This window comes from Pelodiscus sinensis, chromosome 20 (genome assembly GCF_049634645.1).
Source record: "Pelodiscus sinensis isolate JC-2024 chromosome 20, ASM4963464v1, whole genome shotgun sequence".
Lineage (NCBI taxonomy): Eukaryota > Metazoa > Chordata > Testudines > Trionychidae > Pelodiscus > Pelodiscus sinensis.
The window spans coordinates 15,307,987-15,452,165 of NC_134730.1; the positions used below are offsets into that span (position 1 = coordinate 15,307,987).

General features: G+C 42.1%; 3 protein-coding genes across 10 annotated transcripts; 2 read left to right on the forward strand and 1 right to left on the reverse strand.

Moving 5' to 3' along the window:
- The first annotated feature begins 205 nt into the window (after window positions 1-205).
- LOC102454227 (nucleoside diphosphate kinase) lies at window positions 206-7,881 on the forward strand. The gene is made up of 5 exons (XM_075903806.1): window positions 206-365; window positions 682-814; window positions 2,391-2,492; window positions 5,788-5,900; window positions 7,637-7,881. The coding sequence occupies exons 2-5, from the start codon at window positions 686-688 to the stop codon at window positions 7,752-7,754; spliced, it is 462 nt and encodes a 153-aa protein (XP_075759921.1). The 5' UTR covers window positions 206-365; window positions 682-685; the 3' UTR covers window positions 7,755-7,881.
- A 4,125-nt stretch (window positions 7,882-12,006) lies between these two features.
- Window positions 12,007-77,684, reverse strand: MBTD1 (mbt domain containing 1). 8 transcript variants are annotated; one of them, XM_006125129.4, is made up of 16 exons: window positions 77,588-77,684; window positions 59,246-59,447; window positions 57,376-57,515; window positions 53,275-53,389; window positions 53,093-53,178; window positions 41,738-41,855; window positions 40,083-40,217; window positions 39,487-39,575; window positions 38,294-38,528; window positions 36,888-36,943; window positions 36,500-36,604; window positions 35,336-35,483; window positions 31,077-31,159; window positions 30,355-30,589; window positions 28,907-28,984; window positions 12,007-16,212 (listed from the first exon to the last, which is right to left on the reverse strand). In XM_006125129.4, the coding sequence occupies exons 2-16, from the start codon at window positions 59,397-59,399 to the stop codon at window positions 16,094-16,096; spliced, it is 1,896 nt and encodes a 631-aa protein (XP_006125191.1). In that variant the 5' UTR covers window positions 59,400-59,447; window positions 77,588-77,684; the 3' UTR covers window positions 12,007-16,093. The 8 variants fall into 8 exon arrangements, with proteins under 8 accessions (XP_006125191.1, XP_006125187.1, XP_075759917.1 ...); XM_006125125.3 differs by lacking the exon at window positions 77,588-77,684 and adding an exon at window positions 77,176-77,405; XM_075903802.1 differs by lacking the exon at window positions 77,588-77,684 and adding an exon at window positions 76,747-76,852 and having other exon boundaries at window positions 53,093-53,175.
- A 153-nt stretch (window positions 77,685-77,837) lies between these two features.
- On the forward strand, window positions 77,838-104,038 carry UTP18 (UTP18 small subunit processome component). The gene is made up of 14 exons (XM_075903805.1): window positions 77,838-78,150; window positions 79,478-79,608; window positions 79,796-79,891; window positions 80,987-81,063; window positions 81,580-81,665; window positions 83,157-83,282; window positions 83,767-83,941; window positions 85,516-85,616; window positions 88,218-88,308; window positions 89,732-89,855; window positions 92,516-92,690; window positions 101,568-101,710; window positions 103,084-103,146; window positions 103,918-104,038. Exons 1-13 carry the CDS (start codon window positions 77,905-77,907, stop codon window positions 103,106-103,108), a joined length of 1,596 nt encoding a protein of 531 aa, XP_075759920.1. The 5' UTR covers window positions 77,838-77,904; the 3' UTR covers window positions 103,109-103,146; window positions 103,918-104,038.
- Window positions 104,039-144,179: the final 40,141 nt, after the last annotated feature.

Consider the following 144,179-nt stretch of genomic DNA (forward strand, 5'->3'; position numbering starts at 1 on the left):
CTGGCAACCCTAGTTCCTCGCGCCCTTTGTCCCGAATCCCCCCCCCCTTTGTGTGGGCTGGTCCCTCTGGCCTCAGCCCCACAGCCTGTAGCAACGCCTGCCCCTCCCCCCTCGGCCTGGGTCTCTCTCCCCCCTCAGCCAGGCGTTCCGGGGGCCGCAGGGCGCGCTGAGGGGGCGGCGCCTGGCAAGCCGCAGGACAGGGCGGGCTCTGCCGGCGCCATATTGCGACGGCGGGGCAGGCCCGCCCCCATCCGCCGGCTAGTGGGTTCCGGCTCCACCCGGCCTCGCTCCTCCTTTTCCCGGTGCACGCGGAGAGGAACGGCCGCTCCAGGTGCCAACGCAGCGGCGATAGCGGCTCCGGGGAGGTGAGGCCAGGCCGGTGTGAGGGGGCGGGCGAGGCGAGCCCGAATCCCGGCGGCGGGAGTCTGGCTGAGCGCCCGGCTGCCGCGCCCGGGTGGGGTGGAAAGGAGGGAAGCGGGGCTGGGGATCCCAGCTTGCTTCCACGTGGCCGCCGGGCTGGGAGTCATGGGGGGGCCCGTCACAAGCTGGTCCGGGTCTGTGGAGCGAGCCCCTCCGCGGGCCGTGCTGGCTGGGTGATTGGAGTCACCTTCTGGGGCATTGCTGGTGGTGGGGCCGAACTGGGCTCCCCTCCTTGCTCACCGCCCCCCTTCCCCGCCCTAGGACAATGGCTAGTCACAGCGAACGCACCTTCATCGCCATCAAGCCCGATGGCGTCCAGAGGGGCCTGGTGGGGGAAATCATCAAGCGCTTCGAACAGAAGGGTTTCCGCCTGGTGGCCATGAAATTCCTCCACGTAAGTTTCCCCGCCTCCTTTAGAGGCAGGGCTGGTGTAAGGCTTAGCTCGTGTTCCTAAAGCTTCGTGCAGAGAGAAATCAACTTGTTCCGACCATGCCTGCTCATCTTGTCCAGCCCCATAAGGATTTTTTTCCCCCATCAATGTGCACCACCCCTAGAAACAAATCTTAAGCGTGAGCGTTTTGATAACTATCTGGCCAGCATTTGAAGCTGAGGACACTGGTTCTGATGACTGGTGGCTTTTTTTTTCAATTTTACTTGCAAATTTTAGCTAGTTGAGACTTCACCTTCCCTGGGCTATTTTTTTCCCCCCATCAAGGAGCTGGCAAAGTGGAAATCGATAGTACAGTCTATACACCAAGGCTACATCTAGACTAGCATGATTTTCCGCAAATGCTTTTAACGGAAAAGTTTTCCGTTAAGCATTTGCAGAAAAGAGCATCTAGATTGGCATGGACACTTTTCCACAAAAGCACTTTCTGTGGAAGAGCGTCCGTGCCAATTTAGACATGCTTTTGCGCAAAAAAGCCCCAATCGCCATTTTTGCAATCGGGGCTTTTTTGCGCAAAATAAATCTGAGCTGTCTACACTGGCCCTTTTGCGCAAAAGGACTTTTGCCCGAACGGGAGCAGCATAGTATTTCCGCAAGAAGCACTGATTTCTTACATGAGATCGTCAGTGTTCTTGCGGAAATTCAAGCGGCCAATCTAGACACAGCCCAACTGATCTGCTTATTGTAACTTTTCAGATATAAATAGATATGCCAGACCAAATTTTCTCTCACATTTCCATTATATTCATATAGCTTCATGCAGTTAACTGAAGGCCTTGTTCCGTAAAACAGAAAATGGGACTGAATAGTGTTAATTTAGGTTGTCAGGTGTAGCTTTCTTTCAGTTGTGTCAAACTATGACTATAGTGTCTCTTCTATTCCCTGTGAAATGGAAGGCTGTGTTGGTAGTTTTATGCAACCTAATGTTAAGTTAGGTCATGTGACCATGATTTGAAGACTACATCAGGAAATTCAGTTTTCCAGATGTCTTGTACTCAAAATAATCTACAGGGCTACGTCTAGACTGCAAGTAGGAATAAGAGATCCTCCGGAAAAAGGCTTTATTCCGGAGGATCGTGCCAGTCTTGACGCTCTTTTCTGGCTTTTCCCCAAGCCGGAAAAAAAGCGGCGGCCATGTTTATTTAAATCCCGCGGGGGATATTTAAATCCCCCACGGATTTCCCTATTCTGACTTGCCTGCTTTGCATGCCTATTCCGTCTTATGTGGCCAGTCTAGACGTAGCCCAGCTGTAAACTAATACAAAGAAAAAAAATCAGTTTTAAGAGTTCAAGGTATTGAAGCTGCCTCACTGTAAATTCTTACATTAACAAAGGAAAAATGGACAAAACTTATCTTGAGGTGCTGAACATGTAAAATACTGACAATTAGCTTGGAAAAACAAAGTTCTTGCTGTTGTGTGTTAAAATGATATGAAACTTCTGATTAATGCTGTAACGGTCTGTGGCTTTTTACATTTTATTAAACATTGATCTCAATTTCACATTCAACTTTTCTTTAAAGGCATCAGAAAAGCTTCTAAAACAACATTACATTGACCTGAAAGATCGGCCATTCTACCCTGGTTTAGTTAAATACATGAATTCTGGACCTGTTGTGGCCATGGTGAGTAGCATATACATTGTGCTCAAAATGGCAAGGTATCTTCTAGCTACATAAACTACTACTTTAATTGTTAGCATCTGTGGATGATTTACAGATTGTTTTTACAAGTTGTAAAAACAAACAACTTTACTACTTGTTTAAATTATACTGTTTCCGTATATTAATAAAGAACTCACAATTTCCACATCATCCACTGATGTCCAGAGCACTTCTGAATGATAGTCTGTTAGTCCTACACTAGTGGATCTGAGCTGGAAATAATGTAATATTTAAGAAATTTGAAGAAAACTGCTAGTGTATACTCATCAACAGTAGTTTAGAAGATGAAACAACTGAAGAATGCCCCCAACAATGTGTATAAAATAGGTATGAAATGTTTTATTGTAGTAGTTTTACAAAATTTGGCTTGAAAGTCTTCCCCGCTTACTATGAATAGAACGTGATTCCCTGCCATTCAGAGCAGTTTTCTGGATTATAGTGAAACTGGAGGGATGTGGGAAGAGTACTGGAAGTTGCCTACGCGGTGAAGTAGTAAGTGGTTGAAATTCCCAGTGCAGTTCTGAGGATTTAAACAGGTCAGCTAACTTTTAAAATTAGATTGAAGTCTCTACCTTAATACTAAAACTAGGCATGTTAAATAGTAGTTAATCAGCAGCAGCTCCTGTCTTGGGGGGGGGTGTGGAAGAGAGCTGAGCTCTCAGACCTGGCCCAAACTGGAACTGAACTGAACTGAGCTGAGCTGCCTGTCTTGTAATACACTTTAAATGCAGAGCAGCAGCAGGGATAGGTCCTGGGCCTGGCGTGAGCTAGAAGTAAGCAGGACTGCTGGCCAGCCTGCTAAAAAAAATGTACTGGCTGGGCAGGGGAATGCATGTAGTCTATACCATTAACCTGTAACCTTTTGTTTCTGTTAATCAACGACTGTTACATCTCTCACTAAAACAGCTAGGTGAGCAGGCATTATAATGGGGGAGGGGAGGAGGTGGTGTTTTCACTGTTTTGTGCCTAACTGACTTCATGAAATCTGAACTATTTAAACATGCTAATTGCAGGCCACATCATTAGAAATTTAAGTGGTCTCCATATGTGAGCCATTCAGGAGTGGGAATAGTCTCTTCTCACAACAAGCTTCTGTTTACTAGATTGGTGTTAAGAAGTGTGTCTTTTCTTTGTGCTGTGTGTCCCATACAAATCTCACTACTTTGGGTTATGTAGAGCCCTGCAAATCCATGGGTATTTGCAGGGGTCGACAAATTATGGAAAACCTACTCGCCAGACAAAAAAGGGACTCGTTACCCTCCCCCACAAAGTGTTTTTTAATGGCATAAATTCCAAGAACAGTAATTACTAATAAGTTATTAATGAATATCAAAGTTATTAATAAATCTTAAACCTCTACCTTTTCTCTCTGCTGCCATATCTTCTCCCCATGTCCATCAGCTCCCCTGGTGCCTGCTGCCCCCCCCAACCCCTCGCCCTTCTCACTGCCCTCCTGCAACCTGCCCCCCTCCACCTAACCCTGTGCCCACTCCTCCAGTAGCCCCACTCTGATCATGTGAGCTACCCCTCCTCATCCCCTCTTCTAAAACCTCCCTCTACACACCTGCCTACTTCTCTCGTCCGGTGCTGGTCCCTCCTCTGCAGGTGTCTGCCCTTCTGCTTCACCCCCAGAATCCCTTGGCACCTGCACCCTCTTGATGCCTCCCCCTTCCTTCACTGCCCCTGCCCCCTTTGGCCTCCTTTTCCCTGATACCTGCCCCCTCACCACCCTCTGTCCCCGTTCCCCTCATGTCCCTGTGCCCTCACAGATGCCTTGCTCCATCCCCACCCCTTCTTTCAAGCCTTCTCCCAGCACTTCCCCCTCCCCCCTCTAATCCCCAGTGCTCTTACCCTCTCCTCTCCCAGCATCACCCTATCCCCCCTCCCACTGGCACCTCCCCTCCTGCCCTTTTTCTCATTGTCTGCACTTTACCCCCTGGCATTTCTCTCCTGCACCCCTTTCCCTTGGGGTACGTCTACACTACAGGCCTCTGTCGGCAGAGGCATGTAGATTTGTTTATTCAGCAAAGGTAAATGAAGCCGCGATTTAAATGATCGCGGCTTCATTTACATTTACATGGCTGCCGCGCTGAGCCGACAAACAGCTGATCAGTCTGGACGTTCTCCCTGTCGACATCAAAGCCCTTTGTCGGCAGCCCCGGTAAACCTCATTCCACGATGTCGACAAGGGGAACGTCCAGACTAGCGGCGAGCCGACAAACAGCTGATCAGCGCGGCAGCCATGTAAATGTAAATGAAGCCGCGATAATTTAAATCGCGGCTTCATTTACCTTTGCCTACAACCCTAATCTACATGCCTCTGCCGACAGAGGCATGTAGTGTAGATACAGCCTTGGTGCCTTTCCCTTTCTTTTTCTCCTGACCTTTCCCTCCCCTCCGCAAAAGTCCCTTCCCCAGGGCCAGCTCTAGGCTTTTTGCTGCCCTAAGCAAAACATTTTTGGCTCCCCCCCCCCTCTTTTTTTTGTTGCCTTTTACACGTTTGCATTTTGCAATGGGTTTTTTGGGGTTTTGTTTTTGTCCCGGCATTTTAGCCCTATAAATAGCATTTTCATTCGTTTTTTTCCCATAAAGGCAAAGGTGCTTCAAGTGACCTCCCCCTTTCAGTTGCTGCTGGGTCACAGCAGCCTTTTCCCTGCCCTCTCCAGCCCCTACCTGTGGACAAGCACCCTTCACTCATGACCCACAGGGGGAAGCAGGGTGCAGAACCAGAGGGGAGCAGGGAACAGTGGGGTGGTACGGGGGTGGTGCAGGGAACAGGAGGCACAGAGCCAGAGGGATGCAGGAATTGGGGGGAGCAGGGTGTGGTGGAGGCACAGGGAATGGGATGCAGGGAACAGGAGGGGCAGAGGGATCAGGGTCTAGGGGCAGTGCAGGGAATGGGCAGCACAGAGCTCAGGGGGCAGGGATATCTGCGTGTCATTTTTGCAGACATGGATACCAATTTTGTATCTGCACGGGGCTTTATTGATATGTTCTGGTAGGCATTAGCCATTCTGATGCTATCTGCCTTCATGCCTTCTCAAAGTGAAACATGACCAGTGAAACAAGTAATTGTAGAAAGAATTGTAGCCATTTATTTTGTAATTTTCTCTTGTTCCTAGTCTTGTCCTTCAGCAATTTTAACTTAAACAGATTTTATGGTAATTTAGATATTTGGGGGGAGAGGAAGGTCTTTGTCTCCTTGCAAAGTGCAGATCTCTGCCAGAGGTGAAACTTATAACTATTCTTTTTAAAGGTTTGGGAAGGTCTCAATGTGGTTAAAACTGGTAGAGTTATGCTGGGAGAGACCAACCCTGCAGATTCTAAGCCTGGTACAATCCGTGGTGACTTCTGCATTCAAGTGGGAAGGTTGGTGTTGAAATTATATAAAATTTCTCAATGTTTTTTCCAGGGTTAACGGGGGTGTGGGGGCTGTGTGTGTGTGTGTGTGTGTGTGTGTGTACACGTACGTATATATAAAAAAAATTTTGGTTAACAGCATTTGGATAAAACACAAACAAAAGTCTTTAGCGCAGAGAGGGGCACCTGGTGACTGTGCACTCAAGGAAAGAAATGAGTATGTTCTCACCTATACATAGAGAAAATAAGTCCCTGATGCAGCAAGCTATTTTAATATGGCTATGCCTTGCTTCCTTAGTGATCCAATTTGGTGCAGGATGAACTTCATGTTGCCTTATGTTTGCATGCTGCCTTTCTGGAGAATTTACATAGATATAGTATCAGAGGGGTAGCCGTGTTAGTCTGAATCTGCAAAAGCAGCGAGGAGTCCTGTGGCACCTTATAGACTAACTGCGGTGTAGGAGCATAAGCTTGTGTGGGCAAAGACCCATATCTGACAAAGTGGGTCTTTGCCCACGCAAGCTTATGCTCTTACACTGCAGTTAGTCTATAAGGTGCCACAGGACTCCTCGCCGCTTTTACATAGACATATAAAACAGATTCAATCTAGGATTTTATTTGTTGGACACAATCCACCAAGAATGTTGCTTATACAGTGCCCTTCGAGTTTTTGAACTATACTTCAGAACTTAATGAAAAACGATGATCAGATCATGGTGATGCTGTTAAGCTTGTAGCATTTAGTAGAACTATAGATGTGTTGGACCCTGATCCTATCTGTTAAGTCAGCGTATATCAGCGATGGGCAGCCTAGGCTAATGAACGGGCTTCTTAAGTGGCCCTCCATCTGAGGGCATTGCAAGACTTCTGTAACCAGGATGGTCTCCCAGGCTGAAGTAGTTCTGCTAATTGTGTTAGTCTACCTGGAACATGGGTGGGCAGTAACTTTTGATGGAGGGTGGGGGGCAGCAGTGGCACAGGGCAGGTGCATTTCAAGAATTTGGAAAGTAGTTGAGGGCCATGATATTAATGGAGGAGGTGCAGGGTCTGGGATGGAGGTTTGGGTGAATGAGGCAGTTGTGACGTGGGGCACTGAAGTGGAATACAGGGGGTTGGATCGTGACCTAGGGAAGTGAACAGGAAGAAGTGCAGGGATTTTGGTTGTGAGCTAGGACAGAGGGGACTGATCAGGGGCAGGATATACGGGTACAGGAGGGGAGCAGAGGATTTGGGTATGTGGAGTAGGTAGAGGGTGGGGGAAGAGAGGGACTAGAGTACCAGAGACAGGATCTGGCCAGGAGACTTACCAGCCAGCAGTCATGTTCCTGAATCAACCTCTCTGCCCCTGCACAGGCTGCAGCCATGTGCGCTGGAGCCCCTTGTGCTTCATGGCTGCCTATTATTGAAACAGGCAGCTCCCATTGGTCAGTTTATGGCCAGAAACTGGCCAATGTGATTATGCTGAGGGTACTCCAGTTTTTAAAGAGAAACCACTTGGCAGCTGTTTGAGCAACATGCACATGGGGCAAGGCAAACAGAATCCTACCTAGGGCTCCCTGCAGTGTCCATGGGTCAGAGGTGGTGGCTTTGCCCAGGCCTGACCTAGAAGTTTCAGGATGTGCCAAATGAACCATAGCAGTGCTTCAAATGCAGAACTAATAGATGACTGTTCATATGGATAAGTTACTGTGCTTCTAAAGCTATTGAAACCTTATTTGAAATCTTGTCATTGGCTTCCTTCACAGGAACATTATTCATGGCAGTGACTCTGTAGAAAGTGCTGAGAAGGAAATTAACCTGTGGTTCCAGCCCACAGAGCTTGTTGACTTCAAATCTTGTGCTCATGACTGGATCTATGAGTAAAATAAGTCTCCAGAATGAATTGTGCCTTACCACAACATCTCATTCCAGCAGCTATAGATCTGGGAGCAACTCTGGTCACAAATTTCACAGCAGTATGTAAAAGTATCAAATAAATAGATTACAGAAACTGTGTAGTCTGTATATTACAAAACATTTAAGTATGCATGGAGTAGTATAGAGCTTTGCTTAGTGGGACAAAATGAAACTTCCTAAAGCCACTCTAAGGAGACTTTGGAAACATTTTAAAAATGAAACCAAATCCATGAACAATACTTAATATATGCTTCTGTTTATAGTGCTGAGAACTGGTATGTGATTAAAACAGCAAATTTATGGGAAAAGCTCAGATGGTCCTAGAACTGCCCCCTATTCCACAGACTTTACAGCAGGGCTATTCAACTTCGGAAGCCCTGGAGGCCACAATAATACTCACAAGCACATGGGGAGGGACACAATTTAAGTTGCATATACAGGCAGTCCCCGGGTTACGTACAAGATAGGGACTGTAGGTTTGTTCTTAAGTTGAATCTGTATGTAAGTCGGAACTGGTGTCCAGATTCAGCCGCTGCTGAAACTGACCGCCAGTTCTGACTTACATACAGATTCAACTTAAGAACCCCAAGCGTCCCCAAGTCAGCTGCTGCTGATGAAACTGATCAGCAGCTGATTCCAGGAAGCCAGGGGCAGAGCAACTCTGCCTTGGGCTTCCTGTAGTCAGCGCTGGTCAGTTTCAGCAGCGGCTAAATCAGGACGCCTGGGGCAGAGCAGCTGGGGTGCTGCTGGGTTGGACCAGTAGCGCCCAGAGCGGCGTTGCGGGACCAACCGGCAGCACCCCAGCTGCGCTGCCACAGGCGTCCGGAGAAAAGCCTAGTCTGCTGGGAGGGGGGGGGGGGGCGTACTAGCTGCGCCCCCCCACCCCAGCAGACCAGGAAGACACGGGTGGCGGACTGAGACGCACCACAGTCCCGCTGCCGGCGTCCTCAGAGGCTTTGCTCCCCGTCTCCCTGGTCTGCTGGAGACCAGCAGACCAGGGAGACGGGGAGCAAAGCCTCTGAGGACGCCGGCAGCGGGACAGCCGCGGGGCGTGTGGGCTGTCTCGCTGCCGGCTTCCCCCGCGGCTTTGCTCTGCGTCTTCCTGGTCTGCAGACCAGGGAGACACAGAGAAAACCCCAGAGTACACGGGCGGCAGGACCACGAGGTCCCGCAGTCCGTGTACTCGGGGGCAGCCCCGTTCGGAACTGCGGATCCCACAGAAGTCGGATCTGCGTAAGTCGGGGACTGCCTGTATATGCAAATAGCTTTCACACTGATGGGCATTAATACAAAGATTAGGGCAAGACTATACAACATGCAGGCCCCATTTAAGTCAGTTCTGCTGATATTAATAAAATGCAACATTTACCTGATTTCCACCCATAAGACAGCACTTTTAATGAGCAATGACAGTAAAATTCCTGAGCTAACACACATCAACAGAAGACTTATATTAAATTGCCATTGGAATGTTCCTAGTAGAGGCCATGTTCAAAGGATCCCACCTGTAGACCGCATGCTGAGTAGCTTTGCTTTACAGCTTGTGGCTACACTGAAAGAAGGTTACAAAAGCATATAAGTTCTGCCTCATGGGAGAAAAGCATGTGTCTTTGACTAGCTGACTTACCAGAATCTTTGGTTAGAGTTCCTTTAGGTACTCCTCTTTCTTCACACTCCTGCTCTACTTGGGTCAGTCTGTTTAAACAGCAGTATTATTAGGGTCCACCTGCCACATCACAGGGCTCCTATTCCACAGGTACCTTAAAGCAACTTTTGAAATTAGATCTCCAAAGACTGGTAAATAATTCAGTTCATAAACTCGTTCTACTAAAGAGGATGTAAAGTGAAAATGTACCAGGGCAGCAAGATTAGTAGGGACACCTGGTATGACTAATGGTGCTTTCTGAAACTGCTAGTGGTATATAGCTGTTTTACAGCAAATAATGGGAACATCTGACAATCTCTTGACCCACACACTGCATCTGTTTGTAATGTGACTGAGGAAAGCTGCTCACGAGCTTAACGTGAGCTGTAAATGAAAATATTAGTGAACAGGATGAGCAGACAGGATCATAAGATATCCTATATCAGAATGGCCAAGATACACCCCTTTCCTTGAGAAGCCGATCCAGTACAGTGTTGGCAAAGTTACACACCACATTTTTTTTAAAAGCTCATTCTTAGATATAGGCTGGATAGAGCATTTTGGATTACCTATGGATTGAATAGTTGCTACAGTAGGAATCATACCTATAAGACTTTTCAAAGCAACAGCTGTGTTCACTATAATATGAAGCTTTCATACATTCAGGGCTCGACAAATACTCCAGTCTACTTGCCCCGGGGCGAGTAGATTGAAACCCAGAAGAGCCAGGTTTGGGCGATCTGCGCATGCGCAGATCGCTGGACAACATGGCTGGCGCGTGGGGCTTGCCATAGTTTGGCGAGCCCTGCATATGTCAGTTCTAGATCTCACAGCACTTTAAGTTAATAATTCTCAGGTTGATACAGTGCATCTGTTCATAAGACCATACTGTCTTCTGCAGGGGGTTTCAGAACAGTTATGACATGTTAAACTTGTCCTGATCTTCTGCTCCAATGAAATCCTTTAAGACAGCCTCAACAAGGAAGGCCAACATGGCCTACTACTCTAAATCACTTAAACCATCCAGCTGAGGCTCTTGGCACTTCAGCTCAGTAACTGATTTTACAGGAGAGATTTGTAAACAATGTGGCTCAAACTATCACACCATTTGATGGGTTAGATAGCCATTGTCCCTTGTTCTGCAACTAAATACCTAAATTTGGTAGTACTCTAGCAGAACATCTCAATTTTAAAACTAAAAATTAAATGGTCTGATTGCATTTAATGAATAATCTAGTCACTATAGTAACTTGTAGTGAATTCAGTTTTTTAGTCTCCCTCTATTTAGAGTTTCATGTACTAGTGACTGCCATGTGTAGCTTTCAGAGGTAACAGTTCTTGAGTTGCTTGGGGCAGGTTACAGTTATTTAACTGTATATAACTTATATAAGCCCAGTTGTTACAGGCTACCTGCATAGCCACACAATGCTCCACGAGTTTATGCTCCCTTCTACACTACAGCTGTGAAGACACGTAGAGCTTTTCTCTTTCAGTGAAAGCTGGATTTTTTTTTTGGTTGAACAGTTCTGGTTTTAACAGTTCCACACCTTTGCACTTAAATCATCCCTCACCATTTGCAGTGTTCCTGGCACCACACCACAACTGGCAACATTTATGAATACTGGGGCCCACGGCTCAGCTCCCAAACTCATCGCAGCAGCCTGGCAACCCCAGTGAGCACACAGAACCGTGACTAGCAATTCCATAAATCATGAGGATCTCCTGTTCTGCTGTTTGTTCCTATGCCCGTTGGTGAGGTAGTGTCTATACGTGCCATTGCAAATGCAGACCTGTCTTATATAGTACCACCCCCACCAGGTTAAGTTGCACTTGTAGGACGGGGTGGGGAATCTCTTGCCCAGGGGCTGGATGTGGCCCCCACAAGACTCAGGAGCACCTGAGCACTGGGGAGCCCACACTGGCACTCCAACCCCCTGCTCCCTCACCATGGGGCTGGAGCATATAAAAAAAAAAATCTAGTAGGTTCTTCCCCCCTCCCCCCGCCAATTTCTGATGTAAATGGGGAATGTAGGGAGTTTTTGTCTCTCTCAGTCGGGCCATGTCAGCGAGGGTTTTTTTGTGTGTGACCTCCGACTGATTTTCCTATGGGTCAGTGGCCCCTGACCCAAAGGATTCCCCACCCTTGCAGTAGGAGAAGCTGGCTGCAATTAAACCTTCTTTGTGTATACTGTATCTTAAAGGAAAAGCGACCCATTTTCATTTCTGTAGAAAAGCAGTTTTCAAAAAGAGACAAAGGTATTTCACATGAGTAGAGCCCTGCAAATCCGTAGCTATCTTGGATGTGGATATTTGCAGCCGCGGATACAAAATTTGTATCTAGTACACTGCAAATATGTGGATAACAGCTTTGTATCTGCAACTGCAGATATGGATATAGATACGGATGTGAATGCAAATTCTGTATCCACACAGGGCTCTACCCAGGAATATATTTAAAAACAGATTTGATTAACTGATTTCTGTGTTTCAATTTTATTATTTATAATGGGACAAATAAGATGCCACAATGTATCTGAATGTGTATCAATTAAAAAAGTTACCATCCACATGATCTTACTTTAACATTTTTATTTTGTGTAAAAAAAGGCAAATTTAGTGAATTATTTTCATCTTGTACACAAAGTTATAGTTTTAATGCTTTTTCACATCCATGCTGAAAATCTGCAGTCTTGTAAAAATGAAAGTAACATTAATTTCTCCAAAAGCATTTTTCACTTAGTTATATACATTTTGTGAGAAAGTTTTAAACACTCTCTCACTGACCACACAAATTACCAAGAAAATAAAAGATTAAATTTGTACAGATATTGATCTATATATCAAATACATACAGAAATGATGTAAAAACCCTATTCATTTCATCTTGATTCCCGCCCCAATATATTTTCCCAAGGGCAAAAGCTGATTTTTTTTGTTGTATTAATAGCTGTGACCTAATTTTTAAATATGAAACTTAAAAGAAAAATTGAGTTTAATCACAGTTGTTTAATCCCTTCCCAATAAAGGATTGTTACCAAATATATTAGCACCATTGTACAAATATTGATGGGAGAGGGTATTCACATCACAAAAACAATAAAAAAAACAAACAAACACTGAAACCCGTGTTAGTATCCGTAGAACAAGAAATTGATAACTGCTTTAGCTTTCCTTATACACAGCAAGGAAAAGGTTAAGAAGTTGCATTTAAAACAACATGAGATCAAGGTCAGCAGTAAAATTCTGAGCCATAAAAGGGGCAGTTACAATATAAATTTACTTATTTGCACTACCCCTTGGTTATGAAAGGCTTGCTATGCCAAATATTGAAATGAGTATTTGATCCCCAACTTTAGTCAGCAGTAGAGATTTAAGACCTCTAACACATCACCTTATCTTTACCTAAGTAATATGGTTCACAGTAGAATGAAGAAAACTCTTTGAACCATGTTATTAATGTTAGTACAAATACAGTGAAGCCTGTACACCTCTGCGAACAGGTAACCTCTCTGTCTTAAGAGACCATTGATTCTATGAAGACTAGTCTAAGTAAGAATCTGACACATTTTTCTCAGCTTTTGCATAAATAAATCTCTCCCAAGCATGTGATTTTAGGCAACTGCTTACATGCTTTGCATAAGACCGGCTTCACTGTACTTGACAGGTCGGTGAAGGATTTAGATATTTGGATTAAGAAAGTGAAATTCCATTCTCAAATATACCTGAAATTCCCATTGGTATATGAGGGTGGAATTCAGCTTGCAGAGAGCAATGTTAGTATTTTAATAACCGTTTTCAAGGAATACTCTAGAGGTTGACAGACCCCAAATGTGACACAAACAATTCTCCATCCCTACCCCTACAACTGCATTTTACTATAAAAAAAATCCAAAGAGTCCCCTTAAAATCTAACCCAAATCAGGGTTATATGGTCTGGATAATTCAAGTTCTGAAGCGGGGCAACAAATATGAACCCATGAATCTGGATTTTTTTTGTCTTCATGATTTCACTTTCTCCCTATGGGCACAATTCCACAACTCCTTTTCACATTAACTCTTATTCACAGAACAGTGGTTCTCCTGACAAATGAGCTATTTGTGTCACAAGGTCTGGTCTACACTAATGCTGTCAATCTAAATTACGCTACTTCAGTTACATAAATTGTAACATAGGTTGACTTATGGCACGCTATGTTGACGGGAGACATTCTTCCGCCAACTTACCTTCCACCTGTCAGGGAGCAGCGTACAGATATTGACAGGAGAGTGCTCTGCCATCTACTTAGCTTATCTTCACCAGACCTCTAAATGGACACCACTGCATCAATTGCAGCAGTGCCAATTTAACCAGTAGATATGGCCTAACTGAAAGCAGATGCATCTCACGCATCCCTTGTGCTCTGTAGGCCAAATTCTGCCAGCCCTGCTCACAATGAGAAGTTATTTATATTATATGCGAGTAATCCCCAGTTACATCAATGCACAAAAGTACTAACCAACCTGAGGAAGCACTGACAGAATTTGACTTTGATAGGTGACAGGAGTGGTACTTGGTATGACTGAGGCTCACTAAAATATCTCTGGTTTTAAGCATATGTCACCCAGATTCCTGAGCTTGCCTGTACATCCCACTGTCCGTCAACTGAGATTGAAAAACTACATTGCAGCCCTTATTTTGGAAGGCTCTGATTTTAAGAAGTTTTTACTTTTTGCTTTGTAAAGAAAGTAAATGAATTGGCGCAATCAGAGGCTGAAGGAAATTAATTTGAAGCCAGTCAACCTTGACAGAGTCCTTTTAATATGGGACTAAAATATCCTTTCCCCTATAACTCACTGAAATCTCACACCTGATAGCCATCTTTTGTTTATATGAGAAAACAGTTGTTAAAAAGGGGTCAATATTACAAAAAATTGACTGGGCGAAGAGAAGGAGAAACAGTTTCCATACATTCCTACATTATACAGGACAAGTTTTACTTCCAGCAGTTACTACAAAACTGTACATCATCATTAACCCCTTTTGCATAGAATGAGGTAAACCTGTGCATATTACTAATGTCTGTACCCAAAGTTAGAGCAATAGTTTAGAAAATAATCAAGTTGCTGGTTTTCATCTTTCTATGCATTTTTTTTTAAAAAGTTCAAACAATAATATACCAAAAAATGGTCTCCTGGGGCTCTGTGGGCTGATATTGTTAAAGCATTTCTTAGGATGAAGGACCAGAGAAGTTAATAATTTTGACTAATTTCTTTTAAGCCCTCTGTACGGGTCAAGAGTCAGAAGATCATTCTACTGCTCTGAAGGGGACCTGCAAAGACCCAGAAGCACTTATAGAACATATGTAGTTTATTCCTGAGAGTTTAGTTAATGAACCTTACTGGTAAAAGCTAAAGCTCTCAATGCCCATTCTTCCAGTCACAACTCTGCAGGGTGGGAAAAACAGGCTGCTAATAACTCCAAGAATGAAGCCACTGCCAAAATCCACATGGATTTTTAAATGGACAGGAGGGAGAAGAGGATTAAACTATTGAGCATTTATTAAAATTCCTCCAGTTTTGATGTTAGTCACTATAATCTTCTGCAAATTTGTCTAAAAATATCTGTTCAGTTAAAGAGAAAAAAACTTATGAAATGATTAAAAGTGAGACTGGAAGGATTCCAGTCTTCCAGAATGAAAATGAGTCCAATTTACCAAAAAGCAAAGTTTTTTTTTTTTTCAGATCCCAACTCCAGTGTTGCTGTCATAGTACATTTTTGCCTTCAGAGTAAATATTTTTTAGTTCATCTAGTACATCTCTTAGTGGGTGTCCCACATACACAAGTATTTGAAGAGATGGAACGCAGGAATCTAAATTTTTCTGGTGAATAAAAACAGAGAAAACTCCACAGATATCCTCCCCCCTTTCCATCTACCTCTCCTCCTCACTTGTTTAATCATTTGGTTTCATGTAAATTTTCCACAAAAGAATCTGCTGATATTCCAGTTTAACACAGGGCTCTGTAAACTTGAGCACCCCAGGACTAAAGGCCCAATCCAATACCCACTGGGCAATCTAAATGAGTAACCATCTTGAAAAGTTATTACTACACCTCAAGAGACAACCCCTGTGTGGGGTTACTCACACAAGTAAGGTTTGGCAGGGCTGATTTCCTTACATGGTTTCATGCACCAGTGTTAGTATTTCAGTAATTTTCACAATGAAAAACCAGAGGTGTGACTCATACAAGCTCACAGAAGTTCAAAAACTCTCAACTTGTACCAACAAGGTTCATTTGTAATGACAGTTCATTTGTATTTGCAACTATATCCTCCTCAAACAGTTTCCTGCAATCCTGCTAATTAATTTTACCAAAAAATTAGAATTTCAATTTAAGAATGCACAATAAATCTGAATTTGAAAATATTACAAAATTCTTTCAAAAGCTTCAAATACAACACAAAATGTCATTTTTTGTTTAATAAATTGTAAATTTTTTCAGTAAAATAGTTTTCCTGCCCCTCCAAAAAATTCTCCACTGAAGGTTCATCTACAGTTAGCAAAGTGCCCCAAGTACAGCTAGACAACTGTACTATCAAAAAGGGAACAAAAATCAGTCAGTCTTGGAGAAAGGCTCTTTTCCATACAATCACCACCCTGCCCGTCACCTTTCTGAGCTGTCTTATGGTTCTTGTTTGATGTAGTAGCTGGCAGACCCATTGCTTTCCTGATCAGAAGCTCCTTGAAGAAAGTTATACTCCTCTCCATCTAGCAACTCTTCCTTCAGCTGCAGGGATGTCACTAAAAATAAGAGATACAAGTTAAAGATCTAGAAAGAATTTAAACGAATTGTCAAGGTTTCCCTTCAGTTTAACTAAAACAATATAAGTTTCTTCCCATTAATAACTTTAAACTGGCATTAAAAAGAGACTTACATATAGATAATTATTTTTACAAAACAATATATATAGTAAATAAAAACTTTAAACTTGTGGGTTTGAAGTGCAGTTATAATCAGGAAAAGGGCTATAAAATGTATAAATTTGAGTATTTCACAGGGATTCCCTTAGTGAGTCTAGATCCAGTCTGTATCAAAAGATTTTACTCCCAGTTCTGTAAATTTAACGTGGGCCAGGGGAAAAGAACCACCAACCTAACCCATTATCTCCAGGCTACCTAGTCAGAGCTTAGTTGACAAGCTACATTAGACAGAATACATTAAGTTCACACCTCTATAGTTTGTCTGTCTCCACAGTGCTAATAGTGAAGTGGACCAGATATATTAATCACTAATACACATTACAGTGCCTTCCCATCAAACACCTAAAGGCACTTTTTTTCATAAATGACTCCTAATCCCCTTTGTGAGGCAGGCAGATATTAAACCCATTTCACAGATGGGAAGACTGAGGAGAGAGAGAAAGTGTGTCTAAGATCACACTGGAAGCATGTGGTAGAGCTGGAATAGAACCCAGATTTTATGTCTGGTTCTTTGATAGCCTTCTATTGGGACTCAGAAACCCTCACAGGAACAGGTGCTTTCACTTTTCTGACAATAAAAGCACTTTAAATTACACCCTTAGCATCATTTCAAATGATCAAATAATTGAGTTTTGACAAATGGCCCTGAAGTTTAATTTTAGCCTCACTAACTCTATATTAATACCTCTGATTAAGATAATGACTGAAATTGAAAACAGATTACCGACTCTTTAGAACAAATATTAGACAATGATTGAAAACAAAGTAACTGAAATTATGGTAAAAAAAAATTCTATGGCTATGTCTACACTGCAAAAAACAAATCCATTGCAGTGAGTCTCCGAGCCTGGTTCAGACAGACAGACAGACAGCTTGGGCTACCACATTAAAAGTAGAAGTGTAGATTTTTCCCACTTGGGAACAGATTATCTTGTAAACATTAAGATAGGTATTGTTTCCCCATCTTCCAAAACAGATTTAAAAGCTTCCTTTACTACAGATGCATATATATAGCATTTAGAACCAAGTTTACATTATTTTCATTGATAACTGTAAAATTCAAACCTATAATTTCACTCTTTTGCTTCATGCTTTAAATTTTGCTGAGTAGAATTAAGCAGGATTAAAAATATGTACTATTTACAGATCACGGATGCCTAATCATTGATTTACTTTCATGGTCATTTTTGTAAGTGGCGGGCAGGAAAAACTGTTTACAACAGAAGGCTTGAATATATTTTTAATTAATTTTTAAGATCTAGGATACTTTTTTAATCTTCTATTTTGCTATTAAAAAAAAACCCCCACAAAAATAAAAATTGTATCTGAAACTTAAAGAAAAATGATATTTTGGATAGCAGTACCAAACAGTTTGTAAATAACTTCCCAATGAGATTGAGTAAGAAAAGTGATACTTATCAATCAATACATGAGTATATTGAAAAGCAGGAACACTGAAAAGAAAATATGGCAAAGTTTTCATTAAAGGTGCAGTACCCACATCAAAAGGTTAATTAACATAGCCATCAGATTTTGTATCTGATGACCAAATGAATGAGAGACGCATTAAAAAGGTTCAGTAACTGGATAACAAGTTAACAACACATCTTTTCAAATGCAAAAATGTTATGCAGTGAAATCTAAAAATAACCTCCCAAACCTGTTGCTATTTGTAATCCTGCAAATCATTGTATTATACTTTTATTATAGTCCTATATCATCTTCCATGGTTATACACACTCATGTACTAAATAAAAATAAAATTTAAAAATTAAAATATTTAAAGTGGCTAAAAAAGCAGCAGCACATGATATAAACCTACAGAATCAAGCAACCTCATTACCTTGGCTCATGGAAACCTCTTCCCTCCCTACTGTGCCTCAAATTCTAGCTCATTTTTGCTTGTCCCTATGTCATGTCTAATGTACAGCAGGAAAGTTTTCTTTTATTAGTCTGTAGAGGACGATGCACATACAAAGCATGGGTTTTTTTAAATCATACACAACAATAATTAATAGTGAGATGCTGTGCTATTTACTTAGGAAGATACCAGTACACAGAGGTTCAAATTCCTTTTCTACATCTTGAATTTTTTTGATTAAATTTCAATCCTCACCAGTGTTTAAATAATGCTTGTGAGTTTGCCCAGTATCTCAAGTACTCCTGGTGAGTTAGCAGGCTTCACATTTCATCCAGGATCTGTTCAATCAGCAGTAAGATCTTGACAGTTAAATATTTAACAACACTTGATTTTTCCCTGCTAGCAATTCTCCTGAAGCAAAGTTTATCAATACCATGGATTCAAGCTACACCTACATAATGCTACACTTGAATGATAAGCAAAGAGATAAATATTTATCTATAGTTTCTTACTCATTAAGCCATTTAATTGAACATCCAGCTGATGGAAGGTTCTGAGCAGAACAAGACACACAAGGTGCTCCCTATTCTCATAAGCTCAGTGAACTGTTTGTGCAGCGCTCTCAGTACCACATGGGGCCACACACTGATCTCCCTTGTACCAGTGTGGTGTGATGTTACTAAACTGCCCAGCCAGGAAACATGAGAAGAAAAAAGTCCCTGACTTCTGGGGATAACACATGCCCAAAGAAAGTGGTCTGTTTTTGGGAAACAACTTCTTTCCTTGACTGCCTATGTCTTTCTTAACAGAGAGCTGTCTGAAGGCTGCATTTCACTGCTGAAAAGTCACTACTCTTAACATTTCAAAATATAGATGAAAAAAGAAAAGCAGCATGACTCTGCCAGAGAGCAAATGCAATTCTTAAAGAAGCAATTAAATTCTCTAGCCATTACAAGTACTGGAATGAGAGGAGAATGGGATTACTTAATGAATCAGATGTAACTTTTCTGATAGAAAATGAACATTCAGAGCAGACTGGATTTCAGTAATACTCTGTTTGGAAAACAAGGGCCTTATCTTACAGAAGTGGAGTACCTTCTGTTCATTGGGAGCTGAGAGTGTTCAGTTCATTGTACAATCAAACCCTGAATGTAGCTGTGGCCACAATAATCCAGGGAGAAAACTTCCAGTCAGAACACGATCTTAGATCAGCATCCAAAGCCACATTACTGTTTTCACAGCATCTCGTATATGATGATAAATAGCATAACTACACCCTACCAGGTGTCAAGTATAACTTGAGCATCTGATACATCCTATATTTGAAGGGAGACAGTGGTGAGAATCTCATAGATCTTTTTGTATCTTTAACTTCTTTCATCTAGGATTGCCCTACACAAGATTTACATAAGACTCAGATGTTTTAATCTGCCAGACCACTATTATTAATAAATGAATTCTTAAAGAGTTTTCCCTATTCACTGTTTCAGATGGACAAACTTCATTTTGTCAATATTCAAATAAACCAGAGGTTTTGGAGCAAGCATAGGGGGGCAAAGCAGGTTTGTTTTAAAAGGGTAAACCCCTTCAAATTTATTTCTTACCATACTCAACAATGGGCTGTATAACACTGAAAGGACTCAATTATGCTTAAAGTTAAAAGACCTCTTTTTCCAAACAGCTGTTCTCTTATGCATGGGCTATATGCAAAAATAAAATCTCTCGTTTTAACAATGATATTGTTACATATTACAATTCAATAAATTAATTGAAAGTATCTGCATACTTTCCAGTATGGTAGTTACATCACAGTCTCTATATAGGCTACGTCTACACTGGCATGATTTTCCGAAAATGCTTTTAACAGAAAAGTTTTCTGTTAAAAGCATTTTCAGAAAAGCGCATCTAGATTGGCAGGACGCTTTTCTGCAAAAGCACTTTTTGCGGAAAAGTGTCCATGGCCAGTCTAGACGCGGTTTTGCGCAAAAAAGCCCCGATCGCCATTTTCACGATCGGGGCTTTTTTTGCGGAAATCAAATCTCTGCTGTCTACACTGGCCCTTTTGCGCAAAAGTCTTTCAGAAAAAGACTTTTGCCCGAATGGGAGCAGCATAGTTTTTCCGGAAAAGCACTGATGATTTTACATGAGATCGTCAGTGCTTTTCTGGAAATTCAAGCGGCTAGTGTAGACAGCTGGCAAGTTTTTCTGCAAAATCAAATGATTTTGCGGAAAAACTTGCCAGTCTAGACACAGCCTATAAGTCTCAGTAACCTAGAATCCATACATTTGCCCTGGGATGAAGTTCTGAAGCAGTGGGAACCATTGCTCCCTCATGATGCTTTCAGTGAAGTGAACTATTATGGACGGGTGGAAGTAACTATTCCTCTTAAAGAAAGAAAAAAGTAAGTAAGTAATTCAGCATATTTCATGCCAGACCATGTTTTGTGTCCCACCCTGTTCAGCATTTCCCTCTGCAGTAACCGAGAGACTTTAATTGGTGCTAATTACCTGTTTTGAGGCTGGGACTGAACTCTCAGCTATTCTTGGGAGGCTGGAAGGCCTCCGGGGCTGTCTGTGCTGGAAGGGTTTGATATGGAGGAGGAATCAACTCTTCATCACAAGAGAAGCTCCTCCACACCCCACCTGTCATGAGTAGGCTTGACAAACTGACAGGCTTCTTCCCAACTGGTATCTTCCTCTCTAAACATCAAGTCAAACTAAAGTAAACCCTTGGATCAGAATGAATTAGGTAATGCAGAACGATCACTGAGACACATCTGCCTCATATTCAGCTGTGGATTCTGCAAAATAGGGTCTTGTGTGAAATGGCAAAGTTCACTCATTTGGGGGGAATGTTAAAAATCTCAATCAACTTGGAACAACTTTTTCTTCTTTTCATCACTAAAGAAAATGTCCCAGCCCAAATCCCTTTGATAATCTACTACTAAAATAGGAGCACTTCAACAGTGTCACTGCAGCAGCTGCATTTCACAGCCAACATCTGATCACACACTGAAACAATTTTTGTCTCTAGCGCAGAAGTGCAGTTATTAGACAGACAGACAGACAGACAGACAGACAGACATTTATACAACGCGACAAGAAGGTTTCTGTTTGTGAACCAATCCCACTTAAAAAGGAGCTTTTTTTTTTGGCTAGTACATGACATATAAAATCTTAAATATGAAGACCACGATCCTTTGGCATTACAATTGTGCCTTACAAACATTAAACAAGCATTCTAAGTTACTGGATATCATGTTTTAAAAAAAAAAAGATAGGTCACATCTTTTAAGCGGCCCTAAAATAAAGCCATTTACTAGGAAGCAGTGGTGCATACTGTAAGCTACCATGCTATTTATTAACTGTCAAAGCAAATTGATAACTTGTCATCACCAGGGTCTTTAAAGGCACAATATTTGGTCACAAAGAACGAGGACAAAATTTATTCCATTTCAAGCTGACACTGAAATCAGAACATTACAGGCACATGCACAAAGTTTATAAGTTTGCAGCATTTTCCTTATTTGGGAATTATTACAACCTATATCAAAATACATTGGTAGTAGCAGATCATTAGGAGCAATCCATCTCATAATTAGAGTCCCGTCCTTTAAAAAATCCTGAGAAATTCTAATGTGCTATAGTTCCATTTTAGAAAAGAATAACTATCTAATGTATGTGCACAACAAATCCCTGATCTTTCCTACAGTGAATAAAAAACAAGCATCAGTGTTGGATATACTGATGGATAAGTACCTAGTGACAAAACTAAAGATGTAAAACGCAATGCAAATAGTCATGAGTTATTTCACATGCACACAATTACACACACAACACACTGGATGTTATCATTGTAAAATGATGTCACCACAAATGTGATTACTGGATGTTAACCTAAGTAGCAGCAGAAAGTCCTAAGGAGTTAGAACCATATGCCTTGATAACTGGATCTTTCAATAAGCCATACCAATCCAAGAAAGGATCCACGTGGTAGTGAAAGATCCACTGTTCTCCATTATAAGCTATTTGCATAGCACCATACAATTAAAAAACATAAATAAAGATTAGGTTTATTGAAGGTAAAGCCAAGCAGGAAGCTGGCTGATTTCTGTTCCCCTCTTGATTATCTTTTTTCAACATGGAGCTGTTTTAGGATAGATTTGAAAAGCCCCTTACAGGACTAACTCAGGCTGTATTACTTTACACATCAGCTTAAAAAAAACTATTAAAAGGTTAGATTAAAACAAATGAGGTCAAACTTGGATTTTACAAACAGATTCTGAAATCCAATGTCAACGCAGATGTTAAAGAATAAATATTAGATGTTATCATTTTTCCTACAAGCTTTCTTTGAATGAAATGGGCAACACATCCAGACTCCTCCCCTTTTCCACCTGCATGCTCCTGTGGGAAGGGAAAGTTGAACTCTCCTGGCAAAGGTGGGGGGGGAGAAGAGGAGGAGGAGAGAAGAACACACAGGCACCAAGTAAGACCCTGCCCTGTCCCTTACTATGCCTGCCACCAAACAAAGTCCAGCTGCTCCCCGAAGAACTCTGTGGCAGTATGTGCTTAAAAGCATAACTGTGGCCTGTACGCAACACTTCCCTATTGTCTTTAGGCAGACCTTCCTTTTATGTGAGATTAGGTTTTATGCTTGACAATGTATTTCCTGTGAGGTCTGCTCCTTACTTTTTGTTGCAGCACATAAAGCAGTGAGCTTTCTGCTCCACCAGCCATCCAGCTAGCACAAATCTGCAGGAAAAAACATTCTAGGAATGACATGTTCAAGGAGCAAATGCAATTCACCCACTTGGACAGGGAATGGTTAAAAGCAAGTGGAGGACAGGAGAGCATGAGGACAGGAGAGCATGCAGGGAGCTGGAAATGAAGAACCACGAGAGAGTGTTGTCGTCACTGGCAGATGAGATGTACCACGTGGTGGCCTTCCAGGACAACTATGTGCAGAGACATCCCCACCAGCTTATGCAGACCCACATTCTTTCTTCACAGAGTTTCACAGCCTTCTCTCCCAGGAGCCCTAAAATGCAGGGGTGGGGGGGGGGGGAGGAAAGTCAAGGGAAGCCTCACACAGTTAAAACCAGGAATGAGTCCCTGGGCAAAAGATTGTCATTCTTACACCTGTGATCCTCACTCCCCTGCCCAACCTCCTGCCCTAAACTCTGTCACTGCTATGTAATAAAAATGCATGATTTCTGAACAAAAGTCTTGTCATTGCATAGATTGAAGGAGGGGAGAGATTACAAGCAAGCCCACTGAATGCAGGGGCACCTCCTTAAGAGCAACATGCATGACTCTTACATCACTGTCTGGACATTTATAAAGCTGTTTTTCAAAGCCTCTCGGATTTGCAGTTCCCCTCGCTGTGCTCTCCTTATTGCCCTGGTGTCTGGCTGCTCATAATCACTGGCTAGACACTGTGCCTCAACCCCCCACCCTGCCATATACATTTTCCACTTTACTCCCACAGATATTATGGAGCACACAGTAGGCTGCCGCAACAATGGGAATGTTGCGTTCACTGAGGTCTGATCTAGTCAGTAGACTGCAAAAACTTCCCTTTAAAACACCCAAAAGCACATTCTACCACCATTCAGCACTTCCTTGGCCTGTAGTTGAACTGCTTCTTACTGCGGTCCAGGTTGCCTGTGTACAGCTTCACGAGCCAGAGGAGCAAGAGGTAGGCTGGGTCTCCAAGGATCATTACTGGCATTTCAATGCCCCGGATGTTAGATTTCTGGTATGGCAAGAAAGTTACAGCTTGCAGCTTTTTAAAGAAATGGGAGTTCCTAAAGATGCATGTCATGCACGTTTCCTAACCATCCCACGTTGATGCTGGTGAAATGGCCCCTGTGAGCATCAGCACCTGCAACACCATTAAAAAGTAGTTTATATATTCCTTGGCAAAGTGGTTGGATACCAAGGTAGAGACGTGCATTCCATCTGTCACTCCACTAGAGTTAGGGAACCCATCGCAGCAAAGCCATGTTTCTCAGAGACCCTACCCTCCATAGCAGAAGGGTATAGATCAGTGTTTCTTAGACTGTGTTCCGCGGCATACTGGTGTGCTGTGGAGAACAACAGAATTCAAAATGGCCACCCTTAAAGGGGCAGGTGACTTTTTTTGGCTCAACTTCCCCCCCCCCCAACCTTTCCCTTCCCCCCAAAATCCTTGATGTTCCTCATAAAAAGAAATATTATTGTTTTGTGTTCCTCTGTCTTAAAGTTTAAGAAACACTGGCATGGATCGACTTGGCTACTTGGATCACAACAGACCCCACTGTAGATTTCCCCATTCCAAACTGATTCCCAACTGACCAGTTGCTGTCTGGCATTGCAAGCTTCCATGGGGCTATTGCCACTCGCTTCTCCACTGTCAGAGATGGTCTCATTCTGGTATTCTTGCGCTTCCAGGCAGGGGAAAGCATTTTGCAAACTTCCATAAAAGTGGCTTTCTGCATGCAAAAATTGTGTAGCCATTGCTAATCGTCCCATAGCTGCATCACCATGCAGTCCTACCACTCTGTTCTCATCTCACAGTACCAGCAGCAGCACCAGCATTCCACTGTGCCCCAAGGATTGAACGCTGATGGCATTTGCCAGTCATGCAACTCAAGAGCTTCAGAAGATTCTCTCTCCTTCTGGCAGACCCTCGATATACTCCGACTATAATCCAGCATAAAGCACGCCATATTTAATATGATTGCTATAATACTTTAATGCTGAACAGGGTCCATGAAGAATTCCATACTTGCACTGTTATGGCATCTGTGTGGATAACCAGGGAAAAAAGGGAGCAAAAAGACTGTCTTCTATTGTTCTCAAGTCGGGGAGAGGGAAGAGACAAGCATATTATGAGACACTGATGACCTGCACAGTTTTGGTCCCAGAATGCACTGGGAGTATAACCCGGGGTGCAGGACCTGTGGGATAGCTACCTACAGTGCATCGTTTTCAAAGTTGACAGTTGCTACCCAATTGGGGACACGCTACTTCAAACTATGTTGAATTCTTGTGCATGGTGGGGACGTGCACCTTCGACTTTACAAAGTTGGGTGCTTAAAAACAAAATCAACCTTAATAAATTTGGCCTCGTCTCTCAGCGTAGACAAGGCCCAGTTTGTCACCAGAGTTATGTGAAGCAATGGTTTCCAAATAGCTTTAAAAAGACCCATGGTGGAGAGAGGACCAAGCACTGCCTAAATCATCCCTGATAGATGTTTGTCTAACCTGCTCTTAAATATCTCCAGTGATGGAGATTCCACAACCTCCCTAGGCAACTTATTCCAGTGTTTAATCACCCTGACAACTAGAAGGTTTTTCCTATCATCTAACCTAACCCCCTGCCTCCCCCCTTGCTGCAGTTTAAGCCCTTGATTCTTGTCTTATCCTCAGAGGCCAAAAACAATTTTCCCTCCTCTCTGACACCCTTTTAGATACTTAAAAACTGCTATCATGTCTCAGTCTAGTCTTCTCTTTTCCAAACTAAACAAGCCCAATTCCTTCAGTCTTCCCTCATAGCCTATATTTTCTAGACCTTTAGTAATTCTTGTGGCTCTTTTCTGGACCTTCTCCAGTTTTTCCACAACTTTCTTGAAATGGACTGGACACAATACTCCAACTGAGGTCTAATCAGTGCAGAGTAAGGTGGAAAAATGACTTCTCAGGTCTTGCTCACAGCACAGCTATTAATGCATCCGAGAATCAGGTTTGCTTTCTTTGCAACAGTGTCACACTGTTGACTCATATTTAGCTTGTAGTCCACTATGACCCTTAGATCCCTTTCTGCAGTACTCCTTCCTAGATAGTCACTTCCCATTCTGAATGTGTGAAACGGATTATTCCTTCTTAAGTGGAGTATTTTGCATTTGTCCTTATTAAACTTCAACCTATTTACCTCAGCCATTTCTCTAGTTTGTCCAGATCATTTTGAATTATGACCCTATCCGCCAAAGCAGTTACCACTCCTCCCAGTTTGGTATCAACTGCAAACATAATAAGTGTACTTTCTATGACATCATCTAAATCGTCAATGAAGATATTGAACAGAACCGGTCCCAAAACAGGCCCCTGCGGAACCTCACTAGTTATGTGTTAAAACTTCAGTCACCTCCTCATGTACATTTAAGCATTCAAGTGGACCATGAATTTCAAGAGATAGCTTGGTCCTCTTTACTTATCTACTAAACAATGCTTGGCATTGACCTTGTTACAGCCAATTGCAGCTTCACCAACTTTTTCTTCTGGGAGATCCCTCTCACATGACTCAGTATTTTTGATATCAAGAACCTACGAAAGTCAAGTAATATTAGATTTGGTGTTTGAGATAAACATGGATCTAAAATGTTCTCAGATACAGGCAAAACACTATTTTCTAGTTATTCACTGAAGAAGAGATTTTTTTAATAAACCCAAGAGCAGCTGTGTAAACCCAAATGCAAGCTGTGTAAAAGTCATTAGGTAAGTCCTTCCTACCTCTGTCCTTTCTCCCACCCCCACAGACTTGCTCTTTCTGCCTTTGAATTTTAAAGGAATAGCACAGCTTTGAGGAGACTAGAACAGAAGTTTAAAGTATAAGGTTACAAATCCTCATTAGGAAGTGTTCAGTAAAGTTTTCAAAACTTTCTAGTGAGTGAGCTTGCAGATCATGCCTACCCCCACAAACAGTATGAGTATTAATATTTGTAAAATTTTCTAGAGATGACATATCCTATCAGCAATTTTTAAAATTTTTGTGCATACTCTGCATAGAAATATTTTAAAGTCCATTTTTCCCAGTAAAATCCTAACAATTTCACTTTAAGTAAAAACATAGACCCCAACAACTGAATGGTTTGAACTGTGAATTAAACATTTCTTGATACTGATTGTAGCTGTGAGAAGAGTAGTTAATTTCAAGAAAATATTCAATCTTATTAGGAACTTGCAAATGATAATAAGGGCCTTTAAATCATATAGAAATGAGTAAATATAAAAATAAAAAAATCCTAATCCTACCTAAAAAACTCCACATGCCTCTTTTTTCTCCAGATATGTTGGAGGCTAGAGATTCCTTAATTCTAGATGTATTCAGTGATTCACACTTAAAATCAATGCAAGACCATAAAACAAGTATTTCTCAGGAAGAGGTCTGAATAGACCAGTCACACAAAACAGAACTTAATGGTAGCAAGGGCCTGATGATCCAATTTGGAAGTTAAACCTGGTTTACAATCAGCTCCACACAGGGGATCTCTTCCAGCACTATACTAAAGGCTGTCATGTACCAGCTGCTGTTACACAATACGTCTCTCCTGCACCAAGGAAATACCAAGAATGGGAACAGATGCAATGGCTTAGTGCTCGCTCCAAGCAAAGCTAGTCTGCCTTTAACCAGTGTTTCTAATTACTATTTTACAGAATCAACTCTTCATTCTTATTAGGCAGAAAAATGGACTCCTCTTACTGGACATGGGTTCTCAAACATTTTAAAAATTAAGCGTCAGCTCAACCTGGATGTTCAAGATGTTGTGGCACTTTTATTTATGTTTTAATTAAGGAGCTTACCCTAAGTTCTGGTCTAAAATTAACCATCCTGCATACAAATTTGCCATGTACCGTAGATTGGTTGGCTGCTACCCTCCACAGCTCTCTTTTAGAAGCATCCAATCTTTGGAAAAATGCCTTGGAGTTCTTTGGAAAGAAGGTGCAAGATGAATTTAAAGATAATATATAGAGGGATCTGATCTCCAACAAGGAAGGTAGAAGAAGGCACAAAGCGTTATTGCAACTGGCTGTCTCTACTCCTTTCGTTACAGACAGAAAATAACTTTTGTTTGAAAGAGTCATGGACATAAGAATACAGGGGGCAGAGGAGGTGCATCATTGTAACTTAAAACAATTTTTGAAGAAAACAATTTGCTCCCAGGGAGACACTACTTATGTGAAATGAATTTGGACTGTTATTAAATCCCTAGTATGCAATATTATTTAAAAGTAATACTATATACCAGCTGTCAAGAGCAGTCAACTAGACCAATACTACTGCGTTACCTTTTTAAGTACTACTGTTAAGTTTCCTACAGTTGCCCCATACCCTAAAAACTAAACTAAAAACTGATAGTCAATTTAAAAATAGTATCACTTTGCAAGGAGAGACATATTTTAGTTTCATAAAGTAACTGAGGATGATACATTGCCCTCTGTTTTCTACATCTCATTTACATTCTGAATCAAAACAACTTGGTTCTGATTTCTACAGCTGTGTTACAAAGAGCTAAAAAGCAAAGAGTCGTGCATATATTAGCATTTTGCTCAAGATCACCTTACTGTATCTTCATGTTTATATAGAATGTCTTATCTAAAATTGTTTCTAGGAGTATCAAAAATAGTTTCACTTATTTGTCCATATAAAATATCTACAGAAGTAACAAGCAGTATCAATCCTTTTAAAACCACTTACTTTCCATTTGATTATTTTGCTGCAAGTTTATATATATAAAGCTTTTCAATTAATATAAGGCCTCCTTTTATGGCATACTGCACCTTTAAGCATAATACTTATTTCACGCACAAGTAACATTTTCAACCAGAATAATTTTGAGACTTTCTAAGAGCTGGGAAAGGGCATATAAGCACCACTTTGTCACCCACTTTTCTTGTGTCCTTTGTACTGTTGTGACTTAGCCTTTTTCTTTTGCTTTGATGAACTTGACTGGCTATCTCTTGATGCTGAAAAACAGTAAGAATTAAAATTTTGCATTAATGCTTTGGAAAAATACTCCACAATCTTTCATACTAAGAAATATTCATGAGAAAAATGATTACCTCAATGAATGAATGAAGACAGAGCCTAAGTCAAACAGAACACATCCACAAAGGAAAAATCCTCTACTTGGCTTCAGGAACACAATTACCCACATCATATCATATTTCCTGACTAACTTCTGGACAGTGCACATCTGCTGCTAGGGCTAAAGCTCTGCTCCTTTGAGCAACTAGTTTTTCATAGCAATCATTTTCCTGACTGGAGAAAAACTGTGTTGCTGCCACTCTGATTTCATATTAGGCAAGAAGAAAATTGGGAGGAGGGGAAAAAAAAAAGATGGCAACAGAAAAAGATTAGAAAACCAGACACGTGAAAGAGATCTAAATATGAAAAATGGACACAAACCACACAAGTTAAGCAAGAAATAGAGGCATCAAAAAACAAAAGACTACAAAGAGAGAAATTATGAAAAGAATGAAAGAGGTGAGAAAAAAGAAGGAAATAAAAGAAATGGAGGAAAAATAAGCATGGTTAAGGCAAATAGGAAAAACATCTGAAGAATAAAGTAAGTAAAACATTCCAAAACAGCCATAGCCTGTAATACACATTTTTATATTCCAATTGGTTTATACTTCTCCAGTATGTTCATCTAAATAAAGAAGAAAATAACCCTATCGGTTGACTAAACTGATTTCATGTATTCTTGAAAACCTGCCAACACTTGAAGTATTCAAATCATACACTGCCAGCTACACTAAAACAGCAGCTAGTGTTTACATAGTCACTCTCCAGGGTCTAGGCAGGTTTATGGGACGGAAAAACAAAGTACGCACACACAAGCAAACTGCCTGGGTGCCTTACATTAAAATAGCACATACTATAAGATCTAATCCTCCAACCACTTGTGAATGTGAATAACTATATGCATATTAGCACTGATTTCAATGCATAAAATTACCAATACACATTTGCACAATCAGGGCCTCTTGTCTGCAAAGTGCCACACAAATTGATTGTGTTATAAATGATTGTTAAGAAGTAGACTGCTTAAGCATTAGGCCTATATCTCTGGCCCAAACAAACATCAGTGTGCCCCAGGAGTAGAAATAGAGCACAGACATGCAAATGCTCTGAAGTACTTTATCAGTTAAACAGTGAAACAGATTAGAATAGTGTGCTTCTGCGCATTAGCAAAGGTTTTAGTCCATTTTTGTTGAAGCTGGCTAAAGTTATCAGAATGACCACATATGTATAAAATACTGAAAAGCAACTCGTAAATTTTAGATTTAAAGAAGACCCAGAAGGAATTATTTACAAAGACATAGCAACTTACTTTGTGGTGCTGGAGGTTGTAGCTGATATCCAGTTAATTGGCACCACCCTACAGGATAGAGGTCAGGGGACTCACAATCCACCCATTGATCATATTCTTCTTCCCAGCCATCAAAATGTATCCTCAACAGACGATGGATAATGCGAGTTACTGTGGCCACACATACAAGGCGTGGTTCCATAAGATCTACCGCCTCCAGTTTCATTCGAATGTGAAACCCATGGTTTGGAACTTCCTGAAAAGGTGAATGAAGCAAGACATCCAAACATCAGGAAACCAAAAAAAATCTAACATCTTCACTCTACAAAGTTTAAATACTTCATAGGGGCTGATGTTCAGTCAACTTAAAATTAAAGTGGCATTATTCAGATGGTCAAAGTTGACATGATGAAATACCAAGCTATTATTTATGTCATTGACTATTTTCCCATTTTGTTCCATAGTAAGATTTTTTTCCAGAGTCTGAATGCACACAAATGTTTTCCATTTCTAATAAACAATTTCCCTCTATTTCTACTAGATATTTTTCAAAGCAAACTCAAATGGATTTTGAAAGTAACTGTCTCTGTGTTTCCAGAACAATTAGCACATAAGTAAAGAAACATATTTAAGATAGCTGAAGAGTTAACCTCATGGGACCAAGCAGGCAGGAATTTACAGCACAAAATCCACTGTAAATAGCATACATGCCATGGAGTTACTTTACCAATGATTTATCTTACCTTATTGAAGAGTTTTACAGGTGCTGCTATAGAGTCAGTTTCCCTGAGGTAGTCAAACCATTTGAAAGGGAGTTTTGCATAACCTGTGAATTTTAAATAGTACCTTCGTACATGAACTGTAAACTTAGTTCATTTAAAAACAACACTATTAGTGCTACATTGTCACTTTGAAGACAAAGAAGTTAGACACTAATATAAAAATATTGTTCTCAATTTGAGTTTTTGCTCCATATTGGGTTTCACACAAATCAAACAGAGAAGAAAATACCTTTAAATGTTCTAACAGCCTTTTTACAATGATGTAATTAAAGAAATGTCTGCAAAATCATCTACTCTTTCCTGTGGGAAAAAATAATTTTATCCTTGGAAAGTTGGATATATTTGGGAAAGATGGCTAACACACAATCATTGAAATAAAGTTTTAAAAACCTGGTCCTAGATAATAAGGTTAGAAAAAGGAGCAACAGAGGCAATGAAGGGTTTATAAACTACAGGAGAGAGAACTGTTTCTTAGTAACATGTTAACTTTGTTTATTCTATTGAATTTGCATGGGACAGAGAGAACTATTTTGGGGTAACTTTTCCCTGCCTATGGTTTCTTAGACTAGGAACCTTCAAATTTTGGCCCTTGGAGCAACAATAGTTTGCAGATTTCTTTTTGATGGTCTACAGGATTACACATTCTGAAAAACAAGGTGATAGGGTCTTGGAGTGGTGGGATGAAAGAGAATTCTCATAGGATCTCACTTGAAGTGGGATGCAGAATAAAAAAGGGAGAGCCACTGTTTTAGTCCAACCTGCCACTTAAGATCAGAGCTCAATACGAAAGAGCTACATTACTCTGATATGTAATTAAACTTCAGCAACGAACTACAGTCCCAATCCTGGGAGGTGCTAAGTATCCTCATCTTCCAGTAACTTCACTTGGAGCTGAGAGCACTGCCCATCTAACAGGATTGAACCCTATGGGTTTAAGGCCACTTTTTTCATAGAGTAAAATTTCAAGCTAACATGGTGATATGGAAAAGGTGGCAGCAAGTCAAATTCACACGAATAAACATATCTGATTGGCTGCAGAATCATCAAGATAACAGGGCAAGAGGTGCAGATAAGGTTTGGGGTTTTTTGGTTAGCATGCAGAGATCTTCTGACATACGCATTCATTTTTTTAAACCAAATGTTATCTAAATTGTCCTCACAACAAGACTATGGGAAAAATAGACACAGAGGAAGTCCATGTCAAAGTTAATGTTGGAATTCAGGACTTCCAATTCCCAGCTCTGAAATTTAGTCACTAGAATACACCTCTCATAGGTATTATGGGTGCTAAGATCATTATATTCCATTATTTCTGAAGCAAATGCATTAACCTACTGAAGGTTAATTTTCTACACAACATTCTTACTGCTGTTAGTCATTTTCATAAAATTAAGTTTTACTAAACCGAACGCGATTTAATAATTCTCTATCAATGTATAATACAGGATTGCTATAGAGAATACTAGGGCTGTCAAGAGATTAAAAAATTTAATCATGTGATTGTGTGATTACAAAATTTCATCGCAATTAATGGCATGCACCTCCCCTTTGAAACGCCACTGTGCTGCATGGAGCCCGAGATCAGCGGGAGTCCCCAGCTGACCTCAGGCTCCATGCAACACTGCCCCTTGGAAGCGCCATGGCAGCATTTCCAAAGGGAAGCATAAACAGAGCCAGGGATCAGCTGGAGTCCCCAGCTGATTCTTGGCTCCACTGTTGCAAAGCCCCTTTGAAGTACCAGAGTGGCACTTCAAAGGGTTCTGTTTGCACTGCCCCTTTGAAGTGCCGTTTTGGAGCTTTAAAGGGGCAGCACATTAGGAGCCTGGGATCAGGTGGGGACTCCAGCTGATCCCTGGCTCCTAATGTGCTGCCCCTTTCAAGCACCAAAATGGCACTTCAAAGGGGCAGCGCAAGTGGAGCTGCCCAGCTGATCCCCGGCTCCACATTGCAGAGCCCCTTTGAAGTGCCACTCTGGTGTTTCAAAGGGGCTTTGCAACACTGGAGCCGGGGATCAGCTAGGGACTCCAGCTGATCCCCGACTCCACTTGCGCTGTTCCTTTGAAACAATGGAGCAGCACTTCAAAGGGGCAGCACAGCATTAACAACTGCGATTAACATGTTAGAAAAATTAACATGTTAATTCTGTCCTAGAGAATACTAAAGGGAGAAAGGCAGATGAAAGCAAAAAAAAGGAGGAGAAATGCCAAGATACAAGCAATACAATTTATTAAATGATAATCAACAGATTATCTGTGGTAGAATCAGTGATTAAGGAATAACATTTACTCAGGATTCTTCAAAGACAGGCATCTTTTATCATGCTGTGTACTGTCCATAGTCTGTTTTTATCAAAGTGTGTATAGACAAAATTTCTTATTTTTTTGGAGAAGGGCAGAAAGCTTTTCTTTTTTTTGTAAAGCACAGGGATGGACTATATGTTTTTGCCAGTTCAGATTATCCCCATGATTTTCTCTGTAGTAATTCCACTGAGTTTACAGATCCAATAACCAAGAGTAAATCTGCTCAAGCTATGGATTCTCCACATGCTAAAAGCCAACAGATTCATGTCAGCAAATGGGGACATTATAAAGTATTTTTTCTTTTTGTTGCAGGTACAATTGTCATTATCATGTATTCAGAAAATCTCTGCAATTACTGTCAATGGCAGCTTGCACTAAAGCAGTACATAGGCTTTTCTTTTTTCCTTCCAATCATTTAGATATTTTTAATGAATAGGGACAGAAAAAAAAAAAAAAAAAAAACCTTAAAAAAAAAAATGAAACCAAAAACAAACCGAAAGAAACACTGAGGACCTACCATCTTCTACCAATTGAACTAGGGATGTTAAGTATCGGTTAACTAACTAATCAAGCAGTTGATGGAATTTGTGTTGACTATTTGATGAGGGGCTCCTACTGCAGCTCTGTGCTTTAAGTGCACATTTAAAGTACAGAGCTGCAGCGGGCTTAGCTCCCAGGGGCGCTGCAAGCTGGGACTCAACAGTCCGGGAGCACGCTGCCCCCAAGACTGCTGTGGCTCTGCCTCACCTGCTCCTCCCACACCAGAGAGACAGTGCTGGGCAGAACCAGCTCCCCCAGCACTGGCTCCTGCTTCTTCACCCCCTTGCTGCCTCTGATACAGAGGCAGTGGGGGGTGGGAAGCGACTAGTTGAGTAGTCACTGGACTACCTGATAAGCCTATGCTAATCAGGTAGTCGGCTACTCAACTAATCGCTTACATCCCTAGATTGAACCTCTCTGGTCCGTCAGGATCACAGATGTTGCCAGATTATAGAACTCCTGGACCAGAGAGCCCTAGGAGCCTGGTGCCAGCCCTGGGGCTGGCCATGGAGCCTGGACCCTGGCAGCAGCCCTGGGGACAGAGGGCCTGGTGCAGAGAGCCTGGCATGGTCTGCTGACAGACCTTGGGAGAGCCCAGAGTCTGTCAGCAGTGGGGTTGGAATTGGCCTGTCCTGGTCTGGCAAGCTCCCTACTTCAGCACTGGTCAGGGCCTGAGGGTGTTAGACCAGGGAGGTCCAACCTGTACAATGCAATTACCTATGGTCGTTAAAATGTAATAGTTTAGAGCTGAAGGGCAAGAAAAAACCACCTACAGACACATGAGAGTGTTCAGACAGTTGTGCTTGCAAAAACCATTCCTTAGGCCTTGTTCAAAAAATAAACCCCTTCCACCCCAATGGATATGAAAAATAAATTTATGTGCATTTTAGCCAGAGAGACTAACTCATCATGCCTGATTGATCACCAACATTTTACAATGCTTTTAATTTGGACAATGGCTGTATCATAGTTTCAGTTCTGGGCTGGCCCAGACTCCCTCAAATTGATATCCTTGACACAGTTCTAAAAGTGTCCTGCATATTTCCCACTCCCAGTGACTGATGCTGAATACAACTAATTTTACTCAGTAAGTTTAGTTCCATAATGGTCATATGCTACCTTAAATCTTTGTGTACTCATCCACCGCCCATTTTATTTGCCCTTGAATTAAACAAACATTTAATCGGAACTCTTCTATACATTGAGTTTGACATCTCTGTCTCAGACTATTTTTAAGAAACGCTGAAGTTTGTTGGAAATAAAGATGGCTTTGAAAATGACATGAACACTGCAAAATGATCTAAGAAACCAAGAGTTTGATTATATACAATACTACTGAAAAATAATCAAAACAGAAATTGACCAGAATCATATAAGTACCTCTGGGTGGAGTTAGCTCGATCGCATTAATTTCACAGAAACCAACAGGAAAAATAGAAGGGGAGGTGGCATGGTAACAAAACCAGTCCGACCCATCTGCTGCTTCTGAGCCATCAATCCCGATCATAAGATAACCATCTGCTAATACCTTTGTAAATAAAACCAATATATTACATTAAGCATTTTATGCTCTGTGAAGGGAAGGTTAGAAAGTATGTATGTCACGTTGCAAAGCAGAATAAGAAATCAAACAAGTTATAAGCAACATACGTAGAAGGGACACAACTTAAAAAAAGTCACATCTCTCCAATTTTTTTTATTGGATATGCTATTACGATCATTAACTGGCAACATTAATAGAAGAGAGAGATTAGCGACTCTCAGGATGTATTCCTTTGTGCATTGGGCAATACTGTGTGTACATCAGTTTCCCTCTATATTGATATAGGTAATTTCTTTTGCAGTTTATGAGGGTCTTTTACATAGCAATGGAGGTGAACCAAAAAAATGTTAACTGCAAAACAAAAAACACTGGCAGGAGCATTCTGGGGCAGATGCATTCTCCAAAGCTACTTTAAAAAAAGTCTATTGCCCAGATTTTGCATTGCCAGTACTTCTTTCAGCCACAAGCAATTTTTAAAAATACAATCCTCTAAAATGTATACACATGTAATAAATAGTAATAAACTGCAGATAGGTAAGGGGAGGCTCTTTTGTGGAGGATTAGATTGTCTGCAAAACAGCCAAATGAGAATTAACAAGAGGTTCCATGGCACAAATTTGTCGGGTATTCTGTTGGTCGATCAAACTTCAGGCAGGAATTTGAATGTCCATACAGGTACATTTCATCTGTCTCTGTACCCATCATTCTTAATACCGCAGTAACAGACAAACAGCTAATTCATGGAAACAATTGAGAAGAAATCACAAATTGTACACATTGCCCTTTTATTGGAAGGGGTGGAGAGGTGGAAGAAGCAGGCCAGTGTCTATGCTACTGACTGACACATTGGTTGCTTTTTTAAAATCTTTTTTAAAATAAAATATCAGCTTTTATTATTATTTATTGTTTTAGCCGCAGTATTCAATAGAGAAGGCTAGAAACTAGTTCAATAGATTCATGCCCAAACCCCCCCCCCCCAAAAAAAATATATATTCCCTCACCTTCCTAATGGTTGCAACACATATTGCAGACAGGTTTAAGGGATCGATAGCTTCCAACTTCATTCCCTCCTTGAACCATTCTCCACTTGGATCTACTTCTTTTACCTATTGAATCACACAACAGCATTACATAGCTTGCTGAGATGACAAGAACAACTTTTTTATAAGACAACAACATAACACCCATGAAACGATTTGCAGCAAAAAGAACAAAATACCTCTCCAACTCCGGCTGTTTTGATCGCATCAAAATGCCTAACAGCATTTAAAGAAGTAAGTTCCAGTAACGAGAGACCTTTGTGCAGTAATTTGGTGTAGTTTCTCAGTTATGCTTTGTGTCTTCCAGTGATGAAAAATTCCTCTTCCAACTCTTAGTAAACAATCTTACCTTAGCAAATAAATGTGGTGGGGCATCATAGTGTCCATCCTGTTTCTTTGCAATATCTACAAGGGAATTACATACATAAATATTTATGAAGAGACAAAAATCCCTCTAAAAAACTGAACCTTTTCCCAAACACTGATTCATTGAGGGTAGTTGCCACATTGTGCACTTTGTGTATTTTGAGGACACTGATAGACAAAGGATCTGAGAGCATTCACAGAAACACTACTACATAGAAGGCAGCACTGGAGTGAAATGCATACACACTTTTGAGAAGTTTTTAGTGTTAAAGCAGGAAACTGACAAATTGGAAGACTTACATGCATCACTAACGTCAAGGCTTAATATAATTTAATTGTGATTTAGAACATTTTGGTATTGTAGTCATGCTCTTTATTACTCATTTTGTGCTGGATATTCTTGGTCTTGTAATTTTTTTCTTTTTTAGTGTCGTGAGAGCCATAGCTCTGATAAGGTACTAGAGCAGAGGAGCAACCTGATGTTTGCAGCAGTTTGCCATCCCTGATTAGAGCCTCTTCTCTTAAATGAATTCCAGCAGTTCTGTACACAACCTCTTACATGAACTTCCAGAAAGCAGCCATGAGCATGATTTCTTTTAACTGCTTCCCTTTTATTTTTAAATTGATTTCAATCAAGGTTTCCAACCATTAAAAATACTGATATTTTAGTGTCCAAAGCTAGTGCAACATGGAGCTTTTTTGTTCCTGTTCTATGTTGCAGATGAGTGGTTTACATGCAAAGGAGTAAAATACCTTAGCAACAGACAATGTTAATTTATCATTAAGAAGATCACAAAATATTTGAAAAGTAGAAATGTTTTGGTTTTAGGTGATATAAAACATGTCAGACTCCACCTTTTCTGCCTGATAACTTCTGCAATGCAATTACATGCTGCCATACAAAAATATGAAGCATACCAAAAAGCTTGAGGTCAGAGCAAAATAATCTGAATTAAATCTATAATACAAGCGATACCCGTGTTGACTTTACTGTATCACGTGGATGGTGGTAGCTGGTGGAGGAGTGGTATATAATTCCAGGGTGCCAGCAGCAAGACAGAGTAACTACATAGAACACTGGGCTTTGTGCACAGAAGCCATTTGTTTACTATTGCTTATGTTAACATTGCTTATGTTAACATTAGATACAGTCTCAAGGACGGTACCTCACTATAGTTTACTGTAGCTCTTCCAAAAGGAAACACTTTTTAACTAAACCACATGGAATGGAGATCAAGTGTCAATGAAGACATAACTACTTGAATTAGAAGCAGTTTCATTCAGCCAGATTGCTCCTTTTAGCTAAATCACTGTAATAAGCAGCCATCAAGTAAGACTCTACCCAGCTACTACTGCCAGCAAGGTACCTTTGCAACACAAGCTGCTTACCAGATCTTTTGAAGCGATGTCCTATACCTCGGGACCAGCCAATATGATGAATGAGTGGGCTGTACATATGGCACCAGAAATCATCAGATTTGTCTTCGCTTTCTTCATATACCAATCTTAATCGTCCTCCAATTACACTGTCTACAATTGCTACCCGTGTTCGACAGAGATGGGTTTTGTCAACAACTTCTACTCTCATGGAAGGTTTGAAAGGATATTGCATACTTTCTGACACCTTAAAATAATAGGGGAAATGTTTAGTCATCTGCTATTAAAGCACCTTCCACTAAAGTCAGTCTGTTTCTCTGCTGCAAAAACCTTCATGAAAATATTCTCCTGTCTGTATCAGGACGATGTAATAACGACAAGATCCATAAAGTGAATTTCCCCCAAAAAGATACATTAAAAAAGTACAGCTATATTAGGTAAGGAAGGCCCTGATCCAACTCTCCCTGAAGTTAATGGAGAGTTTCCATTGATTTTAATGGGAGTTGGCTAGATCATCAGTAATTGATACAGGTACCTTACAGAAAAAATTAATTTATAATGTGAGATCAAGACAAATCAGTTTTTGCTTATTTTTCCTACATATCCAAAGTACAAGCTTGGACTCAGAAGTTCTCCCATTGGGCAGGCAAAACATGGCCCATGCGCCGAATCTGGCCCACCAAGCCATCAGATCTGGTTCTCAAGCACAGAGGAAGCCTCTGCCCACCCCAGCACACTTCTAAAAACAGCTTTCTGGATGCTGTGAATCCAGGGGGAAAAGGAAGGTTTCCGACTAATAGGAGCTGCCTATTTGCAGGGGAGGCAGCACATGAAGTAGGCCCTTATGCTTCCTGGACTCGCAGAATTCAGAGCAGCACACATGGGCATCTGCCTGGCTAAGTAACCTGCTGGGCACGGCTTCTGGCTGGGAGCTGTCCATGTAAGCATCTTCTGGCCACAGCCTGCCTCTAGCACGCTAGCCTCTCCTTCCACCAACTCTGTCCCCCCACCCACTCCATGTAACCCACATCCACTGCAACCCTGCTCCTGCACTAACCACTGAAAAGGTAAGGAAAAGAGTAGCTGCAGTTCTATCTTCCCCCACAAGAGGGGCCAAAGTGCCATTGCAAAACAGTTCAATTCCTCATACAATAGTGAACTTGTGTTTATATTACATCGTTTATAATTATATCAAATCAACTTACCTTCTGAGAAAAGTCAGGAGGAAGAGTTTTGGCACCAGTAAGTCGTTTCACTAGAAAAGCTTTCCAGTTTGTGTATTTATGTTGGATTGCTGTTGCAAATGAAGGGGGAAAAGTCAATGATTACTAATTAAGTTAATCTATTAGAGACACAAATAGAAAGTCAGTATTTGTAAAACAATATTAAATTACTTAAAATACTGAATGAAAACATCAGAATAATTAAAACGTATCAAAAGTTTTAACAGCAGAATCCTGCTCTTAGTGTTACAAACACGTGTGTGCCTATCTAGGGGCAGAAAGTGACCTACGGTTTTAAAAAAGACTAGTTAAATAAAACAGAGTACGCTTTAACAACTGATTAATTTTATACTTATGACCTGATCTTAAACACTCTTATTCACACAAGTAAGGGATACTTCATGCAAAAAGCTATAGGATCAGCTCCTCACTGACCTGTAGGCAACGAGATTTAGATATGATTCCTAAATAAGAATGACATCAAATTGGTTACCTGAATCACAATAAATTCAGTTAAATATAAAAGGCATAAGATTACAATCTCTGCTACTGAATCAGGAATGCCAATATTTACATACTTCTAGGTGGGACTAAAGGCTTCCCACTAGTTGCACACCAACCAACTGGGTGGATGTCAGACCCACAGACGTTGCACCAGAAGTCAACACTTGAATCATTTTCAAACCCTTCATATCTTAGCAAAGCATTGTAACCTGAAAGAGAGCAATTCCAGGTTTAAAAACTATAGCTGAGTGGTTATAACCATTAATAATATTGTACCTAGTATAACGTATGTCCACTGAATTCTTCAGATTATATAAGTTAGAAGACACCTTGCTGGACTTTAAGAATAAAAATGCTGTGAGATTTCATATGTATTTCATAGGGCAGGAAAAACTGTATATCATATTTGATATATAGTATGTGACCCTATTATTAAAGATTACATCTGTATATGCAATACAACAGTGTGTTCAACCGTAATGTACACAGTCCTCGACTTTTCAGTGTTTAGCTATGTGACCTTTAACTTTATATTAAGTTAACCTGGCTTTTTACTAAGAAAGAAGATCATTAGTGGAATTACAAGTTTACTGATCTGAAGCTATTCGATTTCTTATTTTCTGATCTTGAATGATGCATAATGTGAGGAAGCTCTTCCCTGAAATCTGGGCCAATGCAAAACACCTGAATAGCAGTAAAGCTGAGGAGTTTGAAAGCTCAGCAGGTGGGAATTTTTCTCTCCCTTATTACTCTGGCAAGGACAAAAATTCATACATAATCTGTTTGTCCTGAAAAGTGCCTTCAAAAGAAACTGCTGATACTGGAAACTTTTACATAGACATTTGCTAAATAACTAGTTTAGAATCCAGTGCATTGAAGTTATAAGCACATTTAGCTCTCATTGAAGCCAGCTGGAGCTGAAGGCCTACAGCACAAAACAGGAAACAGCTATAACACCTTACAACATTTCACTTAGGCTGTGTCTACATTGGCAAGATTTTGCGCAAGAACACTGATGTTCTACTGTATGAAATCAGTGCTTCTTGCGCAAATACTCCGACGCTCCCGCTCACAGATAAGTCCTCTTGCATAAGTGTTCTTGCACAAGAGGCCAGTGTAGACAGGTAACATCAATTTCTTGCGCAAGAAAGCCCGATGGCTAAAATAGCCATCGGAGCTTTCTTGCACAAGACAGCGTCTACACTGGCACGGATGCTTTTGCGCAAAAGCAAATCTTTTGCGCAAAGGCACATGACAGTATAGACGCTCTCTTGCGCAAATACTTTTAACGCAAAAACTTTTCCGTTAAAAGTATTTGTGCAAAATCATGCCAATGTAGAAGCAGCCTTAGTGTGATAGCTCTGAGCAGGGTACTTGCTAGGCTCCTGGGCAAAGGGGTCACGGCTCAGTTCTCCCAGAACGGCCAGGCCTCAGGGCAACATTCCTTTTGCCAAATCATTCTTATTGACTACAACTGGAGGAGGAGCAGGTTCAGAGTTATTTCTTCAAATGCACAATTCAACTTTCAGCTAAAATCTTTTTCTCTCTTAAAAACAACCCCTCCCCCACAAACACAACCAGAGTATAGTCCTCATAGAAAACATTGAGCCGCAGACAGTATTGATAGCTTCTTTGTATCTCTACAGCCTTCTTGCTTTTAAAAAAGAATTGCTTAATTAAATTTCCCCAGTACACTTATCATCCCACAAATTTTAATACAAAAATTAACCTGCTAATTTCACGATTCCAGCTATCCAGAAGACTTTGGTAGGTAGGCTGCAGTCCGTGTTTGGAACTTCCACTCGCACGCCTTCTGAGATATCACCCCAGCATGTCCCCATGGGAGCCTGTCATTTAAGTTAGAGAGGAAATATTACATCTCTCTGTTTCATCTGAACGTGAAATATTCATGTTTATTTCATTCAAGCCCGATCAAGGACCTTCCAAAACTGGAAAAACTCAGTACAAATGACACACACAAACACATCTTTAGAGAATTAGAAGTCTCTCTGGAAGTCAAGGCATTTTGCTATTCAATTAATACTGCTAGAACATTTCAGCAGCTCTGTGACTCTAAATTTAATAGGTGCAAAACACAAACACTAGTAAGTTATACATACTCTCAGCCCAGCATCATTCCAGAACATGTTTCAATCCAGGGCCAGAATTTTATCTCTGACATTGTTGTAAATCCACAGCAGCTCTGACTTTAGTGGAATTTCTTTGGATTTGTGTGTGTGTCACAGATCACAATCTGGCCCTTGGTCTCTATAGCAGTCATTTCTTTTCAAAACTCTGAAGGGATCCTCCTCAGATCTTTTCTGTAGATTTAATAGGATGGGGTTTATCTTCCACTGGTTAATGTGATTCCCATGCCAAGGAATGGGCTTTCGCATGGCCTTCCAGTGATCATCTTGTCAGATAAGAACAATGAAAGATGCAGGCTAAGTCAGACTCCCATGAATATCAATGGGAATTGTACAGCTGGATTCCTCCCACAGTGGTTTGAAAATTTAGACTGAGGTATTAGCAACAAAAGAAGAAAGCCGAATGCACTTTAACGGTTTTTATTCATTGTAGATAGAAGCCAAATGTCCCTTTTAGATTCAAAACTTTTAGGGTACGTCTAGACTACATGCCTCTGTCGCCAGAGGCATGTAGATTAGGATACCAGACATAGTAAAATGAAGCGGCGATTTAAATAATCGCCGCTTCATTTAAATTTACATGGCTGCCGCGCTGAGACGACAAACAGCTGATCAGCTGTTTATCGGCTCTCAGCTGTTTGTCGGCTCAGCGCGATAGTCTGGACGCGCGGGTGTCGACATCAAAGGTATTTGTCGACCACCCAGGTAAACCTCCTGGGATGAGATTTACCTGGGTGGTTGACAAATAGCTTTGATGTCGACACCCGCGCATCCAGACTATCGCGCTGAGCTGACAAACAGCTAATCAGCTGTTTGTCGGCTCAGCGCGGCAGCCATGTAAAGTTAAATGAAGCGGCAATTATTTAAATCGCTGCTTCATTTTACTATGTCTGGTAGCCTAATCTACATGCCTCTGGTGACAGAGGCATGTAGTCTAGACGTACCCATAGAGTTAAACCTTAAAAAATAACAAATAGTCTTGCAGCACCTTAGAGACTAACAAAAATGTAAATGGTATCATTTGCTTTAAGCTCATGATACCATCTACATTTTGTGTTAGTCTGTAAGGTGCTACGAGACTTTTACATTCAATTTTTGAAAAAGTTTCATTAGGTTGGGCACAAGGAAAAGATACTGGATCCACAACTGACTTTTCAAAGGTGATGCGGTAAGAACACCGAAAGTGTGTGACATGCTTAAGCTATGTTTATTAGCAACAGAATCAGAATCTTCCCTGTAAGAAGTTAAAACTTTCAGCTAATCACATTACTCAACTAGTAGCTATCTAGTTATTGAGATTAGTGTTGATACCACAGGAAAATAGAATTGCCTTAAGTTTTTCCTCTAAAAGAGGACAGCAAGTCCTGGTTTAACTAAAGACTATCCAGAAACAGGTATCTAGATGTTTGAAAATTCAGAATAGCCAAATCTACACCAAAAGATGTATTGAGAAAAACACACCCCGATCAGTGCAGTCAATATAGAAGCAGATTTTATGTGGGCAAATGAAGGAATTTACTTGTTTTGTACCACATCAGGCAACAAACAGCTTTCATTTAAGGCTCTATGCCTTTTTACTAGTCTCCTTGCAAACAGAAGGACTTGAACAATTCACTTAAAATACCACAGTATTCAATCCCCAGCCTCTTAGAAGCCAAGTTGTGAAGGGAAGGGGAAGAAGAGTTGCCCTAGTTCTGAATACTTAGAATGTGCAAGTCTGCTGGAGACTAGGTACGGCCACCTAGCATTAGCAAATATCATATTCATCACTACACAGGACACCCTTTACTATTCAAAGTATTGGAGGACAGACATGCATGAACTGTTTTCCCCAGCAAGGGAAGACATGTCCATTACAAATATGACCATTTCTTTTTCTTGAAGTCTGGTTTCTTCATGTTCTACTACGTCTCCTACGCCATTCTAGACTGTAGGGCTTTCTCTTTGGCCATTCGACACAGAGAATAAACTTGAAGGAAGATAGTTTCTTTTTTATGTATAAACAGTGCAGTCTCCATTTAGGATGATCACCCAATCCAGCTACTGTTTAGTCAGCTCTGAGATATTGTTCTTTCACTTTGACTTTCAGGGTGCTCTTCTCTACGTAGTTTTCAGTGTGGTCCTATTATATATCCTTTATTGCATAAGTTTACACCTGTGGCTTTTTAGAAAAGGGGAAAATAAGCTTTTTCAAAACTTAATCTTATGGATAATCTGTTACCCTGTAATACTACAGTATACTACAGATGGCTCCAAACAGCTAGGAGTCCAAAGTGATCTGATACAGTGCACAGCCTTTTTGTTTAAAAATAAACTGTGTTTGATTAATAGTTTAGATTTTTAATTGATTCAGAGAAATCAAGTATTGGAAAGGTCACAGCTCCCTTCTTTCTCCTCTCCACAGGTTAACCAATATCTGAGTTGGCACAAAGATTTTATAATTCTAAATTGTGGATTGGTATAGGGGTAAATAGCAGAAAGTTAAATTTGTCCTTGTCTGTGAAAACAGTGGTTCTGCTAGTTTCTCCTACACCAATCCATATGGCTATCCCTTCAGAAGAAGAGAGCGCCATCCTGGGTAATGATACTTTATAAGAGCTAGATATTATTACTGTATTAAATGACAGCATACAATATATCTAATATACTGTATATCTCTTTTCTTTCTCACCTAATGAGGGTTGTTAAGGGAGGAAGATTAGGTAACGTAGGGCTATGATAGCCATCTTCCTTCATGTCTTCTCTCTCCATCTGATTAGTCAATATTTGTACAGTGCTTTCAAAACAAACTAAAAGCACCATGTAAGTGCTAAATCTTATTCACCTGCTCAATGGAAGGGGGATAACTCTGAAGTCTGGATTGGCATAGTATGAACTAGCAGAACCATAATTTACAGCTAAGAACAAATTTACCTTTCAGACTCATGACGAACACATCCACCTCAGGTTCCTCCCCAATCAAAGAAGATCTGGTTCCCCACTTCCTGATCCAGAAACCACTCGTGAGGGTTTATCTGTGAGTGTCAGTCGCCTTCCCTGCAAGGTAAGTTGCAATCAGGAAGGTCCTGTTGGACACCATCCATATTCAAACTAAGATAAAACGGCTGACTCCCTATATGATAAACATTTCAGCTTGGCTAGCTAATAGTACAGAACCCTGTTGGAGAAACACCTGATTTCTCCAGGCCTATGATGCCTTCAGGATTCCCTGCTTCTAGGATTCTGATGTTAAATGCCAAGAGATGCTGCTGATTCCTGAAATATGCAAGGACAGTATTCTGATACCTTATGTGTAAATAGTATCTACACAAAAGGTAACAAGAGAAAGGATGGGAAAGGACAATTAGAAGCACAGCCGTGCCACCTAGTGTAAAAACTGAGAATGCCCCATTTAATCAAAGTGAACTAACAATTGGACTTCTTTTTAATAGAATGAAAATATTTCATGATAAAATAATTTTCATCTGAAAGGAATTTTGAAACTTATACCAACAGATAAAATTTGTGACCTTTATATTGGCAACAAGGTGGGAAAAAAAACAAGAATACTGATTCATTAAGTTGCCTAATAGCAAGTATTGATGAGAATTTCAAAGTTATCCTTGCTCTCTCCGCTCACTAGGAACATTTTGAGGCACTCTCCCTATTTTTTTTTCCTCTGAGTATTGGAAAAATGGAAGCTCATTATGGAAATCAGGGAAAATTAAACAAGAATTTAGGTTACTTACAAAAATCTCAAATGGGAGTTAAAAAACAAAGCCTACCTAGTGAAGATGGGTTATACTACAATACAATTTCCGTAGAGCAGTGTTTCTCAAAGTGGGCTGAGGGCAGTGTTTCCTTTAAGATTCAACCTTGAGCCGAGTGAGTTTTGTCTTGGGCATCAATATTGACGTCACATATGCTTGTTTGGATGTGTACCACTGTGGCACCCACCAGTTACTAACAAAATTACATAGTTTAAATTGTTATGTAAGAAAAAAAATACTAAAAAATGGATAATTAACAAGGTGCATGACCTTGCACCCACCCACCCTGAAAACCACCCAGCTTGCTGGCCCCCAAACACACACTGTGTGCGCCCTCATCAGGACCACACACAGCCAGCTGGTACCTGCATAGGCCTGGCCAACTGCCTACCCCCATATACAGCCTGTAGCTGTGCCCAGCCTTTCAATCTGCCTCCCTGCCCCCAATGCCACCAGTATATATGTCACAGCCATGCTATCTGACCCCCAAGCACAAACAGCCAGTACCTGGGCCTAGGGCCACAGCCTAAGCACCACTGCCCAGAGACCTGTGTCCGACCCTGCACCTTCCTTGCCCCAGAATTTACCTGTGCCTGGTACCTCCCCTCACCACAGATGGCTGGTGCCTTTGCCCCCCCCCACCCAGCCTGCTTCTGTGCCAGCTCCCCACCGCTCTTCCACGTGGGCTCCCATGCAGCAGCTCTGGCCCCGGCCACCAGAGCTGTCGCCACCTGCCACGCGGCCTGTGCTGGCCACAGCTCCAGCCCTGGGGAAGGGCTGAAGCTAGGGCTAGGGCTAGGGCTAGGGCTAGGGCTAGGGCTAGGGCTAGGGCTAGGGCTAGGGCCACGGCCACGGCCACGGCCACGGCCACGTGGTGGCCGCCCTGCTGCTTCTGGTCGGGGTAGCTACTCACCATGCAGCCCCGCCGCAGAGCAGGTGAGCAGCCACTGCATTCCCCTGTTGAAGAGGAGAGTGGGCCTCAAATTCTAGGTGTGTGCCTGTGTAGGCGTGCACCTTACAGGGAATTATGGCCGTGGGTCGACTAAGGGTATGTCTATACCCCCCCTAGTTTGAACTAGGGGGGGTAATGTAGTCATACGGAGTTGCAAATGAAGCCCGGGATTTGAATTTCCCGCGCTTCATTTGCATGATCCCGGCTGGCGCCATTTTTAAATGCCGGCTAGTTCGGACTGTGTGCCGCGCGGCTACACGCGGCACGAACTAGCTAGTTCAGATTAGGCTTCCTAATCCGAACTAGCTGTATACCTCGTTCCACGAGGCGTACAGCTAGTTCGGATTAGGAAGCCTAATCCGAACTAGCTAGTTCGTGCCGCGTGTAGCCGCGCGGCACGCAGTCCGAACTAGCCGGCATTTAAAAATGGCGCCAGCTGGGATCATGCAAATGAAGCCCGGGAAATTCAAATCCCGGGCTTCATTTGCAACTCCGTATGACTACATTACCCCCCCTAGTTCGAACTAGGGGGGTAGTGTAGACATACCCATGGAGAGCTGCTAACGGGTTGCTTCAGTTTGTTTACTTACCAGTTCTACAGCAACAGCTTCTATTGGCTCCAGTTCATTGTTTGCAGCCAAGGGGAGCTGCGGAAAGCAGTGGCCCGGGCCATGCCACTTCCTGTAGCTCACCTTGGCTGCAAAAGGCGAACCGCAGCCAAAGGGAGCTGCAAGGCTCTGTGGCTGCAGAGCTTGTAAGTAAACAAGCTGGAGTGACCCATTAGCAGCTCTCTCAAAGTGGGCCCAAACCCTGCTGTAAAGGGCCAGTGCATTTAAATATTGCTCTGGATTTTGCACACTTAATCAGACACAAAAGAGGCACATGAAAGATCGTGATTCAGTGATTACAGGAAAGAGTCCAGATGCACACATTTTATTTATACAAGGCTTTGCCAACTCATTGTATGGCATTAAGTATCGGGTGACATATCTTCACATCTAAGTTTCTCCACCTACAAGCTGGGTACAATTCATGCCTGATGCAGGTAAGTGAGACTGAACAGTGCTTGAAAAAACACACTGAACGCCTTGGCTACAAGGCAATACAGAAATGCAGAGTAGTATTATGAGCATCATCGACAGATTACAGTTTCCTCTTCATGTGCTGGTAGAATGAACAGGGTGGGCAACAGTGTTCCCTCTAAACTGTGTAGCAGCTCAGCTTCACAGGTGATTAATCAGCCCGCCCTCCCCAGCGAGAGGCTCAGGGCTCTTTGCACAGAGCAGACTGATTGGGCGGAACTGATTAATCACCTGTGAAGCTGTGCAACTTAGAGGGAACACTGATAGGCAATAATTTTTTTGGATGGGGGGGCCACTTCAAGAATTTCTTAAGTATTCAAGGGCCGCATTCTTCTATGATATTAATGGAGGAAGTGCATGGTCTTGGATGGAGATTGGGTGCAGAAGACTATTCTGACCTGAGGGGAGGATGCAGAAGGGGATGCAGAGTCTGGGAGTGGGTTGTGACAAAGGGCAAGGGGATAGGAAGGGGTTCAGAGGGATTGGGTTGCAACCTGGTGCAGGGATTTGGGAGGGAAGAAGGGGATGGGTGCCAGGTGCAGGCTCTATCCAGGAGATGCTTACCATAGTAAGAATTGTGCTGGGGACAGGGCCAGCGCTCAGAACCCTGACTCACGTGTGCACATGGCCACAGCTACAGGCCACTGAGTGGCTTGTGGCTGCCAGGGTTACTCTGGGCTGGGGGACATTGGTAGCCGAGGGTGTTGTGGCAAGCTGCATCTGGCCAGCCAGCCAAATTTTACCCATTCCCAAAACAGAACTTCTATTAAAGCAAACAGCACAAAAGGGAAACAGACCCTTACATTAGGCATTAAATATTGAGCACCGAGAAAGGCAAATGCACACTTGAACTGCTGAGAACTATTGAACCATTAGACAAAAGCACTTCCATACAAAATGATCAAGACAAAATGGGATCTAATACAGATTGAACCTCTCTAGTCTGTCACACTCTGGTCCAGCAACATCTGTGGTCCGGCATGATTTTACTTAGTTGGTTGTCTGCTTATCATGGGTGTGGTCAAGTTTCCCACAGCGTCGTATAGTTTGTTTACAGCCACAAGTCCTGTGCTGTTATTTAGCTCTAAATTACCCCCTAAATGTTGTTTAAGAGACCAATAAGCAGTGGAAATGCTGCTAAATGTAAGCATGTTTTTTATGCTTTATCTACTGATTTCCTTGTGGCAATACAATACATTTGTATAACCCTAACACTTTGTTATGAAGAGAGCAGATAAACTTTGGCTAGGCGTAGGCTTATATAGGATGTATCAGTATAGTCATTCATTATTAAGCAACATTGCAAGCGTTGTTCCATTGATTCACCACAGTGAAATAAAACTGAAGAGACCCACTCCCTACAATATTGACCTCCCATAGCTTGGAAATTTTTTTTTGGCACAGTTCAGTTCCTGCAGGTGCCGGACTAAAGAGAATCAACCTGTAACAGCTTAGCTGTTTAACCTTGCCCCACTGAACCAGCTAGAACCCAGCTAGCCAGATATTTTCAACAAATAGCTAATTTAAAGACAGATACTACAAAATCTTCAGGTACATCTACACAGCAGTATTATTTCAGAATAACTGAAGTTATTCCAAAATAACATAATCTGCGTTGACACTACAAGCAGTTATTTCAACAATATCAAAATAATGTTGAGCTGGAGGACTTCTTACTCCGACCCCTGTAACCCTCGTTTTATGAGGAATAAGGGAAGTGAGAGCACTCTCTCGAACTTCCTACTGTATAAACAGTGCCAAAAGCCGAAATAAGCTATTTCGACTTAAGCTATGCAATTAACGTAGATCAAGTTGCGTATCTTATTTTGGCTTTAGCTCTGATGTGTAGACGTGCCTTTAGTATCCTGAGTACTTTTTACTCATTAGATTAGTCTTACTGACCTTAACAAGAATGGCATTAGACCCTACATGTATTTAATTTGGTTTTGTGGCTGAGGAATGCATTTATCTCCATAAATTATAAACATGTAAGTGATAAGTAAATATCAACAGATCAGGATTACGGATCTATGTTAATGTACTTTAGGCATAGGAGATTGCTAGGATTTAAAAGGTCAAAATATTCAAACCTGATTGCCAAAAGTCAGTCACCTAAATAAAAGAAGACTGGTTTTCAGATTTCAACTCTCATTAAGGGGAGTGGCAGGTATTTCAAACCTCTAAGAATCAGGCCTCTTAACGTCTCGTGCAATACCAAGCACCTTGTTAGAGCTCACATGTATTTTTAGAATTTATTTTTTGTTAACAAACCTAGTTAAGAATTAAGATACCTACGTATACAGCAATCCTACTAAAAAGATGAAATACACAGAAAACAGTGCTCACATTTTTCAGATAAACAAAAACAGAAGTATTATGTCTGTCTTTTTGTTACAAATTCTTATTACGGATTAAAAGACTTTCTGATGCCAGGGAATATATATTAGACTCAATAAAATAAATTGATGCAATTAGTAGGATAATATGATTTTTAAAAATTCTTTAAGGCAGGTGTTCTTAGAAGCACCATGGGAACAGCTGTCACATCTACAAATCAATCACTAATCTGAAGAAAAACGACTTCTGGTATAACATTAAGACAATTTGCAAGTGTTCTTCTGCACTAATGCAGTTCCCATGGTGTTACCAATGGTGAAAGCAATAGCATATGCAGGGTGCAGTTTCTGAGCGATCTATCATAAGTGACTCAAGCGAGGTTTACACGGACAGAGAAAAATCGATGCAAGATATGCAACTCCAGCTATGCGAATTGTGCTGCTAGAGTCGATGTACCTTGTACCGATTTTCTGGGGTGGCCCCACAGCGGGAGGTCGACAGGAGAAACACTTCTGTTGACTTCCCTTACTCCTTGCGATTGTGAGGAGTACCAGTGCTGATGGGGGAAAATTTCCAAACGCTAGAAGATCGATCGCCAAAGCGTTGATCCTCCAGTAAAAAGAGACGTGACCTCAGTGATTAAAAAAATTCACACAGCTTCCACAGCTAGTAGCCCAAGTGGCGCTGTACCGTTGCAGAAAAATTAATGCATATTTCCTACTATATGTGAAAGATGTGGGATTATTTTGTTTTTACATTTATGAAAAGAAAAATTCTATGATCCTCATGGTAAATAATAATTTTAAAGAGCAAACCAAAACCAATCAAACAAAAAATCCCACAAATCACAAGATGACTTTGTTCAAAAAAGAACAGAGGAATGATATGCCTACAGATTCTTTGATGAATAGTTTATACTATGTTCTTTGAAGAAGTGTAGAGCAAAATTGAATACCAAATAAGACCTACAGTATACTGAACAATGTCCAAGGACTCAAGAAAGTGAGAACCTACAAGCAACCCTTCAGGAATGCTGTTGAACTTAAGGAAAAGAGTACAAAAGCACTGCAGGGCAGAAAGAAGAAACAGACTTTAGGTACAAGTACCTATGTAGCAGCATGCGGATTGTTCTTCAGCTCTGTCACCACTCTGCATATTGTAAATGTTGTGTAAAATTCAGGATAAAGTTTGAATATTAATATAGTGTGTATTTTAAGTTACTAATGTGCTATTCTGTTTCATTTGTGCAGCGGTGGGATATCAAAATGTAATGAAATCTTTAAAAAATAAAGTAGCATAATACTATGAACAGGCCATGCAATTATTTCATATTTTTCCTAAGCCTGTTAGATTATTCTTGAGCAGTTCCAGAATACAGAATGAAGCAGGCTCATCTTAACACTACCTTTCACAATGCATTAACAAAATTACTTTTTATAGAATGTACATTATTGCACAACTTATACCATTTTACACACACACACACACACACACACACACACACACACACACACAGAGGTCTTTCCATTGGAATGAAGAAATACTTGTTCAAGCACATGGAGTTTGGCACTGAATCACAAAGTGACACTAGAGCTGGGCTTTGTTCAGTGCAACAAAGCCCGAAAGCATAAAGGGCTCATTTCAACATGGGGTGTGTACCCTCAGTTCCCACTGACTTAGGAACTGATAGAGCACCACACCTTGCAACCTCCTGCACAAATTTTAGATATGGGCAGAAAATGTTTTCAGTTGACATTTTCCATAGAGAAAATGAAAACCAGCACCTGTTTTCTGCCCTTAGCAGACCAAAATAAATCAATTTTCATTGAAAATTTCAACATAACATTTTGACTTTTCATGAAAGAAACTAAAAGTTTTAGTTTTCAACTGATATTTTTTTTCAGTTTTCCAATACAAAAGTAAAATAAACCAGATGCTACCCAAGAAGCCAGATGCCTTCTGTGAAACATTTCACTCTCTCAAAAACCCAATTTCCATTTAAACAAAACAAAACAGTTGTACCGACAATGTCTTACTAGCTTATTTGCAGACATGAAGCAACAGAGATTTTTTAAAAATATGGATGCAATTTGCATATAGAGTTCTTAAAGATTCAAATATCTAAAATGTGCTATATATACATATGCTATCTAAAATACGAATTTAATATTTTGCCTCTTAGAACAAAAAAAAAAAAGGTCATACTGGTAACAGAAGTTTATATGTAAGTTGTTTAATGGCTAAATAAACACTTTTTGTATTTCTATAATGCTATGAACAAAGAAAAAGAAAGTGAAGAACAGTTTTATCTTTGTAACTACAGAAATTTTCTGTTTCCCCCCCCCAATAACTTAGATGATAGTGAGATTTTGATTAAGAAATAGGACAAAAACAAACCTAGATCCAAAGGACCAATTGTATACCTTTTGAGAAGAGGTCAGACTTGGCCTAATAGGTAGTTTTCATTTTTGTCAATTACTGTGTGTCAAACTAGATTGGCTTAGATTCTATAAATCTGGACTAATCAATGATAGTGCTTTGAATGTGTGAAAAATAAGTTTCCATGGGCTTAACTCACCATCCTTCCATTTTGAAACTTTGAACCTGAATCATATATAGCAGGATTGGCTGATAATATTCAGAAAGGTTTCAAGTAGAATAAGGCATGCACATTTCCTTCTATAATTTTCAATAAAAAGTGTTTAAATATTAACGTAGTGCTAAATTAATTGATAAAGTATTAAGCAACTGATTTAGTTGCTGTTTCTTGCATAAAAAATAAAATGCCGCAGAGAAAAAATAGCAGAGAATACTTACATGTTTAAAACAGGTAACGGGAGCTGCTGTTAAATTATTGCTAGCAATGTAGTTACCCCAACTGAAACCTTCCACAGGGACAGCTGCTAAAAGAAAGTTATTGTGTTTAGGAAGCTGCATGGGGGTGAACAGTAGATCTTACGTTGCCAAGAATTGGTTTCATTTCTAGAATACACAGTTACCTGTTTTAGTCTTCACTTGGTTCTGTAACGTTGCCTGGTACTGTGCATATGCTGCTAGTTTAGCCACTAGAGGTTGTTTCTGAAGAACTTTAGCCTTTTTAGTTGGAGGTTTACCCTAGGATAATAAGAGTTAAGTAAACAAAGCCTTTCAAAACTCCCAACTGGACATTTCAAAAAAATATGCCTCTCACAAACAAGAACAATACACAATTAATTTTGTAAACAAAATGCATCTCTCATAAGGCTATTCTGGTAGGCAACAATTTTAACAAATAAAACATAGTGTGGAAGTTGTCCATTCAAATACCACATGAGCCACATTTGGTATTAGTATGAAACTTAGACACAAAAAACAGACTCAAGGAAATGTCCAAAACATTATTTTTGCCTGGGTATGGAAACTTGCACAGCACACAGCATCTGCTACTGTTCTACAGATAATGGGTAAAGCGACTAGACATCTGCAATGATCAAAAAGATGACAGACAGAATCCTAAATCTAATTCTAAAGGGCCATATCATAGCAGTTTAGTCTATGCCCGCAGACTTCAGTTGAAGTCCCATGTGAGCAGGAGTAAAAGTAACTTAAATTTCTGACAGAAAACTGTCATATTGCAGCCTCCCCTCGGGGGGCATCAGGAGGAGGCGGGGAGTTGGGATAGGACAAGAAATGTGAGTGTGGGATGCAGTGCAGAGGGCTCAGGGTAGAAGATTGTGAGGAGGCGCAGGGCAGAGGAGTGCGGTGGTGTGTGGGGAGTTCGGGGCTGAGAGTGTGAGCACAATGCCATCTGAGCTGGCTCAGCCACTGGGGCTGGCTGGGGTGCTGGCAACTGCACTGTCCAGCTGCCTGAGCACCGGGGTTGGAGCCCAGGTGTGCTGTAACCACAGCGCTCAGGGTGTAGTGACACAACCAATTTTTGTTACTACACTGGGAGCATCCAGTTCCCTGCCCCCAGTTGGCCAGTCTCTTACAGGGCGCCATACTGGGACACACGGGCTTACTTTCACCTTTGGGGTCAGGTTGCTCCACTTCCCAGCTATGCCACCAGTGAGTACAAGTAGGGCTGCCAGCACCACGCCTCCTACTAGTCCTCTGGATCGCATCACTAGGGGGAAGGGACTTGGAAGAAGAGGTGGAATGGGGGTAGAGTAGAGGCAGGGGTTGGGGGAAGGAATGGAATAGGGGAGGGATGGGCAGGAAGAGGCAGGGCAGAGGTACCAAGAGGTGGGGCCCCTCCCTTTGGCTAGGGGTGGTGAGAAAGAGTCATGGGGGGCAGTCATGTGCCCCCCCTTGTGTCCCTCCCCAGCAGTCACCACTGTGTGTGGCATCTGAATAATCCATAGATTTAGTCTAAAGTATTTGTTGGCTTCACAGATCGCACTGGCTAAGCTATTTGTCATTTTATTCTCAAATTAGATATTCTTAAGCAGCCCTGCAGTTTTAACTTTGGCATGTTATTAATGGTTCACAATCCTGCTGGAAAGGTATAACAAGTTGGGTTCCTCAGAGGCCTGTTTTGGGACCAGTTCTGTTCAATATCTTCATCAACTATTTAGATATCGGCATAGAGAGTACGCTTATTAAGTTTGCAGATAATACCAAGCTAGGCGGGGTTTGGAGGACAGAGTCATCATTCAAAATGATCAGGACAAATTGGAGAAATGGTCTCAGGTAAACAGGATAAAGTTTAATAAGGGCAAATGCAAAGTGCTCCACTTAGGAAGGAACAATCAGTTTCATACATACAGAATGGGAAGCGACGGTCTGGGAAGGAGTATGGCAGAAAGGGATCTAGGGCTATGTCTAGACTGCAAGCAGTACTTTCGAAAAAGCAAGCCTGGATGCTCTCTTTCGAAAAAGCCCTGTTTGCATTTTTTTGAAAAAGCACTTTTGAAAAAAGGCATTCTTCCTCGTGAAGTGAGGAGTACCGTCGTCAAAAGAAGAGCCGCGTTCTTTTGATTTAATTTCAAAAGAATGCGCCTGTAGTCTAGACACAGGTGAAGTTTTTTAAAAAAAAAGGCTACTTTTTTCGAAAAAACCCTGCAGTCTAGACACAGCCTAGGAGTTATAGTGGACCACAAGCTAAATGTGAGTGAACAGTGTGATGCTGTTGCAAAAAAAAGAAAACATGATTCTAGAATGCATTAACAGGAGCGTTGAAAGCAAGACACAGGAAATCATTCTTCTGCTTTACTCTGCGCTGATTAGGCCTCAGTTGGAGTATTGTGTCCAGTTCTGGGCACCACATTTCAAGAAAGATGTGGAGAAATTGGAGAAGGTCCAGAAAAGAGCATGAAGAATGATTAAAGGTCTAGAGAACATGACCTATGAAAAAAGACTGAAAGAACTGGGCTTGTTTAGTTTGGAAGAGAGAAGATTGAGAGGGGACGTGATAGCGGATTTCAGGTATCTAAAAGGGTGTCACAAGGAGGAGGGTGAACAATTGTTCTTCCGGGCCTCTGAGGATAGAGCAAGAAGCAATGGGCTTAAACTGCAGCAAGGGAGGTTCAGGTTGGACATTAGGAAAAAGTTCCTAACTGTCAGGGTGGTTAAACACTGGAATAAATTGCCCAGGGAGGCTGTAGAATCTCCATCTCTAGAGATATTTAAGAATAGGTTAATGTCTATCAGGGATGGTCTACAAAGTACTGGGTCCTGCCATAAGGGCAAGGGACTGGACTGATAACCTCTCGAGGTCACTTCCAGTGCTCGTATTCTATGATTCTATGTTTTAATTCTCATTCTTCCCCCCTCCTTTGTTAATTTGGTTTATTTCAAATGTTAATTAGCATGGTTGTGTTATAAAAATAACACAGATAAAGAGGCTGAAACCTCAGGTAGCAAGTGATCAAGGTTATAGCCTACCATTGTCTCTCACATACACATAATCCCTAGCCATGTCACTCTGCTTCCTGTCGCTGGTGAGTGCATGGGGTGGTTCCACCTCTTCCCCCATCCCCCACCACTAATCCCACACCAGGCCCCCACTAATTCCCCCAATTGCCCGTAGCCCTGAGCTCCCCTGGGCAGCTGTTTGGGGAGGGGGCATGTGACTCTTTGTGCCCCCATTGTCCTTGGGCACACACATTTAAAACCTCTTTCCACTGCAAGTGCACTGTGACCATGGTAACAGAGTTTCTTTAATTCCTCTGCACAATGAACCTAAGGGTAAGTCTACACTATAGGGACAGGGAAATCTAAGCTACGCAATTTCTGTTGTTAGTAGCATAACTCAAATGAACAGATCTTCAATCTATTTACCACAGAGCCCACACCACCCTGTATCAACAGAAAAAACTCTTCTGTCAACTCCTGTAGTGGTCTCACTCTAGTTGATAGGAGAGCGATTGGTGGTCAATTTATTGTGTCTATACTAGACATGATAAATCAACACCCGCTGGATCGATTACTGCTCCCTCGATCCAACCCATAGTAAAGACATGTCCTAAATACCCACACAAAGTGCACCATAAGAATTCCTTGAACAGCACCATGTAAGGCACAAGTGGACCAGAGCAATAGCCACAGCACAGATCTTCCTTTCATCCACCTGCCCTGGCCTGTGGCCCACAGAAACTATTTTGGCTACTCAGTTGATGGAGCAGCAGAAACTCGTTTCCTGTCATTCCATTCAATATATCTGTAATCCACTCTGGTTAGGTGTTGAGCACAAGATTTGTTCCTTGACACTTATAAAGTATTGATCTCTATTTTTGTTATTAGCGAGGACATATTTCAGATGAACACATTTCTGAAATCAGCTTTGAGCAGTTAAATATCTGGCTTAGTTTAACTTTAGCCATGTTGCTAATGTAACTTTTTAATCTTATTTTCCTGTAAGCACTAAAAAGACAAGGTTTTAGGTTTAGAATTTACTCAGCAACAGGAAATTTGCACTCTGTGTCAACAGCAGATGAATAATTTGGTACGTTTTGACTTACAAACGCAGATATGTTAAATGTTACTATGAGTTAATAAAAAAAATACCTAATTAAAAAAAAACACAACATGCATGAGTTCAGATAAACCAGACCAGACAGAGACATTCTAATTTGTAAAACATGTAAGAGTAAGTATATAAAACAAAGTGGTTTCTGTACCGTTACCTGAAGTCTGGCCAGAATGCTGGCCTTCTTGGAGTTCGACGAATAACTTCGGGAGCATGAAACACTGCAGAAACGCTTTGTCTTAGAGTAAAAAGCATCTCTGACACCGACCATCCCACACATCTCACAGGTAGCTAATCAGAGGAGAAAAAAGGCTCAGCTGTAAAGAGTGGTAAAAATTTCAGATTAAATGAGAAGTCAAACTCAAATGTAAGGATACCATGATGAAAGCCTTATGGGTTGCACCCCATTTAGCTTCATTTTCACTATTTAGACACCAAGCCATTGATCCTGAAAACCCTTGCGTGTCCTTAACGTTACAAAATGACCAGTCCTAGTGACATCTGTGCAACTACTCAAATACCAACGTCTTTGTTGATTCAAGGCTGAAATGGTCCCCCTCCTCAGTTTTCAGGGGCACAAAGGAATGACTCATCCAAACTTGGTCTTCACACTGCATGATACCCAGTACTAAAGTTAAAGAGACTTCTTCAAAGTCTGTGAAAGCAGACTTCATTGGATGTTTACTACTCCCAATCCAAAATAAGACTTGTGTCATTTTTCTACTGTCCCTTGAATCACACACAAATCTCTCCCACGTATTGTGGCCAGTCAGCAATCTCATCCGGCTGGAACCATATGCTTTATGGGTTCCACTACAGTCAGTTCTAGGATACCCAGAGAAACAGAGATCACAAATGACTTGTACCATTGCGATGCCCCAAGTGGGTTTTAGCACAAAAGAATGCCACTGACGGGCAATATATCTGCCCTATTGTTTTTCCTTGATGATGAAAGCGATCTTCCCTTTTTCTCAAAATAACGTGGTCCCAAAGATACGGAGCTGAACAGCGGCATTCTGACAGAGTTGACTTAACAGTGGTAAATAATTTTTACTACCACAAAAAGAAAACCAATTGTGACAGGGTCAGGGCAGAGGACTAGATAAGAGAGAGAAAGGCAGCTCTAAAAGGCAGCAAGGGCCTTGGCTAATCAGGAACAAGGGAGACAGGGCTGCTGTAAATCAATCAGGGCCAGCTGACCTCACGTGAGGCTGCCACTGAGCCTTTTAAAAAGAAGCCTTCCCAGCAGGGAGGGGAGGAGAGTGGGAGAGGAAATTGGAGTGAGACCAGACCAGACCAGGGAGAATAAACAGAAAAAGTGAGAAAGGAAATGGCAGCATTGCCAGAGACTGAGAAGAAGGTGAGATGCTCCAAGAAGGGGGTCTGGATTCCCTTTCCCACGGCCGCCTGAGAATCCAGCCAGTTGCTGGAGCGGTCTGTTTATCCAGCCCAGGCTGACCATGGGGCACCTGCCTCTATGCTCTTTGTAGCTGAGGGACAAAAGTTCAAACCCTGGCAAGGGCAAGCAGGCCCAGTCTCACAGAACTGAGACTGCCAGCTACAGGATGGAGCAGAGATCTGGGAGCCACAAGCAGGATTACCCTGCCATACAATATAAAAAAGTGGGAAAAAAATGCAACTCTAAATTCACCTTCGAAAAATGTTGATGTTAAAAGACAGTTAATCCAAACATTGAGAAGACTGCGAACGAAATCTTATCTGAATACAAATTTACTTGATGTTAAAAAAAAAAAAAAAAAAAAAAAAAAAAAAACCCACACAAATATTTGCATCTTCCTTGCTAGGTGAATAGAAAAGTTTTTCTTGTTTCTCATTGTTAGAAGTAAAAGCCTTCAACTAGTTTGCTTTGTTCTCATAAAGCAGGAAGAAGTCAACATGCATCCTTACACTCATGCAAATGACATCTCAGCTTGAAATAAAACACAGAATATGGTGATAGGAGAACCATAAGATCTAGCTGGAAGCCTAAAAACTGAATTTTAGAAAATCTTTATACTCACCCATGCCAGATTTACCATCTGGATAAGTATAGACCTGTCCATTATTCTTGATAATAGGGAGACTTGATGGTAAGGGGGCAACTTCTTCTTCACTCTCATCAGAGCTTGAGCTGCTACTAGTGTCCTCACTACAACTATCATAACCGTCAAACATCCCGAATGAGTCACGTCTCTTCCTTTCTGGCCGTGAAGAATGCTCAGTCTAAAAGCAAAACATAAAAGACACAAGATAAATTAGAATACTCTTAATGTAAAGGTTTTGGAGATACAGTAAACTGCTGGCTGAATTAAAGGATTTTCTTTAGATACATAGAGATATCAGCCATGAACTAGGGATGTTAAATATCAGTTCATTGAATAGTTAATTAACCTCATGAATTTGTATCGGTTACTTGACTATTCTATAGTACCCGGGGGTGGGCCAGCAGCTAGTGAGCTTTGGCCCCACTCCTGAGGAACCCCCTGCCACTCCATGCTGCTGCTTCTGTATCAGAGGCAGCAGCACGGGATGGCAGCAGCCCCTGTCTGGGGAGGGGTCTGAGCTTCTAGACCTGATGTGAGTCAGAACTGAGCTGGGCTGCCTGCCTGCCTGGCTCCTAATATACTTTAAATGCAGAGCCGCAGCAGGGATAGGTCCCACACCTGGCGCAAGCTGAGACTGAGCCAGGCTGCTGGCCAGCTTGCTAAAAAAAAAAATCTACTGGCAGGAGGAGAGGAAAATTAATTTAATTTAATTTATTTGAATTTAATGTATTTATTAATTTATAAAATGCATGTAGTCTACAGTATTAACCTATAAGCTTTTTCTTATCGATGAATCGACTACACTATTACATCACTACCATGTACCTGCTAATAAAATTGTTCAGGACTGAGAACTTCTAAACTTTCTAAAGGCAGAATTAGTCAGTATTTATACAAGAAAAAAATCCTGTCTTGTAATAGAGCAATGTGACAAGTCAAATCTTGTCTTTTGTTGACATCTCTCCAGAGTTCAGTAATCCTGGTATCTAGAGTATTGACAGAGTTGGAACACATAAGCAAGAAAGTGCATCCTAAAAGGCTGCAGCCAAATTCACTAAAAACGTTAATATGCCTGTGGAATCCCATGTCTACACTCCTAAGTTATTTCAAAATAAATTATTTTGAAATAACTCCCAAAATAACTAATTTTGAAATACAGGCAGTCCCCAGGTTACATACAAGATAGGGACTGTAGGTTTGTTCTTAAGTTGAATTTGTATGTAAGTCGGAACTGGTACATATTGTAGGGGAAACTCTAGCCAAACATTTCTCCAGAGCTCAGTTTTAATCTCCCACACCTCACTTCCCTCAGTCCTTTATTCTCAAGCTGAGATGTCTGCTGAGAAAAGCCGCTCTGCGTCTCCCTGGTCTGCTGGGGGGAGGCGCTAGCTCTACGTCTCCCTGGTCTGCTGGGGGGGAAGCAGCTAGTGCGGGGTTGTCTCACCCCGTTTGTAAGTAGGGATCTGATGTAAGTCGGATCCATGTAACCCGGGGACTGCCTGCAGTGCATCCCTACTACAGGGAAGCCTCAAAATTAGTCCAAGGCAGGCTCCGTTAATATGGATGTACTACCTCGACTTAAGAGCCCCAGGAAGCACTGAAGAATAATTACTTTGAATGACTTTGGGGAGTAACTATTTTGAAATAACAGCAGCTGAGAATCCACACTAACCCTATTTTGAAATAGCAATTCCTCGTTGAATGAGGGGTTATTATTTTGCTATAGCAAGCCCGGGCTTGCTGTGTGAACACTCACCCTGTTATTTCAAAATCAGGGGAGTTGTTTTGAAATAACTCTGTAGTGTAGACATGCACAGACCTCAGAAAAGTTTGTTTGATCAGAAAGAAAGGATAGTTTGGTGGGTACAGCACTAGTTGAGAATTTGGGAAGCCTGTGTCCAAATCTCTGCTCCACAACAGACTTCCTGGACAAATCACTTATCCCCTCACAGGCTCAATTCCTTTTCTATACAATATGATACTTAAGATTGTAAGATGCTCAAATACTGCAGCAATAGGGGCCACGAAAATAGTTTCAATAGAAAGGTGACTAATTTGTCATCTGAAGAAGTGGTTTGTACCCACCAAAGCTCATGATACCATCTATATGTTTTGTTAGTCTTTAAGGTGCTGGTAGACTATTCGTTAATTTGTTACTATTACATACAAGAAGAAAATCCTGCCTAAAGGTAGTTCTTTCCTTTACCCCAGGTCATATACACATGTGAAGTTCACTGTTGGAATAGAAGAGGTTTCAGAAATTCACAGTGAAGACATTCAGAATATATAAAACAAATGTACTGATGTTCTATTTTGCTGAGCATCTAGAATATATATTTTACATGGCATCTTTCACTTCAAAGGATCCCCAAATGCTTCACAAAAAAACCCAATGAAATGTAGTCACTGCCAGAATGGAGTGCAAGAAATTACTGATTCAGCACACTGCGTAATAATCCAAATGTGGGATTTTGGCCAAAGACACTAAGGCTCTATTCATATCCATTCCCCTTAATGTTCACACATCAGAAGACAGTGGGCTCCATTCTTCTTTCATTTATCACCATTCTAAATTGACATACCTCTAATGAGTTGCATTAGTCCCAATCTATGATGGTGAGAGAAGATTTAGGCCCAGTGTCTGTTTAAAAACAACTAGCAGTCCTGTGGCACTTTTGAGACTGACAAATTTATTAGGCCACTAGGGGACTGTGCCCCCACTTGCTGTGCTCGCCAAGCCTCATCTTGCAGGGGGTAGGCAACCTGGGCTCTCCCCACCAGCCACCAGGAATGGCCAAGCTGCAGCCCTGCTAGCCAAGTCACTTCTCCCTCCCCCCAATCCACCACCAGCCTGGGCCACTTCTCCCTCCCCCACCAGCCCAGGTTCTTTCTCTTCCCCTCTCCAACCCCACCCCCTCTCCCAGCTGCAGCACATGCCAAGCCTGGCTCTAACCGTGGTGGCTAGGGAGGCGTAGGGATGCCTGCTTGCCCCGCGTGGGGTGCAGTAAGACGCAGGTAGTGCTGTGTGCATGCAGTGCTCTGGGGCACGGCAAAATGCTGAGGTGAGGAAGCAGTAGCAGCATGGGGGGCCACTGTCCCGACACCTCTACGATGCGGTCCTGTCTGCATTCTCACCACCCCAGCCCTACCTATCCGCCCGCCAGGAGCAGAAGAGAAGAAGCAGACAAGTCAGTGCAGTGGTTCCCCCTGGGCAGCTTGGGGGTGCTCTGGCAGCTGTGGTAAGTTCAGCCCCTGGGGAGGGCGTGAGTCTCTGTGGGGGCAGCCAGACTCCAGGCAATGGAGCATGGGCTCCAGCACCCCAAGAGCCTCCTGCTGGCACATAAGTCTGGCTGGGAGCCCCACCCACTCCTAGCACTTGTCCACAGGCTGCTGTCCTGAGCACCGTACTTCTGCCCCTCACCCCGGACCCTGGGCTGTCATGGCTGCGATTTGGGGTCTGCTGGCTAGGTTTCTTGGTGTTGAAAGCCCTGTGGGGTGGAGGAAGGGGAGTAGGGGCTTGGTTTAAAATAGCAATTCCAAGTGGCGAGAGGAAGCAATGAGGTCGGGTTCGAGCTGAGAGAGGGAAGAAAGGGAGGAGGCAGGCAGTATGTACAGTGGAAATTGAAGCACAAGAAGTTTACTCCAGTTGTCTGAAACTGGACTCGAAGGCTGCAGCCAAATCAGGAAAAGAATATAGTCCTCACCCAACTGACTGCTCTTCACTCCCTGGATATAAATTAATAGGAGTTGGTAAGGAGACAGATCAGCAAAATAGGATGAAGAGAGAAATTCAATTGTAAGCGTGGGCTGTGGGAGGGAGCAATGAACAACAGCTGAAAGAAACTCAAAGCTAGGTTTTGACCCTGATAGGACGTTAAAATGTGATTCATTTACTAATTGAGTAGTCGATGTTTTATCATCAACTACTAGATTAGTCGATAATGGTAGGCAGTTCAAGCGCATTCTGGCTCACGCTGGTTCACAGCATAACCTCTCCAGTTGCTACTCTGCATTTTACAGCACAGGGAAGATCAGCCCCTGCTCGGAGGGTCTCTTATGACTCAGCATACAACCCTCTTCCCTCCCAGCTGCCAGTGTATTTTACAGCACAGGGAAAGCTCTTATTAAAAGACCCATGAAGCAGGGACTGACCCAGCCTCTCTGTGTGATAGCTTCCCTGTGCTGTAAAATGCAGAGCAGCAGTTGGGAGGATGCAATTAATCAATAGTGCTAACCAATAAGCTCCTGCTTATCGGTTAGTCGACTAGTCGCTAACATCTCTAACCCATGATACTTTTGATGAAAGATGGTGTGTTCAGTAAGGGTATGGATACACTACGGGAGAAGGTCAAATTAAGATACGAAACTTCAGCTATATTAATTGCTTAGCTGAAGTCGAAGCATCTTAACTCAACTTTTGGTGGTGTCCACACTGCAAGAAGTCGAAGTGAGAACACTCTCCCTTTGACTTCCCTTACTCCTTGTGGAAGCAGGACTACTGGTATCAACCGGAGCATCCCTCTCGGTTTGAATTAGCTGTCTTCATTACACCTACTAGTTCAAAACCTGGAAGATTGACAGTGGAAGCTTCGATCTTCTCTGTAGTGTAGATGTACCCTAAGAGACTGGAAGTGATATTAAAAAGAGTGGAGTTCACTTATCCTTTATATACTTGACCTGCTCCATTTACTGCCAATTTAAAGACTTCTCCACAATAATCCCCCAAATCTTTTTCCTGGTCAGCATGCTAGGCGACTGTTCCATTGAGAACACACTTATTTTACATTTGATACCTGCTGGCCCAATCATCCAATCTGGTACGACCATTCCTACTCAGAATGTCTTAGGATACTTGCTTTCAATCCTTACATCTTTCTACCACTCTCCTTTTTTAATTTTTAATGAAGATCCTCTACTCTTTCCTGGCAATATATCTGTCTTGGTATGGAGAGTACTCTTCTAATATTCAGAGTAGAATATAGTTTCTAATCTTATCCAGTCCTAGCCTGCCCCCAAACCAAAATAAAGCCACCAATAAATGTGTTTTTACTCCATTATGTATCTCACTAACAGTTCTCAAAGTTCAAAAAATTAAATGCATTGTCAACTACAGGGAAATTCCTTAGCTAGTCATTCTAAATAAATAAATAATTAAATAAATAAAAAGACAACCAGGTGAACCAAAGGAATTCCCTTAGAGTCAGAAATTGGCTGAGGAGTGGAGCATTCTTGACCTAGACTCAAATTCAACCCAAACGGCAATCAATGGAACAATTTGCATTGATTTCAAAAGACCAAGATCAGACCAGGTCCTCACTGTCAGGAAAAGCCTCACCTGCAGGCCATTCTTTATTGCCATTACAAGCCAAAGAAATGCAAGATCAGTTATTACCTCCTGTGTGCTAAAATTAAGTTAACAATTGAATAACATGTTGCCATGGATACAGTGTTCTAGTAACAATCCTGGTCAGTTACAAATCCGCACATTAACCAACAGGAAAGCAAGTTTTCATCCTCAACATTCCATTAAATGTATAACTTCTTACAGTTAATGTTTAACACTGTATTGATCATAGCATCCAACCTTAGTCTGCCCTCTTTATCAAATCATTCATAAATGAAAGGCAACACTAAAGGGAAATGTTTTAAATTGTTTCAAGAACATATAGGGCAACTGATCTAGCCATCCTCAAAATGACCATACATATAAAAATGTGCAACTCCTGAAATGCCAAACATTAAGGGGTTACCAATACATACTTGCTAAAGGTGGCATAATATTCCTCCTCCATAAATCTTGTGCTTGGTCAAACTGTCCCATTATATAAACACACTGAAATGTGGAAGTTTTGGTTTGGTGGGAAAAGGGCTGTGAACTCTTAAAAAGACAAAAAAAACTCTGGCTTCTACAAAAATATTTGTATTCAGATTTTTGCCAGAAGGTGAATGGCATCTGTGTTTAGAGGAAAAATTGCTTCTAACACTTTTTGGTGTTGATTAATATTTGCATTCTCTATGTATGTTCATGGAATTAGATTAAATCTCAGGAAAACCTTCCTAACTGTAAGAAAAGCAGGACAACAGTACAGTTTACCAAGAGAGGCAGAAGTTTCTTCGCTGGAGATTTTTAAAAGGAGGCTGAGTAGCCATCTGTCTTGGATGATTTAGACTCAACAAATCCTGTATCTTGGCAAGGGTTAGAGGATTGTGGTCCCTTCTAGCCCTATTCTATGATTTGTGCTAGGCACATTTTATCAAATGACAAAAGTATAAGTTTTTCCAAAAAGAAAAAATATACACACTTTCAAAATCATAACTAAAAGAATTTTACAGATTAAAATATTTATATCATTAATATCCTCTAAATCTACTACATATTTGAGAGAGTTTGTGTGTCACTCTGTCTGTTCAAGAACTTCTCTTTAACTGTAAGAGCTAGGACCACCAAGCTCCTCTTATCATAACTTAAAGCAAGGTAAGGATTTAGTTGTGCCAGGAACATGGAATGTTCCTGGAATGGGATTACTTCTTGTAAAACCATACAAAAGAGTAACAAAACCAGGAAGGTGAAAGGGGCTGTCAGGAGGCATACCTCCTTGTCTGGGACTGCTTCAGCCCAGAGCCTCCCACCCTACCCATGCGCCCCTTAGGAAGGGGGAGGAGCTGAAGCCTCCTCTAGATTCATACAGGGACATTGCTGGCTGTCCCCCTTTGTCAAGGAGTGAAGGGAAAGTGCAGAGTTTGCTGCATTCCTCACTCTGGCTGGAGAGCTCAGGGAGGAGACAAACTACATACTTTGCTCTCGCTCCCTGTCAGTGACAGGAAAGAGAAGAGCAAGCAGCCCTGGTACAAATCTCCAGGGGAGAGGCTTCCTTCTCCCCCGGCCATTCCCCCTACACACAAAGTCCCCTGCCCAGAGCCCCTTCTGACCCTGACTCCTAAAGCACGTACATTTTCCCTTTATTAAAAAAATATTAAGTTAAGGACCCTAGCAACACCAGGTAAATGTTCTAGTATTTCATAAGCCCATTCTCACTTGGCCGAACAACTGCAATATGTGCCAATTTCCAGACTCAACATAGGTATCCATACACCAAGACCCAGTTTTTCAGAGAAACATTTTCAGGATACCATTGGAGTAGGGAGGTGCATTTAAGTAGTATAGCATGGGAGAGATATTTATAATGTAAAGCAAGCATCTCATCTATGCAGAAGTGCTGAGCTACATAACAGATGTAGCCTATAAATAATGAGAAATGTGGCAACAAAGGAGTTGTGTCATGACATGGGAATGTATAACTTACTCAGGTCAATATTTCTAGATTCTGGGGTCTGAAATCTGAAAAGACAAGAGGCTATAGATAATAAAATATCCTGATTTCAATGGTTCAAACAAGAGAGATTAATTTGCCCTGGAATAAGATTAAGTAAATAGAGATTTATTTATATTGGCTCCTTGTTTATTTTTTGGTAGAAGGAACTTACCCACATCTTTTTGTTGGGGGAGAAGCAACAATACAAAAGAACACTTCAAGCGACCAAACACAGGATGAAGAGTTGACAGCCCTTCCCTTTCCTAGTCTCTCCCTTTCTTTTTAGGTTTCGATCCTTTTACTTTGAATCATGGCAAGATGCCTGCAGCTAGATAAGGAAGTGACCTTGCATCATGATTTCACTTCTGTGACTTCGATTCCCTCATGACATTCATGATGACCATTAGTCTATTTCATGCTGTCTATGGGGAAGCTGCTAAAATGCAGGAGCATAAACCTAATCAATTCTGTTGTTTTTCTCTACTCTGGATACAGCTTTAGGAATTCCCTCCCAAATCTTCAACATGTCTGTGTCCAAGAATACCTTCCTTTCCTTAAGGAGTCAATGTGTATGTGGGTATGAGTCCCAGCAATCTAAAAAGCTCTCACAATTTGTAGGCTTTTGAAGAGCTATACATAGACATTTAATGCTGTGTAGTCTTAATATTTACTTATTGGACAAGATAATAAGTACAGAAATAAGAGAAAGCATATTTACACACACAAGAAATTTAGGGAGACAGAATGCTATTTACTGAAACTAGAATTTTGCCAAAATCACGTCTAACACCTCTACTCCCACCACATGTGCCACAGAAACCTCTTTTTAATATCTTGTTGAAAGAGAGAATCTTCTTCAGCACAAGGGAAGAGTACTAGTCCTAGAACCATTTATAGCACTTCCCATCAGACTTGGGTTTGCTTGGATGTGCTATCTTACTTAGATTACAAGATTTGACATCACAAACCTATGTGGAATAACTATAAGCAGAAGGGGACTAAGTATAATTTTCAGATTTGCAATGAAGTACCTCAGTAATAATAAATAAGGACAGGCAGAAAGCACTGAGGGCTACACAACTTGCTCTTTGAAAAAGTCTGCCTGAAACTAATAGCAATGTTAGTTTTCTTTGTGATACAATTCTGTTAAGTAATTGACCACTAGTACACATAGATGTACATAGTGTGAAATGCACATGCAAAAAGGAAGGAAAAACCCTAGCTCTTTTCAGTGCTGAATTTAGCAAGAAACAGGCTGTAGAAAGTTTGTATCAATGTCAAAATGAGAATGAGGATATAGGCCAGCTAGCTTCAGGTACTAATAGCATAAAGGAGGGGAGCTCTGCCTATTGAGATCCTTCTGAAAAGCATGCTGGGAGTGCAATCGGTCTAGGGCAGTGGTTCTCAAACTGCGGTGGGACTCGGCTCAAGCTCAGCCCCCCTCTCCTTCTCCCTGTAGCAGGGATCCTGCACTGGCACTCCAGCCTCCCTCCGCAATGAGGTTGGAGCACCAGTGCCAGCTTCCCGCTGCAGGGGGGAAGGGAAAGAAAGTCCCGAGTCTCCCCACCAGATCTGGCTCGCGGGGAAGAAGAGCTAGAAGCAGCTCCGCACTGCTGCTTTCCCTCCCCAAGCTGGCAGAAAACAGCAGGGCATTGACACATTGCCTGGAGGCTTTCCACGCTACTCCCATTGGCTGGATTCCAGCCAGTGGGAGCAGTGGGAGGCCATACCTGGAACTCGGTGCCTGGGAGCAGAGGGGAGCACAAAGACAGTTACGTGCTCCCCCACCCCATCATGTGCCCAGACTCAAGCACTCCAAGCCCACTCCTGCAACCTCTCCTTGGCCAGACACCCTACCGGTAGCAAGACAAAGACAACATTGAAACCTTTTGTGTTGGACAAATAAATATTTAAATATTTTATTTAAAATAAAATCTGGTAAACTAACATGAGAAAATTAAATCGCTTAATCTGTTTAATAATTTCAATTAATATTTCCTTTTTTACTCGTTAAATTAAACTGTTTTCCATAGCCGGAGCACTAGAAAAATGGCTTGGTGTAATTATGTAGTTAACAGCGGGTTTCCATTAGCAACTGGTGATCTGTGGGAAGGTTTGTATTGAGCAGGTTGGGCCACAAGCCAAAATTTTTGAGACCCACTGGTCTAGGATCATGTACAGATTTTTTTTTTTTTTAACCTCAGTCAGTGGGAAGAGTTGTAGCACTGCAGAAAGCTGTCTTATAAAGTAGTATTGGGGGAAAGAGCACCAGAGATGAGTATGATAGCACAAGGAAGTCACAGTTGCTGGACTGAAGGTACTGGATCTACAACTCAGGGCACATAGACTGTGGCTTGCTTCCTTAAACAGATTATGGATTCCTCAGCAGGAAAAAGGATTTTGGCACAGAAAATATATGGGAAAATTAGACTGAATGCAGCTGCCAGTGAAATAAATAGCTATGTGATTCCTGAAGGAACTGTTTCATCTGTGCCTTCTACCACACAACCATTCTGACCCACCAGTGAATGCCTGGTGACATATGGTATATCTGTATGAAACATCTGAAAACACTTACTCATTCCAATAATCAGGTGCCATCACATCTCTTCCCCTCCCTAATGCTGGGCATGCAAATGTGTCTAAATTAGTATGTGCCAATCAGATAAACAGAAATTATAGTCACTGCCACATATAATTATCTGATCCACATGTAGTTACTGTATGTGAAACTCAGCATTTGACTGCATGAGTTCTTGTACATAGTAGTGTGCCTCTTTAACTGGAACCATCTACAACACTACTGATAAAGGTACCCTACATAAGCTAGAACACAATACAACACAAAACAAAATAAACAAATTGCACAACATCCAATACATAAATAGGTCATCAAAAAACTTCCTAGATTGGATCATTTTGGAGACTGAACTCCAGCACAGGCAAACCATCCTGGGCAGCAAATTCCAAAAAGTGTAAATCCTCAGCTGAGTATGTCCTACTATTATGCCCGGGTAGCTTGGCACCAAGAACATAATGGCTGAGCTTAACTGGAAGGATGACTGGACAAGCTGAAAGTGCAGGTGTGGGAGAGAGTCTCGGTTCAAGACCATCCAGATCATTCAAGGACTGCTTACCAAAGAAAGCAAGGAACCTTTGCAGAACTTTGAATACAGTTTATGAGCTAACAAAGGCCTGTTCAACATAAAGGTTGGCAGCTGCATCATTCTTCAGTTTCAGTGTGCAGGTTATATTCATAGCTAACCCTAAGTACATCACACAGAGGAGAGGCAAATGTGGCATGAATCAATATTCTTGCATTAAAGACCACCACTGCTACCCAGTATCCAGGAGCCATGAATATTCAAGCAAATATTCTCAATTATGAAGCACTATATTTATGCAGCATTTCTCTTCAAGTTAAAAGAATACTGCATTCCTTCTAGTTAAGAAACTGCTGACATTATCAGAGGGGTAGCCGTGTTCGTCTGAATCTGCAAGAACAATGAGAAGTCTTGTGGCACCTTATAGACTAACAGATTTATTGGAGCATAAGCTTTCATGAGCAAAGACCACTTCGTCAGATGCATGTAGTGGAAATTCCAGAGGCAGGTATAAATATACAGGCATAAGAAAAGAGTTCCAATCAAGAGTAAAGCTAGAGATAACGAGGTCAATTCAGTCAGGACACTACAGTGCAAATAAGTGATGGTCATCTAAACACCACCCTATATCGAAAACCTACTGACCACTATGCCTACCTTCATGCCTCCAGCTTTCCATCCCGGACACACCACATAATCCATTGCTTACAGCCAAGCACTAAGGTACAACCCCATTTGCTCTAACACTTCAGACAGAGACAAACATCTACACGATCTACACCGAGCATTCTTGAAACTACAATACCCACCCAAGGAAGCGAAGAAACAGATCAACAGAGCCAGACATATACCCAGAAGCCTCCTGCTACAAGACAGGCCCAACAAAGAAAATAAACAGAACACCACTGGCCATCACCTACAGTCCCCAGCTAAAACCTCTCTTATGCATGATCAGCGATCTACAACCCATCCTGGACAATGATCCTCTACTTTCACAAACCTTGGAAAGTAGGCCAGTCCTCGTCCACAGACAACCCACCAACCTGAAGCAAATTCTCACCAGCAACTATACGTCATGCTACACTAACTCCCACTCTGGAACCTATCCCTACAATAAACCTTGGTGCCAACTCTGTCCACATATCTATACCAGCAACACCATCACAGGACCTAACCACAATAGCCATACCATTACTGGCTCATTCACCTGCACATCTACCAATGTAATATATGCAATCATGTGCCAGTAATGGCCCTCTGCCATATACATCGGCCAAATTGGACAGTCCCTACATAAAAGAATAAATGGACACAAATCAGATATTAGGAATGGCAATACACAAAAACCTGTAGAACACTTCAATCACCCTGCACACACAATAGCAGATTTAAAAATAGCCATCCTGCAATAAAAAAAAAACATCAAGAACAGATTTCAAAGAGAAATTGCAGAGCTACAATTCATCTGCAAATATGATACTATCATTTTAGGATTAAACAAAGACTGTGAATGGCTAGCCAACTACAAAAGCAGTTTTTCCTCTCTTGGTTGTCACACCTCCACATCAGCTGCTAGAAGTGGGCCTCATCCTCCCTGACTGAATTGACCTCGTTATCTCTAGTCTTACTCTTGATTGGAACTCTTTTCTTATGCTTGTATATTTATACCTGCCTCGGGAATTTCCACTACATGCATTTGATGAAGTGGGTCTTTGCCCACAAAAGCTTATGCTCCAAGAAATCTGTTAGTCTATAAGGTGCCACAGGACTTATCGTTGTTCTTGTTGACATTATGTGCAGTTATCTCAGTCCTACCACCCGGCTTGATCAACTTTAAATGAGCAGTTCTCAAATTTCATTACTCTATGGCCCCCTTCTGATAACAAAAATTACTACATGACCTCAAGAGGCAGGACCAAAGCCTGAGCAAACTCCGCCAGTTCACGCAGCGTAGGGTGAATAACCTGTAACCTGAATCCTGTCACCCAGGGCTGAAGCCATTAATACTGAGTTGCAACCCACTCCGCGATCTCACAATATGAGAACTGCTGCTCTAAACAAGTGAGAGATACACGTACCATTGTGGTTACACAGAGGGCTTTCAGGGGGTAATGTCAAATCATCTAGATATTTGCCTAGTTTTAACAATAGGTCACAAGAAAAGCACTAGCAAAGTCAGTATTCTACTATATATTTGAGAGAGTTTGTGTGTCTGTTTATTCAAGAACTTCTCCTATATGGAAAGAGCTAGGGCCACCAAACTCGGTATGAAGCTTCCTCCTATCATAACTTAAAGGAAGGTAAGGATTTGGTTGTGCCAGGAAAATGGGATGTGCCTGGAATGGGATTGCTTCTCATAAAACCATAGAGGAAACAACATCACCAGAAAGCTGAAAGGGGCTGGCTGAGGGCATCCCTTCCCCAGCCTGGACTGTCCTAGCCCCAAATCTCCCAGGCACCTTAGGCTGCAGCCCCTTCCCTCTCCTCCCCCCCAATTTGTACAGGAACATTGCTAGATTTCCCTTCATCAGGGAGCAAAGAGAAAGTGCAAAATGTGCTGCATTCCTCACTCTAGCTAGGGAGTGCAGGGGCAGACAAACCTGGTCCTGCCTCAGCCAGAGGACACAGGTACTCCAAGAGTTGGAGAGGTGCTTCTCACCTGGCCTCAAGCTGCTGCAGCAAGAGGGGGCTTGGGTTGTCCTCTCTCCCTGGGACAGCCTGCATACCGCACCCCTCATCCTCATCCCCAGTCCCATCGCAAAGCAATGATTCAAATGAAACATGTACATTTTCATTTTATTTTCCAAAAGACAAAAATTAATTGAATTAAGAACCCGAGCAACGCTGGGTAAATCTTCAAGTAAACCAAAATTTCAAACAAATAATCACTTGTTTATATTGCTCTAAACACTGAAAGGCAAGTACAGCATTTATAGTCCAATTGATTTATTTCATAATTATACGATAAAATGAGAAAATAAATTATTTTTCAGTCATAATGTGCTGTGTCACTTTTGTATTATGTCTAATTTTGTATACAGGCAGTCCCCGGGTTACGTACAAGATAGGGACTGTAGGTTTGTTCTTAAGTTGAATCTGTATGTAAGTCGGAACTGGCATCCAGATTCAGCCGCTGCTGAAACTGATCAGTTTCAACAGCGGCTGAATCTGGACGCCAGTTCTGACTTACATACAGATTCAACTTAAGAACCCCAGGCATCCCCAAGTCAGCTGCTGCTGAAACTGATCAGCGGCTGATTCCAGGAAGCCCAGGGCAGGGGCTTCCTGTAGTCAGCCACTGGTCAGTTTCAGCAGCGGCTGACTTGGGGACGCCTGGGGCAGAGCAGCTGGGGTGCTGCTGGGTTGGTCCAGTAGCACCGCCGCTCCTCGGCGCTACTGGACCAACCCAGCAGCACCCAAGCTGCTCTGTCCCAGGCGTCCTGATTCAGCCGCTGCTGAATCTGACCAGCAGTGGCTGAATCAGGACGCCTGGGGCAGAACAGCTGGGGTGCTGCCCGGTTGGTCCAGTAGCGCCCACAGCGGCGCTACGGGACCAACTGGCAGCGCCCCAGCTGCCATACCACAGGTGTCCGGAGCAAAGCCATGGAGCACGGGGGCAGCGGGACAGCCCAGACGCGCCGTGGCTGTCCTGCTGCCCTCGGGCTCCGTGGCTTTGCTCTGCTTTGTTCCCCGTCCCCCTGGTCTGCAGACCAGAGGGACGGGGAGCAAAGCCGCAGAACACGCGGGCAGCGGACAGCCCAGACGCGTCTGGGCTGTCCGCTGCCCGCGTGCTCCGCGGCTTTGCTCTGCTTTGCCCCCCCCCCCCCCCCGTCTGCAGACCAGGAGGATGGGGGGGGGCAAAGCAGAGCCAAGCCGCGGAGGACGCGGCCAGCTGACAGCTGTCAGCTGATCGTGCGCTCCGCCGCTTGGCTCTGCTTTGCCCCCCCCCCCTCTGCAGACCAGGGGGAGGGGGGGGGGCAAAGCAGAGCCAAGCCGCGGAGCGCGCGATCAGCTGACAGCCCGGACGCGTCTGGGCTGTCAGCTGGCCGGGCGCTCCGCGGCTTGGCTCTGCTTGGCTCTGCTTTGACCCCCCCCCGTCCCCCTGGTCTGCAGACCAGGGGAGGGGGGGGGGGAGGCAAGGCAGAGCCAAGCCGCGGAGCGCCCGGCCAGCTCACAGCCCAGACGCGTCCGGGCTGTCAGCTGATCGCACGCTCCGCGGCTTGGCTCTGCTTTGCCCCCTCCCCCTGTCCTCCTGGTCTGCAGACCAGGGGGACGGGGGGGGGGGGGGGGGGGCAAAGCAGAGCCAAGCCTCGGAGCGCGTGGGCAGCGGACAGCCCTGTCCGCTGCCCACGTGTTCCGCCGCTTTGCTTCCTCTCCCTGGTCTGCTGGAGACCAGGGAGAGGAACGCCCCGTTCGTAACTGCGTAACTCGGGGACTGCCTGTACAAGCAGTTTTTAAGTGAGGTGAAACATGGGGGTACACAAGACCAATCAGACTCCTGAAACGGGAACAATAGTCAGGAAAGGTTAGGGGCACTGTTCAAAAATACACACACAAAAACTGAACGGGTTATACTGCAACTGTTTTAAAATCAAAACAACTTTCCTTCTAGCAACTTATTAAAAATGTAAAGCTTTAGCATAATTGTGTCCGCTGTTGCACTGTGAGGAACAATTGCACTGTTGCACAGTAGGAAATGCAAACAATTTAGCAACAATCCAAATGTAATTTCTGATTCACTGGAATTCCAAAACTGACCGGCAAGTTTTGGACAGTGGTTTTACTTAAGTAACACGTCAAATGAGTAGCTGAAAAGCTATAGAAATACACTTTTGTCTTCAGTATCTGCATTTGACATTTTATAGTCAGTTTTCCCTGTCTGTTTGTGGCCTCCATTTCACAGACCTTTTGCACAGCAACTGTTAACAATTCAGCAACTGTTGAGCACTGTCAACAGGCTTAACTGTCAGTTGACTGTGCTCAGCACCTTGCAGAATCAGGCTGAATTTTAGGGACTAAGGGGGAAAAAATCAAAGTGCAAGGAATGCGAACCCTTAAACATTTTAACCAATGGTCCTCCAACTAGTCATTTATTTTTATAAACCAGAAACTAAGGAAATATTGCTTCCCCACTCCAATCCTGTTTCACAGTATAAAGTTATTCATATACCTAAGAGTTTTCAGGACCCAAGTCTAAATTGCTGGTTCCTTTGTATGTTAACTTCCAGTTGGGAAACTTGTCTTTCCTATGGTTTCCAGTTGTCCCTGTGACAACTTGTTCAAAAAAAGCTAGTTAAAATAGAATTACAAAGCTGCTGTTTTATAGACTGAGTGCCCTTTTCCCTACTACTTGTATGGTAAATTTAGTACAGATTAATTTTTCTTTCAGATTGGTTACCTAATATTATTAAAAATGAAGTATAATTGTGTTATTTACCTTGTATAAAAAAAACAAACTTTGAGACCCCAACACTAAAAATATCAAATCACTAAGTCCTGGTCTACACTAAGGAGTAATTTCAAAATAACCCCCATTATTTCGAAATAAGCGGAGCATCCATATTACCAAGCCTGTTATTTCGAAATCTTTACTCCTGCTTTCCTCAGGGAATAATGCTTATTTTGAAACAGTTATTTGGAAACAGTATTTGTGCGGACACCTCAGTGCTGCGATTTCAAAATAGCTACTCCCCATAGTAATTTGAAGTAGTTACTCCCCAGGGTATCCTGGGACTCTAAGTCAAAGGAGCACATCCACAATAATGGAGCCTGCGTTGTACTAATTTTGAGGCTTCCCCATAGTGTGGGCATACTATTTTGATTTTGCTCTTTCAGGTGTTATTGTGCTGAATTTAGTTATTTCGAAATAATTTCCTAGAGTAGATTTGCCCTAAACTGACTCTCAAGCTTTAAATGACAACTTCTCTTTAAAAGGAATGCAACTTTTAAAGAGGCACTACCAATTTATAAATATCCCCACATGTACATTTTGCAAGACTAAAGTTTTATGAAGACTACCATCACCAACTAAAATGGCTAATCAATTTAAAAAAGTCTACTATAAATAGCATCTCTTTAAAACCAAGAAGTTCCATACAGTACTTGGAAATCCATCTACAAACCTGAAAGTGAAACTATCTTCAAAGTTCCATTGCTCAAGCTGCGAGAAATGCCAAAAGCAAACCAAACCATGGAGTTACACACTGGATTTATAAAAATCCAAAATTGTAAATAGTAAAAGTAAAGAGATTGCAACATTTGAAAACGCCGTGTTTCATTAAACCCTCAGAGCAAACGCCTTAATTGCAAAAAGATAATACTACAATAAAAAAAGTATTCCCTCTCTTGTCTCCCCCACCAGTCAATGGGAATCACAGCAGGTCTGAATTGTTCAGTTAAAAACAAAAACCCATTGCCATTGCTATTGTTTCTGGTTGTCAGGAGAGCCTGCAGAGACAAAAAGGCAGCCTGCAGAGAGATGAAATCTAACACAATCTTCTTAGGGGAAAAGGGAGCACAACAAAAGGTAACCCGTCTGATGAGGGTACTGTCCTCTCCCACATCACCCGTTTCTTTCCCGGTGATGACAGATATTGCAATGTATTTCAGCGAGACATTTAAAGTCTCTCTCGTAACACTGCGGAACACTCCCCTGCTCTGTGCTCATTCACTGTCCCAGCATGAGTACCTCCAGGTAATTATACTAATTGCATATCAACTGGATGCTACTCTGCATTTACTGCAACCTACTCTGCTCGCAGAAGAGTCTGCTATGCAGATTGAAGTTGCACGAATCAAACTCCTAGCGAGAGCTCTCCCAGGAACTCAGAGAAGCCTGCAAATCACCGCAGAAGGAATCGCAACAAAAGAGAGCAGCGAAGCAGCCCCGGGATCAGAGCTGCAGCCCTCCCTCCCCGCAGGCACACACGAGGAGGGGCGGAGAATCCGGAGAGGAAGACAGCAAACTAGCCGAAAGCCCCGGAGCTCGTAACTGCTGCTGTGCCCCCAGCCCCCAGCGCTTTCTCCGGGCACCCTCGCGCCGCGGCTCCGGCTCCCTCACCTCCCGCGTGCCCACGGACGGAAGAGGATGGGGGATAGAAATGCTGCAGCCGCGCTTCCCCTCTACTTTGCCCCCTCCCCGCCTCCAGCAGAGACAGAGACTCATGAAACAACAGAAGCTGGAGGGTGCTCCTGGCTGCTCCCCTCCCACACAAACGCTGCGGCCAGCACAGCTGCTCGGCTCCCTCCCCCAAACACAAGCTCAGTTCCCCCCCTCCCAGGTCCCACTCTGCAGGCTGCCCCCCATGCCCGCACTGCCCCTGCATTCCCTCCCCACGGAGTGACCCCCCCGGGGGCTCCCCCTCACAAGCACAGCCCCCCACGCTGCGTTACCTCCCCCAACACAATCCACTCCCCCCCCAGGTAAGCCAGGCGAACCCACCGCAGAGGCGGCCGCTGCCTCGTCTCCCCCCGGGGCTGCGCTACTCACCAGGTCCTTTGTGTTTTCCATCAGGCCCTCATGGGCAGGGGATGCCTGCTGCTCTCCCCCCCCTTCCCTCGGCTCAGCCCCCTCCCTCGCTCCCCCCTCCCCTCCGAGGGGCCGGGCCCGGCTGGGGCAGGAGGTGGCCTGGAAAGTTCAGCCTCTCACTTAGGCAGAGAAAGAAATTCAACTCCCTGCCCAGAATATCAACAACATTAGCATAACCGCAGGGCGCAGGCGCAGCGCCCATCCCGCCGCGCGCTCTCATTGGGCCCCCAGGTCTTCGGATCCTCCTGGCTCGCCGTATTCCGTAGGGTGAAACTATTTTGTAAAAGGGGGGGCTGGTGGGAGAGTGCTCGAAGCGGCGTGTCAAAAACAGACTGGTAGTTGGCGTGTTCGCTGCTTCTGAGCCCCGTGTTACCGTTTGTGAGCCGCGCTCCTGGAAGATTAGGCCCTATAAGTGGGACTGGTCCCTTCCGCGTGAGCAATGGAATGGTCCGGCCTGGGAACCTATCACGTGGGAAGCGGGGGGAGGAGGGAAATGGATCACGTGAGACTGTCTTGCCTGAAGGGGGCGCTGACTGAATCACGTGAAAGAGGCGTGATGGGGGCAGAGAGCCTATCACAGGGTGGGAGGTAGCTACTAGGTCACGGAGGGCGGGACTTGTTTGTTTCTACTTCCGGTTCACTAGTGACGCTTCCGCTGTGGGCACGGTAGGCTCTGAGGTGGGTGTGGAGATGGAGCCGGCAGCTGCTCGTGGGAGCCCCGCGCGGAAGCGCGTTCGAGCGGAGAGGAAGCGGCGGCAGTCGCCGCGGGCGGGAGACTCCGGCGATGGGGGCGAGGAGGCCCGACGTGCCCGGCACCTGACGATGTTGTCCGGGAAGCCGGAGGTGGAGCGGTGCCTGGAGGAGCTGGTGTTCGGCGGCAGCCAGGAGGCCGAGGAGGAGGAGACGCTGCAGCGGTTGCGGGCCCGGGGCAAGAAGGTGAGGCGGGGGGAGGGGATAAGTAAAGATCGGAAAGACGGGGGTTGGCGGATGTAGAAAGGGCCCCACTGAGGCACCCCTCCCCGTAAGCCTCACTTCTTCCTGCGTCTGGGTGCGCTTTCCCCGCACGGGGAGTGAGCATGCGGCGCTCCCTGTCCGCAGCACGGGTTCAAATAGCCGTGTAGCTGGTGCGGTAATGCTTAGGCGAGTAAAGTCACCCCCGAACCCTGTGAGCATGTGGCCACTTGGTGCTTTCCTCCCCTGCCATTCGTAGTGGTGTAGTGTCATGCTGCCTCGTCCCGCAAGAGCCATCCACTTCCATGTGCAGTTAGTCATACTGTAGACACAGTTGAGTTTTTGCTGCAGCACAAATCTACACCATTTGTACTGTGTGCTGCAGTCAATGTAGGCAAAGCCTCCCCTTTCAACTGCTCTCTGTTGGGAAGGGGAATAGGCCCCTGACTAAAGTCTTACTTACATTTATATGTCTTATTTATATGGTTAGAGTTATATGTGTAAAATCTTACTTAAATGTATATGTGGCTTATTTTTCTGGGCAGTTTTAAATATGAAGCATAAAACTGCTTTGGGTTGCTTGTAGCAATAGCCACTACATTTGTAGGTAGTGAACTAATGATGTTAAATTTAGATTAATCAGCTAATGGAATAGTTGATGTAATTTGCATCGACTATTCAATTAGTCGAGAAGGGCACTTTCACCTGCTGGCTTTTGCTACATTTTAAATGTGCAAGCACCACAGGGCCAGCGGGGCATGACACATCTGATGGGGAGGTGGGGGAGGAAGCAACTAGTCGAATACATCCCTATACTGAATGTGGGTTCGCAGGCAGAATCAATTTCAGATCTAGTGGGACTTTTGGCATTAAGAGTGAAAGACCTAGGAATACAGCTGGAACTTACTGAAAATCTTGCTTAAAGGTGCATCTTATTACATGTAGACTAGTCTGTCAGTAGCAATAGATAGGTGGCTTTTTTAACAGATGTGTCTTTTTAGTATAAATAAATTGTTCTCTAAACTATGACCTTTCCTGAGAAATAGTGGGTATGGACTATGGGAGGGGAGATAACTGCTTGTCTGATTCTTGTGGTTGGGGTGGGCATTTGGAGGAGGGGAGCATTAGGAACTGCACTCTGTATCCCTCCTGGCTCTACACCCAGCATGCGGAGATGGGAAAAGCAGTGGTTTTACTACGATTCTTTTATTTTTCCCCTATGGAAAAATGTCTTTTAAACTTTCTCTGTTTAAAGTTGTAAATATTAAATTTGTCCAGTGTTTGACCATATGGTATGGGTTTTTTCTTTAAGCTTGATACTGTCACAGGAAATCTTCTAAAAGAGGACATCAGTGACTCAGAAGTGGAGAATGAAGCAAAAGATAATTTTCCTGCATCTAAAAAACCTGCCTGGGTGGATGATGATGATGAAGTTGAGGAAATGTGAGTTAAGCTCATAATGTTATGATGTGACTGGAAATAAGGGGAAATAGAGGTATTGACTTCAAGAATTGGAAGAAATACTGAGTGTGTTGTTCTAAATGGCTGCTTTTTGAAGTCTTCAAGAAAATAAGGATTGCTACTATGCTTTTTGCAGTTTTAGCATTGAGAATATGGCTTTGTTTCCTAGAGTTGACATGACACATCGTTATCGCAAAGGCATGATGAAAAGTGATGCAGAGAAGAAGCTTACCAAAGAGAAACTTAATCAGAGACTTCAAGAACAGTAAGAATTGTTAATGGATTATGTTAGCAAACTTTGCTGTTAATTTTAGTAACATAAGATATGTTATGTTCAAGTAAGATTTGCTCTTTTTTTTTTCTTCTCCTTTTTCACCAAGGGACTTGGGTGAATAACTTAAATTCCTTAAAGCTAGTCTGCTTAACAGCATCGACCATGTTGTGAGGACTTAACAAATAACTAGTATAATGAAAAAAACCCTACATTCTTAGCATGTGATTGTATTGCTTGTCATTGAAGCTTTCAGCTGCTCTGTGGTATGGAGAGGAGACTATTGAAAGCTTTATTGTCATTGGAGCACAGTCTTGTTTCTGTTTCCTTACCATTATATGACATAGGAGAGAAGTTAACATACAAATTAGACTTCATAAAATCCGTTAAGCAACAAAATAAGTAGCTTCATCAATCAAATGCATCCAACCCCGTGGGAGTGAGGCAGGCTGTTGCAGCCCAGGTTGGCTGGAGCAGCCTCCTCACTCCCCTTTTAATTGGTTAACCAGTTAAACATTACATTTAAACAGTTAACCATTTAAACAGAATTTTACATATAGCATAATATTTATATGCCCTAATTATTGCATGTGTGTATTTAAGCATCCTTTTTATTAGGGATTTAAAAATGCACCCATGTAACTGCCAAAAATTATAGTGGTTATATGTGCTGTGGGCTCTGCAGAGGTGTGCAAGGAGCTGCTTTAGCCCCTACCAGTTAAACGGAACTGGTAAGCCTTACCTCTTAAGGGCAAAGCTTACCAGTTAACCTTTTACAGCACTATTTCTTATATATGTGAACTTTGCCATCTAGGCATGTATGAGTATAACATTTTATATATGTATGTCATTTAGTTCAGATTTTCTGTGCTGAATCAGTTCATGGAAGCTAGAGTAGAAAAGATCTATTTAAAAACAGCAAAAGAAGTCTGGCTGCTGCATCTGAGTGAGATGGTGTAATTGTTAGGAGGCACTGTTTTAATGTCTACCTATTAGTGAGAGAAAAGTTGCAGAAAAATCAGTTTTTGGCAGTATGATACACAAATCATTAGAAAAGAATGGGGCTATGAAAATTGTCCTTTCTTTTAGATTTCAGAGAGCTATGGGAGGCGTGCCTTTCTGGGCCCAGAAACACAAGAAGAAAGCCAGAAAAAATGCAAATGATGGTAAATATATTTAAATACATTAGAAAGGCATTCGCTTTTCCAACATGATCCTTTATTTTGTGTGACCTTTTAGAAAGTCATTTGTTGCCTGGCACGTTTCCTGCTTTAACTTTTACTGTGTACTGTATACCTGCTGCTTTATGCCTTCTCTGGCCATGTCTACGCTATGCCGAAGTTCAACTTTGCCACAGTTGATCTTCTGGGGTTCAATTTAGTGGGTCTAGTATAGAACTCAGAGGGTGTCCTGATCAGCTCCAGTATGTCGTCTCCTCTCGAGCAGTAAAGGAAGCTGATCTCCCACTGTGTGGATGTTGCGGAAACACGATTTAAGATCTGTTGACTTCAGGTATGTAATACACAACTCCAGCTGTGTTAATCTTCAGTTGTTCTGCCTCTGTGCTTTAGCTTATTGCTTTGACTCACAGCTGCAGAGAACTCAAAAGATAATAAAGTTTATATGGAGACGCAGCAAGAAATTACACACTTAATGCTCAGTTTTAAATTTGTTTTAACTAGATGATAGTGATGAAGATGATGAGCTGCTTCACAAGACTGGCAATTTTGTGTCTGCGTCAGAGACTTTACCAAGAGGCATTTTACAGGTAAAAATTACACTAACATTTCCTTCAAGGTGTTTAAACCTAGTTACTGTTGATCTGTGTATGTGTATTTCATAACATAAGATGTCATTCTGCTGATTGAGCAACAGAGTTTACCGGTGGTATTGTGGATGACATACTGCAGGGTTCCTAAAACTCTGAAACTTTTCACTCCTTAAAAAAGATAGATGAATCCAGTTAGTCCGGGTTGTAACCTGTCATGTGGTGTTCAAGGCCTTATCCCTCTCAATTCTTACACCTGTACCCTCTGTCTAGTCTTCTGTACTCTTTCCTTTCCTCCCACTACCCTGGAAGACATTGGTATAGGTCTTCATAATATTTTTTCTCCTTTCCTACATGCTTTTAACAGTGAAGTACCCTAAAATCAACAACAATTAATCACCGGCATCTAATTTTTTTTCATATTGAAATAAATGACAGTCAATACCTCAAAGCTGTTGTTTCAAGTTCTCTGGAAGCTCTTCAGTCAGTACTCTTGTTTTACATTTTGAAGGTTTTCTTTGTAATTACAACATCTAGAAAATTGAAATCGAGTCTCTGCAGAACAATTCAGAGATCTTTCTAAAACCTTAACTGGTCCTCTGAGGCCTCCTGTGTGATAGAGGGTGTTTCCCAACAAAGAGTCGAACAAAAGCAAGTAGTCTGCTTCAGGTTATTTATATTGTTCCAGATTAGCAGGCTGCCAATTTCTAAAGTGTAGAAATTGGGTAAACTATTTCCTGTTTTTTTGGTTTTTTTTAAATAGAAACTGCAATAGCAAAATGCATTAAATATAAGAACTCATCTCTGCCAGGAAGGCTGTTGTTAAATGTAGCACTACAACAACAGTGAAGACTGGCTTTCAAAAGTTAGGGTGGAGGAAAAGCAAAATTAAACTTTAAATGGATGGTCAGCTGAAACCTTATTTACATGTACTCCATAGTGTACTGTGGATGACAAGCTTTAATAAAAATATGAAAATTAACTTCAAATACCTGTAATCTGATGTGTGACTAGGTTTTATTCTGTAGTTATGCAGAATGCTTACTGGGGTGTAAAATCCCTTTTAATTGGTTAACCAATTAAAGGGGGGAGGGAAAGAGAGGAAGAGCAACCCTGTCTGTGGGGTGCCTGGGCCCGCCACAGACAGAGGCTGCACTGGTTGGACTGCAGCAGCATCTGTTTGCGGTGAGCCCTCTGCCATGGGCCTGAGGCTGCTCCAGCCCCCACTGTTTAACCTTAACCAGTAAGCCTCACTAGTTAAGAGTAGGCTTCTGGGTAACCGATTAAACATTCACATCCCTAATGGTTACAAGGTTAGCTCAAGGTCCCTCCTGCACTTCTATGCTCTACAAATCATTGAAACTGAAATCCCATTAAGCCTTCTTTCCATAAGAAGAGTTGGCAAAGGACATGCAGTTGGAAAAGTAACTGAAGCCTGTGTTTAAACCACATTGGTCTTGTCTTTTCTTTCTTTCTTTCTTTTTTTTTAAGATGAAAAATTGCTTGCATGCTAATAATGACCGCCTTTCTGATGCTAAACTGACAACAGTGCAGTTCCATCCTTCCGCTCAAGTAGTTATGACTGCTGGACTTGATCAGTCTATATCATTGTTCCAGGTGAGCAGCTTATGTTGAATTTATAAAATGTAAAATGAACAATGAGATTGTGAATCACTTTAATGTGCTTCTAAAGTGCTGTCTATATTAAACATAAAATCAGTTTTATTATGCAAAAAATAGCTTTTGATGGGTGACCCCAGCAACAATCCTTTCTCCCATGCATCACCATAGGTATGATGGTTGGCTGAGTTGCTTGAATAGGGTTGGGATAGGATATTCTTGGCTGAGGTCCTCTATCTGGAAACCATTCTCACCTGTGATCTATTGTACTTTGGCCATATCTAAAACATGTAAAAAAATTTTTTAGCAGGCTGCTTAATTTGAGGATTTATTTTGGAATAAATGGTTTCTATTTATTTAAGATGGCACTGGTACAGTACACAGTCGTAATTCTTGTAGTTATATACAGAAAAAATCTGAAAGGCACATTACAAATAAATATAAGAAACAAAACTAACTTTTTTTTTCTGATTTCTTGAAGGTGGATGGTAAAACTAATCCAAAGATACAGAGCATACATCTGGAAAGCTTTCCCGTTTATAAGGCTCATTTCAGTGCTGATGGAGAACAGGTTATAGCTACTAGTACATGTAGTAAACTGTTTTATGTGTATGACATGATGAGTGGAAATATTGTTCCTGTAAAACAAATAAGAGGTGAGGCTTTATTGCAATGTTAGATGCTTTTTAAGGTCTGTAGTTCTAAACCTTTTGAAAGAAAATATAAACTGCTTAATAGCACTGATCAAATTTACTTAAGAACATACAGATAAGTTGTGATACTTGCTAATCTAGTTGGCACATTCAGATAGGTCAGCATTCTCACAAGGCACTCTTTCAATTTTATTTTTAAGCCTGCAGTCATTTGGAGACTCAGTGGGGTAGTTGAGTAAGTCTTAAAAAACAATGAATAGTATAGTAGCACCTTAAAAACCTAACAAAACATGTAGATGATCATGAGCTTTCGTGAGCAAAACCCTCTTCTTCAGGTGACTGGACTATTAAAAGTCCAGATCCAAGAATAAATAAGTGGGGGGGGGGGGGGGGAGGGGAGGGGAGGAGACAGTGAATACATTGTTCAACTTGATTGGTTAAGTCATTAGGATACGGAAGGTAGTGTGCGAGCCAGCTGATGTCTCTGTTCATTTCATTCTGATAATTTACAAGTTTAATTCTTAAGTTCCAACCTTTCCCTGTGTATTTGGCTTGTGGAATTGGCCTGAAACAACACCGTTATTTGTTGATCCATTAATGAGTGCCTGGACAGATTAAAGTGTTCTCTAACAGATTTTTGTGTTGCTTATTTGGATTTGTGTCCATTAATTCTTTCCTGTAGAGACTGTCTAGTTTAGCCAATGTACATGGCAGTGGGGCATTGCTGGCATTTGATGGCATAGATCACATTAGTGGATGTGCAGTTAAATGAGCCCCTGATGTTGTGGCTGATGTGGTTGTAATCACTTGTGTAGTCGTATGGGCAGAGTTAGCACCGGGGCTGATTGTAGAGGTGGGTTCCTGGATGATTATGATGGAGGTAGGTTGTGTGGTTACTGGAAATAATTGCTTTGAGGTTAGGGGCTTATCTGTAGGCAAGGATTGGCCTCTTCCCCCCCCCCCCCCCCCCCCAAAGGCCTGTGAGAGTGAGGGGTCATTTTCCAGGATAGGTTGTAGATTGTTGATAATGCATTGGAGGGGTTTAAGTTGTGGGGCTGTAGGTGATGACAAATGAAATTCTGTAGAAAGGCCAAAAAGAGAGAACAGGATTCTTGGATATTTATTCTTGGGTCTGGACTTTTAATACTCCAGTCATTTGAAGAAGAGGGTTTTGCCCATGAAAACTCATGATACCATTTACATGTTTTGTTTGTCTTTAAGGTGCTACTAGTCTATTTGTTGTTTGTCATTTAGAGAGTATTTTGTTAATCCTTCTATTCTCTCAACCAGTCTGAACTCCTAAAAGATTAGCAATTTATTAGCTCTGTCATGCTTAGGCCAGATACAATATGATATTTGACACATTTGTCATCCATTTGTCTCTGCTCAGGTGGTGAGGAAGGTATGGTCTTAGGGGATGGTTGACAGTGTTTGCTGCTTGGTACTAAGCAGTCAAAATAACTGTCTGTTTTTCTCTCCCCTCACACCTTGATGAAATCTATGATAAAAAGCTGTTACACTCATTGGGGTAAACTAAAATTCTGATGGGGTTTTTTGTACTCTTTTTTTTCTTTGAGGAATGCAAGAGAAATTTATCAGAAAGTTTGAAGTCTCTCCAGATGGCTCATTCCTGCTGCTTACTGGGACTTCGGGTTATCTTCATTTGTTAACAATGAAGGTAGCTGTCTTGTTTGATATTTATAAGGGTTGTCAACCCCTGGGAGTTTGCTGTCATGGAATCAAGGAGTTGATTATTCAGTTCATACGGCTATGTGGGAATGGTGGGCTGAGGGAGAATTGCCCACTATGGAAAAATCTAAAACATCTCTAAATCTTTGGAAACAGTTTACTCTTTCATCTGCTTAATGTGAATATACATATGTACTTGAAGGGGCTTTTCCATGCCACAGAATAAATAAGGTGTTACCACCTTTTTCATATGATGACATAGCTGTTGCTTTAAAAAAATGGGGTTCTATGTTGCAGAGGTTGGGTTTGTTTTCTCTTAAAGAAGTTTTGTTCGTGGTTGGCAATGGAAATGGATAAATTGGGACAGTCATGACAGTTATGAAATTTTTCAACTCTGTTTGAAGTCTCATCCGTCTGGTAGCGATAGACCAGAAATTCCTTAGTGGGGGAAAAAAGTATTCACATCAAAAACCACTACTCTGCACTTCATTTGGCTGAGATGTAGTTTAGTTCAGTCTCTTACTTGCTTAAAGTGAGCAGGTAAGTCCAACTGAACTACACTGTCCATTGCAGTAACCTGGACTGTATGAGGCACGTTTAGGAAGGCTATGGATAAATTTACGCTGCTTCCTTGCTCTGTAGATTTCTAGAAGTTCTCATTCTCAGGCCAGTTCTTGCATTCATTAAAAACACCAATGCTCTCTTTTTGGGGGGAAGCGCAAACAAACCTGCCACTTAAACATATTGTTGCCTATGTCAGAAAAATTGGTGTGTGGATAAGCTATTTCAGTAGCTTGTGGATTTTAATGTACACTTGAACCTCCTTAATGAGGGTGTCTGTTTGGACTCTCACATGGCTGGAGCACCAGTGCCAGCTTCTCGCTGCAGGTTGGGGAGCCCCAGGCCTCCTAAGATGGATCCAGGCAAGCCGCAGGTTGGATCTAGCCTACGGGCTCTGCCTGGCAGGGGGAGGCAGAGCCTCTCATGCCCAAACGCTTTGTCTTCTCCCCGCCCCCCTTCCCCTCCCCACGCTTTTCCTTCTTCCCAAAGCCTGCACCCCCTGCACCCTCCGGGTATGTCTACACTGCATTCCTCTTTCGAGAGAGGAATGCAGATGCAGCTGAGCGATATTGCAAATGAAGTGCGGATTTGAATTTCCCATGCTTCATTTGCATAATCGCATCCGGGTGCTATTTCAAAATACCCTATTTCGGAAAAAAAACTCAGTCTAGAAGCAGTTATTTCGAAAGAAAACGCTTCTTTCGAAATTACCCTTAAACCTCATTTTATAAGAAGTAAGGATAATTTCGGAAGAAGGGTTTTCTTTCAAAATAACTGCGTCTAGACTGCGTTTCTTTTTTCGAAATAGCGCCTGGACACAATTATGCAGATGAAGCATGGGAAATTCAAATCCACGTTTCCTTTGGAATTTCGCTCAGCTGCATCTGTGTTCCTCTCGAAAGAGGTATGCAGTGCAGACATACCCTCCCTCCCAGACCCCTGGTCCCACTCCTGCATCACCACCTCCAATAACAGTTTAAATACAGTGTGTTAAGGATTTCTTGTGACATGTTATACATGTACAGTGCTCTATGATGGTTTGTACATACGTAAGCTTTAGTAATAGACTTTGTTTACCCTTAATTATGGCAACGACCATGTTCCCAAAATTCATGTTCCCAATAAGCCAGCATTGCCTATTTCCCAAGGTTGCCGGATTAAATAGGTTCAAGTATATTAGTGATATGTTCATAATTGTCCTGCCACATTTTCACTTCACTAAATGAAAATTATTCTTTGTAGGATACTACATATTAAACTACAAACTTCATTGTATTTGGAGCCAGCAAAAATACATAGAGATGAAATATACCATAAAAAATGAGGGTGACAAAAATGATTAGGCTGTGCATAGGGTTTAAATGCTTAATGTATTCATGTTTTAAGAAATATTAATACTTTTTTATGACATCTCAAAAATGAAGAGATTGTCCTTTTCCTTTTTTTATAGATGTCCTTCCTGTTCTTGAATATCTGACAGTTCCTTCTCAAGAGTGATTACTTTGCCCTTTTGTGGGAGCAGGTTTTAAGAGAGATAGCAGAGAACAGTTGTCTTGGTTGAACTTATCTAAAGCATTTAAAGTTACCCATTTCAAAGGGGAATGCTAATGGATTTGGAAACTACCTTTTTAAAATCAATTCATATATTGCCTTCAAGGAAAAAATGACAGACATTTGCCGCAAAGAAAATCTGGAATTCTTAGAGACAATAGCATAAAATCAGCTACTCTCGTTAACATTCCCTATGTCCCTGGTCTGCAAGTGTATTTGTGCAATGGGATCCATGTGCCTGTGAAGAACAGGATTGGAGCCTTATTTTGTAGTCCTGCTACATTCCGATTCCTGAAGTCCTACTAGGTGCAGCAGGAATCAGATTTTCCTTGGTTATGCTTATTTTCATGATCAAATAGTAGGGTGGCAAATCAGGCAATGAAAAGGACATTTTTTGATTTCCAGAAATAACAAAGATCTGATTTCTTTTGATCTTCTGAATACTTGTCTTAGTGAAGAATACTCTTTGTTCTCCTAGACAAAGGAGCTGATTGGCAGTATGAAAATAAATGGAAATGCTGTTGCATCAGCATTCTCTCCAGATAGCAACAAAATTTACACAAATTCTGGTAAGTAATTTTGTTTTCTTAACATTAATTTCAGATTTAATCCTGTTTAAAACAAAAGTTTATGGGTTTTTTTGGAAGTTGGTTAGGCTGTTAAAGAATGACATTTGAAAAGGATACCCTTACACTTAAGACTCCATGTGCTTCCCTCAAATATGTATGTAAACCCTAATTTGCCTACATCTGCCACTACTGCCCAAACAGGATTAAGGGGAAAATAGAAAGAAGGGAAATGAAAGGAAATTTAACATACCAGTGTGTCCTGCTTAATTGTCATGCACTGCTTTATAGTTTTGTCATCCTATTGAAGTTGCTTTTTAAAAATTTCATGAAAGCTGTATGCTTGCATCACACCCTGTAATATTTAATGGAAATGCTTTACTGTCCTAAATTGACAAATTTGATAATGCAGTTTTCACCGCCATGAAAATTCTTTGCTATTCCTATGGTGAAAGTTATGGCACACACGAGGGAAAGAAATAGTCCCCGAATATTACACTTGTTTCTATTGAAATTTATAATACTCAACAATGGTTTCAATGTTTACTCTTTTTGAAAGCCTCTAACAAGAAGATGGCATATTCAGCATTCTCCTCTCTTGCTTTGAATCATACAGCTGCTCATTATTGCTAGTTAAGGATTTTTATCTTCCCTCTTATCTGCTGTCTGGTCTGCCTTTTTTGTAGAAAAAATTGTCACTAGACATGAAAGGCCATGTTAGGTTAAGTTAGTTTTACATGTAAATCCTTTATCTTTAATCCAAGAATGTGCAAACGATTGATTTTTCAAGCATGAAATTTGAAGTCAACCCCATTTTATTTTTTTTCAAGGAATGTTACATTTCAGTTAATCAGCTGATTGAGTATTTGATGGAATTAACTCTGCTATTCAATAAGTCAATAAGAGAGGGTGGAGTGCTCACTATCTAGGCTGCAGCGAGAGCTCTTACTACATTTTAAAAGGCAGAGGCGCAGCAATCAAGACCTAGCACGAGCAGGGACTACTTGAGTCCCCACTCGCCCCAGGATCCCTGCTACACGTCAGCCTGCCCTCTCCCCCTGTGGAGACTGTGCTGGTGGGAACCAGCTTTTAAGTCAACTCCAGCTGTTGTCCCCTGCCCCATTCTCCTTGCTGCCTTTGATACAGAGGCATCAATGTGGGAGAGGGAGTGACTAGTCGAGTAGTGACTTGACTACCCGATAAGCCTAGGTTTATTGGGTAGTTGACTAGTTGCTTACATCCCTAATGTTTATTACAAGGCTTTCCCTTCTGTTCTATAATCTCCACATTTGTCAGATACCTGGACATATTATCAGATTTCTATAAAGTAGATCTTAAGTAAATTTTGATTGTGCCAATTTTTTCATAGTTATTTAATTACTAGATTTTATACATTAACAGTTACTTCTCCTTGGCTCATACTTAGATGAGGGTGAAGTTTTCATTTGGGACGTGAAAAGTCGGCGCTGTATAAACAGGTTCACTGATGAAGGCTGCTTGCGTGGAACATGTCTTGCTGTGTCAAAAAATGGGCAGTATGTGGCATGTGGGTAAGTGATACTAAAACAAACATTTTTAAAGTGATCAGTAAAGGAATAGGAGATGAAAATAAATTTAGGCTATGTCGGCACTTCAGACCTTACAGCAGCACAGCTTTACTTTTGCACTCTAAGGCCTGCCATGTAGCTGCTTTATGCTGGTGGAAGAGAGCTCTGTTGCTGGGTAAATTAAACCACCCCAAAACAAGCGGTGATACCTGTCAGCAGGAGAGCGTCTCCCACTGTCGAAGCATTGTCCACATTCATTCTTCTGTTGGTGAAACTTTTTGTTGGTCAGGAGTGTTTGGCCCTTTTGTTGGTCAGATGTGTGGAAAAAACAATGTAGACATAACGGCTACGTCTACACTGGCCGCTTTTCCGGAAGGGGCATGTTAATTTCTGCTATCGTAATAGGGAAATCCGCGGGGGATTTAAATATCCCCCGCGGCATTTAAATAAAAATGTCCGCCGCTTTTTTCCGGCTTTTAGAAAAAAAGCCTACTTCGAAGTAGGAATAAGATCCTCCGGAAAAGGGCGCTTTTTCCGGAGGATCGGGGCCAGTGTAGAAGCTCTTTTTTCCGGCTTTTCTAAAAGCCGGAAAAAAGCGGCGGACATTTTTATTTAAATGCCGCGGGGGATATTTAAATCCCCCGCGGATTTCCCTATTACGATAGCAGAAATTAACATGCCCCTTCCAGAAAAGCGGCCAGTGTAGACGTAGCCAGTCTGAGTTTACTAGGTGGAGAGATGCATGAACATAAAGTTCTGCTGTGTTCATAAGGGTCCATAAAATACTGTAATCTCACCAAATCTGCGTTTTCATTAGAGATATTTAAAATGTGTTTGTCAACGTGTAACTGCTGAAAATTTCTGATGCACTGTAATAGTAATCAGCCCTGTTCTTGCCAGATTGTGTGAGCTTGCAGTCAGGCAGATCCTGACGTTGCGCCTCAGCCTGACATTTTTTTTTCTTTATATCAGTAAAGTTTATCTACAACTTTAACTCAGACACCTCATATCAAGCCGCTTAATACAAGAGCTTATATCTCAGGCTCTCTTTCTACTGCAAATGCTAGTAACATTTGACTTTCCTGAATATTTTTACAAGTGCAGACATTGTTAAACTAGTTTAACTACAGAGCTGTTAAACAAGATTCCTGACCACTTCATAGTAACAAATATCAGTTCAAGGATTTTTCTCCTCAGCCTTCCCATGCTCTCTCTTCTCTACTAGTTTAATTCTCTGTTTGTCATCTTTTTAAAATATGGCAATGATTTGTAAGGAGACAAATTCATTTGAAAACTGCATTGATAAAAATGGAAGGTTTTTTTTAAGATAAATACAGTTGGAAAAATGGGTTTGCTTACTTTGTGCATTTGTTGGCTCTTGTGCAGTCATTTTCAGTGCATCCTTAGTCAATCTATCCTTGTTTTTAAAAACATCCTTAGGTAAAAGGAGCAGAAAAACATTTTTGCAGGATTTTGAAGGACTTAATATTTAGAGTCTGATGCATGAAACGGGAATCTTTCTGAAATAGTGATTTCATGGTTCATATTATCCTTTGTATAAAAAACAAACTTAATATATGGCACTAACACTCCACCTCTAGTAGGATATAATTCTTCTCCTACAACTCTTTTTAAACCAGTTTATACTTCAGAAGGAATTGCCCGTTGATATTATTTGATCTTGGTTTGATTCATTTTGAAGAGAATCACTAGCTTGCTGATAATCTTATTGCTATACATGTAGGTTAAATAAGGTGTCTTTCCATTAAGAGGAAATGAGTAGATGGATTTCAGTAGATGGAATACTAGTAACTGTTTTCTGTTATGTATAGAACTCTTTTGTGGGCCAGACCTGAATAGTCACAGAATTGCATGGTTCAAAGAAAATCTAGATAAGTTAATGGAGGATGGGCCTATCATTGGCTATTAGCTAATATGGGCAGGGAAGGTGTGTGTTTGCTGGTAGCTAAGAATGAGCAGTAGGATGGATTACTTGATTACCTGTTCTGGTTATTGTCTTTAAAGCACCTGGCATTGATTTTTCCAGCTTTGAAAAATAGGATACTGTGTTAGATGGATCTTTGATCTGACCAAGTGTGGCCATTCATATTTAAAGTACATATTACTTCTCCAGATGTAATCTAAATCTGAGCTTACAAACATGCATCTGATGAAGTGGGTCTTTGCCCACGAAAGCTTATACTCCAATAAATCTGTTTGTCTAGAAGGTGCCACTAGACTTCTCGTTGTTTATACATAAATTAATAACTAGAAAATAATTTTTAATTTGTCAGTTGGTAGCCTGCTCCAGATGAAACTTTCTAAACCAAATAAGTGTCTAGAATTATGACCTGTAAAGTGAGTAACCATGTGGAAACTAGTAGTTCTTTACTTGTGTATAACTTTTAGAACCTTGAATTCAGATTACTTCATCTTTACTGCTTTTACCTCTAGGGCTAGTGTCTCTCTCTCTCTCTCTCTCTCTCACACTCACACTCACACTCACACTCACACTCACACTCACACTCACACTCACACTCACACTCACACTCACACTCACACTCACACTCACACACACACAAATGCAGACACCCGAAATTGCAAATGAAGCAGGGATTTAAATGATTTTTTTAATAGACTGGCAATTATTTTCCTCTCTCTAGCTCCAGTTCAGGAGTTGTCAATGTGTATACCCATGATGTTTGCCTCAGAGAAAACAATCCTAAACCAGTTAAAGCCATAATGAACCTGGTTACAGCTGCGACATCTTTGTCCTTCAACCCTACCACGGAAATTTTGGCAGTTGCCTCCAATGCAGCAGATGATGCTGTCAAACTGGTAAGTCAAGCTTTTATTCTTTTCACTAAATGGTTACTATGATGCAAATGCCTAAACTGAACCTCATAATGAGACAAGGAAGTGGTTTTATTGTTAATAGGTAAATATCTGTGCCAGCCATATTCTGCTGTCTAATACTACATTTATGGAACAGATACCCTAAATTTTTTTGTTGTAATACTTAGGTACCCTTACCCCAGTTACCTTTGCGCTGTGCAAATATGTGACTAAAGATAGTTTTCTTCTCTAGCTCTTTGAAGGTTTTGGTTCCCTTATCCTCTGTAGCCAGAGATAGAGCTGTCCATTGATAAACTAGATTAAATATATGATTTCTCCACACTTGGAAAAAATATGTAACTAAATTAAGTAGTATCCAGTGATTACATGGAAAATACAGTAACACTCCCCTACATATAGTTCTTGTAATTACTCACCAGCTGGGAAGGTTGAACTGAATTCTTAAGAACTTATCTCTGTGTTACTTGGGAGCTCCAATAAGGATGTTAAGCAAAACTCAGCTACCTTCCTTTCTCTATGCTGCTGTCTGTTTTCAGTAAATAGGATGGTACTAATATTTGTTTTCTTACCTGTAGTTGTTTTCTTACCTGTAATAGTTTAAGAGGCTATTGAAATTAGTGTATACTAAAATAGAGAAAGAGTAGTCTGGTCTTTTGGTTTTGATTCTGCCTGTCAAAGATGCTCCATAGTGTATCTGATGCAAGACTACGTGAATGTATTCATTAGACTAGACTAGCAACGTGGTAGCAGTCAACTCACATTAATGCTTAATGGTGCTAAACCTGTGAAATCTAACGAAAGAAACCAGACATTTGAATGCTTGACTGGAAGAAAATTAGAGGTTAGCTGACTTAAAACTGTTCTGTTATCACAGGACGGAGTTATGAAAAATAAACCCAAGATAATTGTAGGCAGTACATGAATTTAAAACATACTGCTGGTTTTTTAATCCAAGTATCTTTCAATGTTTGCAGTGAAAATACTGTAGAAGTATTGGTCTGTTAAAACTATGAAGAAGTGTATTAAGGATAAGGGGCACCCAAAACCTCTCTGAATCTGTTTCAAATGCAGAAAGGATGTTTCAAATGCAGGACAAGATACCTTCAGTTAGCGCCTGAATCCAAGCTGTCTTAGGATTCGTTCTAGTTTAGATGATGATTTTATCCTCAAAACAAGGAGAAGTTTCTGGAGTCAAGACAACTTGAAAACCAAAACAAAAGTATGAATTCAGAATTGGTGGAGTAAAAAGTGTGAAAAGATATTCAGAACTTGAATCTAATGGTGTATGAATTCTACTTTGTTTAGTATGGTAGGCCTTGAAGATGGAAAGATATAGAAAATAAGGAGACAGTATATTATTTCCTATCTCTTTATAAAAATCTCTTACAGGTTTTGGCTAAGGTTAATTCCTGAGTCTCCTTGCTTTGAGGCTTCCCTGCAGCATGCCTATCCTTATTATGGAACCAGACCAACTTTCATAACCATAGAGAAGTTGCCCTTTCTGTTTATGTAGTCTGTTGCAAGTGCTGGTGGATGACCAGATTTGCTTCACTGATGTGTTTGACTAGTCAGGAAGGGTACATGGGCGGGGTGTGGTTGTGTGGTTTGGTGTGTTTTATAAAGAACACAGGACTTTTCAGAGAGGTTCAGCCAGGGACTTTTTTCTCTGACTGGCAGATTCAGGAGTGCTAAAACAATTTGTACAGCCATTGAACCAAACTGTAAACCCTGTATGTTATGGAAACCTCTTTGAGCCATGTGATCCAGCACCTATTGGCAAACTGGCAATGTTGAAATTCCACTAGCAATGGCAATTCTGAGGGACCCAATCTCCATCCTTTCAACGCTTGACTCATTAAGCTGCACGCTGGCCATTTTCACAGCACTAAGTAAAGATTCAACTTCCAGTTTAGCAGCTACAGAAAGACAGTTGAATGTGCTTTTGGTAGCTTGAAGGGGCAATGGCACTTACTCACTCACAAGAGTGGGATATTTTCTTAGAGATCCATTGTTCATAGATGCTTGATGTGTCCTTCATAATATCTGTGAAGCAGAGCGGGAGAGAGAAAGCTGCTGCTTCACAGATAACCATCCTAGGAAGTCTCCTGTAGACCAGGGTACAAAATATATCAGAAGGGCAAAATACATATTGTGCTGGTCAGGGAGTGTGAAAGAAAGTGACCAGGATAGTGATAGTGACTGGGAAATGTTAAGGGAGATTAGAGAGGCTGTAAAAATAAACTCAGTAATAATGGAGGATTTTAACTATACCCCCCTATTGACTGGGTACACGTCACCTCAAGAATGGATGCAGTGATAGTTTAACACCTTAAAATGACTGCTGCTTGGAGCAGCTGATTCTGGAAACCTACAAGAGAGACCATTCTTAATTTAGTTCTAAGTGGAGTGCGGGATCTGGTGCAAAAGGTGAATCTAGCTGGACTACTTAGAAATAGCAACCATAATATAATTAAATTTAACATTCCTATGGCTAGAAACACCACAGCAGCCCAATGCTATGGCATTTAATTTCAGAAAGGGGGACTACACAAAAATGAGGCAGCTAGTTAAAAAGAAATTAAAAGGTACAATGGCAAAAGTAAAATGCCTGAAAGATGCATGGAAATGTTTCAAAGACACCATATTAGAGGCTCAACTTAAATGTATATCCCAAATTAAAAAACACATTAGAACCAAAAAATGCCACTGTGGTTAAACAATCAAGTAAAAAGCAGTGAAAGATAGCAGCATCATTTAAAAAGTAGATGCTAAATCCTAGTGAGGAAACCAGAAAGGAGCCAAGTAACATCAGAAGCAGGACGCCTGCTAAACAACCAGTGGGGCCACTGGATGATCAAGACAATCATTATGGAGAAACTAAATAAATATCTGCACCTGTCTGGATGGCTGAGGATGTGAGGAAGATTCCCAAACCTGAGCCATTCTTTAGGTGACAAATCTGAGGAATTGTTCCAGATTGAGGTGTCATTAGTGGAGGTTTTGGAACAAATTGATTAAAATAAACAGTAACCAGTCCCCAGAATGAGATGGCAGCAGGGAATAGGGGAGGCTGCTGTGAGGCAGCTTCTGTCTGTAGTGGGCCAAGGCTCACCATGGGCAGAGGCTGCTGCCACCAAACAGTCCCTGTTGGCAGTGGCCAGGGAGGTGGCCAGTCCATGCTGCCCAAATGGGTTATTGCACTCAGTATGTGTCGCGACTAAGTGGTCCCAGCTTGCGTTGGTCCGGGATGCTGCGCCTCTGCATTTTAAATGTAGTAAGAGTCCGGCTGCTCTTACTACAATTAAAATGCAGAGCCGCAGCATCGATGGCCCTGGAGCCAACACAAGCTGGGACTGCTCAAGCCAGCACCTGGAAATACTTCTGCTGTGGCTCTGATAAGCGGTCCTTATCGACTAATCGTGTAGTCAATACAAGTTGTATCGACCACATGATTAGCCAGATAAGCACAATTTAACATCCTTATGCAACACTACCGCGCTACTAACTGTGGTTTGTAACCCATCCTTTAAATCATTGTCTGTACAAATGATTGGTGCGCCAAGGACTCTAGAGGTGATCCAGTCTATTACAGACTGGTAAGTCTAACTTTAGTACTGGGCAAATAGATTGAAAAGTACAGTAAAGAGTAGAATTGTCAGAAACCTAGATGAACATTATTTGTTGGAAAGAAAGTCAACATGGTTTCGGTAAAGGGAAATCATGTCTCACTAATCTTCAAGAATTCTTTGGAGGCGTCAACAAGCAGGTGGACAAGGGGGATCCGGTATTGGGATGTAAGCGAGAAGTTGACAAGCTTAGACTTATCAGATAATCAGATAATTGAGTCGAGTGCTTGCTTCCCCTCACCTGCTTTGCTGCTTCTGGGAAGGAAACCTGAACTGGTTCCCCCAGCACTGTCTCCATGGTACTGCCTCCCTCTCCGCTGCGTCGATCAGAGGAAGCAGTGGGGAGAGCTGGGGGTAGGGGAGTCTGCCAGGAAGCAACCTCTACCTGCAGTGGGCCTAGGCTCACCCAGCTCATGCCGGCCTGGAACCTCTGCTTCTCTGCATTTCAAATGTAGCAAGAGCTTCCTAGCTCTGTAGGACTTACCTCGGCTGTGCCTCTGCAGATTAAATGTAGTAGGAGCTGGTCTACCTGCGCATCTGACTCCTACTACATTTAAACTTCACATGTTTGACTGATCATGTAGTCAGCTACCTGCCTCTGACATCCTTAATCCAGTGGATATAGCCAGGTTCTGCAACCTACAGCTCTAGAGCCATATATGGCTTTTTTGTCTATCCCAAAATATACAATTTTTTAAAATGAAAAGTTAAATTCAAAATTTTAAAAATGCATAATTAAACATGTCAAGATCGCCCTTTTTTGTCTTTCACCTTTTAACTGTTCATTTTAACAACCATCCATCTTCTCCACTCATTGAGGGTTGTGCATATTCTCTTTTATTTGATTGGTCTAGAAATCTTTCCATCATCAATGTGATGGTGAACTCTGTTGCCCCAAGTAGTAAAAATGGCAAAGAGAAAGAGAGTACTCAAATTTTCAAAAGGAGCAGACAGACTTTGTGGATAGGCCTGGATCTCCACACTGTCCCCAATGAAAATCAAATTTAGAATGGTATTTCATGACACAACAATGCAGCATTTGTTACAAAATACTCTGAGGGAGGTGTGCAAAAGAAAGCCTGCAAGGAGCTATTGGGTAAAATAGTCTGCTGGCATGGTCAAAAAAGATGGGAGCTTAAACTCAGCAAGTTTTGTAGGCTCTTACAGCATTATTTGAGAAGGGAAGCCTTTCACTGATGGGGATTACATGAAGAGATGCAGGCTAAGGTCATGATCTATGTGACGAGTTTCACAAAGACAAAATTTTACAGAAAATTCAAGACATGCCATTCTCAGCAAAAACAGTTGATGACAGAGCTGTGAAAATGGCCCATCAAATCGACAAGGAACGAATGCAAACTTTGAGTACAGCTACTTACTTTTTGTTTGCTTTGGACAAGACAACCAATATATGTGATGTTAATCAATTGTCTATTCTGGGACTTTCTGTTTGTGGAAATGCTGTGCATGAAGAAATGACTGAGATTACCAATGAAAAATAAAACAAGGAGCAGAGACATTCTTAAAACGGTGATGAACATCGTAAACAAGAAAGAAATACAGTTGGATAATCTTGCGTCTGCGTGTACAGACGGTGCACCTTTTATGGTCTGCGAATACAGAACAGCTGAACTGCCCTCTTTTGAACTTTCATTGAATTATGCATCAGGAGGCACTTAGTTCCACAAGATTGTGCACAAAACTCGGAAATGTAATGGGACTCATAGTTTGTTTGCATTGTCAATTGGATTCTTGCCTGAGCCCTTAATCACCATCAATTTCAGTCACTGATCAAGGAAGTAGATTCAGAATACCCCGATCTACTAATGCCACAGTAGTGTTCACTGGTTATCTCTTGGCAGAGTTTTGTCTCGTTTTGCCCCCTGCGTTAACAAGATTAAGTAATTTTTGGATAGGAAGGGTGTTAAACATCCTGAGCTTTCAGACTGTGACTGGTTGATCAAGTTTTACTATCTTGTCTACATTACTGGTCATCTGAATGAGTTGAACCTTAAGCTACGAGGGCAAGAAAATACAATCCTGACTCTGCAGCAGGAAGTGTATGAATATGAGTCAAAATTGACTGTTTTCATCGAAGATACTGAGGACAGGCAGACTAGCACATTGCAAAAGATTATGAATGTTTTGTATCAGAGAGAGAATTAACAGCCTTTATTTGCAGGACCTTGCTGGATATGTTTCGGAGCTCCTCGTCGCATCCAAGTCTTGTTTTGTTTACTTTTTTGCAAATGCAGTGTTCTGTTTATGTTTACGGTTCATCCACATGAAGTATCTGTTGAGCTGGATTTGTCAGTCATTCCAGGCATTTATCAGCAATTTGAAAGTGGAAATAGCAGATTTCAAAGGAGTTGGATATCTTGGTGGAAAAATTCATCAAGCTAAATTCTGATTTAGAGTGCCTTGCTCGACAACATGCAGAATTGGCAAAACTGTACAAATGGACTGACATGAAGAAATTGGAGCACAATGATGATCTGATTTTGCATGGTGTTGTATAAGACAAGAAGTTCTTTCCAAGTTTGCAGAATGTCACCTCTTGGCCTTACTTTCAATGTTTGGCTCCACGTATATATGAATTTTATATATGAATTTACGTATCTCTCATTTGAATCACATCAGAGGTAACTTGCACTCAAGACTGACTGAAAACAGCCTGAATGCATGCATGAAGCTGAATTTGACCAGTTATGATGTAAACATCAAAGAAATGTGTGGAAAAAATGCAGCAGCAGAAGTCTCATTAAACAGAGTCATTGAGTACTATGTTTAATTTATGCTATTAATCATCATGTCAATTATCAGTAATACAGTTGTATAGTTTTAGTCATGCTAATGGGCATTTTTATATTGGCTCTTTGTTGACTGCTTGTTCTGATTTTTTTTTATATAGTTTGGCTCTTTGGTTTGAGAAGGTTGCCAACCCTGGGATGTAGTATACTTAGATTTCCAGAAAGCTTTTGACAAGGTTTCTCACCAAAGGCTCTCGTCCATTGACAGCTTACTTTGCTTAAGAGGGAAGAGCCTCTCATAGATTGGTAACTGGTTTAAAATATGGGAAACAAAGCGTAGGAATAAATGGTCAGTCTTCAGAATGGAGAGAGGTAACTTGTGGTATCCCTCAGGAGTCCGTATTGGTACCAGTCCTATTCAACATATTCATAAATGATCTGGAAAAAGGGGAAAACAGTTGGCAAAATTTGAAGATGAGACAAAACTGTTCAAGGTAATTAAGTCCAAACCAGACTGTGAAGAGCTTCAAAAGGATCTCACTAAACTAGGTGACTGGATAATGATATGGCAGATGAATTTTAATGTTGATAAATGCAAAGCAATGACTATTGGAAAACATCTCATCTATACGTATAAAATGAGATCTTGGAGTCATTGCAGATAGTTCTCTAAAAACATCAACTCAATGTGCAGTGGCAATCAAAAAAGCAAACAATGTTGGAAATCATTAAGAAAAAGGTAGAGAAAAGACAGAATATTTTAATGCCTCTATATAAATACATGGTATGCCCACATTTTGAATACTGCATGCAGATGTGGTCACCTCATCTCATAAAAGATCTTGGTATTGGAAAAAGTTTAGAAAAGAGGCAATGAAAATGATTAAGCGAATAAATAGCTGCCCTGTGAGGATAGATTAATAAGATTGGCACTTTTCTGCTTAGAAAAGAGGAGATTAATGGGGAATATGATAGAAGTCTATAAAATCATGGCTGGTGTGGAGAAAGTAAAATAAGGAAAAGTCATTTGCTTGCTCCCATAACACAAGAACTAAAGGGTCACCAAATGAAATGAATGGGTAGCAGGTTTAAAACAAACAAAAGGAAGTATTTCTTCACACAATGCACAGTGGATCTGTGGAACTCCTTGCCAGGTCTTTAACTGGGTTCTAAAAAGGGCTGAATTAATTCATGGAGGCGTAGTCCTTCAATGCCTAATAACTAGGATGGTCAGGAATGCTGTCCTTTGTCTCTGTTTGTCAGAGGCTGAGAATGGATGACAGTAGAGGGATCACTTGATGATTACCTGTTCTGTTCATTCCATCTGAGGTACCTGGGATTGGCCACTGTTGGAAGACACATTACTGGGCCAGATGGATCTTTGGTCTGACTCCGTATAGTTCTTGTCACTTAACCTTCAAAACATCAACTCTGCGTTTCTTCCAACGTGCACACGCTGCAAATATAGTTTTAATAATAATAAAAGCATAGTTTCTCTACAGACTGATGGCACTTCCTCAATAATACTTCTGATCTTACACATGGAACTGGATTTTTTTCAGACCTGTTAGTTGCATACTTTCAGTATATAATGTTACTGGACAGTTAAAGTTTATGTTGCTTTCATTTTAACAGTGCTAAGGTTTCAATGTTCTTGTTAATCAACTTTATTCAAAGAAATATATTGACATAACTGTTTAAAACCCTACTTTTGAATCAATTAGATATTGATGCTTTATTGTACCTTAAATGTTACATCGTTTGAGTTGGTGAATAATTGTTCAGGTTAATAGGAACAAACTCTACAATCTTCTCCAAAATATTGTTTGTCTAACATGGAACAAAAGTTCCTTCTTGAAAAGGCCTTCAGTTAGTGAAAACCCTAGAAATCTGTAGTAAAAATTGATTTTCCCACTGAGCTATTTCCAGACAACTCTGAAATTCTCCAAGGTACAAAATAATGGATAGCTCCCATCCCCCCCCCCCCCCCCCCCCCCCCCAAAAAAAAAAAAAGCCAAGGCCTGGCTGGCTAGTGTCAAGAAAATGACCATTCATAAGGCCCTGGTTTTCTTAGTTGTCTGAATTCCATAAAAGGATTTCTGATAGAGAATACAGCTTTCTTTGAATCTGAGTTGAACACATTGTCATAACTTACGCATGCATCCCGAAAGGAAATACTTCATGCCTAGTACCAATATGTTGTGCACAACTGAAAAATACAGAGTTATGAGAACTCTGAAGCCTGATGTGATGCTAGGTATAATTTTAGAGTAGTCATCCCAAAATAAACTCCATGTGCTGAAAAGAATGCCCTCGATATTTAATATTGATATTAAAATGAAATGTTCTCTGACAATAGTGGTTTGAAATGGGTATATTGAGATGCTATTGAAAATAGTTTTATAAGTTTTGAAACTCCAAATTGTGGAAACTTACAGTATTTTACCCTGTTGTAACTGTTAATTGTATACTTTTCTTAATAGGTACATATTCCTTCATTTACTGTATTCTCAAACTTCCCAGTGTTCAGAAAGAAGCTAATTTATCTTGCTCAGTCTATGGACTTCTCTCCCAGAAGTGGATTTTTTTCAATAGGAAACAACAAAGGCAAGGCTTTGTTGTATAGGTATGTATTAAATTAGCCTCCTTAAGCTTTTTTGTTTAAGGAGACCTTTTACTGTATTTAAGGAGTGGAGTAGTTGACTGCAGAGACTTGTTTGGTAATTGGATAGTCTTTAGTTCCCTAGGGCACTAGCTCAATTCTGACATTCAAGTTAATTAACTTTTATTCAGCGTGTGGAATACATGCAATGTATCTTATGTTTTGTCAACCACTTTACGTTCTGAAGAGCAAATTTTGTGGTCGGTTCAATAGACTATGCCATGGGTTTTAGTCCACATATTACTGAAATGTCCGTACCAAAAAGCCGCCATCATAGTTTTTTCAGTGGAGGCCAGGGATTGAACACTACACAAATTGAAATGCCCTAACGGTTATCTGAGGCATATCTCTGAAGCTTTGAGGTGTTCAGAGATGCCGGAGCAAACCACCAGTACTACTGAACATTATTAATGGGTACTTCGTTTCTACTGTGGGTCAATATCATTGCAGAAAGCAATCTACATTTTAGGTGCAGATTCACTCCTTGTAGGAAATTTTCCTTTAACACCACCTCAGCTTGAAGGAACTAACACACAATGTTTGTCTCCTGTGCTGATACGTAAATCCTATAAATTGTCCTGTTTATTGCATGAGTGTGTAGCTTCGTATTAGAAGATGAGTATGTGGGATTTTGTTGCAGAATGGTTATTCACAAGCTTCACCAAATCACAGGAAATGAGGACATTTTATTTTATTCTGATAATACTCAAAAGCTTCACTTAAAACTTGAAGCCCTTTTGTGTAAGGGACTGTACAAATAAGTACTTCAGTGGGACTCCAAATAGCAGAGATTGAGCATGTTGATCCGACATGAGGAAAGTTCACGATTGACGTTTTGTGAAGGGTATTAGATTGTTTTGTAAGGGGGAGAAGATAAATATCCGTAACAATCTTAGGCTCAGAGTTAAGTCAGTTGGTGTCATGAATGTGGATGGTAGTTCACTAACTAGAGATTTAAAAATCTCATAATTAGACTTGACACAGGTAAACAAGCCTTGGGTGGGTTGGAGTTATGAGAAATAAGGCTTACAACAGACTGCAAAAAAAGTTCGTGTGCATCTTTATATTAAAATGTTAATATGAATATAATGCACTTGGGGACAACAAACTGATACTTCTGTCCTGAGTGGCTAACATTTGAAGAATATATTGTGTAAGGATTCCTGAAAGCCAGCTAAGATATGATGCAACTATATACTGTAGAGGAACATGTTAGTGAAATTATAGAATAGATATACTAATTATACTATTTTCAGATCTAGTAATAACAAATGTTGTCTGCATCTTACAATAACACTTGTAAGGTTGTTTAATTTAAGTGATTTACTTTGTTTTAGGTTGAAACATTATTCGGATTTCTAAAGAGACTGTGTGAGGAAAGCTACTTTGGATCACAAAATGTAAGTAATTTTGAGTCAGCAGTCAGTAGCATAATTCTGGAGAAATATGTTTCAATCTTGCTCCTCTTCCCTTGATTAAACTTCACTTTGGTGTGTTGGGGGACAATTTGGGAGGCATCTCATGTTTCCTGCATTCTTAAAGACAGCTCTTCAGGTTCCATGTAATACAAATCATGGTGACTTGTATGTCCTTGAGGGCAGGATTTTGTTGCCAAGCAGGCATCTTTATAAGTTTCTCCATCCAACTTTTGGCAAAGAACTTTGGCTTTTCAATTTCTGCTGCTTTGCTAATGAATTGCTAATCAACATGCTATCCTAGCAGTCGTTATTTTCTTGTGCCACCTTTCTTACAAATAAAATTCTGCTCTAATATAAATATTCTAGGCTCAATCTTAACAAACAGTAAGTTTAAACTGCAGACTTCAGTGTTTAAATCTGTTTATAATTGGCATATACAGATTTAGCTTGATTTGATAATTAACTGATCTAGTTGTGTCCAAAAAAGGTTTAGTTTACACAATCTGTGGTATTTTTACCATTCAACCTGCTTATCTAATAAAAGATATACAGTAAAATCTCCTCATTTTGTTACACATCATTGGGTGATTTCCACTAGTAACCCAATACTGTTGATAATGAACCCAAATGCAATGCCTAGAACAGTGCAAACTGGGAGTGAACTATTTGTAAACTTCAACAAATATTCACTTATCTGTGGTGTCTAATGTCTTGCAGATGCTAATGTATTCCTCTGTACTGCTCTCTCCCCAGATCCTGTAATCTTCAGTTGCAAGTATGCAGATTAAAAAAAACCTGCTGACTTTAAAAATATTTTTGTATTTTTATGAAAGTTGTAAGTTCCAATGTCCAATAAAAACACCAAATAACATTTTTCCTGATACATCTTTCAACTTTATCCCCAAAAGGTGTTCTTGGAAGCAAGTTAAGTAATATTTGAATGGCTGGTATGCTAATCTCACTGTATGATCTGTCCCTCTTCAGCAAACACTTAATTCTTTGAATTATTTTAGGAGCGTCAAGTGTTGGAGTGACAGAAATGAGCTAAACACATTGAATTTTAACCAGTTTAGTACAGTAAACATTTATATTTTCCATACCGTTGGAGTTAAGTTGGTTTTACGGTTCTAAAAATACATCTGTTTTATAAGAAACTAATTGTACATCTGAATATTATCTATTAATTTTTTAAAAAATTCGTGGCAGAAACCACCAGCTAATCATAAGCTATTTTACGTTTAAGATTAGGTGGCATTTCAGGATACTTATCAGTTAGTTGACTCATAACCTTTTTAACTATGAAACTCTTCAGGCATTACTCAATCAGCAGGGGTATTTTTTATAGATGCTGGAAGCTTCATCACTGGGTCCCAAATACGCAGCATCTCTGTTTCATCCCTTACTTGGTCTGAACTGGTTTCCTAGTATAGAATCAAAGACTTAAGGACAAAGGTGAATAGAAATCAGTTACTGCGTAATTGTAGTGATGTGTAGAACTAAATATTAGCAAATTGTTTTTAGTGGTGCAAAATGGTCTGTAAAATACTGTCCACAAAAGGAAAAATTAATGTATCTAACCTGTTTTGAGATTGTGCACATTAGAGATCAAGGACTCTTGTTACCTAAATAAAGCAATCAGTTAGCTATAGAATACCTCTGCTTACCAAAGTACAGGCAGTCCCCGGGTTACGTACAAGATAGGGACTGTAGGTTTGTTCTTAAGTTGAATCTGTATGTAAGTCGGAACTGGCGTCCAGATTCAGCCGCTGCTGAAACTGACCAGCGGCTGACTACAGGAAGCCCGAGGCAGAGTTGCTCTGCCCCGGGCTTCCTGGAATCAGCCACTGATCAGTTTCAACAGGCTGAATCTGGATGCCAGTTCCGACTTACATACAGATTCAACTTAAGAACCCCAGGCGTCCCCAAGTCAGCTGCTGCTGAAACTGATCAGCGGCTGATTCCAGGAAGCGCTACTGGAGCAAGCCAGCAGCACCCAAGCTGCTCTGCCCCAGGCGTCCTGATTCAGCCGCTGCTGAAACTGACCAGCAGCGGCTGACTCAGGACGCCTGGGGCAGAGCAGCTGGGGTGCTGCCGGGTTGGTCCAGTAGCGCCCAGAGTGTCCTGCTGAGACGGGGAGCAAAGCTTTGGAGGACCCGGGTGGCGGGACAGCCGCGGTGTGTCTGGGCTGTCCTGCTGCCCGCGTGCTCCGCAGCTTTGCTCAGCATCTCCCTGGTCTGCTGGGGGGGGGGCTGCCTCCTCCCCCCCCAGCAGACCAGGGAGATGAGGAGCAGCTTTTCTCGCCTCGGAGGACACAGGTGGCAGGACTGCGGTGCATCTGGGCGTCCCGCCGCTCCCGTCCTCCGGGGCGAGAAAAACCCCATTCGTAACTGCAGATCCGACGTAAGTCGGATCTGCATAACTCGGGGGCTGCCTGTAATTGGTAGCTATGGATATGAATGTCTAGCAAAGATGGCAGCACAAAAGAAGGAATTAAGTTCACTTTTAATATTTTCAGCCCTAAAGTAGGGTAAAAAAAGGACCCATTTGAAGTCTTAACGCTCTCAACATCAAACAGAAGTTTCTTCATATCATAGACCTATTTAAGGGATTTTTAAAAACCTATAGTTGCCCACAAACCTACTTTGTAGTTTTATCTAAAACCCTTTGCACAAACACAAGAGTGATGTAAGAATGAGTTTGCTATGGATTGTGTAAAATCAAAATATCTGAACCATTTAATCGCTTATCAAAGTTTGGCGCTGGCAATAAACGTAAATTAAAACTAATTGGTGTAATTATTCTTCCTCTGGGACTGAAATATGCACTTAATGAAGAAGAATCCCCCAACAGACATCTTATTTATGTGGCAATGAAAACATCTAGCCAAATGTTCCCTGACTGAAATATTACTGAATCCTACAAAGCCAGTCTCTCTGAAGAAGGCTTCCTCTAATTATTCATTAGAGGGCAGTATTGCATCACACAAATCAGTGCACGTCTTCAAGTAAATGTAAGCTTAATATTGCAAGCTTATTCTGCATCAGTACCTGCATCCAGCCCTCCCCTAAAAAAAAAATATTAAGCATCTCATTTGTATTCATCCAAGTACTGTATTACAACTGTGGGAAAGTTCAGAGTTAAGACACAAACATTATTTATGAGAATTTGTTTTCAGAGGACAGGGGAAGCCTAAGCACTGGTAAAAATGACATACTACTTCTAAAGAAGGCATAATAATTGGAGAAATTTAGTGGTGAGTCTTGCTGGTTGCAGAATGAAGCAACTATATAAATGCTTAACAAATGTTTAATCCTTCTCACATCAGTGTGTGGTAAGTACATTTTTACTTTTAACTACCCTCACTTTGCAAATGGAGAAATCTTAGTGGTTTAAAGTTACAGAGCAAGTCAGGTTAGCTGATCCAGAGTTAGAAAGGGCAGTTCCTGGGTCTCAAAATCATTAAGTGTATTACAGTTTGAACTTCTCTAGTACAGCACTCTACTCCGGCAACATCGATGGTCTGGCATGATCTTAGTTAGTTGGATGTCTACTTATCATAGGTGTGGCCAAGTTTCTTGTGGTCCCATAAAGTTTGTTTACAACTACCAGTCCCGGCTCTGTGTTCTGTGCTGGGGACACATAGGTCCGAAGGGTACCGGACTAGAGAGGTTCAATCTGTAAACCACGTTATTTTGGATAGTTGTATTCGATCATTCCTTAATGCCCTAACCTGAGATAGGGATAGTATCACATTAAAAACAAAACAGTAAATGCAAGAAGTATTTTCTGGTAAGCTAGAAATTAAAGTAAAATACTTCAAATGCAAAAGCTATGGATATTTAGTTTTAAATTGTGATTGGGGGGAAAATATATGTAAACAGTTTTTAAAATCTACCCCCTCCTAGAAGCAAGACAATTTTTTGCCAAATAAAATGGAAAGGGTATACTCTATAAATGGGTGCTGCATGATCCTGAACCTGCATACCATGAGATGCTTACCAGACTGTATTTCCTGTAAGCAGTTTGCAAACCAATGTGTCCAAATATATTTAAAAGCAGTAGCAGTACAGGCTGGACCTCCCTGGTCCAGCACCCTCAGGATCTTACTGGTTTCAGATGGATTTTGCCAGTCCAGAGAGTTCTGGTTGACAGAGGTACAATTTGTAATATTCTAAAGTTTGTTCACATAAATGGTCTTTCTATGGTCATGGTTGCACAGAGCACCTTTTTGAAGCTTAAAGGAGTGAGTCACAAAAGTCAATAGCAGGACTGTGACCCACAGAATCAAATATGCCTGTGATAGGATAGCTGGTTTTGCATTGTAGATGAGAATTGTCCACTTCAGTTAAAATCACTATTTTATCACTGGCTTATTGGTATGGTCTTCAAAGGTGTTACTGTCTCAACGGTGTATTTGGTTATACTATCTCATCATTCATTCATAACCAATTTCAAGATTCCAAATATCCAAATTTAGCCTAATATGTTGTGAAAGGTAAAACAGTTCAATACAAACCAGGGAGCCATGTACAGTAGACTGCCGATAATCCGGAACCTGTGGGACCTAGGTGGTGCCGGATTATCAGATATGCCCGAGTATCAGGAGGTACTATAAACTGGTTATGTATGTACTGTATACAGTATATACTGTATATAAAGTGTTCTTAACCCTTTTTATTGTACATACTGTATACAGTATACTGTAATGTTTTAGGTTTTTTAACCCTTTTTTACCCTTTTTGCTCAGTTCAGTTGCTGCCTCTGTTACCTTGTGACTCATTTTTTTGCCGAAGCTCACTCACTAGGCTCTTGCCATTTTGATGAGGGGCCATTTTGATGAGGGACTATCAGGAGTGCTAGATTGTTGGATGCCGGACTGTTGGAGTTTTACGGTATTCTCCTTCCAGGAAGCAATTGGTTTCTTGGAGTTTGAAGCACACCTTCTGAATAAGGTGAACAAAGACCCACACTTGAGCTAGTAGTATTTGTAATCTGATTTTACAAGTTACAAAATGCCTTGCACCTTGTAAAGTTTAACTTGCTAGTTTGGTGTCAGGTTTATCCCCCTTCTAGTTTCTCATATTTCATTTTAAATACTACATTCCAAGTGTTGATGAGCCATGAAAATACTCCCTAACTGTGCTTGGTGAAAAGTCTTCATGCATCTTTCTGTTGACAAGTTTCTTATTTTCTAGTGCCAAAGCTGGCTTCAGCTTTGCAGTGTTGTGAGATTCTTGACAGGGGTAAACCGAAGTGGTGTAAGAGCCTAATACATTTTAGTTAACATCCCAGCACCTAGATGTGTATGGTGTTAATATACCATGCACGTCCACTATATATATTTTAGAGAGTTTGTGCGTCTGTCTGTCCATCCATCTGTGAGTCCGTTTGTTCAAGAACTCCTGAACGAGAGAAGCCAGGACCACCAAATTTGGTTTGCAGATTCCTCTTAGCATAACTTAATGCAAGGTCAGGGTTTGGTTGTGCCAAGACAATGGGATGTTTGTGGAATGCGATTGTTTTCGCATCAGATGGAAAGGGAGGGGTGTAATAGTGGGGACAGTTGTACTTACAAATGACCAAAGGCAGGCAGTAGGCACCGCAGCCACGGGACACAGCCAGCAGGCAGCCTCTGGGGGCCCTTTCCTCCCTGGACTGGCTTTGGGAGGAAACAAGCAAGTAGGGTGGACCCTGCTGCCCAAAGTCAGCCCTGAATAATGCTGGGTAAGTCTTCTAATATATATTCCCAGCTGACACTTGAGGGGGGAGGTGTGAAGGCAAAGGGCAGATGTTTTTTTCCCATGTCAGAATAACCTTTAAGCCCAAAGAGGTATCTTCCTGGAAGCACAGGTCATTATTAAGACAAACAATACATAATGGTAAAACGGCTAAAAATGTTTTCCAGAGTACAATCAAATTCTTGTTCTTCCTGCCCTGTCTCTCATTGTAAACTGCTATTTGGGTTCATCTGCAATGTTTCTTCCACTCAGGATGAGGCCCTTATCTAAACTTGCATAACTTCTTGTTGTTGTTATCAAGTAGCACCTAAAGCAAAAATCACGTACATTTTAACTTCATGATAAAACTGTAATTATGACTTTACAGGGAGCTTATTAGTGCTTACCAATAGTGAAAATGTTTAGACAGTGCATAATTTCTAGTACCAATCATCCAAAAACTATTAGGGTCACTTGGCCATGTACTTGACCACCACCACTAATGGACTGATCTGAGATACTGCTTAAATACAGTTTGGATCTCTCTGGTCCAGCATCCTCAGGACCTGAGTGGTTCCAAGCAAGGGAGTGTACCAGACCAGGGGAGGTCAGACCTCAGGCTCTCCTAGGGATCTGCTTTTGGTCACTGGCCCCTGCCTGTGTGCTGCCCCCAGTCCACTGGTGGAGCACCGCCGCAGGCCGCTGGCCCCACACTGGCTGGTGGGGTGCTTCCAGAGAGTCCTGAATCAGAGAGGTTCAGCCTGTAGTGCATTACATCACTGCATGTCTGTATGGGACAGACGCTAATGAAATTGTTGATCAGGATGGGTTTGAAAGTAACTTTTTGTCTTCGGCCTCACCCAAGGACTGCTACACTAGTTATGTAAATAAGTACTTGAGGTTGGATGTTGCAAATCCAAAGCTTTCCATATGCAAGGTGTACACAGGTAGGGCTATAGATACAATGAGACATGTATAGTATAGTTAAATACGAAGACCAGGGCTTTATCAAAAACTATTAATAAAGGGTGATCGTTCTTCAACCATGCAGTGTTCTGGTGGATTTCAGCTGGACAGCAAAGGACCTAAGGCCTGTTGGGGAGGTGAGGGGGGGAGGAAGTGCTGGATGGAACCCAAAGTTCCAGCTTGCTTCCTCCTCCACACAGAGAAGATATACCTCCCCATTGTGCAATGGTGCACTCGGGGGACCCCACTGTACAAGTACAGCTTGCCTACACGTTGTATACAGCTTACTTCCTTTTTCTGCATTATCTATTTAGTGCATAGCACCCCTTTTTACTAATAGAGAACTGAGGCAAGGAGAAATTAATGGCTTTGCCCACATTTGTACAAAAACTGTTTGAGCTGAGGGTCTAACCTGGATCTGAGTGTTGGGTGTCACCACACAATCAGCACTGCTCCCTTCAAGAGCACACTTCCATCCTGTAATTCTGCCTCGTTTGTACTGAAACATTTTTCTATCCTACATCAAGCGTAGTATATTGAGGTCTTTACATGTTATTGACAGCTCAAACACGAATACACTCAACTAGAAATCTAGTTTTTCTGCTCACCCACTCCAAATACTTTATCTTCATGAGTGACACTGTATTTATCAGTATGATTTATACCCAGGGCTCAACAAACTATGTAATCTACTCGCCTGTGGCGAGTAGATTACAACCCAGAAGAGCCGGGTTCAGGTGATCTGCACATGCGCAGACTGCCGGACAGCGCAGCTGGCGAGTGGGGCTTGCCGCGTTTCGGCGAGCCCTGCTTATACCCATATTGCAATTAAAAAACTAAACTGCTAAAAGTGCTTTTATGTCAGTCTCACCGTCCACACTAAGGCTATGTCTATACTGCACCCTTCTTCCACACAAGCTTATGCAAATGAAGCACGGAGTAGAATATCAGCACGCTTCATTTTCATAATTAATTAGGGGCTGTTTTTGCACAAGAGGCTTTTGCGCAAAAAGGAGCTGTGTAGACAGCTCCTTTTTGTGCAAAAATCTGCTCTTGCACAAGAGCCGTTCTTACTGAAAAAATGCAGTTCCTTTTTGCACAAAAGACTCTTGCACAAAAACGGCCCCTAATTAATTATGCAAATGAAGCATGAGGATATTCTACTCTGCGCTTCATTTGCATAAGCTTTTGCGGAAGAAGGGTGCAGTATAGACGTAGCCTAAGGGATATATTGCTGTAAGAATTTAGGTAAAAAAAAAAAATTGCACTCTTTACTGAAGTAGTCATACTGGCATAAAATGTATGGGTAGACCAGGCTGAAAATTTAAGCAAAACCTAAAAGGTGAATAAATAGACAAATGGGGGAACACAAGGTGATAGCAGAGAGAGGTGTTTGAGACCACTGTCAGAAGTGATACAGACAATCGTGCTATTTGCTATATTCCACCTCTCTTAGACACTCTTAAAACATGTCACCTTGTTAACCTAGGGTTGAATGGGAGGCTTATGGATGAGACATTAAAGTCAGATCTTGGCTGCTCTGTATGGCCTAAAAGCATAGATTTGTCCTTGGACAAAATATTCCTTCCCCACTGCGGTTGTGTAGTGTGCTATTCTGCCTCACTTGGCTGCTGTGCTCAGAAGTGGATGCATTTCGCTTGTGCTGTAGCTGCAGAGTAGAGCTTTTAAAATGCTTTGGGATCCTGTGGGTGGAAAGGTGCTATATAACTGTAAAATATAAAGTGTCTGCTATCACTGGAGGGGGCTTAATTCCAGAGACAATCTCTGGAAGAATGTGCAATTGTAGAGGAATGTGAATTATACCCTGCCACAAATTCACCGTCTGGCCAGTTTGCAGCCTTAGGAGCCCTTGCTATTGCTGTTTCACTCATGGCTCTTTGAGGCTGACTGGAATGAAGCATCTTTAAATGTCAATTTCTTTAAATGTCTGTGAATGAAGTCACAGCATTCACTCATGAAATTGTATTCATGCTGTTAAATGATTATTAAAAAGGTAAAACCCCAAGGCCTTATTTGAATTCTGTGATTAACTGTGAGCTTTTTCTAAACCCCAATCACATAATGATGCATGTTGCCTTTTTTAATCAAAGGAAAAAGGGTTAGTGTGTGTGTGCATAAATTAGTAATACATGGGTGTTACATTTTTAAAAAGATAGTGTTGCAAAAATGGTTGGGGGTGTTTGTGTATTTTTCTTATCACAAAGTGACTGATTTTGATTTAATTCATCATCAGTATGCTGCACCTTGAGAATTATATATCTTTTATAGCTGGAGTCATGCACCAAATCATGTTAAAAATGATAGATGTTTCCACTGCATCTTTTCCTCCACGTCTTCTAACAGAGCAATTCAGGCTCCTATATGCCATGCTGAAGGTTATGTAATGTCATTGCTGCTTATAGAGAATCAGTCGCAGCAGTGGTAGTTGACTAGATAATCGTCTGGTAAAAGATTCAATCTGATTAAAATGATTTACTAAAATATCACACGGTGAATGTAGACTGTTGGACAATTTTAAGGTCTACTCTGCATACAAAATTATACCTATAAAACTTAAGGTGCAACTTTATACCAACTTAATTAAATTTTCAAATTTTATTTGAATGTTCATTTATTGGTTTACCAATCTAAACTATTTTATACTGATATGTGTGAGTCTGTATACTGAAGTTATACCACTTTAACAAAACACAATTAGAAGTCAAAACCCAGCATAGACGAGCCCTAAGATGTGTGTAGACATCTGGCTCTGTGCTATCCTGGACTTGTGTGTTAGACGTTGTTGTTTAAATCTCAATAGCATGTCTGAAACATTTCTGTTCTGAGACATCACTCATTATAATCCTCAAGTTCTTTATGTTTTATACAGATGTAGTGTCCCCCTCTTTTAATGTTGAAAAATATCTACATAAAAATAATCATGAAATAGCAGTATTATGGGTGTGCTGATCATGTCACTGATGTCCACCTTCTTGCTGTTTGGGGCTCCCTACCACTCTATCTTGCTGGGCCAGATTCTCTTATCTTCCCCCAAACAAGGCACAGAATGTGGGCTACTACCCCACTGCTGAGCAATAAAGACACTGAATCAATTCAAGTCTGGGAGGGCTCAGCACCCAAGAAACCAAAAAGGACCAAAACCCTAAACAAATCTGCCTTACCATTTGCAAAAAATTCACACTGAGAAAGCTCATATGGAGGTCTGCCCACTTTATCAATAAAAGAACACAATGGTTGCTTCCCTGCAATAATTTACAGTGGGCCTGATAATAAACAAGTGTTTTTATTAAGTACAAAAAACAGTATTTCAGTGGTTGCACGTGAAAACTGTCAGATCAAAGTAAGTTACTAAGTTGAAATAACCACAATTTTCTAGCTAGTTCTAATCCTCTAAAACTTATTACATGCAAATTCATACCCTAAACAGCCGTATTAATCTCAGGTAAAAAGCTTCAAGTCAGCATTGATCTTTACTCTGGCCTGGGTCTACAGCTTCTTCGAAGTTCTTTTTATCCTCTTAGGGTAAGTCTAGACTGCATCCCTCTGTCGGCAGAGGGATGCAGATTAGGCTGGTCGACATTGCAAATAAGGCAGGGATTTAAATATCCCATGCCTAATTTGCATAAAAATGGCTGCCACGTTTTGCCGACTCAGCACTTTGTCTGCAAAAAACGACAGTCTACAGGGGGATCTGTTGAGAGAGCCTTCTTCGACAGATCCCTTATGCCTCCTGCAAGGAGGTTTACAGGATCTGTCGAAAAAGGCTTTCTTTCTCAACAGATCCCCCTCTAGACTGTCAGCAAAAAGTGGCAAAGTGCTGCGTCAGCAAAATGCAGCGTCTGTTTTTATGCAAATTAGGCCTGGGATATTTAAATCCCTGCCTCGTTTGCAATGTCGACCTGCCTAATCTGCATCCCTCTGCCAACAGAGGGATGCAGTCTAAATATACCCTTAGAGTGGGCCGGGCAGTTTCAAAGGCCAGCTGAACACAAAGGACTGATGACTTCCCATTGCTTAAATAGATTCCCCCCCTCCCTCCCCTGGGGTGGAACCCTTTTGTTCAGCATCCCGTCAGCCTCATGGTTCAAGATGGATTCCAGTACAGGCAGGGCTGACTTATCCATTAGGCCCAGTGCCTAGGGCCCAGGATGCTTTTAGGGGCCCATGAAAATGTTTTAATTTCTTTTAAAATCAGAAGAAAAACAATGAACTTTTAGGGTTGAAGAAAATGTTAATTTTTTTCTCACATCAGAGAAAAATGAAACTTTTAGGGCTCATGAAAATCTATTAAATGTTGCCTAAAACAGAAAATAAAATAAAATGTCGAAGTACCGTATTTTCCGGCGTATAGGGCGACTGGGTGTATAAGACGACCCCCTATCTTTTTAATTAAAAGATAGGGTTTCATCTTATACCCCAGCGCCCCTCCGCCTCCTTTGCTCCCGGTGTCCCTGGTCTGCTGGAGATGGTCCCCAGCAGACCAGAGGCACCGGGAGCAAAGCCGCCAGGAGCACCTGGGCTGCCCCCCCCCCACCCCCACCGCCGGAGCCCCTCCGCGGCTTTGAAAGCCTCGGGGGAAGCCGGCGGCGGGGCATCCCAGGCGCTCATGGGCTGCGCCCCCGCCGGAGCCCCTCCGCGGCTTTGAAAGCCTCGGGGGAAGCCGGCGGGGGGACATCCCAGGCGCGCATGGGCTGCCCCCCCGCCGGAGCCCCTCCGCGGCTTTGAAAGCCTCGGGGGAAGCCGGCGGGGGGGCATCCCAGGCGCGCATGGGCTGCCCCCCCGCCGGAGCCCCTCCGCGGCTTTGAAAACCTCGGGGGAAGCCGGCGGGGGGGCAGCCCATGCGCGCCTGGGATGCCCCCCCGCCGGCTTCCCCCGAGGCTTTCAAAGCCGCGGAGGGGCTCCGGCGGGGGGGCAGCCCATGCACGCCTGGGATGCCCCCCCGCCGGCTTCCCCCGAGGCTTTCAAAGCCGCGGAGGGGCTCCGGCGGGGGGGCAGCCCATGCGCGCCTGGGATGCCCCGCCGCCGGCTTCCCCCGAGGCTTTCAAAGCCGCGGAGGGGCTCCGGCGGCGGGGCATCCGGCGTACAAGACGACCCCCGATTTTTGGGGGATGTTTTTTAACATCAGAGGTCGTCTTGTACGCCGGAATATACGGTATTTAAAGTTATATCAAAAATAATTTTTAATATTTATTTATGGAGGAAGGGGCCCACGAAGGCGAAAGTGTCTAGGGACCACGAAAGTAATATGCTTCCCTGAGTACGGTAGACATGGCCACGTGTCTTACTAGGAACAACCACAGTTTGGACTTATAGACAAACACAGGTCACTGGTTTGTGTAGAGTCATTAAGTACCTGACATATCACTAATAGCCCTCATTAGCACATTTAGAATTCTAAATTCATCCACATTTCATATTTCTGACTTCATATACAAGAATGATGCATGTACAAAAATAGGATATGCAGATTCAGCAGATAGTAATTGTAGAACTGATGTTACATGGCCTGTTTTGCATACAGCATCTTTTGACTTATGCATATAGGTTGAACCTCTTGGCTATGTCTACATTGCAGGCTTCTTGCACAAGAATGGCCATTCTTGTGCAAAAACTTGTGGAGCATCCATACTACAAGCCTGTTTTTGCACAAGGAAGTTTACAGTAGATTGTCAGAAGAGAGGGCTTTTTGTGCAAGAGTTATTCCTCTCCCCATGAGGAATAAGCCTTTTTGCACAAGAGCTCTTGCCCAAAAAGGCTAGTGTCGATGGGAACGGGTTTCTTGCGCAAGAAACTCCTATGACTAAAATGGCCATCAAAGCTTTCTTGTGCAAGAGTGTCCACACTACCATGGATGCTCTTGTTGCAAAAGCTTATCTCTTGTGCAAAAGCACATGGCAGTGTGAAAGTGCTCTTATGCAAAAACTTTTGTGCAAGAACTCGTATGCAAAAAGTTCTTGCACAAGAAGCCTGCAGTGTAGACATAGCCCTCAAGTCTGGCACTCTCTAGTCTGGCAACATCCATGGTCCAGTATGATTTTAGTTTGCTGGATGCCCACTTCTTGGAGGAGTGTGGTTAAGTTTCCTGTTGTCCCCTAAAGTCTGTCTACAACCACCAGTCCTGGCTCTGTTCTATGCTATTTAGCTCTAATTTACCCTTAAATGTTTTCTAAGAACCTAGCAAGCAGTGGAAGTGTTGGTAATGCTGCTAGACAATGCTGACCTCCCTTCAGCAAATTTTCTGGTTTGGCACTGGCCAGGTCACAAGGCCACTGGACTAGAGAAATTCAATCAGTATTCGTATCCCTAGGTCAATGCTCATAAAGCACGAGGGAGGGGGTGACAGGCGGTTATGGAAAGAGTTATTTACACTAAAGTGTAAATAGTGAATGCTAGTGGGAAGGGGGTAGGTTTAGAAGATAAAATTAAAAAAGAACAAGTTAAAAATCACTTAGAAAAGTTAGATGTCTGCAAGTCACCAGGGCCTGATGAAATGCATCCTAGAATACTTAAGGAGCTGAGAGAGGAGGTATCTGAGCCTTTAGCTATCATCTTTGGAAAATCATGGAAGACAGGAGAGATTCCAGAAGATTGGAAAAGGGGAAATATACTGCCCATCTATAAAAAGGGAAATAAAAACAACCCAGGAAACCACAGACTAGTCAGTTTAACTTCTGTGCCAGGAAAGTTAATGGAGCAAGTAATTAAGGAAATCATCTGCAAACACTTGGAAGATAATAAGGTGCTAGGGAACAGCCAAAATTGATTTGTAAAGAACAAATCATGTCAGACCAATCTTTCTTTGATAGGATAACGAGTCTTGTGGATAAGGGAGAAAGGGTGGATGTGGTATACGTAGACTTTAGTAAGGTGTTTGATACAGTCTTGCATGATATTCTTATAAATAAATAGGTAAATGCAACTTAGATGGGACTAGTATAAGGTGAGTGCATAACTGGCTGGATAATTGTACTCAGAGAGTAGTTATTAATGGTTCACAATCCTGCTGGAAAGGCATAACAAGTGGGGTTCCACAGGGGTCTGTTTTGGGACCAGCTCTGTTCAATATCTTCATCAACAATTTAGATATCAGCATACAGAGTACATTTATTAAGTTTGCAGATGATACCAAGCTTGGAGGGGTTGCAACTACTTTGGAGAATAGGGTCATCATTCAAAATGATCTGGACAAATTGGAGAAATGGTCTGAAGTAAACAAGTTTAATAAGGACAAATGCAAAGTGCTCCACTTAGGAAGGAACAATCAGTTTCATACATACAGAATGGAAGCAACTGTCTGGGAAGGAGTATGGCAAAAAGGGATCTAGGAGTTATAGTGGACCACAAGCTAAATATGAGTGAACAGTGTAATGCTGTTGCAAAAAAAGCAAACATGATTCTAGGACACCTTAACAGGTGTGTTGAAAGCAAGACATGGGAAATCATTCTTCTGCTTTACTCTGTGCTGATTAGGCCTCAGTTGGAGTGTTGTGTCCAGTTCTGGGCACCACAGTTCAAGAAAGATGTGGAGAAATTGGAGAACATCCAGAGAAGAACAACAAGAATGATTAAAGGTCTAGAGAACATGACCTATGAAGAAAGACTAAAAGAACTGGTTTTGTTTAGTTTGCAAAAGAAGATTGAGAGGGGACATGATAGCGGTTTTCAGGTATCTAAAAGGGTGTGTCAAGGAGGAGGGCGAACAATTGTTCTTCCTGGCCTCTGAGGATAGAGCAAGAAGCAGTGGTCTTAAACTGCAGCAAGGGAGGTTCAGGTTGGACATTAGGAAAAAGTTCCTAACTGTCAGGGTTGTTAAACACTGGAATAAGTTGCCTAGGGAGGTTGTGGAATCTCCATCTCTGGAGATATTTAAGAGTAGGTTAGATAAATGTCTATCAGGGATGGTCTAGAGTGCTGGGTCCTGCCATGAGTGTAGGGAACTGGACTCGATGACCTCTTGAGGTCCCTTCCAGTCCTAATATTCTATGATTCTATGATAAAGGATTGAATCACATGATCCTTTAATTTTCCTCCAGGGATCATTTGTGCTGTCCATTATTTTGGTTCTTTATCAAACATCACATCTGGCATTTGGATCTTAGCAAATAGAGATGGTTGCCGGGCAGGAATGGGTAGCTACTTGCACCATATTTGCATGCAGAAGACTTTTGCTACATTGTTGGTAGAATGGAAAAAATCTCTTACTTTGAAGTAACAGGTCGAATGGAAAGTTGTCCTGGGTTTAGTTCAGAGGACTGATCTCCAGAAATCCTAGCATGTATCTTCAACTCTTTTACTATGCAATTTGGAGCCAGATGCTTAAAGTCAACTGGCTGTGTCTAGACTGCATCCCTTTTCCGTAAAAGGGATACAAATTAGACATATCGCAATTGCAAATGAAGCGGGGATTTAAATCTCCCCCGCTTCATTAGCATAAAAATGGCTGCCGCTTTTTACCGGCTCGGAGCTTTATCATTTTAAGAGGGATAAGGGATCTTTCGGAAAAGGCTTTGTTTTCCGAAAGATCCGTGTCTAGACTGGCGCTTTTTTCCAGCAAAGCTCCGAGCCAGAAAAAAGCGGCTGCCATTTTTATGCTGATGAAGCGGGAGGATTTAAATCCCCACTTCATTTGCAATTGCGATGTCTAATTTGCATCCCTTTTACGGAAAAGGGATGCAGTCTAGACACAGCTAACTGTCTCTCAGTTTGCCCTTCTAATAAGTAGACATAATTCTGATCTACTTCACACTTTTTTTGTAAGGGTTAATTAATATGGTTAAAACACTTTGCTGTCATCTGATGAAGAGCTGCTAGAGTAGTGCAATATATTATTTTGATCTCGAAAGAGCTACAACCTTTTTTACCCCTTGGCCTCTTGTTTAAAGGGTTAAAAATTTAATTCTGATTAAGTCTGGATTAATTTCCCTAGTAAGAGTTTAAAAAATAGAATGTTGATAACATTTATAATATTCCAGTACTGTACTGAAATAAACTTGCCCCCATTTACAAAATGTCTTTACATTCAAGTCAGGTGGCAAGATGTTTAAGTACTCTAAGCATTTGAAGCGATTGCTAATAAAGTCAGCACATTTATTTGCTGTGGAGTTACCAGACTCTTCAGAAATACTTATGACAGTTAATCTCATCTCATTTTGAAAGGCTCAGCTCTTTGTGACTGTTTGCCATGGGTTAAGAGTTTTTAAATTTCTAACCTATTTTCAAATCTTTGTGCTTAATTTTTTCCTAGTATTGGTTATTTTTCGTGCCTGAGTTCTTTTAATGAATTATTTCTCTCCCTTTTCCCTTTCTTCTAGTCCCATTTTCCTTGGCAAAATAATTTTGATTGATGTAATTCATTAAATATTAAGCCTTGCTGTCCTTCCACCTCAGGGTATGATCTTGTCCAAGTGTACAAGCTGAACAGAGTTAGATCTAGTTAGCACTTTGATGGGAGACCACCAACTATAAACCCAGAAGCTGCAGGGAGTGGTAGTGATGATTCAGAAGATAATACTCATTCTGCAGATGCTGTAGAATCAGTGCCTTATTAGACTGAAGAGAGAGATGATAGATCTGGAGGTGTTTATGCCACTATTGTGTAGGAGAAAGAGCCTGAAACATAGGCTGAGGTAAAGCCTGATGGCTAAACCAAAGTGAACAAGAATTATACTATGATTTAGGGATGTAAACGAGTAGTCGACTATACGATTAACCAATAAGTGTAGGCTTAGCAGTTAATCTAGTTGATTACTCGCATTTTCCCCTCCCTTTCTGCCTCTGATACAGAGGCAGCAAGGGGACGGAGCAGGAGCCAGTGCTGGGGGGAGCCAGCTTAAAAGCCAGTTCTCCCCAGCATTGGCTCCGTGGTGCTGCCTATCTCCCCGGTCTGCTGCCTCTATCAGAAGCACTGCAGGGACGGGGGCAGAGGAGGCTGCCATGAAACAGCCTCAGCCCATGGCGAGCCTGGGCCTGCCGCAGGCAGAGGCTGCTTTGTGGCAGCAGCCCCTGCCCATGGGGGGCGTCCGAGCTCCCTGCAGACAGAGGAAGCAGCCGGAGCAGCCTGTGTCTGTGGGGAGCTGGGACTTGCCATGTACAGGGGCTGCTGCCGGACCAGCCTCTGTCCGTGGCAGGCCCAGGCTCTCCACGGACAGAGGCTGCTTCGTGGCAGCCTTCCTTGCTCCAGCCACACCCCTGCAGCAGCCTCTGTCCATAGTGAGCTCAGACCTCCTGTGGACAGAGGCTGCTGCCTGTGTATCAGATGCAGCAGTGCAGGGTGGCAGGCAGCTGGTCTGCGTGGGGAACTAGTTTTTAAACTGGCATCCCTCGTGGATCTGCTCCCACCTGCCACCCTGCTCTTCTGCCTCTAATAGGCAGCAACACTGGGGGTGGCAGGGAGCTCCCTGAGCATGGGGCTGGAATGCAGCAGCTCGTGCCCCTACCCCCGGGGACTATAGACTAGTCGAGTGACCACTAAGAATTCATGCGGTTACTCAACTATTAAATTACCCAATATCTAACATCCCTACTATGAATAGCAGGCAGGCCCTGTCAGAAGCAGATGTTTGCCTGCAAGTCAGTGTCCAGGACATGAATTCAGCCCCAGTACTGCTAGCACTGCTGAAACACATGAAACCTGTAAATGCATTCCACCAGGACACCCCAACCCGGCACACAATAGAATAATGATATTTTGCCTGAAACATCAGAAGTGAAAACGCAGTAACAGGTGGGAAATAGGAATGTGTTGTCTGAAATATCAGGAGGAAAGTACAAGGGGAGGTAACACATGTCATGAAAGATGATATCTAAGGATTGTACCGCAGACCATAAATGGTAAGGTTTGTCTTAGGCTATAAATGTGGGGTCATCTCACTGTAACTCTTTGGCCAGCCAAGGGGCAGTGGGAAAATCCTGCCACTGCCTGAGCTGAGTCCATTGTAACAAGTATACATGTGTTAGCCTAACTGTAGGCAGCTGATCCAGGGAAGCTGCCGTGGACCATGTTTTGTCGATAGTAAACGTAGCTTGATTGCCTTCATACCTTATCTGATCTGTGGTCCTTGGGGGTTCTCTGAGTCTGTTGTGATAGCTGCCTGCTTAGAGCCAGTGCAACACGCGGGAGGAGGCCACACAAGCAGCCGAATGGTTATCCTCATTGGACAAAGGAAGATGCCTGTCAGGACACCACACCGGTGACTTCTGACCACATTTTGTATCAAAGGCAGGGCACTTGTCTTGGGCACATAGCTGAGGGGGTGCAGAAAATAATATAGAAAACTGATTATTTTAAGACAGCTACTTATTTTAAGATAGCACTGCTTCCCTCCCCCACCCATTAGCATCGGCCAACCCAAAGTTTACATGGCAGGCTGCACGTTGCCGCTCCGCGATCCACCAGCCCCGGCGGCCGCCCAGCACGTCCGCCGCTTCCGAGAGACGTGGGCAATCAGGCACCAGCTCAGCTGTGCCAAGTGCCGCCTTAAGTTGCCCTAGTGCAGTTCTCAGGTGCGGGGTGCGGGAGTCAGGCTAGGAGCAGGACTCCTGGGTTTTGCCTCACCTCTGTCAGGGGAGTGGCTCTAGATCTTAGGGGTATGTGATTAGAGCTGGGGGTCTGGGAGCTACGGCCCCTGTGTTCTATGGGTTGGGGTAGTGAATAATATTAATTTCAATGCAATTATCGATGAGTTTGCCTCATTAAAAGTGTGCAAAGTACTATTATAAACAAATACCTAATAGTACCTGACATGGTGATATTTTATAATTATACGTATTAATTGATAGTTTATGCAGATCTCATAACTATAATAAATAAGCATATTATTATTATTTATGTATTTTCCCTTTTTCTACAAAATAACTACTATGAACATATACACATAAGGGGGTGTAATTTTATATTCTTCCCTCAGGTGCAAAATTAGCTAGTTACAGCACTGATCAAAGGACCAGAACAAAGGTGGATAGAATGAAAATAGGGTCAAGAGAATCTAATTACTTTGGTGTAATATGCACTGAGGACTACAGTCTGAGCTTGCTCTGTTTTGAAAGTCAGGTCTGTTTAGGGTTGTTGTTTGTAAAGGCCCAAAGGGCGTCTCAGGTGACCAAGGTTAAATTCACAGTTGCTCTTTTTCCATCTTGGGGAGAGAACTTAATTAGGAAGGAACAAAAGTGAAGGGTTTTTTTGGGGGGAGGAGGTGCAGCAGCCATGCATATCAGGCCACAGCTTGCTTTTCTTCCCGTTTCCTGGACTATCAAGGAGGGAGGGGAAAGTACTTGCATTCTGTGCATACCTCTCACTCCTGGTTGGTGAAAGGAGGGTGCAAAGGAATAAATCATGGGATGCAAGTACTTTCACTCCCTGATAGTCCTGGGAATGGAAAGAAAAGCAAGCCATGTCCCCGTAAGCAGGGCTGCTTTCATCCCATCCCTCCACCCCCTGCTCATCCAAAACTCCTCACTTTGAAAGGAAAACATTTACCAAGTCAGAATCCAGGCTTACTGCCTTAGAAAAGGGGCAGAAGCTTGTGGTTCTATAAACTTCACCCGCACAGGAAGAGTTGGACCTCCTACTCACCCTTTCCAAATTTGTTCACTAAATACATACAGAGCTAATTGCAATCCTCTTTTGGGAGGTGGTCCTGCAGCTATCTAGCGGGGCACTCTGAGGCTATGTCTAGATTGCGTACCTTTTTCCGATAAGAAGTGGCAAATTGCGCTCCACAATTTAAGTACCTTTTCCAACAGTTTTGTCGGAAGAGGCTTTTCTAAAATTTGGCCCATCTACACTGGGCCCAATTTTGGAAACCTCTTTCGGAAGAACCCTTCTTCCTCATGGCACGAGGAAGACAGGGCTTCTGAAAGAGCGTATCTGCTTTTCCGCAAAAAATGTTGGAAGAGCAGATGCATTCCCTGGATGTGGCATAGTGTAGACATAGCCTTAGAGTTAGTAGCATGTGGCTATACTGGAAGAAATCTACGCGCCCCCCCCCCCTTCTTTGAAAAAAAAAAAAAAAAAGTCCTGTGGACAGGCATCAGTCTGTTGCCTTTCCCATGAGCCTATCATCATTCAGTTTGGAGGGGAGGAGAATGCACAGGTGCCAAGGACCTGCCTTTAGGTGTAGGGTATAGACTTGTGGTCTGTACAGGCCAGAAATCTTAAGGAGTTCCCTGTTGTCCAGCATCTGGACTAACCCATGCCCCAACTATTCTAGACTCATTTTGTCTTCTATCTATTTGCAGGATCAAATGGTGGGACAAGAGTCCCAATATTGAAATACTTAACCATTGTTGGAGGTTTGGCATGCAAAGCATGTTTCTAAAAACTCAGTTGCATTGTTCTGGGCATCTTGTTCATAGGGCCAACTCAAGAATTCCCTAGGCTATATTTTATGCTGACCCCAGCAACTGGGAAGCAACAGCCCATGGTGAAGTTGGTGGCAGACTTGTCACGTTACCATTAACTGTTCTGAAGTGGGCCACATTAACATCTACTGTGAAAAATGTGAACAGTGCAAATCCAGGGTGCAACACCCCACAATGGTCATGGATAACTTTGTCTGTCCTGCATGTAACTACAAACATAGTTCTTACATTGGTCTGACCTCGCATAGCCGTGTCCGCCGATAGTGTTTTGCTGAATTCTCTGAGTGTCCATCCTCCTGATGGTGATTCATTGCATGCACAGTGCCAGCGACATGCTGGACAATTTATACAGAGCTATGGAGAGGATGTATTCAAATTATCCTTTGTATCTTCCAGGCCAACCATGAAACATGATGTTATTTGGTTGCAGAACAAAACATTAGGGCTGTGTCTAGACTGGCTAGTTTCCTGGAAAATCAGCCGCTTTTCCGGAAAAACTTGCCAGCTGTCTACACTGGCTGCTTGAATTTCCACAAAAGCACTGACTTCCCACTGTAAGAAATCACTGCTTTTTGCGGAAATACTATGCTGCTCCCGTTCAGGCAAAAGTCCCTTTTGCGCAAAACTTTTGCACAAAAGGGCCAGTGTAGACAGCTGAGATTTGTTTTCCGCAAAAAAGCCCCAATTGCGAAAATGGCGATCGGGGCTTTTTTGTGCAAAAGTGTGTCTAGATTGACCACGGATGCTTTTCCTCAAAAAGTGCTTTTGCGGAAAAGCGTCCGTGCCAATCTAGACACTCTGTTCCGAAAATGCTTTTAACGGAAAGCATTTCCGGAAAATCATGCCAGTCTAGACGTAGCCTAGCTGTATCCTCAGAGCACAATATTGTCCTATGATTGGGTCACAATGATGGAACAAGAATGCACCATCTACCTTATTCTGAGACAGTTTCATTAATGATGTCTTCTATCTGTATTTTATCTTTTGCTTATTGCATTCTAGCTGACAATCTGTAAAAGTTATATATGTATTAGATTACTTTGAGATGCTCTCACTTGAAAGAAAGCCTGTTGCTGTATTGTTGGAATTGCTGCACTATGACTTAATTCTCTTAAAAGGCACAGTAAAATATATGCTCCTAAAATGATTAATGCATTTGCATAGTGTTGCATTTTGCACATAGGATCGTTTGCCACATAAGACATCTATTTCCTCATGGGTAGTGCCTCTGTGAAATGAGGGAGTTTGGTTACCCACTCCGGGAACCATTCTTCATATAGTTAATCATCTTTGCTACTCTCATGGTACACCTAGATTGCGAGGATATATCGGAAAAAGATACGCTTTTCTGAAGAGGCTTTTCTGAAATTTGACCCATCTAGATTAGGCCAAATTTCAGAAACCCCCCCCCTCTTTCAAAAGCCCCCTTCTTCCTTATGGAACAAGGAATACAGGGGCTTCTGAAAGAGTGCGTTTGCTCTTCCGCAAAAAAAACAAGCAGAAGAGCAAATGCGTTCCCTAGATGCGGCAGATTTTTTTGGGATTATCCTGAAACACCCCCCCCCCCCCTGCAGTCTAGCTGTACCATCACAGTGACTGTTACAAAACTGCATTTCTCGCTGAGTGCAGTCAGTCCTCTACAGTTCTCTTGTTCCATTACCACTAGGCTGTGTCTAGACTGGCAAGTTTTTGCGGAAAAACTTGCCAGCTGTCTACACTGGCCGCTTGAATTTCTGCAAGAACACTGACGATCTCATATAAGAAATCAGTGCGTCTTGCGGAAATACTATGCTGCTCCCGTTTGGGCAAAAGTCCCTTTTGTGCAAAGCTTTTGCGCAAAAGGGCCAGTGTAGACAGCTCAGATTTGTTTTGCGCAAAAAAGCCCTGATCGCAAAAATAGCGATCAGGGCTTTTTTGTGCAAAAGCACGTCTAGATTGGCACGGATGCTTTTCCGCAAAAAGTGCTTTTGCGGAAAAGCGTCCGTGCCAATCTAGACGCTTTTTTCTGAAAATGCTTTTAACGGAGAACTTTTCCGTTAAAAGCATTTGCGGAAAATCATGCCAGTCTAGACGTAGCCCTAGAGTTTGAATTACTGAAATTAGATTTAATGGCACATTTTTAATGCAATTATTCCATTAGGACTTCTCTCCCCTGTACTGTCCCACCTTTTGATTACTTCTCATTCAAAATCTTTGGAGAAAGTTAAAAAATGATTGAGGTTTGTTTGAATACATTCTCATCTTGATGTTGTTGCCTGTGGACTGTGATGTGGTGAAATATTATCTAAGAGGCTGCACTCCCCACTGACAAACACAATCTAACACAGATGGGTTGCTTTACTGTGCTTTATTTTTTCTTTTGTCAGTTATATTAGTGAATGCATATTTCTGGGTTATTGGGGGAGAAAAGATGAGAGCGCTTTGAAAACGTTAGGAATCAGAAAGTTCAGTTTTTCATTCAAAACCATCTCCCTGGAATGCATCACCACAAACATTAATGGGGCAAACCTTACAGAGGTCCTGGGAAACAGCATCTCTTCACCCCACCCCTGTACAGATGGGAAAGCTGAGATAAAGCCCTGGTGGGGGAGGAATAGCTCAGTGGTTTGAACATTAGCCTGCTAAACTCAGGGTTATGAGCTCAATCCTTGAGGGGGCCCATTTAGGTCTTTGGGGCAAATCTGTCAGGCATGGTATATGGTCCTGCAGTTAGGCACGGTCCCTTCCAGTTCTAAAAAAAAAATTAATATTTTGAAGTAAGGCCCTCCCCAGGTCAAATTTATAAGTGAAGCATCCATATGACCAAACCTGTTATTTTGAAACTTAATGGGCCATGGAATTCAAAATCTGTTCTCCTGCTTTTTGTCAGGAGCAATGCTAATTCCCAAATAGTTATTTTGAAATAATGGTGATCTGGATGCTCTGGTGCTGCTATTTTGAAATAATTACTCCCCAGAGTAATTTGAACTAATTACTCTCCAGTGCTTCCTGGGGTTCTAAGTCCAAGGTAGCATGTCCACATTAATGGAGCCTGCCTCGGATTAATTTAGAGGCTTCTCCACAGTGTGGACATGCTAGCTCGAATTTGTTAAATCGGGAGTTAAGTTGAATTTAGTGACTTTAAAATACTTTCCTAGTATAGACATGGACAAAATGATTAAGTAACTGGTCTATGGTTGCCTTGGACATGTAGAGCAGAACCATCTAGTGAGACTACTAAGGAGTGGTTTTTATACTAAGGACTTTGCTGTTACCACACAAGTCATGCAAATGAATATCCAGACCCTCCAGGGGACGAGAAAACATTTTTGGAGCATGAAAAGGCTATCAAAGTGTTGCATTAGTGTCTCAACACTAAACAAGTCCCAGGATTTTCACCTACTTCTCCAGACCACTGAGATGGAATCTTACAGGCTTTCAGAAGATCTAAAAGGTCAGGCAAGCTTAGGGCTCTAATTCCAAGCAAGACTTCCCTTGATATCAGTGGGATTTCTGGTCAAATAAGGGGGCCACATAACATTTATTCATTTTAATTACCCTTGAGCTGTGATACCTTTGCTTTTGCCAGCGCAACCAACTACTGTAGCTGTTTTTATCTCAAGTGCCAGAGCAAAGGTTTTGCATCCCAGTACTGAAGGTTCAAATCCCCACAGAAACAGATTTTTGGCAGACTGAAAGACAGTAATTCAGTTATAGAACTGATTTTATGTTGCTAGTTGGACCCTTAACAAGTTGCATGAGGACTCCTGAAATGGTTTCTGGAGGACTGCTATTTGTGCTCCTACTGCTCATGTAAAAGCCCAGCAAAGTGCAGCACCAGCTCTTTAAATAAAGTAAAGATATGATTTTAGTTGCAGACTTCCCTTCTAGCTCCATGGATTCTCTGTAGACCAGGATTAATTTAGTGGCATGCACATTTTCAGAAGGGTTGATTCACTACTGTTATCAAAGAGCACTATTTCAATCTGGCATTGCCAGGGAGCTGTAACTAAAACGCTCAGGTGCTAATTCTCAGGAGATTTGGCAGGATCATTTATTGAGAAATAAGTCGGTTGAGTGTTCTGATTCTTGGGACACCTATAGATTCTATAGGCAGGAGGGGTGTCTACACGGCAAAGTTATTTTGGAATAACAGCCGTTAGTTTATTTCAGAATATGTGAGCGTCTACACAGTAATTCTGTTATTTTGAAATAATTTCAAAATAATGGACAGCTTATTCCGACTTTTGTAAACCTCATTCTACAAAGAATAATGCCTATTCCAAAATTACTATTTCGAAATAAGGCATGTGTAGATGCTCTATTTCTGTTATTTCAAAATAGCCCCCCACCAGAGCCATTCTAAGTTATTCCTTCTGGGACTCTAAATCGAGATAGTACATCTACATTAGGGAAGCCTGTCTTGGACTAATTTTGAGGCTTCCCTGCAGTATAGACGTACTATTTCAAAATAAAGTATTTTGGAATAACTATTCCGGAATAGCTTATTCCGAAATAACTGTTCAGTGTAGATGTAGCCAGGTGGTCCAGCACTCTCAAATGCACAGATGTAGGTGGAACAATTTTATGGAGAGAGCAAAGGCCTTTCACAGTGTTGCTGGGGGGGCTCCCTCTAACCTTTATTCCACTCTACTACTCTTACCTGTGATTCACTATGCAAAGAAATGAAGCAGCCATGCAGTTCCTAGAGATTATCCTTCACTACAAAAACAATGTACTTTCATTTTAATGAAAATAAATCTCTCTCTCTCTCATTCTGTGGGATCGCTGCTGTAACTTGGACATGGCTGATGGACCCAGAAACCACAGCCTAGTTTTAACAGGGCTAAACAACAATAAAATATTGCTATACAGCATGGGAATTGTAGTTTAGAACTGAATGAAAAGCTCTCAGGTAATAGGAAATTCCAGGTTACATTTAATTGAAAATAGACTGAAGCGGTAGGGTAAATACAACATGTAGATGGCATGCATAGAATAATAAAAGAGAGATCTGCCTAAATTGCTTTGGCAATTTACAGAAGGCCCTTGATTGCTTACAGAGATATTCGTCCATGTTAACACACACAAATTAGGATTCACATATATTATTTAGCAGGTCAGGTCCTAAGGTTACAAGTCAAATTTCCAAAAAAATTCAGAGGCCGAGTCTCATTTCTCAAGCCACCTTCTTGTGCCTCGGTATTTTAGCATTCTTGATATTTTATGTCACAACACCTGCTGATCTGAGGCTGTAGAACAGTGGTTCCCAACCTTTTGCAGATGGAGACCCTTTTTGACAATTCAGGAAGACTTGGTGACCCAAGACAATTCAAAAACGGGAGGAGGAGGGAGGGTGGAGCCACCTGGGGAGACACTTGGCGACACTTTTGAAATGTAATGGTGACCCATATTTGGGTCCCAACCCATAGGCTGGGAAACCCTGCTGTAGAATAAAGTGTTGTAGAGCAATTAGGATCAGGAATTGGGCATTAGGACAAGTTGGGTATTGATTGAAGATTAGTGCCTGTAAAAACTTGGAATTTCCATTTCACAGGAATTTTCAATATTTTGGAAATGTGTTTTCATTCAAAATGGCACAAACCAAATAGTTTCAGAATTTCCTGTGATGCAGATTTTCTGAAAATTTTTTTTTAAGTTTTAGATTTTTTTTTTCAGAATTTCAAAATATAGTGCTGATAATTATTTTCATAATAGATATTTATTTTTATAATTGGTAGGAGCAGGACAATAGTTAAGGTTAAGAGTTAGTTAAGTTAAGAATTTTCACTTTTAGAGGGATTGTACCTTATAAGAATGGCCACACTGGGTAAGACCAATGGTCCATCTAGAAGACCAACATCCTGTTTTCTGACAGAGGCTGGTGCCAGATGCTTCAGAGGGCATGAACAGAACAGAGCAGATTTATGAAGTGAGCCATCCCATCATGCAATCCCAGCTTCCAGAAGTTAGAGGGTTAGAGACACCATGAGAACAGAGTTACATCCATGGCCATCTTGGCTAATTGCCATGTCAATGTCTGACTTTTGTCCCGAACCTTTCTAGTAAATATGCCATGGGAAACGTGAACCAAATATCAGCCACTAATTAATATGTGTGTGGAATGATTTCCTGATGGGTATGTTGCATTTATGTCATTGAGATGTGTGTGTGTGTGGGGGGGGGGGGGTTCTTTTAAAAGTACATTTGAAATAAACAGGAGCATTGGTAAAGCCTGATTTTTCCTCCCACGCAGTACATGTTTGCTGCCTCTCCTGCTCTCTGAGCAGCAACATTGTGACCTCAAGGAGAGTCAACCACTCTGTACTCCCACCCTGCAGGTCATTTGCATACTTGAGCTTCTTTATGTTGTCATGGCAATGGCTATCATAGAAAACTGATTTACCTCAAATTACCATAACATTATTACAAACAAGGATTCCAGGGGGAGTTGTAATGAAAGCAGACTAAGTTTTGATAAATTTGGGTTTATACTGGGGTGAGTTACCCTTTGGAAAGAAACGATGTAACTGTTAATTTCCTCAAAAAAAGTTTCATGATCATAAGATACAAATTCCAGCTCCTTTTCATGCATATTATCTGCTTCTTCCAAACTGGGTGGTCCAAGACTTTTTAAATATTAACTTTTTGAAAGAAACCATGAAATTATAGATACAACTCCTTCCTCAATTTTGTTACACCATTATAAAAAAAGTAATTTAGGGTTCATCTACACAGCAACATTATTTTGAAATAACTAGTGTTCTTTCAAAATAATTTAGTTCATATCTACACAGCAGGCAGTTATTTCGAAATAATGTTGAAATACTGTCAAGCTGGAGGACTTCTTACTCCAACTCCTCTAACCCTCATTGTATGAGGAGTAAGGGAAGTTAGAGGAAGAGTGCTCTATTTCAAAATAAATGCTGTGTAGATGAACCCAATTTCAATATAATCTATTGCAAAATAAGATACACAATTGACATAGCTCAATTTGCATAGCTTATTTTGAGTTAAGCCCTGCTTTGTTAGATGCACCCTTAGAGATTGCAGTAAAATGGAAGTTGCATTAAAAACAAATATGTTTATTCTGAAGACAATTTAATTTAATTACTTTCAGTATATTGGTCAACATGAGACTGCTGAAATATTCACAAAGATAACAGTGGCAACAAAATATACATTTACTATTCAAATAGCATACATAGTAACTATTTTCTTTCTATTAAAAACTATGGAATTTCACACAGAAAAACTTCATTTAATATTAGTTAAGGTTGCTCACATCAATAAACTAAACACTAAAGTATCAGGCATTACGAAGTCAAGAATTTAAAGGTTGCAAAGTCAAACACTAAAGTTAGGGAATGCTAGCATGACTGCTTCCCTTGTATCTGATTCAGCCCCCTTGTGTGGATGCAATTTCATAAAATCAGTCAGAATTCCTAAATATCATATAGATACATTTCCAGACTGTTTTGCTGGCCCTTTGCATTGAGAGTAACAAGCATTTGTAGCTTTGTGAATGCCATTTTGAATCTGAGCTCTTTAGGCTGTGCCTTTCTCTTTTTTAGGTTGGGGATGTATTTTTAGTTTATTTTCCCTGTCTCTCATTCTTGAGGATGTGCTACTACCTCACACTTATCTACAAGAATGTTGAGAAGCAAAAATTCATATTTATAAAATCCTTTGCCATCCCTGGATGGCAAATGTTACAAAAGTGCAAAGACTAGCAAAGGCGCTGGCTTTACTGTGCTATGATAGTTTTACTGCAGTTACCTTGTCTCCCTCCTATCCTGGAACCAACACTGCAAACAGAGAACAAACAGACTAGTATTTAGCTCAACGATCATCCCATTATTCTGTCAACACATTATTTGATTGCAATCGTGCACAAACAGCCTCTTTCATCTGAGAATCTACTACAAGGTGTCCTTAAAGTAAATGCAGTAGTTATACTGGCTTAAAGACGAAACAGAGGTCTGGAGCAATTAAATGAGTTAGAGCAGTGGTCCCCAACCTTTTGAGGTTGGCGGGCGCCAGGGGGTGGGGACACTTGCGCGCCCGGGGGCGGCCCCCCCCATAGCCGCATGGCCGGGGCCCCCCCATAGCCACGCGCCCGGGGCCCCCTCCAAGGGCCGCGCGCCCGGGGCCGGCGCTCCCCCACGCAAGCGCCGTGCGCCCGGGGCCGGCGCTCCCTGCAAGCGCCGCGCCATGTGCCCGGGGCGCACATGGTGTTTCTTTTCTTTTTTTTAAACTACTGTTGTTTCTTGAATGATATTTGTAGTCCTCCCTTCATTCTCTTCCAATCCTTTCCCCTCCCTAAGGAACTTACAATAATTACCGTGATGATGAGTATTTAGACTTTGTAAAGAACAGCACTCTATTGGAAACTGACAGTTCTGTAAGAGGATTTCCAGCTAAACTGATGGCACTGTCAATTTTCTGCTAAAATGGACAGCCATCTTCCAGCTTCTTAGCTTCTTGTGGAAAATTCAGCACTGTGTCCAAAACTGTTAAGTTTCTTTGGTTCTGCTGGGAAGAGATAAGGCAGAGGACATGCAACTCTGAAGTGGGGAGGCACGTGATAAAAAGCAGATGTTTTGACAGGAGACTGTGGTCAGGAGCACATAAGAACAGATCACCTATAAATCATAATAATCCTGTCGGAATCTAGCCTGGGAGCTGCTGTTTCTTGATGAGTTATATTTGCCCAAGTCAGATCATGAGCTCTCTAAGGACCTTCTATCTTCAGATGTTATTTAAAGCAACAAGTGATAATTTTGGGAAAGCTCATGTATCAACCCTGATTGTCTGTTTCACCACTGCCAAGACAGTTAACTGGGTACATTCTGCTATCTCGGTATACAATGCCTTGGAGATTCCTGTTTATATTAGGTGTTTGGTTTGACCTAATATACTATCTATTTGAGAGAGTTTGTCTGTGAGTCTGTCTGTTCATTCAAGATCACCTCTTAAACAGGAAGAGCTAGGACTTCCAAATTCAGTAGGTAGCTTCCTCTTATCATAACTTAAAGCAAGGCCAGGGTTTGGTTGTGCCAAGACAATGGGATTTGACTGGAATCTGATTGTTTCTCATCAAATGGAAAGGGAGGGCTCTGATAGCAGGGACAATTATGGACATTCTAGAATATAGGGGGGCAACAAGTGCCCCAGACCTGCAGAGCAGCCACTGGCTGGTCGGCCAGTGCAGCCCTGGCTGACCTCAGGGGCTGGCTGCCGGCCAACCAGCGTGGCCCTTCCACCTCAGGAAGCCACCACAAGCCGCCCTCACTCCCTACCCTGGGTCCCCAACCTCCTGCCTGGACTCCTGCACCCCCCCTCTTGCCCTGAGTCTTCCCACACCTCCCAACCCCTTTCTCTGAATCCTGCATCCTCACAACTTGCCTTCTGAACTCCCACCCCTGGGCCTAAGTCCCCACCTCCCTGCCCTGAGCCCTTTGTCAGCCCCTAACCCTGACTCCTGCACCCCCCCCCCCCCTTTAGCTCCCTGCCTGGAAGGACCCGAGCAATGCTGAGTAAATCTAGTATGTATATAAATAAATCCTCAGTCCTGATGGGCATGTTGAACATTGAAAACATAAGCTATGCCAATACCTTGGATTCATCAATATGTACAATACATAACTAAGGATAAGTAATATTAAATATGAAATTAAATAGACCAGTTAAGTAATTTTATTCCACCACCCCAACCTAGGGCTGGTTCCTTATAATTTATTGTGATAATTAAAGTTACAGATGGAAAAATACTATTGTATCCCATGCTCAGCAGCTGAGGCTATAATTCCCCTATTTAGAGCCCTGTAAATCCACTGATATCTGTGGGCAGTTTCTGCAGATCCCGTGTGGATGCAGATTTTGTAGCTGTACAAGGCTCTAGGTATCTTGGATATTACCCAATAGCCACAGCTAAGCTTAGCCAAAAGGCCAAAGAATGATCTTATGAGGATGACTTCCACGAGGAGTAATGGTAATTCGAATTAGGATCTTTAATTCAAACTACCTACTCCGTGCCGCATGTAGCCGCGGGCACGGAGTTCGGACTAAGGGAGATTTAAAAATGGCGGCGCCGGGGAACATGCAAATGAAGCCCAGGATATTTAAATCCTGGGCTTCATTTGGAACTCCTCTTGCCCTAATTATCGTACCTAGCTCAAACTAACGAGCTAGTGTAGACGTACCCTGAATAAGTATAGCAAAAGCTATCAACTAAGAGCAGTGCTAATACTCAATCATGATTATATCCATGAGAATTTTTACAAAGTGCTTTAGTGCTGACCTTGGAAATTACAGGCCAGTAAGTCTAATTTCAGTACAGGGCAAATTGGTTGAAACTACAGTAAAGAACAGAATTGTCAGAAACATAGATGAACATGATTTCTTGGGGGAAGACTCAATATGTTTTTTTTGTAAAGGGAAATCATGCTTCACTAATTTACTAATATTTTCTAGGGGGGTCCAGTGGATATCGTGTACTTAGATTTCCAGAAAGCCTTTGACAAGGTCCCACACTAAAGTCTCTTAGTAAGCTGTTAGGGTATGTCTACACTACTCCCCTAGTTCGAACTAGGGGGGGTAATGTAGTCATACGGAGTTGCAAATGAAGCCCAGGATTTGAATTTCCTGGGCTTCATTTGCATAAAGCCGGCCGGCGCCATTTTGAAATGGCGGCTAGTTCGGACCCCGTGCCGCGCGGCTACACGTGGCACAGGGTCTGAACTAGCCGGCATTTCAAAATGGCACTGGCCGGCTTTAGGCAAATGAAACCCGGGAAATTCAAATCCCGGGCTTCATTTGCAACTCCGTATGACTACATTACCCCCCCTAGTTCGAACTAGGGGAGTAGTGTAGACATACCCTTACTGAATAAGGGGGAAGGCCCAGAAGAGCCTCTTGTGGATTGGTAACTGGTTAAAAGATAGGAAACAAAGGGTAGGAAAAAATGGCCAGTTTTCAGAATGGAGAGAGGTAACTAATGGAGTCCCCCAGGGGTCTGTACTATGAGCAGTTCAATTCAACATATTCATAAATGATCTGGAGAAAGGGGTAAGCTGTGAGGTGGCAAAATTTGCAGATGAGACAAAACTACTCAAGGTAGTTAAGTCCAAACCAGACTGCGAAAAGCTTCAAGGGTGACTGGGCAACAAAATGGCAGCTGAATGTTAATGTTGATAAATGCAAAGTAATGCCTATTGGAAAACATAATCCCAACTGTATGTACAAAATTATGGGGACTACAGTAGCTGTTACCACTCAAGAAAGTGATCTTGGAATCATTGTGGATAGTTCTCTGAAAACATCCATTCAATGTGCAGCAGTAAAAAAAGCAAACAGATTTTTGGGAATCATTAAGAAAGGGGTAGAGAAGAAGACAGAAAATATTGTCTCTATATAAATCCATGGTACACCAAAGTCTTGAATATTGTGTGCAGATGTGGTCGCCTCATCTCAAAAAAGATATCTTGGCTTTGGAAAAAGTTCAGAAAAAGGCAAAAAAAGTGGATAGGGCTATGGAACAGCTGCCATATGAGGAGAGATTAATAAAAGAGATTTTTCAGTTTGGAAAAGACTAAGGGGATCAATGATAGAGGCCTATAAAATCATGACAGGTATGGAGAAAGTGAATAAAGAAGAGTTATTAACTCCTTTCCAGAACACAAAGCATAGAGATCACCAAATGAAATTAAAAGGTAGCAGGTTTAAAACAAAATAAAAGGAAGTCTTCACGCAACACACAGTCAACTTGGGGAACTTCTTGCCAGAGGACACTGTAAAGGCACAGACTACAGCAGGGTTCAAAAAACAGCTAGATAAATTAATGAAGGATAGATCCATCAATGGCAATTAGGATGGTGTGATGGGGCGCCTCCGCCCCGCACTGAAAACCACCCCGAACTCTGAGCTGGGGAGCCCGGAGGAGCGCGGAGTGGGGACGGGGACCCATGGGAAAACCCCGGCCAGGGAGCGGCTGAGGAGAGTGCGTGCGGCAGAGCGGGGGACGCGATCTGCCCGTCGCCACGGGTGCATGCAGATGACATCGCCCATGACATCATCCAGGGGAAGCTGGAGGGGGGAGGCGGTGATGCTGGGGGAGGGCCGGCCCCGGACGCCCATGGTGGGAAGTTTAAAAGGGCGTGGGTAAGCCAGAGAGAGAGAGGAAGGAGAAGAGGCAGAGAGGACGGGAAGAAGCAGTGGCAAGGGAGGAAGAGAGGCTAGTGCCTAAAACGTGCTGCACAAGGACCCGGGAGAGGGGACGACGGCGGTGAGTTTCAACCCCGCCCCCACGGGTCAGGCTTAAGTATGGGACTGGGGAAGAAGTGGCCCAGGGCAGGGTCGTGGACCCCGTGAGTTGGGGAGTTTAGGGGCAATAGCCCCCTCCACAGAGCAGGGACCGAGTTCCCTGCCTTAGGGCCCTGGGCTGGGGTTCGGAGAGAGGGAGGGCCCGGACCCCCTTCTCCAGTACTAGGAGTGTGGTCCCCATGCTAGGTGGTCTTACGACCATATTGTATACACCAACATAGCGTGCGCACTGAGAGAACTCTTCAGGACACTGCTGTCTGGCAAGTGCCCACTCCAGTGGTCTCTCCTTCCCCTTCTAGGGGTTTGTTGGCAGATCTGTGCCTCTATTGCCACGGTGGCTGACTGGCCTCCAAGTCTAGCTCCTCTGTCTCCTCTGTCTCGGGCAAGCTGCAGTGTGTATTGGCCACATTTCAGCAGCAAGGTGTGGTGCACGTGGAAAGGGGGGACCAGGGCCTGCCTACTACTCTGGGTCCTGACTCAGGGACCCTCTGGCAGCAGCCATGTTCTCTATTTCCCTTTACTGCCTCTTGTTCCCTGGAGCCCTTCCCCTGTGACCCTTTGTACCCTTCCAGCCCTTGTAGCAAGGCCAGCAGCCTAGCAGGTATCAGGCTGGAACCTCCCTCGCTACTCCCCCTGAGCCTGCCCAGCACTCCTCTCTTGAAGGTGCTACTCTGGGAATTAGTCCTGCACCTTCCTTGGCCAGGGCCTAACTCACGACTCTTTGCTGGGCAGCTCCTTATATACAGGGCTGCCTCAGCAAGCTGCCCTCTAGCTGGCTCCTTAAAAGTTCCTCTCCAATTGGCCAGGGCTTGGTGCAGGCTGCCTCCTGCCTGTTTTAACCCCTTCCAGCCAGTGTGGGGCCGTCACCCTTCCACAGTTCTGCACATTCCTTGCATTTCAATAAACATCTAAAACCATCTGCATGCACAAAACATCCACGTAGGGGGGAAAAAAGCTACATCTGCAGTATGTGAAGAAACTGCATGTCTTGAGTGTCCCTTTTCAATTTAAACAGCTGCAACAACTCACCAAGCATTTGAACAAATCCTCGGGCAATTGATTTCGTCACCTCTGTGCAGTTAAAACAATTGAACCAAATTTCACGTCAGTGTATTTCAAGCTTACCTCTCAGTTCTTGCCATATGTTGATCCCTTCTAGAGGGAAAGATTCTCTGGGATGGTTAGCTTACAGAGTAGCATATATTTTCCCAAGCAAAATAATGAACAAATAAAAGAGTGCTTGAACCAGGGGCGGCTATAGGGCAGGGCGAGCGGGGCGGCCACTCCAGGCCCCGCACTTCAAGAAGCCCCGTGCATGCACTATGGCAAAGGGGGGCCCCACAAAATTGTGCTGCCCTGGGCCCCGCAAAATGGTCATCTGCCCCGGCTTGAACTATGTGTATTTGTGGGGAGAGGGCATTTAGGACAAAGATATTTGGGGGCCTAACTCTCACTGAAAGCAGTGGGCTTTACTATTTTAGTTCAGAGTAATCCCGATATTAGCAGAGCTGAGGACAATGGTAAGTCTGTCCCTATCATCGGCTGGATTACGGGAATAAGATGTCAGGAAGGATACCATAACATCAGGCCTGCTGATGCAGGTGAGGGGGTAAAGGGAAGTTGCCCTGGGGCCTAGAGATTCAAAGGGGCCCATAGCTCCTGACAGTTACCACTAGGGTTGCCAGGTGTCTGGTATTGACCCAGGTAATCCAGTATTTTCGCCTCCTGTCCGGTAAAAATATTCAGAAAATACCGGACACCTAAAATGTCTGGTATTTTCTGATTTTTTTCCCGCCAGGAGGTGAAAATACCAGGTGCTTACTGGGTTCCACAAGAGAGGTATCTGGCCTGGAGCAGGAAGACAAGATGGCGGACAGCCGTCAGCAGCCTGTTAGGGCCAAAAAACCTCAAAAGCATTTCTTAAAGGGGCCATGCTGGTTTTAAAAATCGATTTATTTATTTATTTTTGTTTAACAACTTTGGTCTCTCCCCTTTTTTTCTCAATAGAATTTTTTCCCCCAGTGTGTTGTTTTGGTTTTTTTGGGGGGGGGGGGGTGGAGAGGTTCATTATTTTTGATTAAACCTTATGGCAACCCCAGTTGCCGCTACTACTGGGGCAGTGTCTGGAGCCCTGGGCCCCTTAAATTGCTGCTGGCACAACATGCTGCACACTCTGGGCCACTCTGAAGGCGGGGGGGAGGTGCACCGCTGTCTGGGCAGTGCTGAGGGCTGGCTGCCCACCCCCCACCCCTAGGGTTGCCAGATGGTTGAAACAAAAATACCGCCCCCCCCCTCAAAAAAACACCGGGAAAAAATTCTGTTGAAGGGGGAAAAAAATGGAGATGGGGGGGGGGGGGGGGGGAGACCAAAGTTGTTGAGCAAAAAAAAAGGACTCCAAGGACTTGCTTCCCTTAGGTCTTTTGGCCAGCAGCCATTTTGTGCCAGCAGTCGGGGGTTGGGGGGAAGGGGAGAGGCTGGGCGCTGAGTGTTTGTAGGGTTGCCAGGTGCCCGGCATTTTCGCCTCCTGGCCAGGGAAAAATTCAGAGAATACCGGACATCTCAGGTGTCTAGTATTCTCTGAATTTTTTTACTGGACAGGAGACAAAAATACCGGGCTGTCCGGGTGAATACTGGATACCTGGCAACCCTACCCGCCCCCCTCTTTCTGCACAAGAGAGTGCAGAGCTGATCTTCCCCACACTTTGCCCTGGAGCCTGCAGAGGCTGTTGGCTGCGCTGCATAACGTAGGACTCTAAAACACTCACCTACTAAAATGGATAAACAAACCAGGCTCTAGTTCCCCACATTTCATAACAGTCAAACCCAGCTCTGGAGAATTTTACTGGAACTCAGATTTCTGCCTGAAACAAAAAGGTAGGTTTTTACTACAGGGCTCTGCTTTCATCCTTACTGCTGAGAATTGCTGCACTTGTGAGCCTGGTTGGAGGCTAACAGCATCTAATTAACAGAAAGTAGCTACAAGGTAATTCAGTGTTTGTTTGTAAAGTCAAGTAGGTAGGAGGAATAATAAATAAGCTTTCTGCAGGTAGAAGCTTATTCTTTCATTAGAGAAATACCAGAGTTTCTGTGCCATAGGAAGTAAGTTGCATTTTTTTGGATAATTCGTTGTATAGGAAGGCAACACAAAGTTAATGTTTTCATGTGCTCAAGAAAAAACCCTATCTAAGCTGTCAGCTTAGAGTGGAGAAGGAAAGTTAGATATTTTTCATCCACTATCTGTATCCATTTCTCACTCTTAATCCTCAAGAGGAGAAATTCTCAGTGTGAGAAAGACACTCAAAAAGCAAATAGGAAACTCCCTTTTCTTCTGTAATTTTTATTTGTTGTGTTTTTGTTCAGATGTCTTTGGCAGGAAAGAAATAAATTAGTTCAAGTAGGGTGTGGACCTTGGTAAACCAGGGATACAAAGCTAGTACTCCAAGTTATTACCAGATTTGCCCATTACTTTGGCATATGCTTATTTATTAGAATTACTCCTCTGAAGGGGGAGGGGAGTTGGTAAGTCTAGTGACATGCTTCTTGTGTCACTTGTGTTCTCATTTAGGCTATGTCTGCACTGTGGCAGTTTGTCGGAAGAGGAAATGCAAATGGAGCACTCATTTGCAAATCTCGCACTCTCATTTGCAAATTATCTTCCGATCCCGATCCTTTTTGTGGATTTTTTTTTTTTTTTTGGTGATAAAAAGCCCTGTGTAGATGGGGCCACTTGTCGGAAAAATCCCGTTTTGCGCAAGATCCCTTATTCCTCAAAAAATGAGGTTTACAGGATCTTGCGCAAAACAGGTTTTTTCTGACAAATGGCCCTGTCTACACAGGGCTTTTTAATCGCAAAGACCTCTTCCGCAAAAAGGATAGGAAAATAATATGCAAATGAGAGTGCGAGATTTGCATTTCCTCTTCCGAAAAACTGCTGCAATGTAGACGTAGCCTTAGAGTGCTGCTGCTTCCTTCTGCCAGTTCCCTCCCTGTGGAGCTATCCTGCAGGATCTAGATTCCCCAGAACTGGGTTCTTCCAGCCCTAGAATCAGATGCACACAGACACAGACAACACATCTGAAAGGACTGGTTAATCAGACTCAGAAGCTGATCCCTTATACAGGCAGTCCCCAGGTTACATGGATCCGACTTACATCGGATCCCTACTTACAAACGGGGTCAAGCAACCCCGCACTAGCTGCGTCCCCCCTCCCCCCAGCAGACCGCCGAGACGCGCCGCGGTCCCGCCGCCCGCGTCCTCTGCAGTGAGACAAGCCGCTCCACGTCTCCCTGGTCTGCAGGACTGAGGGAAATGAGGTGTGGGAGAATAAAACTGAGCTCTGGAGAAATTTATGGCTAGAATTTCCCCTACAATATGTACCAGTTCCAACTTACATACAAATTCAACTTAAGAACAAACCTACAGTCCCTATCTTGTACGTAACCCGGGGACTTCCTGTATGTCCCTGGACTCAATAAGTGAGGTTGGACAGCAATGCTCTTAGACACAGTAGGTTGTGTTAAACCACATTTCAAGCTGCCTATCCTCACTTTCACACCACAATCATTTTGCTCGAAACCCTCTTGACGGGCAACCTCCCAGGATTTTTAGAGTAAGTATATGGAGCACTGTTGCAGAGGTGAATGGGGAAACCAAAAACAACACCTCCAAGTTGGGGGGGGGGGAGGGAGAGAGAGAGAAGCAACCAGTTTACCCGTGGAAGTTATTTATTTCCAAGTAGTAAGCAGACAAGAGCAGCCAAATAAACAACACAGTTACTATATTAAATCCAACTTAAATCTGATTACAAAAGTTAGGGCTAGCAAACCATAACTGATTATGTGAGGTAGGGTCCAGAGGCTAAACCTAGAGAGTGGGGGTGGGGAGAGAGCTCATCACTTTGTGAAGCTTGACTCAACTGAGATTCCCAGGTGGCCATGGTAGCTGGGGGTCCAGAGTGTTGAAGACAGGAAGAGAAGGGCTCCCACCATAATCTGTCAGTAGAAGATGAAGTCCCAATGGAACTGATGCAGAATTTAGATACACACATCAAAGCACTTGAGCGTGGGTAGGGAAACAACAGTGGTTCAAGGGGGATACTAGATTTTTTTATGGGTAAACTGATGATGTAAGGGAGTATTCCAAAGTTGTTTTAATTTGGCTAGACAATAGGAAGTGATCATTCCTAGCTATGGGCGGTGTTCCTTCAAGGGAGCTCATAATGCCACAAGGCAGTTTCAGAATTTTGGACACCAATAGAGGAATTTTTATTAGACTTGGTCTGATAATTACTGATCTGGGTGCATGCAGGCATGGGTTCATTGGCATCTGGAGCAGAGTTTTCTGTGTCCTGGAGTCAATGCTTTCTGTGTGCTGGAGTTCAGTGTGGTTCTTGCCTTGGAATGGCTGTTCTCAGAGAAGGGTGGCACATGGCTCAACTCTGCACTCTGGGTTGGGGTGGGGTCTTGGGAGGAAGGGGCAGAGCTGGGGTCAGCCAGCCCTCAGCATTGCCTGGAGTGTGCCATGCTGCCCAGAGTGCACTGTGTAGTGCTCTTGCATTGACTTAAAGGGCCTGGGGCTCTGGGTGCCACTGCTGCAGCCAGGAGTCCTGGGCCCTCTAGAATTTCTGGGCCCCAGGGCAGTTGCCCCATTTGCGTCTTCCCCCCAGTCACCATCAGCAGGCCTGGCTGTTCTCTATTCTGTATACTGATGCCTTTCTGTCCCATCTTTGACTCAAACGAGGCCTGGAGAGTTTCCAGAGCTGTATCTGCCCCTGCCATTTCATTGCATTTTGTACGTCTTTCTCGTCGGCTAGGGTTCAAGCAGAGGCTGGAGAGGGGGAGACATTTCATGAGTCAGGCTGGATACTATGCCCTGGTTCCCCAAGAACACAGAGCTGGTAGGTAACAAAGTGCATGGTTGCCTGTTTGTGTCTCCAGTTGTGGCCGTTGTCTTTAAATCCCTACTGTATTTTCTGCTTGCTTGGCACTTTCAGAGGTCCTAAAACACAGCAGATTGTCAGATCCCCCACTTCCTGGCATGTTGCCCTGCCAGAGCCTTTCTTCTCTAGCATTCAGACAAATGCAAGGCAGGGAGGGGGAGAAGACCTAAGCACTTAGCCGCAATTATTCACCTCATATTTTTAGCTTAACATTTGCTGTATGTCTAAGCAAAGTTATCTAGCATTTCCAACGGGGATACTTCACAGTGAGATTACATTCTGCTTGATGAGTATATTGTTGCTTCATTAGTTTTCTCCCTGATCGTTTGCCCACATCTTAATAGCAAATGATCCCTTGATCTCAAGGACATAGCCAGAGTTCACATTTCTGTGAAGCATATTGAGTTATTATGATAAGTGAAGTGAGAACAGATCAGAGATGCTATCCTCACAAGCCTGTGTCATTTACTAATACATTTTGGCATATAATTGGCTACTACGCATACAAAGATTAGAAATAATAAGGGGGGAGAAGAGAACCTGTGATAAAGGATGTTTAGTAAATTCTGATGCTAATTTATTAAAAATTCTTTGTGATCCAAGTGATGGAGATGAAAAGATGGATTTACTCCAGCTATTAACATCTACTCTATTGCTAACTCTTTTGTTAGGCACAATTAACTACATAAGACTTCATAAACATCAAATGCCATTCTCTGCACTCAGGGTGATACCATAGGATGTCTCAGCATCATTAAACATTGTAGCTGAAGCAAGACCATTCTAATGATGTCCTTTGTATACATTTAACATTTTCCCACATTAATGCTATGGATGGCAATTTTAAATGTACCTTAAGAAGTTTGAGTTTGCTAATTCCTTTGACTTTCTGACTTCGGGCCTGATTCTGCAGGCTTTACTCAGGCAAAATATTGAATGAGGATTTGTAGGATCATGCCCTTACTTAGGTTATATGGGGCCTGATTCTTTTTCAGAGGTGCTGAACACTGATCACTCCAATATAAGTCATTGGGAGCTGCAGAGGATCTCCATCATGTGTCATGACATACATTGAATTTGTTCCTTCTGTTTCGAGAACTATTAAACAGTATAGTCTGGGAAATGACACATATGACAACTTCACTTGCAGCTATTCACCCCTGCCAACTCTCTCAGGTATGGATTAGGTAAAAATAGGAATTAGGCACAATATAGTTTTTAAAAGAATGCTATACCTGCACTGTCAGACGGGTCAAACCTGGAGACCACTAAACTCTGTAGGAAAGAGCACAGATTTTTCCACTTTGGACTACAGTCTGGTTAATTCTCAGATCTTTCATCATGTTCTCTGAAAAGTTGCCTATTAGCTACTGAGAACCATTGCAAAATACCTTGCATGTGTTGAGTCTAAAAGCCCTCCAGATAGTGAAATTGCACTCATGTAACTAAGGGTAGAATTTGGCCCTAAACAGTTAAACCTGACAGGAATATAGTTTGGCCCTAAACAGTAATACATGACAGGAATGTATAGTATTGGTCTATCTGAAGTGCTCTAAGGTGCCACAGAACTACTTATTTTTAAAGTTGTAGAGTAACATGGCTGCCCCTCTGAGAGTAATTTTAACAGGAAGACTTGAGGTTTTAAGGTTATCACATTTGTTGGTAACTTAGCTTAGTAACTTGGTAACTCAGATAAGAGTTTTACAGAGAACTTGAGAAGGTTGACTGGAAATTCCAGGGATGTTTCAGTCAAACTATAATTGATCACTTCTTTGGGAAATGTTACCTCAGGTATGGGACTGACCTGTCCAAAGTTTAAATGAGGCTAGGGTTAACATATTTGAACCTTCAAAAAAGAGGACACCCCTGAGAGGGAGTATATCTGTATCAGTATCTATCAACTCAAGTTGTATTACCAACACTTCTCATGGGTGTCCTCTTTTTTAAAAGTTCAAATATGGTAACCCTAAATGAGGCAGGATCTAGGCTCCCAGCTAACAGGGTGCCTTTGATACCCACAAAGTTGGGATTCCAAGATCCATTATGGGGTAGAGCCCTTCACATCCACAGAGAGTTGCTTCGTATCTGCTGATTATTTTTGCAAATGGCCTGTGGATACAAAATTTTGTATCCATACAGGGCTCCAAGGACAGGAAACTAGGGTGCTATTGTCCACCTGCTGCATGGTCTTGTCTCTGCCTCCCAACTTCTTCCTGTCAACTGGCTCTGGCTCTGACTCTGCCGTCAGTCAACTAGCAACAGCTGCACTATGAGGCTGAGAGCTAATTACAGACTGCCAGCATGCAGAAGAGGGAGCAGCTATACTCTCATCTTCCTCCTCGCTGAGTTAAATTGAGCCTTCCATTACATGGTTGCATGAAATGACTGTTTGCTTGTTGTTAATTAGTGCTCACTAGCGTCAAAAATGTATGCATCAGAATCAGATAGGAAACATACAGTGATGGTGGTGGAAGCCTTTATGATAAGCACCCCATTTAATTGTTAATGTACCTGCCTTACAAAGTGTTTAGCAAGTTTGTTCACCGTGTTATCACCTGGTGGCTCCAGAGCCAGCCGGATTCCACCTTGCTATAAAAATTAACTTTGCTGGAAAATCTGTTCACAACACAGCTGTCCCCTAACATAATTAAAGTGCCATGTCGAGGGTATGCTTAGGAATGTAATGCTTTTGCCTAGTTTTCCATCTACT

Coding starts and splice junctions, on each gene's coding strand:
- LOC102454227 (XM_075903806.1), top strand. CDS start 686: ATGGCTAGTCACAGCGAACGCACCTTCATCGCCATCAAGCCCGATGGC. Junction 2,493..5,787: donor CTGGACCTGTTGTGGCCATG/GTGAGTAGCATA, acceptor TTCTTTTTAAAG/GTTTGGGAAGGTCTCAATGT. Junction 5,901..7,636: donor TTCTGCATTCAAGTGGGAAG/GTTGGTGTTGAA, acceptor CTTCCTTCACAG/GAACATTATTCATGGCAGTG.
- MBTD1 (XM_075903801.1), bottom strand. CDS start 76,851: ATGAGTCTCTGTCTCTGCTGGAGGCGGGGAGGGGGCAAAGTAGAGGGG. Junction 38,529..39,486: donor CTCCTGACTTTTCTCAGAAG/GTAAGTTGATTT, acceptor TATTATTTTAAG/GTGTCAGAAAGTATGCAATA. Junction 31,160..35,335: donor CGAGCTAACTCCACCCAGAG/GTACTTATATGA, acceptor TAAAATTCACAG/GTTATGCAAAACTCCCTTTC.
- UTP18 (XM_075903805.1), top strand. CDS start 77,905: ATGGAGCCGGCAGCTGCTCGTGGGAGCCCCGCGCGGAAGCGCGTTCGA. Junction 78,151..79,477: donor TGCGGGCCCGGGGCAAGAAG/GTGAGGCGGGGG, acceptor TTTTTCTTTAAG/CTTGATACTGTCACAGGAAA. Junction 81,064..81,579: donor CAGAAAAAATGCAAATGATG/GTAAATATATTT, acceptor TGTTTTAACTAG/ATGATAGTGATGAAGATGAT.